Genomic DNA, 144179 nt, shown 5'->3' with positions numbered 1-144179 from the left:
CTGATGATCGCGTGGCTCAGCTGGGATCATCAGGGCCTTTTAAAAGCATTTTTTCTACAAACTCTTCAGCTGACGAATTTTTAAAAAATGCTTTTAAAAGGCTCTGACGATCCCAGCTGAGTTGCCTGATCGTCAGAGCCTTTTAAAAGCATTTTTTACAACCTCTTCGGCTGAAGAGGTTGTAGAAAAAATGCTTTTAAAAGTAAAAAAAAAAAAGTAGGCCACGCCCACCCAGTCACATTACCACCCCCACCAAGCCACGCCCACAGAATCGGTAGCAACAAATTTTACATTTCTCCACTGGTTCCACCCATATCAGTTGGGTGTGTTAACATTATTTTTGCACTAATGATAACATTGATTCCAGTTCGTTTAACTCACCTGTGAAAATTCAGAATCAGAATCAAAAATAGAATTGCAATGGACTTTGGAGGTCTTCTAGTCCAGCCCCCTGCTCAAGCAGGAGACCCTATACCATTCCAGACAAATGGCTGTCCAGCTTCTTCTTAAAAGCCTCCAGTGATGCAGCGCCCACAACTTTTGGAAGCAATACGTTCCACTGGTTAATTGTCCTCACTGTTAGGAAATTTCTCCTTAGGTCCAGGTTGCTTCTCTCCTTGCTTAGTTGCCACCCGTTGTGTCTTGTCTTGCCTTCAGGTGCTTTGGAGAATAAGTTGAGCGCCTGTTCTTTGTGGCTAGCCCCTCAAATATTGGAACATTTGCTATCAGTGTTCTCCTTTTCACTGGGGTAGAAACACCCAATTCTAATTCCAACTGGTTGGTTGTAATCTATTTTTTTAGGGAGACGCGGTGGCTCGGTGGCTAAGACACTGAGCTTGTTGATCAAAAGGTTGACAGTTCAGCGGTTCGAATCCCTAGTGCTGCATAACGGGGTGAGCTTCCGTTATTTGTCCCAGCTTCTGCCAACCTAGCAGTTTGAAAGCACGTAAAAAAATGCAAGTAGAAAAATAGGGACCACCGTTGGTGGGAAGGAAACAGTGTTCCGTGCGCCTTGGGGTTTAATCATGGGGGCCACATGACCAGGGAGACTTCTTCGGATAGCGCTGGCTCTTTGGTGGTGAAAGAGGTGCCGGAATAGCTCAGGCTGTTAAGAAGCCTGTTATTAGAACACAGTAGCCTGCAATTACTGCAGGTTCAAGCCTGGCCCAAGGTTGACTCAGCCTTCCATCCTTTATAAGGTAGGTAAAATGAGGACCCAGATTGTTGGGGGGGGGCAATAAGTTGACTTTGTAAAAAATATACAAATAGAATGAGACTATTGCCTTATACACTGTAAGCCGCCCTGAGTCTTCAGAGAAGGGCGGGATATAAATGTAAACAACAACAAAAAAACAGAGATGAACACTGCCCCCTAGAGTCGGGAATGACTAGCACGTATGTGCGAGGGGAACCTTTATCTTTACCTAATCTATTTTCTTAAACTGATTTCAGTTCAGTACCAAAAAGTCATTTTAAAATGATAGTAACCAGAGAGGAAAATGTTAATCAGTTCCATCTATCTCAACCACCAAGCTGTTGAGAGAACAATAAGGGCCGTGGTGGCTCAGGCTGTAAGATAGCCTGTTATTAAAACACAGCAGTCTGCAATTACTGCAGGCTCGAATCCCTCCAGGCCCAAGGTTGACTCAGCCTTCCATCCTTTATAAGGTAGGTAAAATGAGGACCCAGATTGTTGGGGGGGCAATAAGTTGACTTTGTAAATATACAAATAGAATGAGACTATTGCTTTATACACTGTAAGCCACCCTGAGTCTTCGGAGAAGGGTGGGATATAAATGTAAATAAAAAAAATAAAAATAAAATGATGTAGTTGTTCAATCCCTACAGTAGATAGCAGCATCCGGTCAGCCTTGCCTGATCTTGAAAGGGTTGAAACTGAGGAAAAAATGAAAAGGGCTACGGGTGACATGATAGCAGCGTTCCAATATCTCAGGGGCTGCCACGAAGAAGAGGGACTGGTCAACCTATTCTCCAAAGCACCTGAAGGCAGGACAAGAAGCAACGGGTGGAAATTAATCAAGGTGTCGTGTCCCACTCCTCCGCTGACGGCCGGGTCAGGGAAATCCGAATCAGGCGTGCCTCCGCAGCTCTGCCAAAGTCCTAGCAAAGTCCTCAGGGCAGGCAGGAGACCAGAAAGTGACTTCAGCAAGATATGTTTAGACTTTGCCTGACTCAGAGAATGCCAGAAAGCAGGTCCTTTATATAGGCCATGGGGTGTGGCTCCATGACTCAGCACTTATCCAGGCCTGCCCCTCCCTTCCTTCTGTTGCCTCCGCCTATCAAGTCTTCTGACGCGAGGGTCACTCCAGTCGGCAGCTGTTGGTAATTGACCTCCCTCAGGCTCAAATGCTGTGGAGGAGGGGGAGGGGTCTAGTTGCTCCGTTTGCCTGGGCATGGAGCCAGAGCTGGGGGCTGGAGGTATTTCTTCTTCTTCAGCCTGTCTGGGCATGGAGCCAGGGCTGGGGCCGGGAGGCATACTAGAACATTCCTCCGTGTTCGGAAGCAGATAAGAAGACCCCGGCTGAGGTGAGATTGGACGAGACACAACACAAGGAGAGAAGCAACCTGGAACTAAGGAGAAATTTCCTGACAGTGAGAAGAATTAATCAGCGGAACGACTTGCCCCCAGAAGTTGTAAATGCTCCAACACTGGAAGTTTTATGGGGACAACCATTTGTCTGAAATGGCTTCCTAACTGAGCAGGGGATTGGGCTAGAAGACCTCCAAGGTCACTTCCAACTCTATTATTCTGGATGGGAGAACTCTAATAAGCACCCCGCTGGAGGCTGGATCAGGATGTTTTTTTAAAAAAAAAAAAATAAATTGCTGCCTAGTAAGTGGCTGTCGTGCCCATAAAGACTTAGACTTTGTTGTTGTTAGTTGCGAAGTCATGTCCGACCCATCGCGACCCCATGGACAACATTCCTGCTATCCTCTACCATCCTCTGGAGTCCATTTAAGCTCACCCTGAATGCTTCAGTGACTCCATCCAGCCACCTCATTCTCTGTCGTCCAATTCTTTCGCCCTCAATTTTTCCCAGCATTAGGCTCTTCTCCAGTGAGTTAGTGACTTAGACTTAGAATAACTTTATGGCAGGGGTGAAATCCAGCAGGTTCTGGAGAACTGGTAGCAGAAATTTTGAGCAGTTTGGAGAACTGGCAAATATCACCTCTGGCTGGCCCCAGAGTGGGGTGGGTATGGAAATTTTGCAATATCCTTCCCCCAGGAGTGGGGAGGGAATGGGGATTTTGCAATATCCTTCCCCCAGGAGTGGGGAGGGAGTGGAGATTTGCAATATCCTTCCCCCAGGAGTGGGGAGGTAATGGGGATTTTGCAGTATCCTTACCCCGCCACACCCACCAAGCCACGCCTACAGAACCGGGTAGTAAAAAAATTTGGATTTCAACACTGCTTTATGGTCACTTTGAATCTATACTAATCAGTATACATAAAAATGAAATTTTGACACATACAGCTCTCAAAGGGTCTCCACCTCCAATATATCACAAGGAGTTTAACCCACCTGGAAAGAGTTGTTACCTTTCTGGACAGAGTCAGTCTCATTTATCCAATGAAGTGTTAATCTCCCTTGACAGTCAGAGATATACAGAAAGGGGAAAAGATAAACTGTGAGGTGAAAAAAAAGGAATGAAATACAAACATACTGTGATAATTAAAGCTAAATTGTGTGAGATAAAATATATTGACCCACAAGTGATAGGACAAGCGCCAGCCATTTGTAAATTAGTAACACCTTTAGGGGGATTATAGCCTGGTATTTTCATTTGGGTCATGGATGATAGAACCAAACAATAAAATTTTAATTCTCATCCATTTGTTGGCATACCATAACGGAGAGGGGAATAAGAGCAGAAAGAGACAGTCTGGGTCAAATTTTTGTCTTACGAAAAAATATAAAATTCAAAATAAAGACGTATATGTAGGTATAAGTGTATTGTGGTGAGTAATTGGTTGCTTGTGAGAAAAAGACATGAAACAACCTAAGAAGTGTACATTTTTAATTTAATTATTATAAAATCTTAAAATGAAGATTGTATTTTCCTGCATAAATCTATAGTGGCTGTACAAAACAGGTTCAAATTCAGTCAGACAAAACAAAGAAAATTATCTTCGGCACAAGAGAACTTCTGTTAGCTAGCGTCAGTGGTGGGTTTTAATTATTTTTCTACCGGTTCTGTGGGGGTGGCATGGCTTGGTGGGCGTGGCTTGGTGGGGCGTGGCAGGGGAAAGATACTGCAAAATCCCCATTTCCTCCCAATCAGCTGGCACTTGGGAGGCAGAGAATAGATGGGGGCGGGGCCAGGGGTGAAATACTCCAGGTTCAGACCGGATCGCGCAATCCAGTAGCAATGGGGGCAGGTAGTTCGGAGAATCGGTATCAAAAATCCCTGCCCACTCCCCCACCCCCGCCCACGCCCACCCAATCAGCCGGTCCCCACTTGCCTAATTGCTGCTTCTTTCGGGCTCGCTCCTGCCTTGCTTTGCTTCAGCTGCTGCAATCAATTGCATCAGCTAGCAACTGAATCTGCCTGCCTACAATCCATCTCATCGGTGAGCAACTCAATCTGCCTGCCTTTTCCTTTGAATTGGGTAAGTAAGGGGAGGAACTTTAAAAAAAAAAAGTTAATTGGGGTTTTTTTTAAAGAGTTATTTTTTTTAGACATAGCAATTAACTTTAAATTGCTACATCTAAATTTAAAAGGAAGTTTTAAATTTAACTGCTTTTATCTAAAAATATAAATAAAATAAAATAAAATATTTCTGCAACTTTCTGAGATTTGGTGTGTTTCTATAGTGTTTCACTCTAACTACACAAACACACAAAATCTCACAAACTGTATGTGGCATTTTGTGTGTGTGTGTGTGTGTGAGTCAGTTGTGTTGTGTTGTGTTGTTTTATGTGTGTGTAAAATGTGAAAGTTCATTTTTGAACTTTTTGTGGCTGTGTGAGGTTCCTGTTTGTTGCAGGGGCCATTTTGGGTGAAGGGCAACTGCTTTTACACTGTGTGTGAGTCAGTTGTGGTATGGTGTGGTGTGGTGTGGTGTGTGTGTGTAAAATGTGAAAGTTGGTTTTTGGTACCTCTTATTGTTTTGTATACATTGTTTATTATTTTTATTATTTATTGTTATTGGCCACGCTCACCCAGTTATCTGACCACCAAGCCACGCCCACCAATTAAGCCACGCCCACAGAACCGGTAGGGAAAATTTTTAGATTTCACCCCTGGGCGGAGCCAGTCAGAATTTTTACTACCGGTTCTCTGAACTACTCAAAATATCCACAAAACTAGCATATGTACTTGAATTAAACATTCTGTTCTCTTCTGAAACTTTTCTTTTCTTGGATTTAGCCATGGTTGGCCTACCGGGGGTTGAAAAGCTCAATAAATCGCATGCTGGCTGGTGTCGCACTTTGGCGGTTGTGACTCATATTTTGAGCGACCGAGAGCCGCAGCAGAGGGGTGAAAGAGCCACATGCGGCTCCAGAGCCACAGGTTACTGACCTCTGCTCTAGGTCTTGGAGACCGATGGTCAGAAGAGCTTTGGATGAAAGTACCCTGACATAGTTTATTCTAGATTTTTCGAGGAGAAAGACAGCAGATTTTTGGAAAGATGAAGCTTAAACCCAAAATACAGCTGCCATAAGGATGTGTCCCTTTTCTTCTTACCATCACCTGCATCCCCGACCCCCGCCATTTTACCTGCACAAGGCAAAATTACAGGGACACAGTTGGTAGCCCATGCCTTCCCCAGCAGTGGAAGTGGTTCAGGGCACCAGCATCTGGAAAAACCCATCAAATGCATTTAAAGATGACCTCAATTAATACCAGGTAGCTCGTTCATTTGGGCTATGATATCAAGTGACTGTGTAATCCCCAGCTCTCCTCTTAGCTTGGCTGGCCGTTTTGTTTTCAAAACAAACATTCGGGAGGGCACGATTCAAGATTCCAGCCCAGCCCAGCCCAGCCCACCCCCCAAAAAATCAGGTCTCTTGAGGGTTTTGCAGGACCGAGGCTAAAATCCCACAAATAAACCAAAGAGTTACTGAAAAAGATCTGCTTGGATTGTCGGCAAGATCAAAACACTGTTTCAGGCAGGCACAAAATCCTGCAGCAAGGAGAATGGCGGATAGACAGATCTTTTTAAAAAAAAATCATTTCACCAGCCTTTTTTTAAAAAAAAGATAACTTTGTATCACAGCCTATCCAGTATATTTCATAAAGGCGGGCCATGATCTCTCAGTGCAGTCCACCTGAAAGAGGTATTGTAAAAACAAAGTAGCTGATTGAATGGCATCATTAAATGCTTCAGCATTTTTGTTTCCATGTAAATTTCTGTTCATAAACTCAAGGTGCTTTTTTCCTCTACTTCCTAAAACTTAAATCTGTTTATCATTTCCTTAATCAAGGAGAAAAGCAATCGAGAACTAAGGAGAAATTTCCCGACAGTTAGAACGATTAATCAGTGCCTCCAGAAGTTGTGAACCGTTAGAAGCGCTAACGCTGGACATTTTTAAGAAGAGATTGGACAACCATTTGTCTGAAAAGGTATAAGGTTTCTTGCCTAAGCAAGCGGGTTGGACTAGAAGACCTCCAAGACCCCCTTCCACAGGGGTGGGTTCTACTTATCTTTACTACCAGTTCGCATCGTGCCCATGCATGCGCTCTTCTGCACATGCGCAGAAGAGTTTTGATGACATTTGGGTCAGTGGGCGGAGCCTCCTGCCAGTTTTACTACCGGTTCTTTTTTTTTTTTTTTTTATAAAAAGTTTTATTTTTACAATCATATCAAATAATTCATCCAATGTACAGTTATATACAATTAGTCGGGCTTGCCCAGTCACCACCACCCTTTTTAACACTCTTCCCTCTTCTACCTTCTTTTACTTTCCAAACCTTCCTCTCCTTCTCTTATCTACATCCGCTCCTCCCTCCACCCTACACCTTCCTTCTCCCTCTACTATCCCTCTTCCTTCCTCTTCTCCTCTTTCCTACCTCCTACTCTCTCTTTTCTTCCTCCTCACCGTTCTAAAATGGTAACTATGCAGACCCGACCCTACATTAATTATATTTCTTCAATAATCCCTGTACATTAACTATCACTCCATCTCTACCAAACCCCCCACCAATTCCCCTCCCCCTTACCCCCCACCCCCCACCCCGACTTCCCAGAACAAAATGCAGGGTATCAAAACTAACAATCATAATCCAAAATAATTCCTAAATTATAATCTCTAGTCACACCACACTTAGTCACACTCTCAATTCCCCTCTCCTTCAAAAATATATCTAATACAAAATATTTCCTAAATTTACTCATATGCTATTCGATATTTTTTTATCTGATACTTATTTTGAATATAATCAATCCACATTTTCCATTCTAAAATATATTTTTCTAGTGTATAGTCTTTCAAGTAAGCGGAGATTTTTGTCATCTCTGCCAGATTTGATACTTTGAGTGTCCATTCTTCGATTGTAGGTAATTCTTCTTTCTTCCAATACTGAGCAATCAAAAGTCTTGCGACTGTTATTAAGTTCAAAATCAATTTAGTCTCTATAGCTGTATAGTCCATAATTATTCCTAGTAGAAAGAACTGCGGAGTAAACTTAATCTTCTTTTTCAAAATATTCTGCATGATCCACCATACTTTAATCCAAATGATAATAAGTAGCATCTTCACAATCGCATCTCCAACATTTAGCAAGATCTAATATGTGTTTCTTGTAAACAGGTAATGTCATTTTTAAATTGTTTCAAATAATGAAATACTTTCCTTCTCTTCTGGTGAATTCAGGCCATTAACATTCCAAGATAATAGTTTAATTGCCATTATCGGCCAAGGAAACTTTTGGAACACCAGCCGCAGATCACATTTTACTTTAGGCCTTGCTCCTCCACTGTTTCCGTTGTAGTAGTTGCCAGTTGTTGTTGTGCCTTCATCTCTTGTTCCTTGCGTTTAGCAGCAGCTCTTGTCAGCCTTTGTTCTTTTGAATCTAAACCCGACGTAGGTATTTCCAACACTTGTAATAAATCTTCTTCCATCACAATCTGTTCTTGTACCTGCTTCACTTCTCTTCCTTCACTTCAGCCTCCTTCTTCTAGCTTCCAATGGGGAAGACTTCCAACTTTTAATACCTCAACATAAAATTCTCTTGCTTTTCCAACCGTATTGAAACGATGTACTTTCCTGCATAATATACTATTATACCAGTTGGAATATCCCATCTATATTCAATCTGATGTTTTTAAGTTCATTCACCAGGAAGGCAAATTCCTTCCTAGCCCTTAACATTTTGGTGGAATTTCCTTTAATATCAAAATATCTTGACCAGCAATCTGAATCTTCTCCCCTTATATGAAGCTTGCAAAATCTGATTTCTCACTGTTCTGTTTGTAAAATAAATAACAACATCCCTTGGCAACTTTTTTGCCTTGCTATCCAAGAATTCACACGATATATTTTATCAATTTGATAAGCCACATCTGCTGGACGAGCTGCTAATATCTCAGCAAATACTTCAGAAAAATTTCCTTAAATTCTCTTCCTTATTTTCTTTCAAACCTCGAATTCTAAGAGCAAATTCCATATTTCTATATTGTATCAAAACTATTTCATCCTCTGTTTTTCCATTTTACTTTGAAATTCATCCATTTTATTTTCTAATTTTAAATTATGTTGCTTAATTTCTTCAACCTCCTCTTCCAATAAAATCACATTCGTTGCCAAACTTTGTACTGCCATTACAAATCCTTCTTTAACTTCTTTATTTCCCACTTGAATTTCTGATATCTGCTCTTTCATTTCAGACATCTCATCAGTTATTACTTTAAATTTTTCTTCTATAAAGCCTTTTAAGTTCTCTTGTAACGCCTCTAAATTCAATGTTCTAGTCTCTGCTGTATGAGCTGGAGAGGCACCAGCTGATAAAGTTCCAGAGCTCTTTGTTACAGTAGACTTTAATTGTTTGGCTGCCATCTTCTATAAAATTATTTATTTATTTATTTCCAACTTAATATTCACTTTAAATCTTCTTAACCTCTAAGAAACACAGTCTTTTAAAGCAGTATTTAAAAATCTCCCCTAGATTCTATCAGCAGGCAGCAAAGAGTTAAAGAGTAAAACAGCAAGTAACATGCAAATTACCAACTGCAGACAAACGCTGAAAGTATCACTTTCGCTTTCCACTCGTTAACTTGTTAACAATTCGCCTCCATTTTTTTACTGTTTTCAAGCTTGTTACAAGGTATCGGGGAATCGGCTTGGCTACTTGCATAAAGTTCTCCCACTTTCGTTCTGTCCGGTATAATCCTTTATTGTCCAAAATAAATCTCGGCGTTTGGTCGTGGTGATTGGTTCCGCCAAAGCAGAAGAATCCTCGGATCTGGAGCACTTCGGGTTACTGGAGGGAACTTAACCCTTCAAACCCCTTTTTTCTCAGGGGCTTTAGGGAAATTCAACCTCTGCCCTCAGCTCACCCCTTCTCCTTCTCCCGAAGAGGGGGTTTTCCGAACCGCTGGACAGCAGATTTAAGCTGTCTTAGCGATTCCACATAATCCAGAGGTTGGTGATCGTAAAGATCACCGCCATCACCTATGGTGCCAAACCGGAAGTCGACCTTACTACCGGTTCTATAGAACCGGTCCGAAACGGGGGCAACCCACCACTGCCCTTCCAACTCTAATTGATTTTAACTAATTCCTTTGACACAACAAAGGCTACAGCTTTTTGCAACAAGATGTGTTATACGTTAGGGGTTATTTTAATGACCCAAAATGCAGGGGTGAAATCCAGCAGGTTCGAACAGGTTCTGGAGAACTGGTAGTGGAAATTTTGAGTAGTTCGGAGAACTGGCAAATATCGATTGGCTGGTCCCAGTGCGGGGTGGGAATGGGGATTTTGCAATATCCTTCCCCTGCCACACCCACCAAGCCACGCCTACCAAGCCACACCATGCCCACCAAGCCATGCCCACAGTACCGGTAGTAAAAAAAATTGGATTTCACCACTGCCCAAATGTTTATGTTTTATAAACCAAATGTTGATGGTTCTGTGTTGATGTTCTATGACAGTCTCCAACTTTTCGGGCTTCTTAGACTGCTGGCAATGTCGGGCTGAGAGCTAGAGGGGGTGGTTCTGCACAAATGGCGGATGAGTACATGCGTGCTCGACTGCCACTTCAACGATCCAGTTCCAAATGAGCCACAATTCAGTACTGGGCCACAGCCCGGCTGTTGGCAATCTCTGTTCTATAAAACAGGGGTCTCCAACCTTAGTCCCTTTAAGACTTATGGACTTCAACTCCCAGAGTTCCTCAGCCAGCTTTGCTGGCTGAGGAACTCTGGGAGTTGCAGTCCACAAGTCTTAAAGGGACCAAGGTTGGAGACCCCTGCTATAAAACCAATATTTCTGTCTCCTGTCCCGCTTAGGCTTGAAGAGGCAAACAGTTTTACGTTCTATGATCAGGAGTATACCTAGCTCAACAATATTGCAGAAGACAACAGCAAATTGTTGCCAATAATATTGTGGAGTTGTCTTCAGGAAATCACCAAGAGTTGTGCATGGTTCAAAGGAATCAAATTGTTTCATTGTGAAGATTACTCTGTGTGTGTGTGTATGTGTGCTGTGGACTAGGAGCACTAAAAACTGTTCCGCTGTACTTCAATATAGAGAAAGCCACTATCTGTAATGTCCTGGAAATCAAAAAATAATGTAGAGATAGATGATATCTGAAGGATTATCTAATCCAGGAGTGTCAAACTCGATTACACTGAGGGCCACATCAGGGTTGTGTTTGACCTTGGGGGGGAGGCATGGCCATCTCAACGTCACTCATGTTGGGGGCATCTGTGATGGCCCAAGCACTTGGTCAGTGAGAATGGGCTTCCGAGCTCCATTTTCAGCTGTGACAGCCTTCTGCAACCCTCTGCCAGTGAAAACAGAGCTTGGGGGGTCTACCCGCAGCCCTCGTGAGCTCCATTTTCGCTGGCAGAAGCACCACAGGCCTGTCCTTCGCTGTTTCCAGGGTGACTCAGCGAGCCAGATCTAAGTACCAAGTGTCATGCCCCTGTCGGAGTCTGAATCCGAAGGGGAAGAGGAATGGTTGACAGAGAATGAGAGTTGATCCGTTGGCTGTGGAAGAAATTGGGCAAGTGCAAAGTCAGGCAGAGCAGGGGAGAGGCAGAACAAAGGAGACAGGGTTCAGATGAAGATCAAGGCCCACCCCCTCCTCATCCTAGGCAGCGCAGGAAGGAATGGAGAAGAGAGCAACGTGGGTTGCGTGGCTTACAAGGGAGGAAAGGGACCTGATCCTTTTTACAAGGCACAGCTGCTGATGGAGTTTAAAAGGAGAGGCAATTTGGAGGAGCGGTTGTTGGGAACAAACGCTAAGTTTATCTGGTATTTATTTGAATCCTGGCATCCTCCCAACTGGTTCGATTTACTGCCATGCTACTTTACCTGTGGAATTCCTTATTTTGCTTGCCCTGCCGGATTAATTACCTTATCTTGCCTTGTTGGATTTTTTGTTAGAAGTTTTCTGCTTACAACGTTTGGGACTGAAGTATTGTCAGCCAAAGACTATTACAGGTTGGTGGAAGAGCTCTCTCCAGGGCGGAGAGTTGAAAGGGACATTGGGGGCACAGTTGGTGATAATAAAGGGACTCATATCAGTTCTCTGGCTGCGTCGCCTTTGTGTCATGCCCCTGGTCATCACACCCAGTGGGCCTTGATCCGGCCCATGGGCCTTGAGTTTGACACCCCGATCTAATCCAACCTTCTTCATAGAATAGTTCAGGTTTTTAAGAAGTGGTTTGCCATCACCTCACAGTCAATTTGTAGCCTGGTACTTTAACCCCCACACCAACCTATGTCACACCTAAGGATCGTGTCTATGTAAAATATTAAGTGCTCTGTGTGTGTGTGTGTGTGTGTGTGTGTGTATCGATTTATGTGCTAATTTGAAGCAAATCTGATTCTTTTTCCTATAACTATTGAAATCTAAAACAGGACAAGGCGGTCAAATGGAAATAACCGGCAGACAGCAATAAGAGGACTCAACCGATGTAGTTGACTGTTGGCATCGCCCCTTTCTCTTCCTTTACTTTAGAATAAGAGAATCACAAAACGTTAGATGTGCGGAAAACTTTGGAGGTCATCTAGTCCAGCTCCCTGTTTAGAACTGGATGAAGGTGAGGAAGATGTGTGGGTCATTTTATAGCCTTATAAAAACTTCATATAAATACCAATTCTAATATGAATCACTCAAGTGAAGGTTTTTTTAAAAAAACGCACATTTACGTCCATTCACAAGTAAGGGGTGCTTGGTGGTCTCTGAGCTTGCTTATTTTCTTGCATATGTTTCTTTACCCAAAATAGGTAACATCATCTAGTAAGGAGTGCTGTTTGCTGTCAATTTACTAGCAGTGGTGGGCTGCTGCCAGTTCAGACCGGTTCAGGCGAACCGGTAGTTGCAACCTGCAGGTTGGCTCGCCCACCCGCCCACCCACCTAGGCACAATCCCGTCCTATATCGCTGTGTTGTTTGATGCTGCATGCATGCGCGGATGGCACGCACGAGCAAATTCCCATGTTTTGTGACGCCGTGTGCATGCGCGGATGGCACGCACGCTCACATTTCCGGAGCTGAGCAAACCGATTGTTATGGTATGTGACGCCCATCTCTGCTTACTAGCACGGATGATGTTAGCTAGTTTGGGTAATGAAACATCTGCAAGAAAACAACCAAGCTCAGAGACCATCCAGGAGCCCTCATGTCAACCCTGAGCCACAAATAATTCTCATTTATTGGTAGCATGCACAATTGTCAGAGCTTTTTCTTCATTTGGGAATAGAAGCTTGGTTTTTTTTACAAAAGAAATGTACATTTCCTATCAGTAGGAATACCCATGCCACAAAACACAAAGGGATGTATTAATATTTCTTAGACCTAAAATTTGCAAATAAACAGGATAAAAAGCAGTGTGATTTCTCTACAGGCTTCATTCGATCATTTTTGAGGTTTTCTTTCCTCTTCCTTTCCCCTTTAAGAATAGATAAGATTACCATTACAATAGATGTGGACAGGATATCTATAATTAGAATGATGGCTTTTATTTTTCCTCATCTTGTTTGAGAAGGCGTGGGAAACTTATTTAGCTGGTTCCGAAATCTGTAGTAGATTTCCTTTTACATCAATCGTGGAAGGTTGCTGGTATCCCAATTCCTTTCTTGCCTCTTTGAAATATCAAGACTGCATTATTTATTAATAATTCAAATGCAGTGCAGGTAGTTTAGTGACTGCTTGACGACTTGTGCGGTGGCTTAGAGGTGGAGCTCTCACCTCACAATCAGGAGGCTGTGACTTCGATCCTAGGTAGAGGCAAATATTTCTCTCTCAAAGCACAATGAGAATATATCTGCTGAACAAAACTCTGCACTGGCAACAGGGAGGGCATCTGGCCAGTAAACACTTAGCTCCATTCAGTTGCCCAGATTCCACCCTGCAAGGGATTATGGGGTTGTTAAATGATGATAATGATTTAGTCACCGTTTGAAATTATAACAGCACTAAGAAAAGGTGAGTAGGGGTCCACACACTTATTACCATTGCAGTATCCCCATAGTCGCGTGATCAAAATTTGGGCACTGGCCAACCGATATGGACAGGTAGTCCTCAACTTACAGCAGTTCATTTTGTCCATTTGAAATGACAGTAGCACTGAAAAAATTATTTATTTATTTATTTTATTTATTTTATTTTATTAGATTTTTATACCGCCCTTCTCCCGAAGGACTCAGGGTGGTGTACAGCCAGAATAAAATACAGAATATATACAATTAAAAGAATTTAAAATAAACTATTACTAAACGGCCGATAATTTAAAAGATTTAAAAATTTAAAATATTACTAAAACCCCAATTTAAAATCAACTATTTATGCCAGTCCTGCTTGAATGAATAAATATGTTTTTAGCTCACGACGAAAGGTCCGAAGATCAGGCACTTGACGTAAGCCAGGGGGGAGTTCGTTCCAGAGCGTCGGTGCTCCCGCAGAGAAGGCCCTACTCCTGGGGGCCGCCCGCCGACATTGTTTGGCGGACAGCACCCTGAGAAGGCCCTCTCTGTGAGAGCGTACAGGTCGATGGGAGGCATAAGGTAACAGCAGGCGGTCTCGTAAGTACCTGGGTCCTAAGCCATGGAGCGCTTTAAAGGTGGTAACCAGGATCTTGAAAATCTAAAAAATCTAATAAAATAAAATAAATAATAAAAAAAATTAAAAGTGACTCATGATCAGTTTTCACACCTATGACCGATGCAGCATCCCCATGGTCACGTGAACAAGATTCAAACACTTGGGAACTGACTCATAGTTACGACGGATGCACTGTCCCAGGATCATGTGATCCCCTTCTGCTAAGCAAAGTCAATGGGGAAGCCAGATTCACTTAACAACCACGTTACTAATTGAACAACCGCAGTGATTCACCTAACAAGTGCAGCAAGAAAAGTTGTAAAACGGGGCAAGACTCGTTTAACAAATTTCTCACTCAGCAACATCAACTCTGCACTCAGTTGTGGTCCTAGGTTGAGGGCTACCTGTATTTACAAGGATCGAAGCATTTTGAGGTCACACAATCCCCATTTGTGATCTTCCCAACTGGCTTTCAACAAGCGAAGCCCATCGGGGAAGCCAGGTTGGCTTAATTGAGATGCAACTCACGTCACTGCAGTGATTGGTTTAATAACCACGGCATGAAATTGGGCAGAATTTACTTACCAATCATCTTCTTTACCAATGGAAATTCTTGGCCCAGTTGTGGTTGTAAGTCAAGGAAACCGGTGGCCATGGTGACCTTATAATTATAACTAATTGACCTTACAACCTTATACAATAGGTTATAGTTCTATAATCAACATCCACAACTTCTTTGCACCTTCCAGGTGTAAACTGCTGCACTCACATTATTGAGTGATAGAACTAAGAGACCATGACTTCTCTCACTTCTCTCTGATAAATCCATCCTCTAATCAAATGTTTACCAGCATTTGATTAGGGTTTAGAAAGCAGGACCATTATGCTGGAGGCCTCACCTTTCATAACACCTTGACTTCATTGGTTATAGATAAAGGTAAAGGTTCCCCTCGCACATACGTGCTAGTCGTTGCCGACTCTAGGGGGCGCTGCTCATCTCTGTTTCAAAGCCGAAGAGCCAGCACTGTCCGAAGTTGTCTCCGTGGTCATGTGGCCGGCATGACTCAATGCCAAAGGCGCATGGAACGCTATTACCTTCCCACCAAAGGTGGTCCCTATTTTTTCTACTTGCATTTTTATGTGCTTTCGAAACTGCTAGGTTGGCAGAAGCTGGGACAAGTAACGGGAGCTCACCCCGTTACACGGCAGCACTAGGGATTCGAACTGCCGAACTGCCGACCTTTCGATCGACAAGCTCAACATCCTAGCCCCTGAGCCACCGCATTCTTCATTGGTTATACTACAACCTAAAACAAAGAAGAGCCAACCACTCTCCTTTTTTTCCCCTCCTGTATCTTTCCTCTTGTGTTCAAAAATTTGGGAAACGGTTTCTTCAACATATGAAATTTGGGAGAATTATGGGATATGGGATAAATGATAAGTAGGTACAGTAGTGGGATTCAGCCGGTTCAAGCCAATTTGGGCAAACCGGTAGTTAAATTGCTGGCTGGCCCTTCCCTTACCCTCCCCGCCCCGCCCCTTCCAGGAATCCCCATGTGCCCCATTTTGATTCCCAGGTAAGTGCAGGTAGGCCTACTAGGCACAAAATGGGGAGCAGGGGTGCGGCAAGCCCCCCCCCCCCCCATGGCCCGTTTTCACTTTCAAGAGGCTTCAGGGAGGCCTCCTAGGCCCAGAATGGGGCACGGGGGGGTGGGGCCCACTTTTACTCCCTGGGGGGTGCAGCAGGCCAACTTGCTGCCTGTCACACCACATGGCCACGCCCACCATGGCTACACCCACCCAGCCGGTCATTAGGGCAGAGAACAAGTTGTTAAATTATTTGAATCTCACCACTGGGTGGGTGGGTAGGTAAATAGATGATAGATAGATAGATAGATAGATAGATAGATAGATAGATAGATAGATAGATAGATAGATAGATAGATAGATAGATAGATAGATAGATAGATGGACAGACAGACAGATAGACAGACAGATAGATAGATAGACAGACAGAGACAGATATAGATGGATGGATGGATGGATGGATGGATAGATAGATAGATAGATAGATAGATAGATAGATAGATAGATAGATAGATAGATAGATAGATAGATAGATAGATGATGGATGGCTAGATGGATAGATGATGAGAGGTGAGAGAGAGAGAAATAGAGAGAGAGATGAGAGAAAGATGTGTGTGTGTGTGTGTGAGAGAGAGAGAGAGGGAGGGAGGGAGAGAGGAAAGGAGGGAGGGAGAGAAAGAGAGAGAGAGAGAGAAAGACCCATTCTCTCCTAGTTCCCTATCCACAATTTATTAAATTTATATGGTGTCTTTTGCAATAAGTATTTTATATATATATTTCTAAAATTGTAAGTCACAATGTTCCAAATGCATTTCTTTCCTCTGTCGTCTCACTGTAGGATCTATTGTACTGGAATACTAGGTAAAGCAACCAGAGAATTTTACCTATATTGTAGCTCATGCCAATCAGAACAGAAAAACAGAACAGAAAAAAAAAAGTATCACAAGGAAAGAAAAAGACATGTAGACACATTCCCATTTTTGAAGGCTTCTTCAACTTCCGGAGGGTAACATTCACCATTTAATTCCACCCCCCAATTTTTGCCTTCCAGAGCACCAGTGATATTCCATTAATCCAGAGCCCCCTTTCCAATTCTGGGAGTTTTCAGACATGGGGAACTACAATTCTCATCATTCCCAGATCAGTCGGGGTAAATGAAGGGAGCCATAATCTAACACACTTGACTGCACTAGATGGAGAAAACTGACTTATATATTAAAAGCAGGTTATATTTATTATGCGGGGTGGGGGAAAAATCAACATTATTATACTCTAGTGCTATCTGCAGCAGCCATAAACTTAATGCGAATTGCAAATTGCTAATAAAACCTAATTATCTTCATCAAGAAAAAGAGTCAAATTATTGGGAGACCATGGTTGAGAAGGCCATTGATTTAATAACACGGCTGGCCTTTGTGTTAATAATTGCATTTGCTTTCTCTGCTTATGGCATGCTGGTTTAGTACTTAACCAAGCTCCTGGCACTTTTAACAGTTTTATCAGTAAAATGTAAAGAACTCTTGGGGACTGTAATTTAAAACTAAACATTTAAATGCATCCCAAGAGCTGTTATCTCCCGAAGGCTCACACGTAACCTTGCATTTTATGCCATGAAATGAAAGTTCATTAAATGATCGTCTACAAATTAAGGGCTGTCTTTCTCCATTCTGTTTGTGCTGCCCAGTTTAAATGGGACACGGTGGCTCAGGGGCTAGGGCGTTGAGCTTGTCGATCGAAAGGTCGGCAGCTCGGCGGTTCGAATCCCTAGTGCTGCCGTGTAACGGGGTGAACTCCTGTTACTTGTCCCAGCTTCTGCCAAGCAGTTTCGAAAGCATGTAAAAAATGCAAGTAGAAAAAATAGGGACCACCTTTGGTGGGAAGGTAACAGCGTTCCGTGCGCCTTTGGCGTTGAGTCATGCCGGCCACATGACCACGGAGACGTCTTCGGACAGCGCTGGTCTTCTGCTTTGAAACGGAGATGAGCAGCGCCCACTAGAGTTGGGAATGACTGGCACGTATGTGCGAGGGGAACCTTTACCTTACCTTAAGGTAGGAAACGTATTTTTTAAAAAAGGAAAAGAACAAACATGAAGGTAGATTTTTCCAAGAATGATCCTGACTGATCCCAAATCAACGAGAGAACCTTTGGCCATTTTTTCCAATAGAGCCAACAGGGAATCTTTCTCTCCTTCCAGTTTAAATGGCTCGTCCTCCGAGTAGGTTAGTCTTAGCAAATAACAGTACCTGGCTGACTCTTGCTTTCTGTGGAAGCTAAGCGAGATCAGTTCTGGTTAAAATGTAGAGGAAAGTCCCCCTACAGAATATTAGTCCTTGTATAGTCTAAGGGATGTGGTGGCTCAGCGGCTAAGACACTGAGCTTTGTCGATCAAAAGGTTGGAAGTTCAGCGGTTCGAATCCCTAGTGCTGTGTAACGGGGTGAGCTCCCGCTACTTGTCCCAGCTTCTGCCAACCTAGCAGTCCAAAAGCACATAAAAAATGCAAGTAGAAAAATAGGGACCACCTTTGGTGGGAAGGTAACAGTGTTCCGTGCACTTTTGGCGTTGAGTCATGCCAGCCACATGACCATGGAGATGTCTTCAGACAGCGCTGGCTCTTCGGCTTTGAAATGGAGATGAGCACCACCCCCTAGAGTTGGAAACGACTAACACATATGTGCGAGGGGAACCTTTACCTTTTAGTCTACACTGGAAAGCTGAAGAATTACTATCCCTGTAGAAGGCAGTGGCAAAACCACTTCGGTACTCTTATAAAGAATATGAGGTGAACGAGTACCAGTAAAGTTGGACTATTCTCCAAAGCACCTGAGGGTAGAACAGGAAGCAATGGGTGGAAACTAATCAAGGAGAGAAGCAACTTAGAACTAAGGAGAAATTTCCTGACAGTGAGAACAATTAATTAGTGGAACAACTTGCCTGCAGAAGTTGTGAATGCTCCAACACTGGAAGTTTTAAAGATGTTGGATAACCATTTGTTTGAAGTGGTGTAGGGTTTCCTGCCTAAGCAGGGGGTTGGACTAGAAGACCTCTAAGGTCCCTTCCAACTCTGTTCTTCTGTTCTGTTCTGTTCTGTTCTGTTCTGTTCTGTTCTATAGAAGAATATTTGTAGTTTAGGATTGAAATGAGGGCTCCTTGGTGCTCTCTGAGCTTGTTTTCTTGCAGATGTTTTATTACCCAAACTAGGTAACATTATCAGTGCTAGTAAGGAGTGGGGTTTGATCTCAGTTTATATTCTAGTGGCTTGCCTATCGGTGTTGGTGGGGGTGGTGTTAGAGACGGTTTGGGCGGTTTGTTGTTGGCTCTTTGATGGTTTCTTGGTACTCCAACAATACTTCAATCAAGAAACAACCTTCCTTCCCTCTTTCTTTTCTCTTTTTTCCTTCCTTCCTTCCCCTCTCCTTTTCCTTCCTTCCTTTCCTCCTTCCTCCCCTCTCCTCTCCTCTTCCTTTCTTCCTTCCTTCCTTCCTTCCTTCCTTCCTTCCTTCCTTCCCCTCTCCTCTCCTCTTCCTTCCTTCCCTCTTTCCCTTCTCCCATTCCTTCCTTCCTTCCTTCCTTCCTTCCTTCCTTCCTTCCTTCCTTCCCTTTTCTTCCTTCCTTCCTTCCTTCCTTCCTTCCTTCCTTCCCTTCTCCCCTTCCTTCCTTTCCTTCCCACCTATCTACCTACCTACCTACCAATGAAGCCATTCATATCCCCCCAGGTAACTTCCCCAGGTATGCAATCCACCAATAGTTACCAAAACAAAATCAGCCTGTGCCTTTAGAATAGTGACTAATAGGAGCTATGGTGCTAAAGTGGCTTTCAGTTTAAATAGTTAATTAACAATCTTTTGATCCTGGCATTTGTGAAAGTTTCCGGGTGTTGTATACAGGGTGGCAGCCCCAGAAAAAGCTGTCAGTTTCTACTCAAGAGTTACTGCGCATAGACTGCAGGTTATGATTTCGAGCCTTGTGAACCTAAGAAGGTTAATAGCTAACTACATCTGTGGATTGTGCTTTAGACAGCCCCACTTAGGACAAGTTTCCCAAATCCCATTAAACAACTTCTCTTAGATACTTATCAGCAGTGTAAGTTAAAGGGCTCCTACTCTTCTCCCACATGGGGCCTAAATGATGTTTTCCAGGACCTAATCAGTCTGAAAAGCTGGAGAGGGTGGGATTTAAATCACATTTAGTAGAAACACTTAGCCTGAAGTTCAGCGTTCTTGGGGACTTAAATAATATGTTATCTTTAACCACTTGGACATCAGAGGTGGGTTTCAGCAGGTTCTGACCTGTTCTGGAGAACCGGTAGCGGAAATTTTGAGTAGTTTGAAGAACCAGTATATACCACCTCTGACTGGCCCTGCCCCCATCTGTTCTCTGCCTCCCGAGTCCCAGCTGATCTGGAGGGAATGGAGATTTTACAATATCCTTCCCCTGCCACACCCACCAAGCCATGCCCACAGAACTGGTAGCAAATATTTTTGAATCCCACCACTGTTGGACATATAAGTAAGGTGACCAATTGTCCTCCTTTAGGGAGAACAGTCCTTCTTTTGTAAGTTCTGTCCTCTCTCAAAAAATGTCCTCCTACATTCGATATTTGAAGACTAATCTGTAACTCACCGTATTCAATCGATGCTGATCCGATCTGTTGCATGTGATGGTGACGTATTTGTATTTGACATGACGATTCGTCAAGGCTTGGTACAGTGCGACAAGATGCGATTATGAGACATGTGCTCCGCACAGAATTATTTTGGGAAAGTGCGCCGCGCGCAAGTGGCTTTGTTTACTTCTTACCGAAACACGCACACATTAGACTCACTTCTTTCTCAGTGAATATTCAGTCATACACAGGTGAGCACAATAGTTCACATTTTATTAATTCATTACCTATTTAATAATTTCCAAATATGTATAATTTTATTTACAAGTTTATTTATTCAATGGAAAAGTACTCATTTAAATAATAATTAATAGGCCTGTAAGCATAATTACAATATAAAATGTTATTGTTACAAATGTTTTTTATTATGCATTTATCATATTATAGTGTATTCTGTATAATTGTTGCAATGAATAAAACGTTTCTTTTATTTACGATATTTTTTTCCTTCAATTTATTTGTGTCCTTTTTCTCATTGTAAAAAAGTTGGTTACCTTAATGTACGTCAACATACGGCCCTTCACTTTTTTGAACTTCTTCCTCATTCCTTGCACTATGCAGTATCTTAATGTTTAGGATTGTATAAAGAGAGAAAAAAACCATGCAGCCTTTCTATAGTCCAAAAGAAGACCAAAAAAAGTCACAAGCTTCAGGAAGCTCCAGATATTATTTTGGTGGCTTTGTAGTGGTGGGGGGAGATTCTGCTTGGTCTCCAAGAGCCATAAAACCAAGGGTGAAATCTAAAAATTTTCCCTACCAGTTCTGTGGGCATGGCTTGGTGGTCAGATGACTGGGTGGGCGTGGCCAATAACAATAAATAATAAAAATAATAAACAATAAGAGGTACCAAAAACCAACTTTCACACTTTACACACACACAACACAACACAACACAACTGACTCACACACAATGTAAAAGCAGCTGCACTTCACCCAAAATGGCCCCTGCAACAAGCAGGAACCTCACACTTTTACACTTTACACACACACACAACACAACTGACTCACACACACACAAAATACCACATGCAGCTTTGTGAGATTTTGTGTGTTTGTGTAGTTAGAGTGAAACACTACAGAAACACACCAAATCTCAGAAAGCTGCACAAATATTTTATTATTTTTATTTATTTTTTTAGATCAGGGGGTATCCAACTTTAGTAGCTTTAGGTTTGTGGATTTCAAATCCCAGAGTTCCTCATTCAGCAAAGCAGGAAGTCAAAGCAGGCTGTAATCAGTAGCTGAAGTGAGCATTGCCTTGCCAGCCCAAAAGGAGCAGTATGCAATAATTATAGGTAAGTGAGAAGGGGGCATTGGCTGGGCATGGGTGGGGGTTCTTGTAAGTGGGACTGTTAAAAAGTGATTTTAAAAGCCTGCTAGGATCAGGAAACTCCTCTGGGATCGCCACAGGGAAAAACATTTTAAAGTCAGCTCCTGTGATGATCTCAGCTGAAGTTCCCTCGTAGCAGCCCAGAACCTCTTAAAATAATTGTTTTAACATGTAGAAAACATGTTTTTTAAGGTTTTGGTGATGAGGAACTCAGCTGGGAAGGCCAGAGGAGCCTTTAAAAGCCCCCCCCCTTTTCCTTTTTTCCCCTTCGGCTGAAGAGGTTTTTTTTAAAAAAAACTTTTAAAGTGTTCTGATGATCTCTGCTCAGCCCCGCGATCATCAGAGGTTTTTTTTTTTTACTTTTAAAGGCATGTTTCGGCTGAAGAAAAACTTTTAAAAGTAAAAAAAAATCTCTGCTGATGGTGCGGCTCAGCAGGGGCAGGGGGCGGGGCCAGAGATTTTTGCTACCGGTCCTCCGAACCAGCAGCTGCCATTACTACCTAATCGGGAGAGCCGGTGCGAACCGGGAGCATTTCACCTTGCATAAAACCCACCCCTGATAAGAAGGTAGCAATTTCTCCACTCATTTTCTTGGCCCAGTCCAATGCATTCCCTTATTTGTTCAATTGTGAAACGTTGGGGAGTTGGAATTACTGTGTGAATTTAACAGAGAGTCTTCTACGAGTCTTCTAATATTTAAAAGTACTGACTTGTAAACGATCAAGCGATTGTGCTGCAGGAAAAGTTCTGTGTTGGGCCCAGAACCCATTAAGTATATTTTTTCCCTATGGGTTTATTTATTTATTTATTTTATTTATTTTATTTAATTTTTATACCGCCCTTCTCCCGAAGGACTCAGGGCGGTGTACAGGCAAAAGTAAGAACAACACAATATACAAATTAAAATACCATTTAAAAACTTATTAAATTAGCCTGAAATTAAAATTTTCCATACTAAAAACCCCATTTAAAATTAATAAAATTTCCCTTAAAACTAATTTAAGCCAGCCCCGCGCGGATAAAAAGATGTGTTTTTAGTTCGCGACGAAATGTCCGGAGGTCGGGTATTTGACGTAAACCCGGGGGAAGCTCATTCCAGAGTGTGGGTGCCCCCACAGAGAAGGCCCTTCCCCTGGGGGCCGCCAGCCGGCATTGTTTGGCGGACGGCACCCTGAGAAGTCCCTCTCTATGGGAGCGTACGGGTCGGTGGGAGGCATGTGGTAGCAGCAGGCGGTCCCGTAAGTACCCAGGTCCTAAGCCATGGAGCGCTTTAAAGGTCATAACACCTTAAAGTGCACTCGAAAGCCACAGGCAGCCAGTGCAGCCTGCGCAGGATCGGTGTTACATGGGAGCCACGTAGCTCCTCTATAACCCGCGCAGCTGCATTCTGACTAACTGAAGCCTCCGAGCGCACTTCAAGGGGAGCCCCATGTAGAGAGCATTACAGTAATCCAAGCGAGAGGTAACGAGCATGAGTGACCGTGCATAAGGCATCCCGATCAAGGAAGGCGCAACTGCGAACCAGGCGAACCTGGTGGAAGGCCCCTGGAGACGGCCACAAATGATCTTCAAACGACAGCCGATCGTCCAGGAGGACACCTAAGTTGCGCACCCTATCCTTTGGGGCCAATAACTGCCACCAACAGCCAGCCGCGGCTGCAGCTGACTGAATCGGGTGCCGGCATCCACAGCCACTCCGCCTTGGAGGATTAAGCTTGAGCCTGTTTCTCCCCATCCAGACCCGTACGGCCTCCAAACACCGGGACAGCACTTCAACAACTTCATTGGGGTGGTCAGGGGTGGAAAAGTACAGCTGAGTGTCATCAGCGTACTGCTGGTATCTCACCCCGAAACCACTGATGATCTCACCCAACGGTTTCATGTAGATGTTGAACAGAAGGGGCGAGAGAATCGACCCCTGAGGGACCCCACAAGTGAGGCCCCTCGCGGTCGACCTCTGCCCCCTGTCAACACCGTCTGCGACCGGTCAGAGAGATAGGAGGAGAACCACCGATATACGGTGCCTCCCACTCCCAATCCCCCCAACCGGCGCAGCAAGATACCATGGTCGATGGTATCGAACGCCGCTGAGAGGTCTAATAGGACCAGGGCAGAGGAATAACCCCTGTCCCGAGCCCTCCAGAGATCATCCACCAAAGCGACCAAAGCTGTCTCCGTGCTGTATCCGGGTCGGAAGCCGGACTGGAACGGGTCTAGATAGACGTCTTCATCCAGGTATTGAGGAAGCTGTCGCCACGGCACTCTCTACAACCTTCGCAACAAAGCCAAGGTTGGAGACTGGACGATAATTACCCAAAACAGCTGGGTCCAGGGAAGGCTTCTTAAGGAGGGGTCTCACCACCGCCTCTTTCAAGGCGGCAGGGAAAACCCCTTCCAACAAAGAAGCGTTGATAATCCTCTGGAGCCAGCCTCGTGTCACCTCCTGAGTGGCCAGTACCAGCCAGGAAGGGCACGGGTCCAGTAAACATGTCGTGCCGTGAAGCCTCCCCAACAACCTGTCCACGTCCTCGGAGCCACAGGGTCAAACTCATCCCAAATGGACTCAACAAGACGTGCCTCCTCTCCTCGCTTGGATCATCCCAAATTCGATCCAGACCGTCCCTCAGCTGAGCGATTTTATCGTATAGATAACCGCTAAACTCCTCGGCTCGTCCTGCAAGGGTCATCCCGCACCTCCTGATGTAGGAGAGAGCGGGTGACCAAACAGGGCGGCCGGGCGGTTATCTGCCGACGCAATGAGGGTGGAGGCGAGAACGCCTCGCTTCCCTCATTGCCACTAGGTAGGTCCTAGAATAGGACCTAACTAGTGTCCGATCAGTTCGGGCGACTGGACCTCCAGGTGCTCTCCAGGCGTCTTCTCCGGCGTTTCATCTCCCTCAGCCCCTCGGAGAACCACGGGGCCGGTCGAGATCTACGCCGGGTCAGAGGCCGCAAAGGCGCGACATGGTCCAAGGCCCCAGCCGCGGCCTGTTCCCAGGCCACGACCAGGTCCTCAGTCGTGCCGTGGGCCAGATCCTCAGGGAATGGCCCAAGCTCCGTCAGGAACCTCTCAGGGTCCATCAGGCGCCTGGGACGGAACCACCGTATAGGTTCCGTCTCCCTGCGGTGGTGAATGGCGGTTCGGAAGTCTAGGCGAAGGAGGAAATGATCCGACCATGACATTGGTTCCGTTACTAAATCATCTAATACCAGATCATTTAACCACTGTCCAGAGATATAAAGCAGATCCAGTGTGCCTCCCCCCGTGTGCGTAGGGCCATCATTTACTCGAATCAGGTCCAAGGCCGTCATGGAAGCCAAGAACTCCCGAGCTGCCGTCGATGACGAGCCAGCTGATGGCAGGTTGAAATCCCCCATGACAATAAGTCTGGGGGACTCGACCGCCACAGCAGCAAGTACCTCCAACAGCTCAGGCAGGGCTGTGGTCACGCAGCAAGGAGCCAGGTACGCGATCACCAAGCCCAACTGATTCCTAAAACCCCACCGCACATAAAGGGATTCACAACCGGCAATCTGAGGAATAGTGGCCTCCCTCGGCTCTAGATCTTCCTTAATAACAACCGCCACCCCCCCACCCCTACCTTGGACCCTCGGCTGATGAAATGCTCGGAAACCTGGAGGGCACATCTCAACCAGGGGGACCCCTCCCTCTGGGCCCAACCAGGTTTCCGTAATGCCCAATGATCTAGGACAGCGGGTGTCAAACATGATTTCATTGAGGGCTGCACCAGGGTTGTGTTTCACTTGGAGGGGCTGGGGGTGGGTGGGCAGGTTGGGGGTGGCAGCTTGACGTCACTCGTGTGGGGAGCGTCTGTGGTGGCCCAAACGCTCTCCCAGCGAAAACAGGCTCCCGAGTTCCATTTTGCGCCTCCACCCCGAGTTCCATTTTCACTGCCAGAGGGCGGCAGGAGGCCGCCGCAGTCGAAAACAGAGCTATGGAGCCCGTTTTTGCTAGCAGAGGCAACACGGGTCAGTTGTTTGCTGTTTCTAGGCGACCCCGTGGGCCAGATCTAAGCATCCCATGGGCCGGATCCAGGCCCCGGGCTTTGAATTTTGACACCCCTGATCTAGGAAAAGTTGTCACTTTTAAGTTTTTTTCCACTGCTTTATTCCTTTGCAAACAACATATGTGTTGACCAAGTGTTCAGTAAGTAAAGGTCTAGTGACTAATAATAGCTGTTGCCTACATTACGTTACACAGGTAGCCCTCAATGTATGATCACAATTGAGCTCCAAAAATACGTTGCTGAGGGAGAAATTTGTTGTCGCTCGGCCACATAATTCTGCGATAATGTGAGTTTCGCCACATTTTATGACTTTTTTCTTGCTACGTTTGTTGAGCGAACCTCTCCAGTTGTTAAATGAGTAATTTTGGTTGTTAAGTGAATCTGGCTTCCCCATTGACTTTGCTCGTTAGAAGGTCGCATAAGGGGATCACATGACCCCGGGGACAACCGCAACCGTCAAAAATGTGAGTCAGTTGTCAAGCATCTGAACGTAAATCACGTGACTTGCTTTGGTCGTACGTGTGAAAAACGGTCGTAAGTCACTTTTTCCCCTCGCCGTTGTAACTTCGAACGGTCACTGAGTGAACTGTTGTAAATCGAGGACTACCCGTAGAGGAGTTAGGTTACAAACCCACTTAATAGACCTTGTTTCCAAGCAGACTTTATCAGGGCTATGAATGACAATACACACTTCCCGGAACAAACTCGACATCCAACTCCCCGAAGGTAAAGACATACGTTAAGCACTGGGTGTATATTTGTGCAGGTGCAAAAAAAAAGCATCTTCATTTACAGTGTCATCATTAAAATATTGTGTCATCTTGACATCTGCTCAAACAGATACCCCCCCCCCCCCGCTGGCGTTTTGCCAAGAACGCTGAGACTAAAAATAAATATATTTTGAAAGGCAGATGTTTTGGAAGACCAGCTGTTTTTTCTAAAAATAGGACTAACAAAGCAACAGATTCCTGACACGTTCCTGGATGTTAAAAAAAATAAAACAAACTAGAAACAAACAAGGTCAGGGGATTTACCACCACCACCACCCCAAAAAAAACCCAGGTGTGGGATAGTTCTTTTGCTAATAAAAATTTAAAACTCACGATCATATCAACCATTTGAAATGACACAGAATTTACTTGGTTCATTGGATATTAATGTTGGAATTCTTTTATATCCTGGCAGGCAGGGGTGAAATGCTCCCGGTTCGGACCGGATCGCCCGATCTGGTAACGATGGTGGCAGGTGGTTCGGAGAACCGGTAGCAAAAATCCCTCCCCCCACCCATGCCCAGCTGAGCCGTGTGATCATCAGAGGGGTTTTTTTTTAACCTTTAAAAGCATTTTTTCTTCGGCTGAAAAAATGCTTTTAAAAGTAAAAAAAAAAAGCCTTTGATGATCGCGGGGCTCAGCTGGGATCGTCAGAGGCTTTTACAACCTCTTCGGCCAAAGAGGTTGTAGAAAAAATGCTTTTAAAAGGCTCCTCTAATGATCCCAGCTGAGTTGCCTGATCGTCAGAAGCTTTTTTCTTTTAAAGGCAAAAAAAAATGCTTTTAAAAGAAAAGAAAAGCCTCTGACGATCAGGCAACTCAGCTGGGATCATCAGAGGAGCCTTTTAAAAGCATATTTCGACCAAAGACATTGTAGAAAAAATGCTTTTAAAAGTTAAAAAAAAAGTTGGCCACGCCCACCCAGTCACATTATTCCCCCCCCCCATCAAGCCACGCCCAGAGAACTGCTAGTAACAAATTTTACATTTCACCCCTGCTGGCAGGGGAGTTATCTTGAACATGTAGATGCTGGAGAGTGGGAATGTAAGATATGAAAGACAAGGAATTGCTTTAAGATTGTTGTGAAGTGATGAACTTACACATCAACTACCATATAAAATTTCCCAAAGGTGCTTTTCAAGAGGCAAGTGGACTTTATGGGTTTGTTTTTTAAAAACATTTCGCTCCTCAAAAAAGAAAGAAAAAAAACCTCAAAAACTCCAGTTGCCTCTTGAAAAAGCACCTTTGGGACAACCATGACCTCCAAAGAGACTTACCATATAAAATCATTCACATTCAAAGATACTGATCATTTGAATCAACCCCATTTTTTTTAAATTAGGCGCCAAATATCCAGCGAACTCAAGACTAAGTTCCACTCAGCTTTCATTATACAATATATTTATTTCTTTATTTATTTCCAGAATATATTACAATTCTTTCTACATATCCAGACTATAAATACCGCATTTGTGCCTTTTAAATTTTTGCGAATTCATGGATTTGTTCTGCTTGAAATATTAAACAAAAATACAAAACCGTGAATGAAAAATTATAAAAGTAACCAAAAAAATAACACTAGTCAACATAGCTTCATGAAACTTTCTGTAAAAAAAAAGTCTTTCAATGTATATATCACGTTATTAGGTGACCAAATTTTGGAATCTTTCGACCTGAAAAGTCCATCAGAACATTCTGAGCAGCTAATAATGGTAGAGGGTCTCCTGCTTGAGCAGGGGGTCGGATTAGAAGACCTCCAAGACAGGGGTGGGCTTCAAAAATTTTAGCCAGGGGTCCTCTGCCCAGTTGCTGGGTGGGCATGGCCTAGTCATCCTTCTGCACCACAGCAGGGAGGCTGTTTTTGCCCTCCCCAGGCTCTGGAGGCTTTCCTCGAGCCTCCAGGAGGGCGAAAACAGCCTCCCCAGGCTCTGGAGGCCCTCTGGAGACTGGAAACAGGCCTATTTCCAGCCTTCCCGAACTTCCAGTAGGGCCGTTTTTTGCCCTCCCTGACCCTCCATGCACGTCCTGCACTTACCTGCATCCAAAATGGGCCACATGCGGACTCCTGGGAGGGGCGGGGTAGGTGGGGCCAGTCAGGAGTAGGATATGGGGGGGTTCTCCGAACTTCATAGAATCTTAGCTAGAGATTCTCCTGAACCCCCAGCAGCCCACCCCTGCTCCAAGGTCCCTTCCAACTCTGTTATCTCAGTGATAAAACTGGTTTTATGGACAATTTGCTTGGCTGCCTTACAAGAGGTTATTTTATCAAGGTGGCTGTTTCAAAAAAAAAAAAGTAATACGTATCTGCATCTTAAGAACCATACAACACTGATCAAATAAACAAAAAGTTCACCAACGTTCTTCGGTGAATAATGGTTAAACTCTGGAATTATTTGCTAATTTTTAAGCATTTCTCAAGCCTCTCAAGGAGTTCATTTCAGTCGGAAAGCCTTCTTTGAAAGGGTCAAACATACATCAAGGCCTAGGTACTAAAAACAGAGCATTTCACATTTCCCTGCTCTTCAGTAGCTTTTAGTGGCTTACTTTTAACAGCAAGATTTAGACAGGAAGGGTCCTTCAATGGAAGAGATAAACATGAAAGAGGATTTAGGAAAGGCAGGGGCTGTACGGGCAGACGCTGTCTTAGGTTCCACCGACCACACTTCTGAAACCTCACTGCTGACCAACCCCAAATTCAAAGGATTCTGACCAGTAGTGGCTTTCAAATCCTGGCGCTACCAGTTTGCTATCGGTAGCCTGTGGGAGCGCATGCTCAGAGCATTTTTGATGAAGTCTGGGCCAGTGGGCAGAGCCTCCCCCACCCCTGCTACCAGTTCGCCTGAACCGGGGCGAACCGGTAGAAACCCACCACTGAGTGTGACTAAGCCTATTTCCTTCTTCATGTAACTGCATAGAAAGAGGGCCTCCTTATCAGATTTCATGACGTTCTTGTGTTCAAACTGATGATGAAACGATCCTCTATGACTTTCAGCAATGCCTGATATATCTTCAAGCTCTCTCAAAGTCTTGCATTGCTTCCACAGGATTCCTTATTGCAATTTCTTCTTCTTTTTTTTTAATCATAAAAAAATAATAATGGGAAAATTCATATTTTTCTCCCCTCCTGTATTCTGGGTATGAATACAATAGGTTTCAGGACAAGGCAATGTTTGGTATAAGTTCCAGTTGTTGCCAATTTTTTTTTTTTTTTGAGAAGTCCTTATACAGACTGCGAACTCAGAGAGATAGCAGCGCCATAGGCAACGAAGCAGGTCTGAGAAGCATCGTCCCTGAGCATTAAGAGTTCTGTTTCTTCACTAGGATAAATGGTAATGTCCATGTCATCTGAATGATAGCCTGACTGGTAGCCGCTGGTGGGATTTGAAGCTTCAGACATAACAGATTCGTTGCTTTTACTGGAAATCAGCCCACTGAAAAACAAACAATAAAAATGGCTGATTTTTGCACCAGAGTTCAGAGTATGTGCAACGGTATGTGAGAATGACCTTGGAAGACAGGAAGAAGAAATCCATAATGGACAACTAGCATATAAAAGGTATTCTAACCCACAGAAGGAGAGGAATTAGCACACAAAAGTATGCTGCTTTTTTGGACTACCTCACAGGGCTATCAATATGGGATTTTTGCGTTGGCCGACAACTATGGAGGACATTCTGTCTGGTTTGGGACAGCAACCAAATGGGACAGGTACAGACTCCAACGGATAGGCAGAAAAAAACAACTGCAACCAGCTTGCCTTCCATTGAAGACTTGTTTACTGCAAGAAAGAGGGCTGAGAGAATACTGTTTCCTGAAAATAAGACCTCCCCCGATAATAAGCCCAATCGGGCTTTTGAGCGCATGCACTAAAATAAGCCCCCCTCTCAAAAATAAGCCTTCCCCAAAAATAAGCCCTCCCCAAAAACATTTAAACACATACACAACTGGTCCCCGCCATTTCCTCTGGTTAAGGTTAGGGAGACAGAGCTGGAAATCAGGTAAGATGGCAAGAGGAGGCCCTCTTGCTCCATGCGCCCCAAAATAATAAGACCTCCCTGAAAATAAGGCCAAGCGGGGTTCAAAAATTTATAAGACAGGGTCTTATTTTCAGGGAAAGATGATATCTACACACCTCTCACATCCTGGACATAAACTGTTTCAACTCCTCCCCTCAGGATGGCGCTACAGGTCATTGGATGCCGAAACAACTAGACACACAGACAATTTTATATCTCAAGCCGTCACTCTGCTGAACAGCTAATTCTCACAGCACTGTCTTGTGTCTAAGTATATTTTCCCACACTGTATGGCTGAAGTATTATTATTAGAATAGAATAGAATAGAATAGAATAGAATAGAATAGAATAGAATAGAATAGAATAGAATAGAATTTTTTATTGGCCAAGTGTGATTGGACACACAAGGAATTTGTCTTGGTGCATATGCTCTCAGTGTACATAAAAGAAAAGATACGTTCATCAAGGTACAATATTTACAACACAAATGATGGTCAATATATCAATATAAATCATAAGGATTGCCAGCAACAAAGTTACAGTCATACAGTCATAAGTGGAAAGAGATTGGTAATGGGAACTATGAGAAAATTAATAGTAGTGCAGATTTAGTAAATAGTTTGACAGTGTTGAGGGAATTATTTGTTTAGCAGAGTGATGGCCTTCGGGAAAAAACTGTTCTTGTGTCTAGTTGTTCTGATGTGGGGTGCTCTATAGCGTCGTTTTGAGGGTAGGAGTTGAAACAGTTTATGTCCAGGATGTGAGGGGTCTGTAGATATTTTCACAGCCCTCTTCTTGATTCGTGCAGTATACAGGTCCTCAATGGAAGGCAGGTTGGTAGCAATTATTTTTTCTGCAGTTCTAATTATCCTCTGAAGTCTGTGTCTTTCTTGTTGGGTTGCAGAACTGAACCAGACAGTTATAGAAGTGCAAATGACAGACTCAATAATTCCTCTGTAGAACTGAAACAGCAGCTCCTTGGGCAGTTGGAGCTTACTGAGTTGGCACAGAAAGAACATTCCCATCTTCTTTACTACATCTTCTTATTGGTATTATCATGATTATTATTACTCCATTGCTTTGCATGCACACTGAGAGCTTCTGCACTGAAGACAAACTTCTTGTGTGTCCAATCACATTTGGCCAACAAAGTATTCTATCCTATATTCTATCCTATTCCATGTGGATGAAACACAGGGACAGATGGAGAAGCATCTCCATCTATCTGACATCTGTCCCTAACTGCCATCTAGCAGCAAATAGTCTATCAAACTATGCTGGAATAAATACTGTATTTTTTGGAATATAAGATGCAGCTTTTTCCTCCAAAAAAGAGGGTGAAAATCTGGGTGCGTCTTATACTCCAAATGTAACCCCATCCAGCTTCTCAAATGGCGGTTTCAGAGGCTGAAAAAAGCATCAGAAACAGAGCTTCAGAAAAAAAGCCCCCAAATAAAGCTTCAGAAAAGAAGCTCTCAAACAGAGTTTCAGAGGCTTTTTATTCTGTTTTGGAGGCTTTCAGAGGCAGGAAAAAAAAGCAAAAAAAAAGCAAGACACAGAACTCACAACCAAGGAACCTGTTGCTAAAATTCACCTCTGGGAACAGCTGGTTGGGGGTATTCTGGGAGGCCGATCCACCTGCCAATCAGCTTTTTTCTTATTTTCCGCCCCAAAAACTAAGATGCATCTTATACTCCGAAAAATACGGTAAGCATAGGATATAATCAGACATGTGATTCCCAAAGTGACATTGGAACCCAAAATGCAGTCAAAATGCAGGTGGACAGCTTAAGCCTTAGTTTGTGGTATTGTGCGCTGACATGCACTTTTCTTCCACCTCCCACCATTTCACAGCAAAATCCTAGAGTGTAGCATCATTGATGAAACATTATTGGGTAAGAAAAATAAACCTGTCCAAAAGAGAGGTGGATAACTCTAGATATTTCCTCTCCAGTAGAGAATTTTATTTATTTATGTATTTATTTGTATATTTATGTATGTATGTATGTATGTATGTATGTATGTATGTACTGTATTTCCCCGAAAAAAAGGAAAAAAAGACTTAGCTGGAAAATAAGCCCTAGCACGATTTTTCCGGATGCTCATAATATAAGCCCTACCCCAAAAATAAGCCCCCGTTTAGATTGTCAGCCAGGCGGATGAATTTAGTACCGTATTTTCCCGAAAGTAAGACCTAACCAGAAAATAAACCCTAATGTATCTTTTGGAGCAAAAATTAAGATAAGACCTGGTCTGATTTTTGGGGAAACGGGATATGTATGTATGTGTGCATTTATTTATTTATTTATTTATTTGTGTGTGTGTGTGTGTGTGTGTGTGTGTGTGTGTGTGTATGTATGTATGTATGTATGTATGTATGTATGTATGTATTTATTTATTTATTTATTTATTTAAATTTATTTATTAAACTTATTTTCTTCCCATTTTACCATAGGGTAACTTTGGATGGCTTACAGCAAAAATATGTCTATACAAACACAATTAAAACATAAATAATTAAAACCAAACATTGAAACCTGAGGACACATGGGGAGGGCGGGGCGGAGTTGAGGGAGGTGGGATCCATTGTTTCTCGATCAACCACCCCTACTGTGCTGTTCCCCCACTGGGGCCTCTTTGATTTTTATATTGGGAACTACCTTGATTTATTTATTTATTTTAATAAAATGGGTGTAGTGATTGTTTCTCCAGATTTACCTGAAGGGCAACGCCAGTTCTTTAGCTTTCTCTTCTAACGCCTTTAGTTCTTCAGACGCGAGAATCATCCCACTATCTGTCTGATTTTCCTAAAAAAAAAAAAACCAGGGGAAAAAAAAAGCTGTTTGGACAATCAATGGAAACACAGAAAGACAGACGGGCGGATGGACCAAATGCCCCTCCCCCCCAAAAGAAGAAGCTATAAAATAGACTTACATCTTGAACCACTTTTATGGTTGGTTCTACGGGCACAGATTCAAAGGTCTTAACACTCACAGGACGACTGCTCCTTTTACTTCCGGTGCGATGCTGACTAAAAAAAAGAAATAGATCTCGTTAGCGTACCGAAACTTAATAAAACTGGATGGTCAACACATCTCACCAGGCTCAAGGTTGACTCAGCCTTCCATCCTTTCCAAGGTGGATAAAATGAGGGCCCAGATTGTTGGGGGCAAATATTCTGACTCTGTAAACCACTTAGAAAGGGCTGTAAAAGCTCTGTGAAGCGGTATATAAGTCTAAGTGCTACTGCTATTGTACAACTAGCATCTCACCAAGCTGTGATCATCAGTAATTTTGACCCCAGGCATCACTCAGAAAATTGCCAGAATCTTGTATGATTTGAATGATTACAATTTTATCTAGTAGAAAGAGGTACTTTCTATGGATCAGGGGTAAAATGCTACCAGTTCGAACCAGTTCAGCCGAATCGGTAACAATGGCAGCGGGTGGCTCAGAGAACCAGTAGCAATGGCAGCACGAGGCTCCACCCACCCACCCACCCAGTCGTCATTTTTTACCCTTTGCGCATCTACAGAAGGTCTTGCACGTGCACAGAGGGTCTGTGCACGCATGTGATGTGCGCGGCGTGTGCACTTCTGAACTGGTAGGGAAGGTAAGTAGATTTCACCCCTGCTATGGAGTCAGTCAACCCCTTGTGTTGTGGTCCACCAGCAGCCTGCAGAGCTAGAAGCAGAGTCAGACAGTGAGGAGGCTGGGGAGGAACGTGGGCCAGTCCTGGAGTCTGGGGAAGGCCCGGACGAGGGCTCTGCATCAGAGGCAGAAGTGGGGCCAGGGCCATCTGGGAGTGATGCGCAGACTCCAGAGCCCCCAGAATTGGACAGCAGAGAGGCAGAGGAACAGGAGGAGCAAGAGCAACTAAAGCAAAAGGGACAACTCGGGAGTAAGGCCAGGAGATTACTGGCCCCTCCCATAAGGCTTAAAAGAGAAACAGAGGCACTTGGGCCTTTTTGCAGGAAAGCAATGTTGCTAACTCTGTTTCCAGTCGGCATCTCTTTTTTGTTACTGAACTTTGTGGGGCTTTGCCAAATAAGACCTTTGGCAGAGTGTCAAAGAAGATAAAGGTTGGTGATTATCTCAAAGGACTTCTTCCGAAGGACTTGTTTTGCAACTAATTGGGACTCATTACAATAAAATAGGTTCGTTTGGGACTAATTGTGTCTTGTAATGACTCGGTAAGCCTAGGTCACAACCCCTTGATGCATCTAAATGCTATATGGATTCTGCAACTTGTATTAGATTACATGAATGGTTTGCACAGGGGTGTGCTTATGTGCATGTGTGAATATGTGCATATTTAGTGTCACCCTATTCTGTCCCTGAAGGCTGCTTCTTGCACTTCCTAGATAATCTACCCTTACAGCTGTTTGACCAAACAGTTTCTTTCTCCCAGGGAGAAACCTATTTCCTAGAAAGAAGTCAAATATGTGCTTCCTTTAGATCATCGGCCCTCAACCTTTTGAGCACTAGAAATTGGGTCCGTGCAAAAAATTTTTTCCCATGGACTGGGGGATGGGCATGGTTTCAGGGGTGTCAAATTCAAGGCCCAGGGGCCAGATCTGGCCCGCAGGCTGCTTAAATCTGGCCTGTGGGGCCACCCTGCAAACAATGAAAGACTGGCCCGCGGTACCTCTGGAGTGAGTGAATCTGGATTCCCCATTGATTTTGCTTGTCAGAAGATTGCAAAGGCTGATCACATGACCCCGGGACACTGCAAGTGTCATAAATATGAACCAGTGTGAAAACCGTGAGTGTAAAAAACGGTCGTTAAGTCACATTTTTCAGTGCCTTTGTAACTTTAACGATCACTATATGAACTGTTGTACGACGAGGGCTGTCTGTAATGCAATGGATCCTTGTGATAATGTGAGGATGGTGTAACCCTTGTTGCCAGTTCATCAACTTCCCGCACCCTCAGTTTGTGGAAACTACATGGCTCTTCTAGCAACGGTGTCTCTGTTACATGGTAACTCTGAAGGCATTTCTGGGAAGTTAAAAAGGAATTGTATACAATTCATTCATCTATTGTTTACTCACTCATTAGTCAACTCGTCTCTTGGGTAGGACACAAACTGTTACCATTTAGTGCAATGGATTGCACTGAAATAATAAGCAACACAAATGCCTTTCTCATCTTTGCTAGGATCGCCACATCAATTGTCAACCTTGGGAAGGGATTGTTGAACGCTCCCAATGGAATGCTCCAACTATTACAAACCTTGTTTGCGACGTGCTGTCATAAGGGAATTGAGAATCGCGTACTTCCTCTTCTTCCTTGCAGGAAACAGGTGACGTTGGCAAGGAGAGTCCAGAATCTTCTTCAGTATGGAGCAACATAACTTGGGGAAGGACAACATAGTCTTTACCATCCTGGTGTGAGAGACAGACAAAAATAGGTTTTTTTATTATTATTTTTATTAATGAGCGGAACAGATGAGAGAGAAAAAAATTCAGAGAGTTGGTGGCAGCCTTTAGAACAGAGGTTGGGAACGATGGCCCCTTTATGACTTGGGGACTTCAACTCCCAGAGTTCCTGAGCTCAGCATGACTGACTTAGGAATTCTGGGAGTTGAAGTCCACAAGTCACAAAAAGCCATTGTTCTCCATCCCCGCTGTAGAACCAGTGGTGGTATTCAGCCGGTTCAAACCGGTTCGGGCGAACTGGTAGTGGCGACCTGTGGATTGCCATCCACCCACCCCAGCTCTGTACCATCCTATTTAGCCACATTTTCTAAGCCGCGTGCATGCGTGCAAGCTGCGTGTGTGAGCAAAGCGCATGCCCAGAAGGTCATGCGCATGCGTGGAAAGTGCACACATGCTCACATTTTCGGTGAACTGGTTGTAAAATTATGTGAACCTCACGTCTGTGTAGAACATTTCCGTACCTTGTGAACATTTGCTTGCAGTAAATTCCCTAAGCTCTCCACCAAATCTGAGAAGGTGGGTCTTTGTTTGGGTTCACCATGCCAGCAGTCCAACATTGTCTGATACCTGGAGAATTAAACCTACTATAAATGAATATGTCCCAGAATAAAACCCATTCAGCTACTTATTGATGGTTTTTGTTGCAACAAATAAAGGAAGAACGAGAAAAATAGATTTGCTTGATTTGGCTTTGGCTCTTCTACCCCATTAACATGAAAGCCATGTTGGCCATCTAATCTTTTATCAGGTACACCTGATTCGCCAGTTGCGCCCCTTTCTAGACCGGGATTCCTTATGCACAGTCACTCATGCTCTTGTCACTTCTCGCCTGGATTACTGCAATGCTCTCTACGTGCCTTGAAGAGCATCCGGAGGCTCCAGTTGGTCCAGAATGCAGCTGCGCGGGTGATAGAGAGAGCCACTCGTGGCTCCCATATAACACCTCTCCTACGCAAGCTGCACTGGCTGCCTGTGGTATTTCGGGTGCACTTCAAGGTCCTGGTTATCACCTTTAAAGCGCTCCATGGCTTAGGACCGGGTTATTTACGGGACCGCCTACTGCCACCGTTTGCCTCCCACCGACCCGTGCGCTCTCATAGGGAGGGCCTCCTCAGGGTGCCGTCAGCCAAACAATGTTGGCTGGCGGCCCCCAGGGTGAGGGCCTTCTCCGTGGGGGCTCCTACCCTCTGGAACAAACTTCCCCCAGGACTTCGACAACTTCCTGACCTCCGGACCTTCCGCTGCGAGCTGAAGACGTATTTATTCTTCCGCGCAGGACTGGTATAGAATTATTATTATTAGTTTTAATTTTAATGGGGTTTTATGGTTTTAATGTATTTTAACTAGGGGCCAAATTGAATAAGTTTTTTAATATTGGTTTTTATTGTATCTATCTATTGTTGGTTTTTATCTGGCTGTGAACCACCCTGAGTCCTTCGGGTGAAGGGCGGTATAGAAATTAAATTATTATTATTATTATTATTATTATTATTATTATTATTATTATTATTATTATTATTATTATTATTATTATTATTATTATTATTAATGAATGTGTTTTATTTTTATTGGAGCGTTCCTAAATGACACAGAAGGAAACAAAATGAATGTATGATCAACCTCTGCTACAAAACATGTTTGCAACGGCAAAAGATTCTTACATTTCAGGCGTTGTATAATCGGGTGGCCTCATCCGCGTTCCTTCTTTCAATCTTCTACAGAAATCTTCATCAATTTTTACACCTGGGTATGGCGAGGCCCCTAAAATAGTAGATTTCCTTTTTTTTAAAAAAGTGCCTTAAAATCCTGGGCTCATTGTTCTGCTTATCTACATTTCACCAATATGAAAAGTAGCTACAAAGTTAACAAACACATCACTTCAACCAAAGATGGGCGGAAGATAGATCAGGCTCTGCAGATAAACTTTTGGGTCTTTTGGAGAACATCAGAAAAATGTCAAGACTTCTAAAACAGCTGACTTAACACCAGTCATTTAAAAAGTGTTTTGAGTTATGATGGTCTTGCAAAAGATGCTTTACAGCCCCTAAATCATTGGTGGTCATTGTAAAATGTTGTGCCACCTTCTGCAGTCACGCAATCGCATTCCCCTTGGCAATTGGCTCATATTTATGACTGATCGCAATACCCCACGGTCATAGAACTACGTTTTCTGGTATTTTATTTTTTTTTGCCAGAATTTGGCAAAAATATGCATTTAAGAATTGCAAAAATTGAAACACAAGAGCTTGTTTGAATCCCAGAGTGGACTTGATCTCCAAGTCCTCCCAAAAGTTGAATGTTTGCTGCCACTTGCCTGAACAATACGCCCACTCAGGAGAAGGGGTTCTTACATACCCCTTGCACAAATTGGACTTAGCAACCATCATAAAAATGTTGAAAAAATCAGGTCCCATCACATGGGCTTCTTGACTTACAAGTGTCAAAACTCACAACCAAAATTACAGTCCAAATTGCAGCAATAAATCAAGGGCTATCTGTATCTTAATAACGGGAACAACAGACTAATTTCACCACAAGCATTTGGAAGGACTTGGAGATCAAGGCCATTCTAGGATTCAAACAAACTCTTATGAGTTTTTCAATTTGGAAATACCGTGTTTTTCGGAGTATAAGACGCATCTTAGTTTCTGGGGAGGAAAATAAGAAAAAAGCTGATTGGCAGGTGGATTGGGCTCCCGGAATGCCCCCAATCAGCTGTAACCAGAGGTGAATTTTAGCAACAGGTTCTTGGTTGTGAGCTCTGTGCCTTGCTTTTTTTTTTTTTTTTTGCCTTTTTTTTCTGCCTCTGAAACTTCTGAAACTCTGTTTCAGAAAAAAACTTTTTTCTGCCTCTGAAATCCTCAGAAACAGTTTCAGAAAAAAAGCCTCTGAAGTTCTGAAGTTATTTCTGAAGCTCTGTTTGGAGGCTTCATTTCTGAAGCTTCGTTTCTGATGTTTTTTTCAGCCTCTGAAACCTCCCTTTGAGAAGCTGGGCAGGGCTACATTCGGAGTATAAAACGCACCCAGATTTTTACCCTCTTTTTTTTGGGGGGGGGAAAAGGTGCGTCTTTTACAGTGCATGTTTTTCATAGATAACACTAAAGTTCTCTAGTAGAATTCAGATTTCTGGCTGAAAACCATATAGGTACCATATAGGTATCTCCAGAATAGAAAGAATCCATAATAAATCTAATGCAACATTAGATTTATTTATTTTTAAAAAAAATCTGGATATTGTTTTGCTATACATTTTCCAACCAAAATACTGGAGTCCTGTAATAGCATATAAAAAGGTGCAATAATTTATCATCGTGGTCCAATATATTTATTTCATGAGGGAAAGATTTCTTGATCTAACAAAACAGACAGCTTCACTCCCTTATCTTTTGAAACAGCTTCCTGGGTGTCAGAGCACCCCGAAAAATGGGATGTAATGTTTTAAGAGGAATCCTCCAAAATTAAATGGCAAGGAGTTCCGGACCCATTACAATCCATGGACCATTTGATTAGCATAATAATATGAACAGGAATCAAACTCATGGACATCATCATCTTCTTTTAACAACCCCATAATCCCTTATGGGGTGGAGTCTGGGTAACTGAATGGAGCTGAATGTTTACTGGCCAGATGCCCTCCCTGTCACCAATGCGGAGTTTTGTTCAGCAGATATATTCTCATTGTGCCCAGAGAAAGAAATATCTGCCTCTACCTAGGATCGAACTCACAGCCTCCTGACTGTGAGGTGAGGGCTTCACCTCTAGGCCACTGCACCACAATCAAACTCACAGACATAATTGGGCCTTATTGAAGGTCTTGGATTTTATTAAGGCACAACAAATAAGCATATCCCAAATACTTAAATGCCTACTAAATATTCACTTTTTTGTTCTACATTGATGGAGAAATAAATATCTACAATGACACTGCATTAAAAATAAACAAACACGGCTATATTTCAGTAGTCTTAATGTTAAACTTTGAGAAGAATTAGCCAGCAAAGACATTTGACTTACCTAATGAAAATATCTCCCACAGCAACACACCGAAAGACCATACATCACTTTGAATTGTATATACGCGATCAAAAATGGTTTCTGGAGCCATCCATTTAAGGGGTAGTCTAGCCTAAATAGTTAAGAAACAATATTACACATCTAAAATGCCACCAATCGGTAACGCGAACATTGTTGTCACAGTAACTTCCATAAAAGTTGAAGTTATAACCTAGTAAAAACTTGAAAACTTGCAGTAAACTGATTGCAACTTGTTTGCAAATCATTGAAGTGGAGGTGGGATTAGGGATTTAGGATGTCACGGTTAACATTTCAAATAAACGCCTCAAAATTTCAGACCGCTGAACTTACATCTCCTTTCCTGACATAATCTGGATCTTTGTAGATATCTCGAGCCAGTCCAAAATCACAGATTTTGACCACGTTGTTCTCCGATAAAAGGATATTGCGAGCAGCCAAATCTCGGTGTATACACTGAAGCAAGATAAACAATCAGTCACTTGTCTGAATTCTTTCAGAAAATAGGACTAACTTTATCTTAAAAGCTATAAACTCTGCAAGTCTCGATTGCATGACCTTATAAAAGTAAAGGTTTCCCTCGCACATATGTGCTAGTCGTTGCTGACTCTAGGGGGTGGTGCTCAACTCCGTTTCAAAGCCAAAGAACCAGCGCTGTCCGAAGACGTTTCCGTGGTCATGTGGCCGGCATGACTCAACGCCAAAGGCGCACGGAACACTGTTACCTTCCCACCAAAGATAGTCCCTATTTTTCTACTTGCATTTTTTACATGCTTTCAAACTGCTAGGTTGGCAGAAGCTGGGACAAATAACAGGAGCTCACCCCGTTACGCAGCACTAGGGATTCGAACTGCTGAACTGCAGACCTTTTGATCGAAAAGCTCAGCGTCTTACCCACTAAGCCACCGAGTCCCCTAAATGACCTTATATTTAATAGTAAAAAAATTGTCCCCTAGTCTTTAAGCTAAGGGACACGGTGGCTCAGGGGCTAGGACGTTGAGCTTGTCGATCCAAAGGTCGGCAGCTCAGCGGTTCGAATCCCTAGTGCTGCTGTGTAACGGGGTGAGCTCCCGTTACTTGTCCCAGCTTCTGCCAACCTAGAAGTTTTGAAAGCACGTAAAAATGCAAGTAGAAAAAATAGGGACCACCTTTGGTGGGAAGGTAACAGTGTTCTGTGCGCCTTTGGCGTTGAGTCATGCCGGCCACATGACCACGGAGACGTCTTTGGAAAGCGCTGGTCTTCTGCTTTGAAACGGAGATGAGCACCGCCCCCTAAAGTCGGGAACGACTAGCACATATGTGCGAGGGGAACCTTTACCTTTTTAGTCTTTAAGCTATCTCCTTTTTACATGCATCACAAATGTGACACATGTTTTTTAAAAAAGGTGTGGCTTCTATTGTTCTATCTATTGTTCTATCATGGCCATCATCTTGGCTTTTTTCCTGCTCTACAGAAACAGGCTGGGGGCATGCACGGAAGGCCAGGCGCCTATGCAGACAGCACGCATGCGTGCGGCGAACCAGTAGTAAAGGTAAGGGGAAACCCACTTCTGTCAAAATCCCTTGACCTCTGTAGGGTTTACTCCAAGTTATGCACATGTTCACGTTCATATACATTCATGAAATAAATAATAAAAGGAAATGGACAGACAGCTTCCAGCTCGTATTTCAGTGTTGTTGGTGAATTCACAAGTGCTGATACCTTTAACAGAGCCCTTAGGAGTATCAATAGCTTAAGCTTGAATAAACCCCAGACGCAAACATTACAGTTTCCTTTCCCCAAGCCTCAAACTTATTACAATTATTTCCTGAAGGATGTTGTCATTCCACAAGTGTCATTTCCCTACAAGAAATTCCTTACTTTCCGGGACGCCAGGAATTCCATCCCCCGAGCCACCTGGAAGCTGTAGCAGATGAGGTCCTCTAGGCTCAGTGAAGCTTTGCAAGGATCTTCGGATGTTGCTGCAAAGAGATGAAAAATGAATTTATAGACAATGCATACTCTACAGCTCCCTCCATGGTTGTGGTGAAGGGGCTTGTGTAGTCCGATGAAGCAACGAGCTATGCCAAGATGGACAGGTCAGAGCAGAGAGCTCTGACAAAATGTGACCACTGGAGAAGGAAATGGCAACCCACTCTGGTATCTTTGCCATGAAAACAGTAGCTTGTATGGCTGTGAAAGTTGGACCATAAGAAAGGCTGAGCACCAAAGAATTGAGGCCTTTGAACTCTGGTACTGGAGAAGACTCCTACAAGTCCCTTGGACTGCAAGGCGATTCAACTGGTCAGTCCTAGAGGAGATCAACCCTGACTGGTCTTTAGAAGGCCAGATCCTGAAGAGGAAACTCAAAAACTTTGGCCACCTAATGAGAAGGAGGGACTCACTGGAGAAGAACCTAATGCTGGGAACGATGGAGGGCAAAAGACGAAAGGGACAGCGGAGAACGAGGTGGCTGGATGGAGTCAATGAAGCAGTCGGCATGAGCTTAAATGGACTCCAGAGGATGGTAGAGGACAGGAAGGCCTGGAGGAACGTTCTCCGTGGGGTCGATGGGTCGGACACGACTTCACAACTAACAACAACGTACTGTACAGCACATTCTGAGAAATATAGTTAAAATTGTAGCATGCATGGTCATGATGAAATATTTTCCATGAAAACTGCTGAGGGTGGTATCTACCCTCAGAATGGAATATTTTTCACATCTAGTTGACAGATACCTTTATTTGTTGTATAACAGGATTTTAAGAAAAACCTCATTGTGAATTAATGAGATATGAGCACTGAATGAATACCATGGGAACATATGACCATGGATGGTGAAGCTAAAGAAATACCAATTAATATTAACAACCTTACTAATTAGCCCTTGAAGGTTGCTTACTCACAGAAATTAATTCTTGATTTCTACAGATTATTTGGGTGTATAGAGGGTTTTATTTCATATACAGTAGTGGCCAAAATTGTGGAAACCTTTTGGGAAAAGTGTATTTTCTAAAACTAGCTAATAACACCAATTTTTTTTTTGGGGGGGGGAGTAGTACCATAAAATTATATATCAATGGAAAGATAATTTAAGCAAGAATGTAACACTATAACTTTTATGAGGATTTGCTATTAGAATAGCAGTTACAGTATAAAGAAGAAAAGTGAAATAGATACAAAAAACGAGATATACAAAAATGATCCCCATAGAAAAAACGAGTTATACAAAAATTATCACGCCAGTTAATACTTAGTTGGGCAACCTTTAGCATGAATTACGTCCTTACAATGTCTTCCCATGGAATGAACCGAGTCTTTTAGTTCTGCAGCTGTTCTAATGTGAAACCAAGATTGAAATATTGCTTCTATTAACTGGGTTTTATTGCTGGGTCACTTCTGACTAACAAGTTTCTTTAGTCGGCTCCATAGATTTTCAGTTGGGTTTAGTCAGTGGTGAAATTCAATTTTTTTTTTTACTACCGGTTTTGTGGGCGTGGCTTGGTGGGCGTGGCAGGGGAAGGATACTGCAAAATCTCCATTCCCACCCAACTCCAGGGAAAGGATACTGCAAAATCCCCATTCCCACCCCACTCTGGGGCCAGTCAGAGGTGGTATTTACCAGTTCTCCAGACTACTCAAAATTTCCGCTACCGGTTCTCCAGAACCTGTCAGAACCTGCTGAATTTCACCCCTGGGTTAAGGTCTGGGCTATTCCCAGGCCATTCCAGCAATGGAATATGATCATTTTGAAACTCAAAAAAAAAAAAGTGGTGTTATTAGCCCTCAAACCTCAAAAATACACTTTCCCCAAAAGATTTCCACAGGCTTGGCCCGTATTCTATTTTATTATTCATTTCAACTTCGGTCATAACATTTGCTTTAAACATTATGGCCAGTCTCACTTTCTCCTTCTTCCACTTCGCTGAGAGATCGCTCCTCGCCAAAACCTGAACTCGATGAGCTCTGGCTGCTTGCAATGCTATCCAAGCGTTTCTTTAGGTCTGCTGAGAAGTCACTGTGTCCTCGCCCAGATCTGGTATTATTGCTCTATGGCGGTTAAAACAAAGAAAGAAAGAAAAAAAATGAGGGCCATCAAATTTGGCAAGAAAAAGGAGGGTGCAACCCCACAGTTTTTAGTTGCTGGAAAATAATGGAAGCTATATAACAGGCAATGCAAGAAAATAGGGAGAAAAAGATAGCAGCTATTTCACTGGAGTTATATACAGAATTTGCTTTACGCATGCAAAGATTCCACATCGCTGCTTAATCTATGTCATCGTCATTCTTCCTTTAATGAATATCATTGCTACCCCACATTCTTTTTTTTTAAATAAGTTTTTTATTTATATCACAACACAATATTTAATCGTGCGGGACTAGCCTAAGTGTGTTTTAATTAATTTATTTATAATTTTAAATTTTAAAGGGTTTTATATCTGTCTATGACCGTTTTAGTTAATTGGGCCTATTAAATATTTCGTTTTAAATTCGTTTTAAATTTGTGATTTATACTTTGTATATTCTGTGTTTTAATATGGCTGTGAACCGCCCTGAGTCCTTCGGGAGAAGGGCGGTATAGAAATTAAATTATAAATAAAATAAATAAATATAACAAACACAAAACACACATTCCCTTTTTACAACTGTTTTGTAGCGGTGATCTCCTAATATTTACATTTTCTCCCAATTCCTTTTATACTATTTATATCCTTCTTGTCCCATTATCCCTTATTACTCTATAATTCCTATCACCTATAATATTAAATTTGTACATTTTATACACTATCTTACAGACGGCTTGCACTTATTGTTTCTCCCCTTTCATCGCTATTGATTTTTTCTAGTCTCCAGCCACTTGTACCATATTACATAATAATCTGTATCTTCCTTTTCTTTAATTTCTTTTGTTAATTTGTCCATCTCGGCACAATCTAAGATTTTTCTTTATCAGTTCTTCCTCTGTTGGTGTATTCTAATGTGGTCTGCCTTTTTTTTAGCGGTTCAGCCCCAGAACTGCTGTTGATATAACTCTTAGCTTGACCAAAGTTGGGGGCCCATGCCTCCAGCTGTTTTAAGCGGGGGGGGGGTGTCAAAAATTTTAGGAAGTGGTTCTCTGCCCGGTTGCCGGGTGGGCGTGCCCATGGTGGGCGTGGCCTAGTTGGCCTCCTGCACCACGGCAAGGGGGAGGGTTTGTTGCCCTCCCCGGGCTCTGGAGACATTTCTCAAGCCTCCGGGAGGGCAAAAACCGCCTCCCCAGGCTCTGGAGGCCCTCTGGAGGCTGGAAACAAGCTCATTTCTGGCTTTCCCAAATTTCTAGTAGGCCCGTTTTTCACCCTCCCTGAGCCTCTGTGCACACCCTGCACTTACCTGCATCCAAAATGGGCTGTGTGGGGACTCCTGGAAGGGGTGGGGAGGGGTGGGTGGGGCCAGCCAGGAGTGGGATTTGGAGGTTCACCAAACTGCACAGAATCTTAGCTAGAGGTTCTCCCGAACCACTGCGAACCCCCAGCAGCCCACCCCCGGTCCAATTGCTCACTATGTCTGTACTCTTAATAACTGCGAAGTATGAAAAGGGCTTAACCAAAGTAGAAGGAGAGAATGGTGGCCACAAAGCCATCCATGGGAGATCTGTGGCGGGTGGCTGACTAGAACCTGAATCTTCTCTTCTTGTCCCACTAGATCACGCAACGTTCAAGAAATCCCATCACGAATACAGCGAATGGCACGTTCTGAAACCTCACCTTGCACGGAACAAAATCATTTCGCTTGCTTCTTAAGTAGACGGACAAATTTCCAAACTTGCAGTATTCCACAATCACCATGAGTGGACCTGAAGAAAGTACAAGTGAGCAAAAAGGGCGGATCATAAACGCGAACCAAAGCATGTTTAATGTTAAAACAGAAGTAGGTCAACCTGTTGTGTGGTGCCCGCTCTCACCTCAGCTGGGGTCTTCTTATCTGCTTCCGAACACGGAGGAATGTTCTAGTATGCCTCCCGGCCCCAGCCCTGGCTCCATGCCCAGACAGGCTGAAGAAGAAGAAATACCTCCAGCCCCCAGCTCTGGCTCCATGCCCAGGCAAACGGAGCAACTAGACCCCTCCCCCTCCTCCACAGCATGTGAGCCTGAGGAAGGTCTATTACCAACAGCTGCCGACTGGAGTGACCCTCGCGTCAGAAGACTTGATAGGCGGAGGCAACAGAAGGAAGGGAGGGGCAGGCCTGGATAAGTGCTGAGTCATGGAGCCACACCCCATGGCCTATATAAAGGATCTGCTTTCTGGCAGTCTCTGAGTCAGGCAAAGTCTAAACATATCTTGCTGAAGTCACTTTCTGGTCTCCTGCCTGCCTTGAGGACTTTGCTAGGACTTTGGCAGAGCTGCAGAGGCACACCTGATTCGGATTTCCCTGACCCGGCCGTCAGCGGAGGAGTGGGACACGACACAACCATCATCAGACAGCATGAGTATGAGGAGTATTTAAGCAGTCATCAAGCTGTCCCATTGACTAATTCTCTATAGGTTTTCTGTTAAATATTTCCGCTTAGTTTTGTCTCTCTCCTTTTTTTTTTTCTTCATTGCTGAACTCCAAGAGAGTTGCAGTTCAGCAATGGAGTTCAAGGTGAGTTGTCATGTCAATCCATTCATTCATCCATTCAGAGCAAAATCCGTTAGTGCTTTTTCTAAAATAAAAATGAGAGTAGCAACGCTGACCTCCTGGCTTTGTGCAAGCTCCAAGTAGGTTGACCACGTTGAGATGATGGCCAATATGAATAAGAATTTTGAGTTCGGACATCAAGGCCCGATGTTCGCTGTGCGTTGCACCCTCTGCGAGACAAAAGACACACAAATAAGAGCAGTGCTTAGACTGATATACCACTTCACAGTGCTTTACAGCCCCCTCTAAGCAATTTACAGAACCAGCATATTGCCCCCAACAATTTGGGTCCTCATTTTACCAACCTTGGAAGGATGGAAGGCTGAGTCATCCTTGAGCCATTCAGAATCGAACTCCTGGAGTGAGCAGTTAATAATTTAATACGAACAGAGTTGGAAGGGACCTTGGAGGTCATCTAGTCCAACCCCTTGCTCACGCAGGAGATCTGTACTAGGGATTCAAATCACCGAACTGCCTACCTTTCTGATCGACAAGCTCAGTGTCTTAGCCACTGAGCCACTTAGTCAGTGTAGATTCTTGATTTTTACCTTTAAGCATTTTGACTGCTACAGTGCTACAGGTAGTTGTTTTGTCAATTCCAAATGCGTCAGCTTCGATCACTTGACCAAACGCTCCTCGACCAAGTGGCTTTCCTGGATACAAAGGAAAAAGAAAAAAAAGGGATATTTATCCCCAAATGGCAGGAAATAAATTTGCCCATCCCATTAAAAAAAAAATGTGGAAGAAGGAAGGGAAGAATCTGAGGATGCTATCCAAGTTGATTTTGATTCGAACGTTTTAACATTCCTGTGAGGTTAGCCAAGAGGCATCAGGGAACTGACACTGGGGTTACTTGACCATTGAGTGCATTTGTAGCTGAAGCAAAACGGGAGCTACAAATATCCTGATCAATTCCCAGTCTACGGACATTCTCAGTCATCCAGATCATAGTTGTTTGAAAGGTAGTTTTTTTTTTCAAAAGGCAACTATGTTTTCTTGGAGGAAGAGGAGGAGGAAAAGGAAGACGAGAAGGAGGAGGAGAAGGAAGAAGAGAAGAAGAGGAGGAGGAGGAGGAGGAGGAGGAGAGGAAGAGGAGAAGAAGAAGAAGAAGGAAGAGGAGGAGGAGGACGAGAAGAAGAAAAGGGAGGAGGAGGAGGAGGAGGAGGAGGAAGAGAAGGAGGAGGAAGAGGAGGAGGAGGAGGAAAAGGAGGAGGAAGAGGAGAAGGAGAAGAAGAAGGAAGAGGAGGAGGAGGAGAAGAAGAAGAAAGGGGAGGAGGAGGAGGAGGAAAAGGAGGAGGAGGAGAGAAGGAGGAGAAGGAAAAGGAGGAGGAGGAGAAGAAGAAAAGGGAGGAGGAAGAGGAGGAAGAGGAAGAGGAGGAGGAGAGAAGTAGGAGAAGGAAAGGAGGAGGAAGAGGAGAAGGAGAAGACGAAGGAAGAGGAGGAGGAAGAGGAGAAGAAGAAAAGGGAGGAAGAGGAGGAGGAAGAGGAAGAGGAGAAGGAAAAGGAGGAGGAAGAGAAGAAGAAGGAAGAGGAGAAGGAGGAGGAGGAGGGGGGGGGGAGGATAATTCACTTTTCATTCCAGAAGCTTCATCTGACTGGTCCAGTCTTCTTCTTCTTCCTCAAGGGAAAAAATAACAGTCCAGTTGCCTTTTTGCGGGGGGCGGGGGGAAGCACCTTTGAGACCTATACGAAGCACCTATACAAATGATTCTTCTGAACGCTCTGAGGAAGCAACAGTGCTGAGGATACGGTCTCATTCAGCCCCAACCGTTCAAAATCAGCAACTTGATGGCCAAGAGCTGCCCACCTCATGTCCCTCCTTTAAGAAAGGACAGGTGCCAGGAAGGGCCGGTCTCCTCTGATGACAAAGTCCTGGCTGCCAACTGCATAAATCTGACTGTATGTTCTGGGCCGCTTTGTGACAAAGGCGTGTAATTCTGGTTTTCTTGGGAGTTTTTTTTTTTTTAATGATTAAATAGCGTTTTTTACGGCCAATGACACTATTAAGAGACGGATTCCGACAGCTACCAGCTTTGGCCCGTTCCCTGGCGTGTGGCCTAGCTGAGATTTCACTGCTATACATATACTACCAGTGACCTCATCCCTCAGAAATGGTGGAAATTACTGACGAAGTGCCCTGTCTTTTTCTGTATTCTGCTACACGTCTCTTTGACAGTCTGATGACCTCCCTCTAACTAAAGGATGAGACCTGGCTGGCTTCCAGTGCTAATTAAAACCCATGAACCCTCCTGGGAAACTCAAACACTAACCGGTTGACAAAAAAAATACCCTGGAACACAGCCCTATAAGCAACCTACAAGGTCTACACATTTACTCTGTAGTCTTAGGAACGCGGACATATTCCCTGCATTTAAGCATTTTTCCAGTGGAGATTATTCCAAGCACAAATAGGAAAATTTTCTAAGTGTCCTGGGATTCCCCTTATATCCAACCCCCCCCTCCACAAATTCTAATTTGAGGGCTATCAGGACATATTGGTCTGAAGCAGGGGTGAAATCCAGCAGGTTCTGGAGAACTGGTAGCAGAAATTTTTGAGTAGTTCAGAGAACCGGCAAATACCAACTTCTGGTTGGCCCCAGAATGGGGTGGGAATGGAGATTTTGCAATATCCTTTCCCTGCCATGCCCACCAAGCCACACCCACCAAGCCACACCACGCCCACCAAGCCACACCCACAAAACCGGTAGTAAAAAAAATTGGATTTCACCACTGGTCTGAAGGGAGAGAACACACCTAGTTTCAGCCTATCCCGAGGGAATTCCCATTTACTGGCATCGTAAGCGAGACGTTCACACTGCTCATCCATAGGGACTTCATCAGGATCCATGATGATAGACAGGTAGCCAGTTTTCAGTTCTCCTCCATTGGCCTGAAAGGAACAAAACACCAATAATAGTAGCTTACACTTATTACAGGTTGTCCTTCACTTACAAACACAATCGAGCCCAGAATTTAGATTGCTAAGTGAGTCTTGCCCCATTTTACGGCTTTTCTCACCACAGTTTGGTGAATGAATCACTGCAGTTCTTAAATTACCGTATTTTTTGGACTATAAGACGCACTTAATAATAATAATAATAATAATAATATTTTAATTTATAGACCGCCCTTCTCCCGAAGGACTCAGGGCGGTGAACAGCCAGTTAAAATACAAAACAAACCCATACAATAATTAAAAACTACCCCTAAAAAACTTATTCAATTGGCCAAGCTAAAATACAATTACGCCCTATAAAATCACTAAAATTTAAAAACCCCAATAAATCCATTTAAAAGTTTTTAAAAGTTAAGCCAGTCCAGCAAGATGAAACAAATAGGTTTTAAGTTCGCGGCGAAAGGCCCTAAGGTCTGGCAGTTGTCGGAATCCAGGGGGAAGCTCGTTCCACAGGGTAGGAGCCCCCACAGAGAAGGCCCTCCCCCTGGGGACCGCCAGCCGACATTGTTTGGCTGATGGCACCCCAAGGAGACCCTCTCTGTGAGAACGCACCGGTCGCTGGGAGATTGAAGCCGGCAGAAGACGGTCCCGTAAGTATCCCGGTCCTATACTTGACTATAAGACACACCTAAATTTAGAAGAGGAAAGCAACAACAAAAAAAGTTTTGGCCTCCCTTTTTTGGGGCCTTTTCCAGTCTTTTTTCAGCCTATTTCTGGGACTTTTTTTTTGGCTCATTGTAGAAAGTTAGCACTCACCCCTCTCAAGGCTTTTTTCAGCCCGTTTTGGGGGCTTTTTTGGCCCATTTTCGAGGCTATTTTCAGTCCATATTTGGGGACATTTTTCGGCCCATTTTTGAGGCTTTTTGGGGGGCCTGTTTTGGGGGCTTTATTTTGGCCTATTTTCGAGGCTTTTGGGGCAGTTTTGAGGCTTTGGGGGCATTTTTGAGGCTTTTTTTTTGCCCATTTTGGAGGTTTTTTTCTGAAAAAACAGGCCAAAAAAAGTCCCCCAAATGGGCTGAAAAAGCCCCCAAAATGAACCCAAAAAAGCCTCAAAAACAGGCTGAAAAAAAGCCTCGAAAATCGGCCAACAAAAGCCCGAAAAAGGCCTGAAAACAGGGCATGCGGAGGCCAAAAAATGGCTGGCGGGTGGGCAGGACTTCATCAATATTCAGTCTATAAGACGCACTGGCATTTTCGCTTCCCTTTTGGGAGACAAAAAAGTGCATCTTATAGTCCGAAAAATACGGTAGTAACATGGTTCTTAAGTGACTCTTAAGTTAAGTCACCCCTTTGACTTTTGTTGTCGGAAGGTTGCAAAAGGGGATCTGGGACTCTTCAACCGTCGTACGTGTGAATCAATTGTCAAGCGTCCCAAGTGTAAATCACGTGCCCCTGGATGTGCGGCAATGGTCGTAAGTATGAAAAATAGTCATAAGCTCCTCTTTTCAGTACCGTTGTGAACTTCAAATGGTCACTAAGTGAACTGTTACAAGTCGAGGACTACCTGTATTGAGTCATCTGCCCTCTCTCCCCTTGGCTAGAATTGTTCAGACTTGTTAAGTTTTCTTTTCTTTGTTTCCAGAAATGCGAGAATATTGTTTCCCATAACTGTTCCCTATAAGCCATCGACCATCCTTAGACGCTTGCTTTATTAATATCTGGGGGGGAAAGGCCCTTTTTTCCATCAGCCCCTCTCCCCACCAATTAAAAGCAAAATAGTTGGATGCCTTCAACGTTCTGCAGGAATGAGATGCCCCAAGAAGGGGAGTGGGGGGGAAGCCTCTGTTGATTTCAAGACAAAGCCGAGAAGCAGACAAAAAGAAGCCCATCAGGTTTCATTTGTTATGCAAGACTAATGCCAACAGGACCAGCGGGGGAGAGTTGGTTTCATTACCCGTTTCACAGTCCGCAGGATGATTACGAGAACCAGCCAGAAGAACATGGCAATGATTGCTGTTCCGACAAGAATAATGAGCTCAAGGTTTGTTTTCTCATCAGTCCCTGGGAAGAAACAATGACATGATTCATTGATAGGTTGCAAAGCCCTTTCGGATAGGCCGTCAGCTGAAATACTTAAAGGGCACTCTTGTCCAAGAAAGAAAAACTTTAGATGCCCAACACCTAACAAGTCTAAGGCAAAAAAAAAAAAGAATCCTGTCAAGTAAACATCATTATTTTTTCCTCAGAACAAAATGCAATCATCGCTTCCTGTACCACACAAATAAGGTAAAGGTTCCCCTCGTACATATGTGTTAGTCGTTCCTGACTCTAGGGGGCGGTGCTCATTGCTGTTTCAAAGACGAAGAGCCAGCACTGTCCGAAGACGTCTCCGTGGTCATGTGGTGGCATGACTCAACGCCAAAGGCACACGGAACGCTGTTCCCTTCCCACCAAAGGTGGTCCCTATTTTTCTACTTGTATTTTTTACATGCTTTCGAACTGCTAGGTTGGCAGAAGCTGGGACAAGGAACGGGACCTCACCCCCTGACGCAGCCCTAGGGATTTGAACCGCTGAACTGCTGGCCTTTTGATTGACAAGCTCAGCCGTCTTAGCCACTGAGACACCGCGTCCCTGTACCACACACAAATACTGAGCACAAATATTGTACGCATGTGTGAATGGCACATGTGAGTGAATTGCCGTATTTTGTGACGCCGCACACACATATGCTCACATTTCCAGTGCTGGGAGAACTGGTTCCTACAGTATGTGAAGCCCACCTCTGATTCCCGTAGCTATGGCATCAACAGCGCCCTACTGATAAGGCCAAACAAATGAAAACCAATGTTGCATATCGTCCCATTTAAAACAATCGTAGGTTTTTCAGTTGGCCTGAATCTTTCAGCTCAGTTAAGATAGGTGCAATTCCAGGGGGAAAAAAATGTGACAGTTTAGTAATGAATACATATCAAGGAGAGATCCAGACTGCAGGAAAAGATGGAAAATGCCAAGGAGCTAGAAATGGATCATTTCATCAGTGAAATGAAAGAGTAAATAGAAAGTATAATCAGGCTTAGGTGATGATAGGTCAACTCCATGAGAAAGACTAATTTTATGACGGTGAAGGGAGAAAGTCAGCTACAATAGAAGGGGGATCTAACCAACAGAGGACACACGATCGGCCTTCCTCCAAATGTTCTCCAAATTTGTGGAATTTCAAGTCTGTCATCTTAGTCAATAGGTCTTCTGGGATTTATGTTTCCAAAACCACTTGAGAAGGCAGATAGGGATAAACGAAGGAAACCCTGTAGTTCATCCCATATGAAGTTAGAAATTAGGATAGACGCATGGACTCAACAGTACAAGCAAATTCTCTTCTAGTATATTTTTAGAATTCTAAGAACCAAAAACTGGTCAATAGGATAGGATAAGATAGGATAGGATAGGATAGGATAGGATAGGATAGGATAGGATAGGATAGGATAGGATAGGATAGGATAGGACAGGACAGGACAGGACAGGACAGGACAGGACAGGATAGGACGGAACAGAATAGGGCAGGGCAGGGCAGGGCAGGGCAAGGTAGAGTAGAGTAGAGTAGAGTAGAGTAGAGTAGAGTAGAGTAGAGATAGGATAGGATAGGATAGGATAGGATAGGATAGGATAGGATAGGATAGGATAGGATAGGATAGGATAGGAGCTGGAAAGGACCTTGGAGGTCTTCTAGTGCAGCCCCTTACTATTTCAGATAAATGACTGTCTAGTCTCTTCTTAGAAACCTTCAATGATGGAGCGCCCATGATTTCTGGAGGCAATGTTTTAATTGTCCTCACTGTTAGGAAGTTTCTCCTTAATTCCAGGTTGCTTCTCTCTTTTGATTAGTTCCCATTTTATGAAGCTGGACCTCTTAGAGTGGGTAGAACTAAATATCAAATGCCATCCTCCTACTGATGCTTCTATTTTTAAAATTTTTATTGTTAATATTTTCGTGGGATTAAGGAGTCAGTTGGTGGCTAAACCTTTTACCCCTTAAAATTCATCCAAATCATGCAAAATAGATTCCTGGATTCACCTCCTTTTAGAGTTTGGGTCTCAACAAGCCATGGGATAGTCTAGTGCAAATTACACCCAATGACCCATCAGCCCGAGGAAGGACAGAAAGGTTGACCTTCTGACCCATCATCCAATCTCGCCCATCCAGAAAGATTGTCCATGTTCAATGGGCATGGTCATTGGTACAACTAGATGAGGTTAGCCGCTGAACTTAAGAATTGGTGCTATTTGAAGAAGGGTTCTTAATCTAAATAGCTATGTAGAGCGTGGGTTGCCTTTGTTGCCATCAACTAGCACAAGGATACTCATTTCCAAGTGAGTAAAACATCACTACTATGATGATGATGATGCTTGGGTGTTTTGTTCTGATTGATAGACAATCAGACAACGCTCTAAAAGACAAACAAAGACTCTGGGTTATTTGGAATTTTTTCCCATGTGCTTGTTCCTGCCAGACAAATGTGACAGTTTAATGAAAAACCATTATTATATTTTCCAGAGTGAACAATCATTTCAAGTACTAAGTCCACTATTATATACTGTATGTATATTGGAGAGGGGGGAGGGAGAGAGAACAAGACAGGGAGACAGACAGACAAAGAAACAGAGAGAGGGAGAAAGAACAAGAGAGAGAGAGAGAGAGAGAGAAACAGAGAGAGGGAGAGAGGGAGAGAAAGAGGGCATGACAGGCAGATAGCAGACAGGAAGAGAGAGAAAGAGAGAGAGAAAGAGGGAGAGAGGGAGAAAGAGAAAGAGAGAGAACAAGACAGGCAGAAAGAAAGAGACAGAGAAACAGAGAGAGAGAGAGAACAAGCAGACAGAAAGACAGAGAAACAGAAGGAGGGAGAGAGAGAGAACAAGACAGGCAGACAGAAAAACAGACAGAGAAACAGAGAGAGGGAGAGGGAGAGGGAGAACAAAGCAGACAGGAGACAGAGAGAGGGAGAGGGAGAGGGAGAACAAAGCAGACAGGAGACAGAGAGAGGGAGAGAGGGAAATAGAAAGAAAGAAAGAAAGAGAGAGAGAACAAGACAGGCAGACAGGAGATAGAGGGAGAGAGGGAAAGAGAGAGAGAGAACAAGACAGGCAGACAGAAAGACAGACAGACAGAGAAACAGAGAGAGAAAATAAGACAGGAGACAGATAGAGAAAGGGAGAGAGGGAGGGAAAGAGAGAGAGAGAAAAAAAATAAGACAGACAGACAGGAGACAGATAGAGAGAGGGAAAGAGAAAGAGAGAGAGAGAGAGCAAGACAGGCAGACAGAAAGACAGACAGACAGAGAAACAGAGAGAGAAAATAAGACAGGAGACAGATAGAGAAAGGGAGAGAGGGAGGGAAAGAGAGAGAGAGAAAAAAAAATAAGACAGACAGACAGGAGACAGATAGAGAGAGGGAAAGAGAAAGAGAGAGAGAGAGAGCAAGACAGGCAGACAGAAAGACAGAGAAACAGAGAGAGGGAGAGAAGAAGGGGCGGGGGAGGAAGAGAAAGATCAGAGAGTAAAGCTTCAGTTGTTTTCACTAGAAAAAGGAAAGAAAACACGCTAGATTCTGAGGAAAGAAATCTTATTGGTTAAATAACTGGTGTTATATATTTGCACAAAGGATTATTTACAGACATTTTTCATCCAACAATAGAAATTGCTTAGGACAACACATCCACCTCAGGCTGGAGATTGTAAGAATAACAGGATGTAACTCTGACGTGCTTGGTTTTTTTTTTTTTAAAAAAAAAAACAACTTGTGACACTGAAGCAGTACTTTTGCAAAACAGTACAGGGAAATAGTATATTGATATTTAAACATATTAACATGAAATCACAGGGCTGTGCATTCAGTACCAGAACAGCGTTTTGCAGCATGCAGAGGCATGAATAGTTTACTCATCTGAAACTCTTTCAAGCAGCTGTATCTTTTCCTAGGACAACATGTTAATTGCAGAACCTTTTGCAATCTCAAGAAAGATGCAGCTGCTTTGAAAAGTTGAAGACAGGCACCATATAATATTTGCATTGCCAGGTGCTCCAAGAATGCTCCAACGGTGGAAGTTTTTAAGAAGAGATTGGACAACCATTTGTCCAATGGTTATAGGGTCTCCTGCCTGAGCAGGGGGTTGGACTAGAAGACCTCCGAGGTCCCTTCTAACTCTCTTATTCTGTTATTCTGATTGATACTTGGCTCAAATTAAAAGAGTCATTTGGAAATTATCTAAATGTAATATATATGCTACATTTCCTAGTCTGTCTGTTTGTTTCTCTCTGTATTTGTCTGTCTCTCTCTCTCTTTCTGTCTCTCTCTCTCTCTCTCTCTGTGTCTGTCTGTTTCTGCATCTCTCTCTTTCTGTGTGTCTCTCTGTCTGTCTCTGTCTGTCTGTCTTTCTCTCTGTGTGTGTGTCTCTCTCTCCATTTTTCTGTCTCTCTGTGTGTCTCTGTCTGTCTGTCTGTCTGTCTCTCTGTATCTGTCTGTCTCTCTCTGTCTCTCTCTCTCTCTCTGTCTCTCTGTGTCTGTCTGTCTGTCTTTGCATCTCTCTCTCTCTCTCTCTCTCTGTGTGTGTTTGTCTCTCTCTCCATGTTTCTGTCTCTCTGTGTGTCTCTGTCTGTCTGTCTCTCTCTCTCTTTCTGTATCTGTCTGTCTCTCTCTCTCTGTCTCTCTCTGTGTCTGTCTGTCTGTCTCTGCATCTCTCTGTCTCTGTCTGTCTCTCTCTCTGTCTCTGTCTTTCTGTGTGTGTGTGTCTCTTTCCATCTGTTTCTGTCTCTCTGTGTGTTTCTGTCTGTCTGTCTGTCTCTCTCTCTCTCTCTCTCTCTCTCTCTCTCTCTCTATCTCTATCTATCTATCTAACCTACACTGCCATGACAGAACTAAGTCTAACTTCCCTTTCTTCTAACTCTAAGCAGCTGCCAACCATTAGTTGAGAAGATTCCTAGGCATTACACTTTTTAGCAATAAATCAGTTTCATCGAACCTTCACGTGTGAATTTGGCCTCTCTGACAGAGAAAGTAGAAAGTACTTTTCATGCCTGATGGTAGAATCCGCATCTCTCTTAAGTTTCAAGGTTTTCTTTTCCATTTAGATTTTGGCACTTGTCCTGTAGCTGCCATCCAGCTTCTGGACTTCCTGTATGGCCCCAGATTTGGCAAGCTTTTCTTCGGCTCTGTTTTTACTTCACTATCAATTAATTTAGTAGCATCTGGACTTGCACGAACAGCGTTAACACAATTCAAAGGAGTTAACCAACAGAGATAACACAATTCTAAGGAGGAACGGCACCTGTGCCGACTTTCCAACATCACCCTGCAAATGCATAGTGCTACCAACCTTCCACTTCAAAAAAGGCAGCTGCCTCGATACAACCTAGGACGTTGCAGGCGTGGCACACGTAAAGACCTTCATCTTCCTTTCTCACTCTTCGTATGGTGAGTCGCTGGTTCCCATCTTTCAGGACAATACCTTGTAGCAGAGACAACAAGAAGTACCAATAACTTCTTTTGCTAGAACTCCAAAGGGGAGCATTCAAAAACTCCATGTTACATTTTCCTTTTTTGAACAACTGAACTAACTGCGGAGCTGGATATAGCATTTATCTGAACCCGAGCTTGTCTGGATTCAAATCTGGATCGGGTTTTGTGATGAGGTACAACCAGTACTGGTATTCAGCTGGTTTGTGTGAACCGGTAGGGGCGACCTGGCGCTGTGCCATCCCATTTAGCCACATTTTCTAAGCCACGTGCTTGTGGGCAAGCTGCACATGCAAGCAAAGAGCATGCGCAGAAGGTGCTCACATTTTCAGTGTGCAGCAAACTGGTGGTAAAATTATGTGAAACCCACCTCTGGGTACAGCCCAGACACAATATGGAGGTACAATATGAATGAAACGAAGCCAACACAGTTCTAGCCTTAGCAGAGGCTTCCAATCAAAGTGTATAACCTCCGTACCAATCTGACATCTGTCAATATTATTAATCAATAGGTGGCTGGACTTCGGGCGTTTATTTTTCCTGATGGAACTATATCATTTTTTGTTTAACCAAAGGAGTTTCTTTATCATTTTTGGGGGGTTTGGTTATTTTTATTTTATTTTATTTATTTATTTGTCGAATACGTATTAGATAATATATATAAGTATAAGCATGAACTGAATACATTAAATAAATACAATTAAATGGAACATTAGGGCAGAGATGGTAGGCACGCTGGTGCTCTTATGCACGCCCCTTACAGACCTCTTAGGAATGGGGTGAGGTCAACAGTAGACAGTCTAAGGTTAAAATATTGGGGGTTTTGGGATGAAACCAGAGAGTCAGGTAGTGCATTCCAGGAATTAACCACTCTGTTACTGAAGTCATATTTTCTGCAATCAAGTTTGGAGCGGTTCGCTTTAAGTTTGTATCTATTGTGTGCTCGTGTATTGTTGAGGTTGAAGCTGAAGTAGTCATTGACAGGGAGGATATTGTAGCAGATGATTTTATGAGCTATGCTCAGGTCATACCGAAGGCGGCGTAGTTCTAAATTTTCTAAACCCAGAATTTCAAGTCTGGTGGCATAAGGTATTTTCTTGTGAGCAGAGGAATGGAGGGCTCTTCTTGTGAAATATTTCTGGATGCATTCAATTGTATTAATGTCCGATATGCAGTGCGGGTTCCACATAGATAAGCTGTATTCGAGAACTGGTCTAGCGAATGTTTTGTATGCTTTGGTTAGTAGTGTAATATTACCGGAGAAGAAGCTACAGTAGGCAAGATTAGGTTTACAACCCTTTACAATGCCTTTTTGGCAATGTTGTTACAGTGGGCTTTGGCACTTAGATCATTTGTAAAGTTAATTTGTAGATTAAAACAAAACATCATTGGATATTTTATTTTAATCTACAAAAATAAACTGGTTGACAATGGTTTTCAAGCCGCAACCCTTCAACACGATAAATGAATTGTATAAATGCCCTTTTGTGAATAAAGTCGATGATTTACTGGGATTGGAATTGGGCAAGAAATTAAAGTAGCTCTTATTAAAAGATGTAACTGCAGGAGAGGTAGCAGACGTGAGTGAGACAAAAAGGACGGAGCATCCTGCCCAAGGGAATCACAATTTTGTTTACTGAATGATCAATAAGGAGTGATAGGAGCATTTAAGAGACACAATAGACAAAATATTTCTTGAATAAGCCATACATTGAGCATTGAAACATCAGCAGGAAATTTAACATAAGCAATTGGACAGAGGAGGTCGTTCTCACCTGAATCTTCAATAAGAGAATTATTGTTTTTAAACCAAGCGATATGTGGGGAAGGGATACCACTTGCTGTGCAAACAACTTCTATTGTTTCGCCGATGTTTGTGGTCTGATTCTGAGGGTGTCCTGTAATTGTGGGTGCCACTGGTTCTGTTTGCAAGAAAGACAGATGTTAAGAGCAGGCCCTGAAAAATGCCCCTCTAGGAAGGCAAACCTGAAAGCAACCGATGCTGCATTATAATCCAGAGGTCTTCAAACATGGCAGCTTTAAGACTTCTGGGAGCTGAAGTCCACAAGTCTTAAAAAGCTGCCAAGTTTGAGGACCCCTGTTATAGTCAATGGGAGGAACACAATGGTTAGTTGTCTTTCTGGAAGTTCTTTTCCTAAAATTGCAGAATGAACACAAGTATAAGCATAAATCTGATCCAGTTCTACAGAGGAATTATTGAGTCTGTCATCTGCACCTCTATAACCGTCTGGTTTGTTCTGCAACCCAAGACAGACACAGACTTCAGAGAATAATTAGAACTGCAGAAGAAACAATGGCTACCAACCTGCCTTCCATTGAGGACCTGTATACTGCACGAGTCAAAAAGAGGGCTGTGAAATATTTACAGACCTCTCACATCCTGGACATAAACTGTTTCAACTCCTACCCTCAAAACGACGCTATAGAGCACTGCACACCAGAACAACTAGACACAAGAACAGTTTTTTCCCAAAGGCCATCACTCTGCTAAACAAATAATTCCCTCAACACTGTCAAGATATTTACTAAGTCTGCACTACTATTAATCTTCTCATCATTCCCATCACCCATCTCTCCCACTTATGACTGTTTGACTGTAACTTTCTTGCTTGTACCTTTACGGTTTATATTGATATTGTTTCCTGATTGCTTATTTGCTCCCTATGACTATCATTAAGTGTTGTATCATTAAGTGTTAAATTTGTACCCTATGACTATCATTAAGTGTTGTAAGTGTTGCACCTTCATCAAGGTACACTGAGAGCATATGCACCAAGACAAATTCCTTGTGTGTCCAATCACACTTAGCCAATAAAAATTTCATTTCATTTCTATTCTATTCTATTCTATTCTATTAATACACAGAATTTGTTGGTGTCGGTTAATTTATTTCAGAACCACAACCTAAATCCCTGGGAGACATGAATACAACCCCTAAGATAAATCTGATCAAATGTAATGGTTAAGGGAAAAAAGAATAGGGAACTAATCCAGAACGCAGAACGCAGTCCCAATAACGTGATTTCCGTTCATTTTAAATCAGGGGCGTCAAACTCAATTTCATTTGAGGGCTGCATCAGGGTTGTGTTTGACATCACTCACCAAGGCTCTGTTTTTGGCTGCGATGGCCTCCTGCAGCCCTCTGCCAGCCTGGGAGGCCCCCATGTAGCCCTCCTGAGCTCCATTTTAGCTGGCAGAGGTACCGCAGGCTGGCCCTTGGCTGTTGCCAGGGTGGCCCCGTGGGCCATATCTAAGCACCCAGTGGACCAGATCCTGCTTTAAATGAAATCAAATGCACTTTTCGCTCTAGCTCGATCCACCACTTTTGGAGTGAAGTCTCTTGCACATCATTCAGGTTCCAATGCAGTCTTTGGCCCCACAAAGTTACAGAACCCAACCGATGTTTTACACAGTAAATCAATGTTTTAACCCAACCCAACTGATGTTTTACACTGCAAGAAAAGAAACGCTTTGAGAACCATCTTAAATATATTTATTTTGGCACGCTGCCTTTTCCTCGGTATTTTCTTGCTTGGCACAACGATCGCTCCTTAAGCGTTAAATTGCTCTAAGGTGACCGCCTTAGGCAATGATGGGCAAAACTGACAATACAACTTCCTGTCATTTGGAGGCTGGGAAACGCATGAAAAGGATGGGGTCATTTCCAAAGCTTGCCACGGGAGAAAATTTGACGGCTCTCCGTGTCCACCGTATAGAGCCGTGATGGCGAACCTTTTTTCCCCTCGGGTGCCGAAAGAGTGAGCACGTGTGTGACAGCGTGCGCGTGCGTGCTGACACCCATAATGCAATGTCCCCCGCAGGCCTCACCCCCTGTGCATGCGCGTGCAACCCCCCCACGCTCCTCCCACACCCTGCACATGTGACCCCCGTTTTTGTGTTAGCAGGCCTCCCTGAAGCCTCCTGGGACCAAAAACAGGGTGGGGGGGTGCACCACACCCCACTGCGCCCCCTTTTTGTGCTAGCAGGCCTCCCTGAAGCCTCCTGGGACCAAAAACAGGGTGGGGGGGTGCACCACACCCCACTGCGCCCCCTTTTTGTGCTAGCAGGCCTCCCTGAAGCCTCCTGGGACCAAAAACAGGGTGGGGGGCGCACCGCACCCCACTGCGCCCCCTTTTTGTGCTAGCAGGCCTCCCTGAAGCCTCCTGGGACCAAAAACAGGGTGGGGGGCGCACCGCACCCCACTGCGCCCCCTTTTTGTGCTAGCAGGCCTCCCTGAAGCCTCCTGGGACCAAAAACAGGGTGGGGGGGTGCACCGCACCCCACTGCGCCCCCTTTTTGTGCTAGCAGGCCTCCCTTAACTTCCTGGGACCAAAAACGGGGGGGCGCACCACACCCCATTTTTGTGCTAGCAGGCCTCCCTGAAGCCTCCTGGGACCAAAAACGGGGCACAGGAGGGGCACCGCACACACACACCCATCCATGCCCTCATGACACACACACCCCCGCATGCGCGTGTCTCCTGGCAGCGGCCCAAATATCAGCTGGCTGGCGGGAGGTGCGCAGGCATGCCACCTGCGCCACGCATCCCATAAGTTCACCATCATGGAGATAGAGTCTTTGTCTACCACTAAAATTAACTGTCTTTGCCGCAGAGCATTTAAGAAGGACACTACAGTTAAAACTAGGAGCATCCATTGAAACACGGGTGAACCCGGTATTTTTTTTATTATTATTATTTTTTGCCTATTGTTGGACGGATGCAATCTGGGGGAGAAATAGATTGAATAAAAACTGAATGCAACGTTTCCCCATGCAGCATTGGGTTTACCATGAACGGCGAGATGTTTGACAAGGCAGTGTCGAGTTTTGCTTTTCCTGTCCAGAGCGATGCACACGTACTCCCCGCTATCTTGGAGGGTGATGTTGTGCAGAAAGAGACTCAGGGTAACCGTTTGCCTATTGGCCTTTATGGTGGTGCCGTTCAGTTTCTGGAGGGCCTCCAAATTCTTGCACATAGGCATAGGCAGCCTATCCAGGCGAGTCCCTGAAACCCGAGGGCTGAATTTAAACCAGGTGAGGCTTTCAAAGGTGTGCTTGCCCGCGGTGCACTGCAAGGTTACGTTGTGCTTCTTAGTAGGCTGGCCTTGAGGCTGAAGGCTGATCTCCAGGCCTCCTGGGAATAAAAGGAAAAGGATCAGAAAGGATCTAAAGGAAATGATCAGATAGCCATTGCCCGTCATGTTCTAAGAGAGAATAATGCTTGATGAGCCTTTGAAATATTCCGAGATCTCTTCAGGGCCATTCAACACAGGAAAACATCTACAATGGTAATATCACTAAGACTTATACACCCAGTGGTGGGATTCATTTACCTTCCCTACCGGTTCGCAAATGTGAGTGCACACGCCTCATCTGCGCATTCGCATGGCCTTCTGCGCATGCGCACTGCTCTCGCATTACGTCCAGGCGGGTGGGTGGAATCTCCCGCAGTTGCTGATGTTGTGGTCCATCAGCAGCTTATGGAGCTGGCAACGGAGTTGGACAGCAATGAGACTGAGGTGAGGCCAGGGCAATCGGGAACTGAGGTGTGGACTCCAGAGCCTCCAGAGCCTGATAGTAGTGAGGCAGAGGAAGAGCCAGCTCCTAATGCACACATGAGAAGAGCTGCGAGAAGGTAAGAGCAGCTCAAGCAAAGAGAACGACTCAGGAGTAGGGCCAAGAGATGATTGGTCCCCCCCATAAGGCTTAAAACAAGACCAGCATCGGCATTTGAGTTTTGCCGGAAAACAACGTTGGTAGCTTCGTCTTCTACTTCATTTACGTCTTGCCTTTATTTTTGTGACTTGTGAACGTTTGCCAAGAAAGGCCTTTGTCAGTTTGCCTAATTGGACAAAGGTATGCAACAGAACTGAGGAATTTGTGTTGGGAGGCATTTGTTTTAATTTGAGTTGAACGACGCTGGGAATGAAGTAATTTTCAGCTGTTCGAATAAAGTTTGTTTGTTTTTTCACAGACTGAGTTTCTTACTATCTACTTGGGGCTGGGTCACAACAGCTGACACCCACCACTGTATATACCGCTTCACAGTGCTTTAGCCCTCTCTAAGTGGTTTACAGAGTCGGCGTATTGCCCCCAACAATCTGGGTCCTCATTTTACTGACCTTGGAAAAAGAGAAGGCTGAGTCAACCTTGAGCCAGTGAGAACCGAACTGCCGAACAGGAGGCAGCTGGCAGGCAGCAAAATTAGCCTGCAATACTGCACTCTAGCCACTGCGCCATCACAACTCATGCAAATCCCTCAGTCAAAGCCTCAGCCCCTTTTTACGTGTATGAAAAAAAGGAGAAGGTTTTTGATCGAGCAATTGTGACCATCATCTTAGCCGCTCCTGGAAATGTTGGAGATGAGTGGACTCTGTTTCTACTCGCAACTTCAAGGATGGGCCACTGATTGCAAAGAACATTCTTTCAACCCAGAGTGGGTGGCACTGAAACTTCTTCCCTGAGGAAAGTTTTAAGGAGGGATGCCAGAGGTGGTATTCAGCAGGTTCTGACCAGCTCTGGAGATCCTGTAGCGTATATTTTGAGTAATTCGGAGAACCGGTAAATACCACCTCTGACTGGCCCCACCCCATCTATTCTCTGCCTCCCAAGTCCCAGCTGATCAGGAGGGAATCGGGATTTTGCAGTAACCTTCCCCTGGAGTTGGGAGGGAATGGGAATTTTGCAGTATCCTTCCCCTGGAGTGGGGAGGGAACGGGGATTTTGCAGCATCCTTCCCCTGGAGTGGGGAGGGAATGGGGATTTTGCAGCATCCTTCCCCTGGAGTGGGGAGGGAATGGGGATTTTACAGCATCCTTCCCCTGGAGTGAGGTGGGAATGGGGATTTTGCAGCATCCTTCCCCTGGAGTGGGGAGGGAATGGGGATTTTACAGCATCCTTCCCCTGGAGTGAGGTGGGAATGGGGATTTTACAGCATTCTTCCCCTGAAGTGGGGAGGGAATGGGGATTTTACAGCATCCTTCCCCTGGAGTGAGGTGGGAATGGAGATTTTGCAGAATCCTTCCCCTGGAGTGGGGAGGGAATGGGGATTTTGCAGAATCCTTCTCCTGGAGTGGGGAGGGGATGGAGATTTTACAGTATCCTTCCCCTGCCATGCCCACCAAGCCACGCCCACAGAACCGGTAGTAAAAAAAAATTGAATCCCACCATTGAGGGATGCCATAAGCTGGACATTTCAAATTATGAAACACCCCCCCCCAAAAAAAATCTGAAATATTTTCCCTGTTCTGAACCCACCAAAACAGACTGGGATGTTCCTTGATCCCAGCAAACTCGGGCTTCTCGCCGTGATCTTTCACGTTCGTTTGGGAAGTATTGCACAACCATCCAAGAGGGAGGCATACTTAGTAAAACGTGGCAGACGGGTTCGGAAAGCAAGACTTACTAGTGACATGGAAGGAGATGATTCGTTCGCCTTCTCCAGCTTTATTATTCGCTACGCATCTGTACAAGGTGGATACGTTTGCTGCTTGAATGGTGAGGCTGCTAACCGTCTACAAGAGAAGAAGTCAAGTGGTTTTAGGGTAAAATCTTGAGCTGGCCTTTTGCAAAATGAGTCAATGAAACATGTTAGTTTAGCCAAGCTATTCCTTCTACTGCAACACAATCCACCTTTGTTGGATGTATTGGCATCTAAAATTTAGATGGTCAGTTGACTACCCTCTGCGATGAATAGAAGTAAGACTGTTGATCATTCTCCAACTCTCTTAATAGAGAGCTTATTGTTGTCCATAAAAATCCAGAGATGAAGTGAAGCTGAAAAACCAGCACATTCTCCAGAAATATCTTTCAATATCACACTGCTCGGGCTGATCCCTGAGTCATGTAAAACTTAGACCTCCTGAGTTCAAAATGAATTTTCTGCTAAGAATCGATTCATTGACCTAAGAATCGTAATGCAAATAGAGGCAGTAAATATTAAATAACGTTGCTTAAAATTGCAGCCTTAAGCTACAAAAAAACCTGCATATTTACCAGTAGTGGGATTAAAATCCCGTTGCTACCTGTTCGCTCGTGGCTGTGTGTGTGCTTGGGAGCACGCGCAACACCTCTGTGCATGCACAGAAGCTTCTACACATGCTCCGCCCACCCGCCACCGCCGCTATTGGTTCGCCTGAACCGGGGCGAACCAGTAGCAACCCACCACTGATACTTATGGGGCTTAACACCAAGTAAACACAAATATGATTGTTACCATTATCATCATTTCTATATTGCTCCTCATATCATATTAAAAATCTCCAAGAATAATTAAAACACCATTTCTAACTAAACCCAACTGCTCAGTTTCAAATCTTTTAGATTTTACCTTTTGAAAACCTTTTCAAATTAGCATTTCAATGCATATATCTACGATAATAAATGTTAGGGGTGATTAATATTGGTAACAAAAAAAATACCTGCCAAATTCTTTATAGCTTGATGCATTATGCTATCAGATCTATTTTACCACTAAGTTACTGAGGATAACTAAGACCAGCAGGTAACATTCTGGAGAATTTATAATAATCATTTCTCAATTTTCGGTCACGGGATTATGTCATTTTCTGTTTTGTGCACACAGTTCTTTATTTATATGGAATTTTGTTTAAGCTCAGTGGGAATTGCAAGGTAGCAACTTAAATTCTACCACCAGCTTTGCAAACAGCAAATAAGAAGTCAATATCTCACCTTCATTTTCCCAGCAATAGCCACAAACTGATCTTTTAAGATCTCAATCTGATTTCCACCTCTTCGGTCTGCTATGGTTTTCCATTTCTTACACGCATAGGGATTATTCCCCATTCCAGCTTGGCTGAGAAAAATCAAAGACATTCCATCTTACACTTGTATGCTTTGCTAACCAAACTATCACAAACAAAGTATCACGATTGTTCATAGCAGGTGGCAAATGTCTATAAAGATTCTCAGTCATCCAGGTCATGGTTGTCCCAAAAGTGCTTTTTTCTTTTTCAAGAAACAACGATACTTTCTGGTTTTTCTCTGAAGACGTTTCGCTTCTTGGATGAGAAGTGAAGAAGCTTCTTGGATGAGAAGCGAAACATCTTCAAAGAAGAATCAGAAAGTCCAGTTGCCTCTTGAAAAAAAATAAAAGAGCACCTTTAGGACAGCAGGTGGCAAAGTACAATTTTCCCCCGCAATGTTTATTGTGGAGCATTGTGCAGCATTATCTCTCCAATACGCTAGGATTGTTAACTGGCCAAGTATCTTGACCCTATAATATATACATTTCACTAGACCTTTTGAGTGTTTTTGCTTTTATTGTTTTAGAAAGTTTTTAGCATCTTTGCTGGTCTTGCATATATTAACTGCAATTAGAATTGTATTGGTGCAACAATGGAAAAATGATGAGATTCCTTTGGAGGAGAATGTAATTAAGAAAATATTAGAATGCGCAGAAATGGATAGACTAACACTCGCTATTAAGGATAAAGAAGAAACTGAATATTTTTGGATACGGGACATATTTTTAGACAATAGAAACAGAAATTAGAAAGGAAGAGATATAAAAGGAGGAAATGCTAAAGTGGAGAGTTGTTAAAGAAGATGATGTTAAGTAATATTCTTACTATTTTAACGTATTATTATATTATCAATATTACAGTGATGAATGCCACAACAAATATATGTATCAGGATTGTTTAAAAATAACTCTACCCAGACCACACACAGTTTGATGGAAATCGAATGTTATATAAATAAAACAAATAAAACACGGGGAGGAAAAAGGTTTTAGCATTTTTAACTGTAATTTACAACACAACACCATCATTTGTGTTGTAAATGTTGTACCTTGATGAAGGTATCTTTTCTTTTATGTACACAGAGAGCATATGCACCAAGGCAAATTCCTTGTGTGTCCAATCACACTTGGCCAATAAAAAATTCTATTCTATTCTATTCTAATTTTTTTTTTAATTATAAGCCACCCAGACTCATTGACTAAGATTGGTGGCTATAGAAATTGAATGAATGAATGAAAGAATGAATGAATGAATGAATGAATGAATGAATGAATGAAAATTGGAAAGTGAGATTGAAAACCATGTACTGGTGATCTCACTTTGTGTGAATCACTTGGAGCAGGGAAATGGAGCCATCACATGTCTAAGTCTAACTAAGGTCTCACTTCCAATATGTTGCAGCTAAGTGATCAGCTGACTTCCTTGGGAGCTCTACAACTGAAGATGGAGTTAGGAAAGTACAAGTTGCTTATATGTGCTTTATGAATATAGTGACTCAATGAGAATATATCTGATTGTGTAACCAACCTTGGTCACCACAATGTAAAAAAGTTGTTGAGACTCCAGAAAGAGTGCAAAGAAAAGCAACAAAGATAGTTAGGGACGAGAGGCTAAAACATATGAAGAATGGTTGCAGAAATTGGGTATGGCTAGTTTGATGAAAAGAAGACTAGGGGTGGCATGATAGCTGTGTTAAAATATCTAAGGGGCTGTCACAAACAAGAGGGAGGGTCAAGCTATTCTCCAAAGCACCTGAAGGCAGGACAAGAAGCAATGGATGGAAACTAATCCAGGAGAGAATCAACCTAGAACTAAGAAGAAATTTCCTGATAGTGAGAACAATTAGTCAGTGGAACAGCTTGCCTCTAGAAATTGTTGGTGCTGCAACACTGGAGGTTTTTAAGAAGCGATTGGGCAATCGTTTGTCTGAAATGGTATAAGGTTTCCTGCTTGAGCAGGAGGTTGGACTAGAAGACCTCCAAGGTCCCTTCCAACTTTGTTATCCTCTTATTCCTTTCTCAACTTCTGTGCCCTGAAACATTCAGTTCCAAGAATTCTTAGCAAAGGGTCTCTCTTCAGAAGAGCCATAACACATAGAGAGAGACGTAGTCAGGATACTACTGAATAGCGATTGGTTGGTTATAACACTGAAAAGCAAAATTCCTTACGTGCTGCAATATTTTTCTGCATCTCCTATTTTTTATATCATACATAAACTCCCATACGATGCCTAAAAGTCCTTGCTGCTTTATGGAAAGGAATATTCTTAGACCCTCAAGGTAAATTTTCCTTATTTTGGCCAGCTCAGCCCAGTTAGATATTAAAGGTAAGAAATAGTGTTTTGCAAATAAACCTCCATTCACAAAACCAACAAATCGGAGCGAATTTTGTTAAAAAGACGGCAAAGGTTAACATGGAAATCAATATTTCTCTGGACTACCCACCCTTGCCTAGGAAATAGTTAAGCATCCAAAGGAAGACGACAGAAAGGAAGTTGTTTTCAAAACAACAACAGGAAAACAGATTCTGTTTTCTTTTTCTTTTTTTATTCTAAAAGGAAGTCTGTTCTTGTGCAAAATTCAGATAAGGGAAGCGAAGGGGCCCTTGGTCAGAAGCTCATTCTATCACTCCTACCATCAATCAAGGGGTTTCCGCTGACATTCACTATCATACAGATAAGACACCCAGCCAAACGAAGGCTTGCTTTGCCCCAGGAGAGAAAAACTGGGGGAGAAAACTACAGATCTGTTATATGTATCAACAACAACAACAACAACAACAATAAAAACTTCCAAAGTGGAGAGCCAGCAGTCCGCTCTAGCCGAAATCTGGCACACAATAAAACTGGAGGGAATCTAGTTTTGACTTGTGGCATAACCGGATGTGGATGAACAATATTTATTTATATTTCATATTTCCAAACCACCCGTTTCCCTCAAAAGAGGGGTTCTGGGTGATGGTTTACATTCAATAACCATTGAAATACAAAAAAATTAAAATGTTAAAAGAGTCAAAATTGTGAGTTAAACTCTTAAAAATTATAATATCTTTTTTTTTTAAAAAAGCAGGCAAGAATAACCCTGTTTAAAATTGGTGGGCAAAAGGCAAAGGAAGGGCTCTCATGGCACTAACCAACCCCACAACTCTGTGCTCTTTTGGACTTTCCAAGCGTGGCCACCGAGCCACGTTTTAACTTTTTTTCAAAAGGATAGGAGAGGTGGCTCAGTGGCTACGACACTGAGCTTGTCAATCAGAAAGGTCGGCAGTTTGAATCCCTAGTTGGTCATCTAGTCTCCTGCGTGGAGGTCATATAGTCTCCTGCTGTTGTGGACCACCAGCAGCCTGCAGAGCTGGCAGCTGAGTCAGACAGTGAGGATGCTGGGGAGGACAATGGGTTGGTCCTGGAGTCAGGGGAAGGTCCACACGAGGGCTCTGCATCAGAGGCAAAGATGGGGCCAGGGCCATCTGGAAGCAATGCATGGATCTGGAGCCTTCAAAGTGGAAGCAGAGAGGCAGAGGAACAAGAGGAGCCTGTTCCTAGTGCACGCATGCGAAGAGCTGCCAGAAGGCAAGAGCAGCTAAAGCAAAAAGGGAGACTTGGGAGTAAGGCCAGGAGATGATTGGCCCCTCTCATGAGGCTTAAAAGAGCAGCAATGGCTCTTGGGTTCTTTGTAGGAAAGTGTTGTGTCCCACTCCTCCACTGACGGCCGGGTCAGGGAAATCCGAATCAGGCGTGCCTCTGCAGCTCTGCCAAAGTCCTAGCAAAGTTCTCAAGGCAGGCAGGAGACCAGAAAGTGACTTCAGCAAGATATATTAGACTTTGCCTGACTCAGAGAATGCCAGAAAGCAGATCCTTTATATAGGCCATGGGGTGTGGCTCCATGACTCAGCACTTATCCAGGCCTGCCCCTCCCTTCCTTCTGTCGCCGCCACCTATCAATTCTTCTGAAGCGAGGGTCACTCCAGTCTGCAGCTGTTGGTAATTGACCTTCCTCAGGCTCACATGCTGTGGGGGAGGGGGAGGGGTCTAGTTGCTCCGTTTGCCTGGTCATGGAGCCAGAGCTGGGGGCTAGAGGTACTTCTTCCTCCTCAGCCTGTCTTGGCATGGAGCCAGGGCTGGGGCCGGGAGGCATACTAGGACATTCCTCAGCGTTCGGAAGCAGATAAGAAGGCCCCGGCTGCGGTGAAAGCGGGCGAGACACAACAGAAAGCAACATTGCTACAATTGTTTCTTGTCTCCTGTTTCTGAAGTCCGTGGGGTTCTTGCCAAGAAAAGCCTTTGGCAAGGTTCCAAAGAAGACAAAGGTTTGTGATAAGGCCGAAGGACATTTTCTGAAAGACTTTGTTTTGGAATTAATTTGGACTAAGCTGAGAATGAAGTAATTCCCAGCTGTTCTAATAAAATACGTTTGTTTAGGACTGATTGTGTCTGGTAATAACTACTTGGGCCTAGGTCACACAGCACTTGCATGAGCAGGGGGTTGGACTAGATGACCTCCAAGGTCCCTTCCAACTCTGTTACTGGGGCCTGCCTTACCTCGGGGGAAGAATGTTCCAAAGGATCAGAAGAGATTTGTCAAGAGATCTCCAAACAAGTCATCACCCACGCAATGTATTTGTACGGAATCAAATGCGTGAAAAGCAATAACTGTTCTGCTTACTGTGGATTGAAAGTGCATTCTTCCTCCAGTTGCCAGTACCACTGAATGTGGCTCACCATCGGAACCGCATACACCGTACACGTGAGAGTTTGGGTGGAGCCATACTTGTAGGAATCCACAGACGAGAGGAGAGCATTCTCCCCGATTTGAGGTGGAACTGCCAGAGGAAAAGATAAGTTAGTGAGCAGCAATCGGCAGGAAGTAATTCTGTGAGAAGCGATGGACACGCACCGAAACTCAGAAATTTCCGATGAACGTTCATCGCTGCCACTTCAAACAGAAATCTCCTTAATCAGTGTAGGTCACCACTATTTCCCTTTTTTTCCTCTTTCACCGGCTAATAAGAAACAACGCCTGGCATTCACTTTCTGATACTGAAGTCCTTTTCATTAGAGGAAACTTTGATGTTTGGAGTTTTGAAGCTTGAAAATTGGATTCTGAAGCTTGCTTTAAAGCAAACCCCCCCCCCCTCTTTTCTCCCTCCCTCCAGATTTTAGGGTATTTCTGTTAAGGCTGTGCTGGTTGAGCAGGGGAATGGACTGGATGGCCTCCAAGGTCCCTTTCGACTCTGTGATTCTGTAACATTCTCCTCCTGGAGCAGAGGGTTGGACTACATGACTTCGAAGGTCCCATTCTACTCTGTTTTTCTGTCATTCCATAATGATCTCCTGCTTCCAACCTTGTTATTCTATGATTCTATGATGTCTGCCAATTCTGAGTGAGTCAGAAAATTTAGGGCATGAAAAAGGAAGTTTTCCACAAATGATGCATTGATGAAATTGCTACCGGAACACCTGATGAAGACTGGGATATGACAAATTGATGGTCGGAGAACTCATCAATGGCACGCAATCATGAGGCCTTCAGGTATTTTCTAGGTTTTGAAGTCATCCAACTACCTCCTAACTACCAATTGTAGGGAATAATAACAGGACAACGGATTCAATCTTCCACTAGATTGCTAAACCAAGTTTGGTCTCATACTAAATGAAAAATAAATAATCACATTATGACTTATTGCTGCATGCCAGCCAACCCAAAGGCATTTTTTCCCCCGATCAACCATTATTCCCTTTCTTTCTTCATTCCAATTTAAGCGAAAGGTTTAATTCATTTCTAGGATTAAAGACAGAAGGCTGCACCAGAATGAGCTGTGGCAGTCAGAATGAAATCTGCTTCCTTATTCAATAGGCACACAGCAAGGGTGAAATACTCCCAGTTCGGACCGGATCACATGATCCGGTAACGATGGGGGAGCGTAGTTTGGAGAACCGGTAGCAAAAATCCCTGCCCACCCCCACCGCCCACGCCTCGCTGTTCCTCTTCTCTGTCCCTGAAGCTCTCAGTGGTGATATAGCTGCAAACGGCCTTAAATGACTGCCTTGGCGCTTCAAAGGGCCGCACTACAGATGATCAGCTCTGGAGGCAGCAAATAGACCGGTGGCTCTATTTTTAAAGAAGGTAGACTGGTGCCTCCCAAAAAAAGGCAATTAGTAGACTGGTGCCTCTATTTTTAAAGAAGGTAGACTGGTGCCTCCCAAAAAAAGGCAATTAGTAGACTGGTGCCTCTACTTTTAAAGAAGGTAGACTGGTGCCTCCCAAAAAAAGGCAATTAGTAGACCGGTGCCTCTATTTTTAAAGAAGGTAGAAGATGCGCTCCCAAGTTTTGTATACTTTATTATTTTTATTATTTATTATTATTGGCCACACCCACCAGGTCACCTGAACACCAAACCACACCCACCAATTAAGCCACGCCCACAGAACCGGTAGGGAAAATTTTTAGATTTCACCCCTGGCACACAGTTAAATGGTCATAAAATAATTCATGGCTTTTAAATATTTAGTTCTTCTTTAGGTGCAGTCAGATTCTGAAAGTGAAAAACTGCACTTTGCTCCTTGTTACCATCCTGAAGCATTTAACAGAATAACAGGAAGGGTTGCAAGAGACTTTGGAGGTCGTCTAGTCTAATCCACTGCAGAAGCAGGAGACCTTCCACCAGGAGTGTCCAAACTTGGCCCCTTGAAGAGTGGTGGACTTCAACTCCCAGAATTCCCCAGCCAGCATGAGCTATAAATATGAGCAAGTTGCTGGCTGGGGAATTCTGGGAATTGAGGTCCACCACTCTTCAAGGGGCCAAGTCTGGACATCCCTGCCTTACACCATGGCTACTCTAGTGAAGAGAAGGACCAGGGGAGACATGATAGCTGTGTTCCAATATTTGAGGGGCTGCCAGAGAGGAGGAGGGGGTCAAGCTATTTTCCAAAACACCTGAAGGCCAGACAAGAATTAGTGGATGGAAACTGAACAAGAAGAAATTTAACCTAGAAATGAGGTGAAATTTTCTGACAGTGAGTGCAATCAACCCATGGAACAGAAGTTGCCTTCAGAAGTCGTGGGAGCTTCATCCCTGGAAGCTTTCGAGAAGAGACTGGACTGCCATCTGGCAGAAATGGTGTAGGGTCTGCTTGGGCAGGGGGTTGAACTAGATCAGGGGTCTCCAACCTTGGCAACTTTATGACTTGTGGACTTCAACTCCCAGAATTCCTCAGCCAGCATGTGCTGGCTGAGGAATTCTGGGAGTTGAAGTCCACAAGTCATAAAGTTGCCAAGGTTGGAGACCCCTGGACTAGATGACCTCCAAGATCCCTTCCAACTCTGCTCATCTGCATCTGTATTTTGGACAACAAACACTGGTTCAGCTAACATCACCTCTTTCTTTCTCAGTGACCAACATCACTCCATGGCAGTATTTGGATATGGTGATTGCTAACTGTCAGACGCTCTTCCTCCTGAACGACCAACCTGGCTATTTTTTTAAAGCAAAAGCAAGGAAGTTTGTTGAGGATGCAAAGGAAGGAGGTATGCAAAGGGTGAAGCTCAAGATGACAGGATGGGCGAGGTAATGGGAAGTAAACAATGTGGTGCAGGAGTAAGAAGAAGCATGAAGGCAGGAAAAGACCAGGACACAAAGCCCAAACCAAAATATACAGCAAATGAAAAACAACATTCTTTCGGTAACAACACTGGATTTTCAAAAGCCTGCCTCTTTCCCCTCCTTTTTGATAAATAAATAAACAGAGGAGGTTACTGAAGTTAAACAAAACAAATGCATAGTTTTGCCCTCCATACATCAACCTAGATTGTTTTTGCTGCTTGCCTATGATTGTAAAAATCCAGGTTCTATCAAAGAGAGTTGAAAAAGAAAAAACAACATCCCACTTTAAGTCAATGGACGGCAACCTTTATAGGATCAGTCAAAAATCACCTTTGTTTTTTATGACCAGGCCATTAAACAATACACAGAAATTAAACTTTAATTTGTTATGCTCCTGGGGGTGGAAAGGAGGTTAGTGAAGAGATGCGGCTACCTTGGGGTGTGTGTGAGGGAATTCTGTTTGTGTGTGTGTATGTCTTTCTCTCTCCCTCTCTCTCTCTCTCATTCTTCCTCCCTCCCTCTCTCTTTCTCTCTCTGGAAGCTGGGAAGGCCAAAAATGGGCCCATTTCCCTGGATGGGGGACAGTGGGTAGGTGGGGCAATGTTGGTGGGGCAGCCTCATAGTCCCTCGTGGGCCGGATTAATGACTTTGGCGGGCCATATCCGGCCCACGGGCCGGAGTTTGAGAACCCCCTGCTCTAATCCTCTTGATAAGGTTGCATGAAAGTGGTCTGGTAAGTTGAGAATTCTGGGAGATGAGGGAATAGCTATCTTGTTCAAACCATGGCCAGCACATTGAAAAGTATACTGGGTTCACATATTTCCTGTTCTATTCCCTTTTCCAAATCGCTTGTTAACTGCTTTTCAGCTATCAGGAACTTTTGAATCAAAAAAATCTGAGAATTGTGGAATTAATTATGAGAAACTTTGCTTCTTTAGAAGGTCGCAAAAGGAGATCATGTGACCCCGGGACACTGCAACCTTCATCATAAATCACGTATTTGAACCAGTTCTCAAGCATCCGAATGGACCACGGAGAGGCTGCAACGGTCGTAAGTGTGGAAAATGGTCATAAGTCACGTGTTTCAGTTCCGCTGTAAAATCGCTAAATGAACCTGTTGTAACTTGTATTTATTTTTTTATTGCTGTAATTGTAGTTTTTAATAAAATTATTAAATTTTATTTAATAATTAAATAAATTATTAAAACTGGTGGGTGGCCCATAACAGCAATGGGAAAGCATGAAGGGCAGATCTGATCTACCAGTGACCTTCCCAAAGTTTTTCACCCAGCAGCTTTCTGATACTGTTCGAAGATGGTTGCATGTCAAAAATCCTGTATTTTTCCCCACTGAATTTCATCTCTTTCTTTCATTACGTAAATTTATAATTTATAATACGACTTTATAATGCCTTGGTAAGGTCACACTTGGGATATTGCATTCAGTTTTGGCCGCCACGATGTAAAAAAGATGTTGAGACTCTAGAAAGAGTGCAGAGAAGAACAACAAAGATGATTAGGGGACTAGAGGCTAAAACATATGAAGAATGGTTGCAGGAACTGGGTATGTCTATTTTAATGAAAAGAAGGACTAGGGGACACATGAGAGCAGTGTTCCAATATCTCAGGGGTTGCCCCAAAGAAGAGGCAGTCAAGCTATTCTCCAAAGCACCTGAACAAGAAGCAATGGGTGGAAACTAATCCACAGAAAAAACAATTGCTACCAACCTGCCTTCCATTGAGGATCTGTACACTGCACGAATCAAAAAGAGGGCTGTGAAAATATTTACAGACCCCTCAAAACGATGCTATAGAGCACTGCACACCAGAACAACTAGACACAAGAACAGTTTTTTCCCAAACACCATCACTCTGCTAAACAAAAAATTCCCTCAACACTGTCAAACTATTTACTAAATCTGCACTATTATTAATCTTCTCATCGTTCCTATCACCCATCTCTTTCCACTTAGGACTGTAACTTTGTTGCTTGTATCCTTACAATTTATACCAATATTGATTGTTTCCTGATTGCTTAATTGTAGCCTATGACTACCATTAAGTGTTAAATTTGTACCCTATGACTATCATTAAGTGTTGTAGGTGTTGTACCTTGATGAAGGTATCTTTTCCTTCATGTACACTGAGAGCATATGCACCAAGACAAATTCCTTGCGTGTCCAATCACACTTGGCCAATAAAATTCAATTCTATTCTATTCTATTCTAATCAAGGAGGGAAGCAACTTAGAACTAAGGAGAAATTTCCTGACAGTTAGAACAATCAATAAGTGGAACAGCTTGCCTCCAGAAGTTGTGAATGCTCCAACGCTGGAAGTTTTTAAGAAGAGGTTGGATAACCATTTGTCTGAAGTGGTGTAGGGTTTCCTGCCTGGGCAGGGGTTGGACTAGAAGACCTCCAAGGTCCCTTCCAACTCTGCTGTTGTTGTTTTTGTTGTTGTTATTTGGTCACCTCACCTGTATATCTCTTAAATCTGCTTTTCCCTTTTGATAAGTAAGCTTCTTCAAATGTACCTACCCTGTTTCCCCAAAAGTATGACCCAACCAGAAAATAAGTCCTAGCATGATTTTTCAGGATGCTCGTAATATAAGCCCTACCCCCAAAATAAGCCCCAGTTAAGATCGTCAACCAGTCGGAGGCATTTAGTACTATATTTTCCCCCAAAAAGTAATACCTAACTGGAAAATAAGCCTTAATGTATCTTTAGGAGCAAAAATTAAATAACACCTGGTCTTATTTTGGGGGAAACACGGTATTCTTGCCGCATCTGATGCTTTAAGAACAAACTCTCTAAAATTCAGAGACAACACGATGCCAGTTTTCCCTCCAATTTATTAGCAACGGCAGAAAATGTAGTGGGTTTTGTTTTTGTTTTTTCATGGAACAAGATCTTACCGTTTACCACCAGATGGAACGTGTGCTTCTCACGCTGCTGGTTAATGGGATTGGTCAGCACAACGGTATAATTCCCAGCGTCTTTTTCGCTCATTTCAGTAATGATTAAAGAGTAACCAAGTTTCACCGTACGATTTGCAACAATGGCTTCTCCGTTTTTATACCTGCACAGGTAAACACAGGTATAATGTGGCTTGAAAGATGAGGGCAGAGTAAACAGAGAAAGAAATCTAACCACCTTCTATTTTCTATATTCCCAGTACATTGCAGTGAGACCATCTGACTTTTGCCTGCAAAATATTCCTAAGATTAGGTTAAGAGTTGGGAAAAAAGGTTATCGGCCTGGAAAGCTTCAGGGAAGTTCAGTGCTAAATAGGGATTTTCCTTTGTTTGAAAAGAAAAATGTAAAAGAAAATGGAAGTAGTTAAATGCTAAGCGTATAGTTTTATAGTAAGTAACATCACCATAATAACAAAAACATAATATACAGTATACAGGTCCCCAACCTGCCTTCCATTGAGGACCATGTATACTGCACAAGTCAAAAAGAGGGCTGTCCTCAAAAAGACGCTACAGAGCACTGCACATCAGAACAACTAGGCACAAGGACAGTTTTTTCCCAAACGCCATCACTCTGCTAAACAAATAATTCCATCAACACTGTCGAACTATTTACTAAATCTGAACTACTATTAATCTTGTCATCACTCCTATCACCCATTTCCTCCCACTTATGACTGCATGACTGTAACTTTGTTGCTTGTATCCTTACAATTTATATTGATATTGATTGTTTCCTGATTGCTTCTTTGTATTCTATGACTATCATTAAATGTTGTACCTTAGAATCCTTGACGAGTGTATTTTGTCTTTTTGTACACTGAGAACATATGCACCAAAGACAAATTCCTTGTGTGTCCAATCACACTTGGCCAATAAAGAATTCTATTCTATTCTATTCTATTCTATTCTATTTCTATTCTATAAAAGCATTTATTTGGGGTTATGCTTTCTTAAACTGCTCATAAAGAAATCAGAAGCCCAACATTTTCTTTTAGAACTTCAGTGTTTCTATGTGATTGGACATTGTAAAATGTATACAGGAAAGGAGAGAAGCTAAAGACGAATAAGATTTGCTCCAGTTCTTACCATTTTGCTTCTGGGAGTGGATATGCTTTGAATAATACAGGCACTTTAGCCGGTTCTCTGAGAATGGTCTCCACCAGAAGTGGCATTTTGCCCAAAAAGAGAAAAGGCTTTTCTATCAAAAATTTAAAAGATAATCATTTAAAACAATGGAAAGTACAGTTGATCATATTAATAATTTAATGGACACTGTTACCCCTAATAAGAAATGCAGTTTTTGAATTGCTTGTTGACTTTGGAAACCAAAATCAGACTTTAACCATTCAAAACAACCAACTTATGATATTTATTTTCACTCATCCTATAGTAAAAAAAAAAGCCAACACTGAATTTTGGGTACAATCTCTTTTAAGTACAGATAGCGAATCTTATCTACACAATAATTATGACTATTGTTCTCAAATCCTATTCGCCATCGCCTTCACTTATCCATATTACAAAATTGTGCATTATTTAGTTAAACCCCCTATTCAGTTTTCTGTATAATCAACTGATAATATCAAACATTATAGACATCATATGCCATATTTTTGGAGTATAAGACCCACCTTTTTCCCACCTAAAAAGGGGTGAAAATTTGGGTGCATCTTATACATCAAATGTAGCCTCACGCACCCACTGGCCCCCACCCTTTGGCCTCTGCCTCCCAGCAATTTACCTCTTTGCAGCAAGCAGCAAGAAGAAACAGCCCATTTCAGCTTCAGCACAGCCTAATTAGCACAAGTTGATTGGCCTCCCATCTCTCAGCTGTTTCAGGCTGCAGGGATTGCCATGGCCTATTGCTGTGAGGGCCTCTGCTGCTTGCTGCAAGGAGGTAAATTGCTGGGAGCAGATTTTTTTTCTTGTGCTAGTCAAGCTATGCTGAAAATGAAAATGAAAGTAAAGTTGGCTGTTTGCTGTTTGCTGTTTGCTGCAACGAGGCAAAATTGCTGGGAGGCACAGGCAGATTTCTTTTTCTTACAGTCCAGAGCATCTTATACTCTGAAAAATATGTTAGATATCACATTTATAACCATTATCCAAATAATCATAAGGTTTACTTGTCTTGATTATTCGATATTCATTGTTCAATTATACAAATTACTTCATCTTTGCTTACATATCCACATTTCTAACTTCTACTTCTATTTTCTAATCATTGATAAAATAATTTCCAAATTAAACAAGTAATATTTTCCCCAGTTCTAATTTCTATCTTTATACTAGTTCTTAATAGGACAACTCCGGTATTAAAAAATATTCTACAGTTATCCCTCATCTCTTGCCCGCTTTCGTATCTCCACTCCTATTGGCACATTCTTGGCACATCTCCCATATTCCTCCCTTGGGGTCTCGTATCTTCTTCTCTCGTTCGTGTTTGATCTAAATATTTCTTCTATTTCTGCTGCTTGTACACTCTTTTGAGCCTTCACTACACCTTTCAATAATCTTTTCCTCACTCGCTTAAAATTTCAGCCGAAGAGATTTTAGAAAAAAATGCTTTTAAAAGGCTCTGACAATCCCAGCTGAGCCGCGCGATCATCAGAGGCTTTCTTTTTTACTTTTAAAAGCATTTTTTTCGGCCAAAGAAAAAATGCTTTTAAAAGTAAAAAACAAAAACTCTGATGATTGCGCGGCTCAGCTGGACACCGGGGGAGGGGCAGGGATTTTTGCTACCGGTTCTCCGAACCACCCGCCACCATCGCTACTGGATCGGGCGATCCGGTCCAAACCAGGAGCATTTAACCCCTGCTTGGTGGGCGTGGTGTGGCTTGGTGGGCATGGCAGGGGAAGGATATTGCAAAATCTCCATTCCCACCCCACTCTGGGGCCAGGCAGAGGTGGTATTTGCCAGTTGTCCAAACTACTCAAAATTTCCACAACCGGTTCTCCCGAACTTGTCAGAACCTGCTGAATAGCACCCCAGCTTACCGTGAACAATGACGTTAATTTTGTGTTTCCTTGTCATCTGGCTACTGGTGGCCATGCAGGTATACAGACCCCCATCGGTTAAAGTCACGTGTTCGATGGTGAGGGTGCTCACAAACTTCTTCATTTCACTGCCCAAGGCTGTCATCCCTTCCTTGAATGCAGCGTTCATTTTCTGCAATAGAGTTCAAAGTCATTTATTCAGCATAATCCTTTCAGCTGTAGACTAGGCTGGTTCAGGAGAAAGCACTACAATCGAAGATCCAACCTTTTGTACATGTATGCACAAAATGGCAAAGCTCATTCACAATGCTGTGTCCAAAATCTTGCAGGTTTTGACCCACAACCCTGCAGATGTCCCTGCCCAATGGCTTAAAATTGGTAATTTGACCAGAAGGAAGAAAACGGGGAGTAGTCATTTATCAGCATTAGGTTTCTGAGTCCTGGGACAGACTCAGCAAATGTAGCCACTGGAGTAGATAGCAATAGCAATAACACTTAGACCTATACGCTGCTTCACGGTGCTTTTACAGCCCTCTCTAAGCGGTTTACAGAGTCAGCCTCTTGGCCCCAACAAGCTGGGTCCTCATTTTAACCACCTCAGAAGGATGGAAGGCTGAGTCAAACTTGAGTCTGGTGAGATTTGAACTGCCAGACTGCAGGCAGCCAGCATGCAGCAGAAGTAGCCTGTACTATTGGACATTTTTGGGTAAATCAGAACAAAAAACATAAGTTTTGATGATTTGTCTAGAAAGATTGTAGAAAGAAGACAGCTAACTTGTCTATTCGAATAGAATAGAATAGAATAGAATAGAATAGAATAGAATAGAATAGAATAGAATAGAATAGAATAGAATAGAATAGAATAGAATAGAGAAATGGGAATAGAATAGAATAGAAAAGAATAGAATAGAATAGAATAGAATAGAATAGAATAGAATAGAATAGAATAGAATAGAATAGAATAGAATAGAATAGGTAAAATTATTATAATTGTAACTTCCATCAAGATTGGAAGTTACGTCATTGTATCCTTTTGCTTTTTTTTCTACTTTTCTTTTACTTTTTTCCTGTCTTGAACTTTTAGCTTTTTCTTCGATTTTCTTTTCTTTTTCTTAAGATGGTTTTGTGTTAGTTTTTATCTTCTTTTTAAAAAAAAAATTAATAAAAAATAGCTACATGAAAAGAACACGGTCCCCGAAAACCAGACCCCAGATTTATTTTCCCTGCTTAGCCCTTTCATCTCAGTACTCTCAAAAACCCTTCCATTTTGTTTTTTTCTCTCTCTTCTTTTCTCACGACCCTGGCTTCACATACGTTTTGTGTAAACCAGTTGTCTCTAGGAAGCAGAGAGGGGAGATGGAAGAGAATCAAATCTTGGTCCAGAGGGGACCTGAACTTGGGAAGCTCCTACCTGACTCGCAGTAGTCCAGCTCAACCAACTCTATTGCTATTAATAATCAGACATCAACTGAATATAATTAGTTGATGACTAATTATAACTAACGACTAGACTGATTGAGGACTAGACTGGGGGTGGGCTTCAAATATTTTAGCAAGGGGTTCTCTGCCCGGTTGCTGGGTGAGTGTGGCCATGGTGGGTGTGGCCTAGTCGGCCTCCTGCACCATGGTGGGGGGGAGTTTTGCCTTCCTCGGGCTCTGGAGGATTTCCTCGAGCCTCCGGGAGGGCAAAAACAGCCTCCACAGGCTCCGAAGGCCCTCCGTTTCTGGCCTTCCCTAACTTCCGGTAAGCCTGTTTTTTGCCCTCCCCAAGCCTCCACATGTGCCCTGCACTTACCTGCATCCAAAACGAGCCACATGGGCACCCCTGGGAGAGGTGGGGCAGTGGGAGTGGGGCCAGGCAGGAGTGGGATTTGGGAGTTCTCCGAACTGCACAGAATCTTAGCTAGAGGTTCTCCCGAACCCCTGAGAACCCTCAGTAGCTCACCCCTGCTGATGACTCATTGATCATTTTGATCAATGCATTTGGAATATTTAAAAGAAAAAAAAAGAATAACACATGAAATGGCCCCTTAGCAAATTCCTCTTGGATTTGGAAGCTCCCTGCTTCTGTTACCTGTTTCGAAGGGAAATCCCACTGAAACTCAATTCTCACATTCAGCTCAGTCCTTGCTGTGCAATTTAAGGATAGCTTCTCTCCCGCTGCCAGCTCTACTTGGTGCAGGGGGCTCATACTAAGCTCATGAATTTTATATCCTAAACAGAGGGGGATAAATCAAAAGAGAAACTCCACTGAATATACAATTGTGAAACAAACAAATGATGTGGGGAAATGGGTTATCAGAAACAATTAAAAAAACCAGACTTTTTGTGCCAATACAAACAGTATGTGCTCTATTTAGTTCTGCTACTCGAGAGAAAGGCATTGAGGCTTCCACTACCCATCCTGTCAATGGACTATAACAGGGGTGTCAAAGTTGCATCATCACAGTGGTGTCACGTGACATATCGCGATTTCCTCCCCCCCCTTCACTAAACCAGTGTGTGAGGCATCTGGCCCACAGGCCGCGAATTTGACAGCCCTGGACTACAGAAATAGTTCTCCTTCTTGATAATGAATTTTTAATTGATAAGCTAAATGTTTTGTCTAGAACTGATAAAGCTCAAAACAGCAAAAATAAATATTTTTGTAAATATTTATAAAAATAAATATAGACCTCTGAAACCCCGGGAAATTGTACAGGAACATTAAAAGAGCAAAAGAGAACAGATCTGTGACAACTCGCCAAGAACAACTTGCCACAGATAATTTGCCACAGGCAATTCATCATGGCCAACTCGCCGAGGGTCAAGAGTTCTACCAATATCGAAGAAATAATGGAATAGAATCATTAAAGAAAGGGTGCCAAAGGAGGGACAAAATGAAATGTGAATGACAAAAATTAAAATATTTTTAAAATTATTTTAAATAATTGAATTGTAGAATTGGCCTGCGGCAAGTTATCCTGTGTTAAGTTGGCCGTGATGAGTTGGCCGTTGGCTGCGAGTTGGCTGCGGTGAATTGTCCCATTCCGAAAAAGAACATACAGGTAGTCCTCGACTTACAATCCATTTAATGACTGTTCAATGTTACAACGGTGCTGAAAAAAGTGACTTATGACCGTTTTTCACATTTACGACTTTTGCAGCATCTCCCATAGTCACATGATCAAAATTTGGACGCTTGGCAACTGATTCATATTTACAGCATCCCGGGGACGAGCAAAGTCAATGCAGAAGCCATATTCACTTAACAACCATGTTTCTACCTTAACAACTTCAGTGATTCACTTAACAATTCTGACAAGAAAGGTCATAAAATGGGGCAAATCTCACTTAACAACTGCCTTGCTTAGCAACGGAAACTTCGGACTCAATTGTGGTCGTAAGTCGAGAACTACCTGTACTGGAAAAAAAAAAGCAATAAAAGGTGTTTCAAGAAAAAAAAATTTTTGATGTCAGCTACCAGGTCATGAAGTTCCATCTGAGTGAGACTTTATCTTCCCCTTTTGATTATCAAGCTATTGTGGTGTTCTAAATTCTCATTTTCTAAATAGTTACTTTAAGGGTAAAGATAAAGGTTCCCTTCGCACATATGTGCGAGTCGTTCCTGACTCTAGGGGGCGGTGCTCATCTCTGTTTCAAAGCCGAAGAGCCAGCACTGTTTGAAGACATTTCCGTGATCATGTGGCCGGCATGACTAAATGCCAAAGGCACACGGAATGCTGTTTCCTTCCCACCAAAGGTGGTCCCTATTTTCCTACTTGCATTTTTTACGTGCTTTTGAACTGCTAGGTTGGCAGAAGCTGGGACAAGTAACGGGAGCTCACCCTGTTACACGGCAGCACTAGGGATTCGAACGGCTGAACTGCCGACCTTTCGATTGACAAGCTCAGCATCCTAGCCCCTGAGCCACCACGTCCCTTTAAGTTACTTAAGTTACTTTATGAACACCCAAATAAATAAACAAAGCCCATCACTTACCTAAAACGACCACGACGTACATCACTGATTGATAGCTTTCACCATCTATCTTAGTTTTGCAAAAGACCATTCCTACGTCACTGATCATGCTAGTGGGAATTGTGAAACCTTTCTGATTATCCCATGTAACTGACTTCCCATCCGGAACAAATGTTTTCTCTGGATATTTCTATATGAACAACAAAACAACAACAACTTTTATTCTGATGTTTTCTGAAATAGTCTAGGACAGTGATGGCTAACCATTTCGTTGTCGCGTGCCAAATGTGAAGGGGAGGGCGGGGGGGTTCACGCATGTGTGCCCATACCCATAATGCAATGTCCCCCTGTGCATCCTGACCCGCACAAGTGCTCCCCCCTCCCCCGCATATGCGTGTATGATCCCCCATGCTCCCCCTGCCTCCACACATGTGTGCACGACCTCCCATGTTCCCCCTGCATATGTGTGTGCAACCCTCACAGCCCATTTTGGGCCTAGTAGGCCTCCCTGAAGCCTCATGGGACCAAAAATGGGCCACAGAGGGGCAGACCACACATACCCTATGCTCCCCACACATGCATGCGCATCTCCTGAATGCGCCCCACCCCCGTCCCAGAGACCAGAAAATCAGCTGGCTGGTGGGAGGTGCGCGTGCATGTGTGGTGGAGCTGAGCTGGGCAACAGCTTGTGTTCCCGCAGAGACGGCTCCGCGTGCCACCTGTGGTATGTATGCCATAGGTTCGCCATCATGGGTCTAAGAGTTACGGTAGGCACAGAACTAAAAGGCCCCCATCTGAATGGCATGTAAGGGAATAAGACATCAGTAAAGACTATAAAATCGACTATGTCTGCGGCATTTAAGGAAAACCAGTTGAAGATGTTTTACAGATGGCATCTCCCACTGGCAAGGCTTGCTAAGATGTACCCAAATAGCTCCCCAATATGCTGGAAGTGCAAAAAAGTATATGGAACATATTACCATCTATGGTGGACATGTCCATCTGCAAAAAAAATTTGGGCCAAAATCAGAAAACGGCTGGAAGAAATAACTGACCAACACATAGACTGGAAACCAGAGACCGTTTTGTTGGGAATAGGAAATATAGTAAGAAATAAGGTATCTAATCTTATACATAATAACAGCCGCAAGAAAATCTTACGCGCAGAACTGGAAAAATGAGAATATACCATCGGAGGAGGAAGTGATAAGGAAAATCCTGGACTGTGCTGAGATGGATAAATTAACAAAGGTGATAAAAGAAAAGGAAGATACGGAATATTATATAGTATGGAATAAATTGTATAATTGGATAGAACTTAGAAATGGTAAATGACAAAAAAGGGGAAAGGGTCATATGTACATGTACAAAAAAGGGTAGTGCATGAAAGAAAATGAATTGTTATAATGATAGGTATGATGGAATATATACAGAAATAAGGGATAATGGGACAAAAAAGATAAGTATAATTAAAGGAAACGAGAAGGGGAAAAATGTAAATAATAGAGGAATACCGAATATGAAGCTGATGTAAAGAAGGAGTATATGTTTTATGTTAGTGTTTGTTATGTCTTGTTGCTGTTTTTTGTTAAAAAATAAAAAAATATTATTATTATTTTTAAAAAGACATCAGTAAAGCCTAAATTGAATTTCAACTGAAATGTTATAAAAATGAAAAATAATTAAATGCAAATGAATTACAATCGGTGGTGGTATTCAGCCGGTTCAGGCCGGTTCAGGCGAACCGGTAGCGGCGATCATGGGTGGGCCCGCTCACCCGCCTAGGCGCCATGCCATCCTATTTAGCCATGTTTTCAAGGCCGGGTGCATGCGCGGAAGGCATGCACATGAGCAAAACGCATGCACGGAAGCTGTGTGCGTGGGGCGAACTAATCGTAAAAATATGCGGAATCCACCTTTGATTACAATGATTATTCCCCATACATGTAGTCACATTTCCATTCCGTCAAATTTAAATTTACAAATGCTTCATCATTTTGGGAGGAAGGATTTTGGAAGTCACATCAAGACTTTTGGGGACAGAGATCTAATACTGGGCTGCAGGTTATGCGCCTTGAATCTAGTAAATTACGGAAGCGTCTTTCACAACCTAATTCCCCCTGTCTATTTACATATATTTTTTTACACACTTGCCCTTATCAAGACATCTGCCTCACATGTAAAATATGAAACATGAAAATTAAAAAAAAAAGAGAGCTAGAAACACTTGGCAAAATGAATTATGATCGTTTGCCTTACTGAATGGAGTGATACGTTCAGGTTGGATGAGGATCCGAGACAAGGAATCACTACGGTTTTGTTTCCGGTTATATACACAGCTCCAGGTTCGCTGGCTGACATCACAAACGGAGACCTGTAATCTGAAGAATATAGAAAAGTCTAAATAGCATTGAACTTCTTATTTAAAGCAACTCATTCACAGCAGTCTATCTTAGGAGTTGGAAGTCCATCCGACTGAACTTATAGCAGACTGAACACTGACGTCACCGAGGGCGGACTGTGTGAATTGGGGCAACTCCCCAAAACACACAGATCAGCCAAACTGCAATGCTCTCTACATGGGGCTCCCCTTGAAGAGTACCGGAGGCTTCAACTGGTCCAGAATGCGGCCGTGCGGGTGATTGAGGGAGCGGCTCGAAGCTCTCATATAACACCTATCCTGTGCAGGCTGCACTGGCTTCCGGTTGCCTTCCGGGTGCAATTCAAGGTGTTGGTTATCACCTTTAAAGCACTCCATGGCTTAGGACCGGGTTACTTACGGGACCGCCTGCTGCTACCAGTGGCCTCCCATCGACCAGTGCGCTCCCACAGAGAGGGTCTCCTCAGGGTGCCGTCGGCCAGACAATGTCGACTGGCGACCCCCAGGGGGAGGGCCTTCTCTGTGGAGGCTCCAGCCCTCTGGAACGAGCTACCCCCAGGGATACGCCAACTCCCTGACCTCCAGGCTTTCCGGCCTGAGTTGAAGACTCTTTTATTTCATCATGCAGGACTGGCCTAATAGTTTTTTAATAGGGGTTTTTAGTAGTTTTTAGAATTTTCAGCCTATTTAAATTAATCTTTTAAATTTGTTTTTAATGTTTATATTTGTTGTTCTTAGTTGGCTGTAAACCGCCCTGAGTCCTTCGGGAGAAGGGCGGTATAGAAATTGAAATAATAAATAAATAAATAAACAAGAAAGAAAGGGCTTCAGAAGAACGCTGGCTGTAGTTTTAGTGTGCACTGTTTTGTAGCCCTGGTGGCACAGTGGTTAGGATGAAATATCGCAGGCTGACTCTGCCCACAGCCTGGAGTTTGATCCTGACGGGGCTCAAGGGTGGCTCAGCTTTCCATCTTTCTGAGGTCGGTAAAAGGAGGACCCAGATTGTTGAGGGAAATATGCTGATGTTGAAAATCGCTCAGAGAGTGCTGTGAAACATTGAGGAGTGGTATAAAAATCTAAATGTGTCAGAGTTTGTTGCAGCACACGCAATCAGACAATTCAGCAGGATTCAAAATTTCTTTATATATATAATAACACATAAGGCAGATTGTTCCCATCACCCATCTCCTTCCGCTTATGACTGTATGACTGTAACTTTTTTGCTTGTATCCTTATGATTTAAATTGCTATTGTTTCCTGATTGCTTATTTGTTCTCTATGACTATCATTAAGTGTTGTACCTTATGATTCCTGATGAACGTATCTTTTCTTTTATGAACATTGACAGCATATGCACTAAGACAAATTCCTTGTGTGTCCAATCACACTTGGCCAATAAAACAATCCAATCCAATCCAATCCAATCCAATCCATTCCATTCCATTCTATTCCACTCTATTCTAGACAATACCCATGCTGGTTTTTTTCAACGTGGTAGAGAGAAGAGATTGTAAGTAGGTACAAACACAGACCAGGGACAGCAGAAGCAAGATTTCTCCTATATACTGAACAGTTGAGCTAAGCCACGCCCATACTCCAAACTGTTTCAGTCACCAAACAGCTCTCATTGGCTGACCTGTTGCTATGCCTATTCCAATTCATGATTATATGTAAACCGACAAAATGCAGTTGCTATTTCTATTATACTACCCAGAACTTCTCTAGTCCAACAGCCGGTTGAAACATTCAGCACCTAATTTGGCAATATAACACCAAACCAGTGAGAATTCCAAATGGCCCGGTCATGGACTACAGAGCTAATCCCAGCCATTAAACGTGTTTTTTGCACCATCATATTCTGCAGAACTATGACTATTCTGCATTCCTGCTGGTCCTGAATATTGCAAAAAATAAACGCAACCGGAGCAAAGTTTCTTTTTTCTTAAAAGGTAACAGATGTAAAATAAATTCCATGGGCCTTTTAATTCACTTTCTTACAGCCCGATTATCCTCATGATAATTAGGAAAAGAAACTGAAAGTAGAGCTGCCAGGAATAATCCATAGTTCCACTTCATCTGGAACACAGTGTGTGCCCATTCTGATTGCTTCATTTCCCAAAAAGATACATTCCAAAGCAGAAGAATGTGCAGGGGGAAAAAAAGCTATCAAAACTTCCTGTTTGGGAATAATTGCAACATTTGGGCCTTTTTAAGTTTGGACCCTGTGGCTCAGTGGCTAAGACGCTGAGCTTGTCGATCGAAAGGTCAGCAGTTCAGCGGTTCGAATCCCTAGTGCCGCGTAATGGGGTGAGCTCCCGTTACTCGTCCCAGCTTCTGCCAATCTAGCAGTTCGAAACATGTAAAAAATGCAAGTAGCAAAATAGGGACCACTTTTGGTGGGAAGGTAACAGCGTTCCGTGCGCCTTGGCATTGAGTCATGCCGACCACATGACCACGGAGATTTCTTCGGACAGCGCTGGCTCTTCGGCTTTGAAACGGAGATGAGCACTGCCCCTTAGAGTCGGGAACGACTAACACGTATGTGCGAGGGAAACCTTTACCTTTTACCTTTACCTTAAGTTTGGAAAAGGATAAAGAAAAACACTGAAAAAATGCATCAGATTACTTTTGCTTTCTCCCATTATTAGTGGAATCCAATCAATCCGGATGAGGGTTCAAGACAAATAGAACATAGAACATCATCAGAATTGGAAGGGACTTCGGAGGTCTTCTAGTCCAACCCCCTGCTCAAGCAGGAGCTTCTAATCTATACCATTCCAGACAAGTGGCTGTCCAGGCTCCTTAAAAGCCTCCAGTGATGGACACTCACAACTTCTGAAGACAAAACATTCCACTGGTTAATTGTTCTCACTATTGGAAATATCTCCTTAGTTCTAGGTTGCTTCTCTTCTTGGTTAGTTTCCATCCATTGTTTCTTGTCTTGCCTTCTGGTGCTTTGGATTGAAACCCCCACTCCTCTGTGGTGGCCTCTCAAATATTGGAACACTGCTATAATGTCACCTCTTTTCATTAGACTAACTATTCATACTCAATTCCTGCAATCGTTCTTCATATGTTTTAGCTTCCAGACCCCTGATCATCTTGGTTGCTCTTCTCTCCACTCTTTCCAGAATCTCAACATCTTTTTATATAATGTTGACCAAAATTGGATGCAGTATTTCAAGTGTGGCCTTACCAAGGCCTTATAAAGTGGCCTTGGCCTTAAATTCGATCCTTCTATTAATGCAGCCTAGAACTGTGTTGGCTTTTTCGGCAGCTGCTGCACACTTCTGGCTCGTATTTAAGTGATTGTCCACTAGGATTCCAAGATCCCTCTCACAGTTACTGCTATTGAGCCAAACTTCACCTAATCTTTACCTGTACATTTGATTTTTCTTGCCTTTACTTTTCTTACCATTGAATTTCATTTTGTTAGATGGGGCCCCATGTTCAAGTCTGCCAAGATCCATCTGGATTTTAAGCCTATCTTCGGGGGTGTTGGCTATTCCTGCCAGCTTGTTATAAAACAAATAAGGATATAAAAGAACTGATTCCTTCATGATAAAGGTAAAGGTTCCCCTAGCACATACGTGCTAGTCGTTGCCGGGGGGTGGTGCTCATCTCCGTTTCAAAGCCAAAGAGCCAGCGCTGTCTGAAGACGTCTCCGTGGTCATGTGGCCGGCATGACTTAATGCCAAAGGCACACAGAACACTGTTATCTTCCCACCAAAGGTGGTCCCTATTTTTTCTACTTGCATTTTTACGTGCTTTCAAAACTGCTAGGTTGGCAGAAGCTGGGACAAGTAACGGGAGCTTACCCCGTTACATGGCAGCACTAGGGATTTGAACCACTGAGCTGCCGACCTGTCGATCAACAAGCTCAACGATATCCTTCATGATATCCAGAAGTAAATGTGCGCAATACCAAAGAAGTCAATGTGGTTGTGATACCCACCAATTTGTTTAGTCCCTAAAGCCAATTAGATCAAATGGTTCAGGAGAATCCATCAGTGGAGTTTTGTTAGAAAAGTTAGGTATTTTCAGAATACTTTGCCTCTTTGTACGAGTTGCTAGAGAACACAAGTGAGACGGCATCGTTGTGCTCACGCCAATTTGTGGATTGGTGAAACACTTAAGCCAGAACACTTGAGCCAGAAGTGTGTGGAGCAGCTAAAAAAGTCAATGCAATCCTAGACTGCATTAATAGAGGGATAGAATCAACATCACATACCGTATTAGTACCGCTTTATAAGGCCTTGGTAAGGCCACACTTGGAATACTGCATCCAGTTTTAGTCAACATGACCTCCTTTTACCAGTCCACAATAGAAAGTGTCCTCACTTATTGCATTATGGTAGAAAGACACTACAGAGGGTAATGAGCACGGCATAAAAACATCGTGGGCTGTCCCCTGATATCACTGGATGAAATTGCTAGGACTCACTGCCTTAGAAGAGTAAGGAAAATCCTCAGGGATGACTCACACCCTGGTCAGCACCTCTTTATTGTCCTACCATCGGGCAGGAGATATAGAAGCATAGCCAGTCGTAACATCATAAGCAGAGGTTGGTTTCAGCAGGTTCTGAGCAGTTCTGAAGAACTGGTAGCGGGAATTTTGAGTAATTCAGAGAACCGGTAGTAAAAATTCTGACCCCACCCCCATCTATTCCCTGCCTCCCGAGTTCCAGCTGATCGGGAGGAAATGGGGATTTTGTAGTAACCTTCCCCTGGAGTGGGGTGGGAATGGAGATTTTACAGTATCCTTCCTCTGCCATGCCCACCAAGCCACGCCTACCAAGCCACGCCCACAGAACCGGTAGTAAAACATTTTGAAACCCACCCCTGATCGTAAGTACATAGTGTGATAGACTTGCACGGCCGGCACAACATGCAATGTCCTCACTCTGTCAAGGACCTTGGAGTACTCCTATCTAATGTTCTAAGTGTCAAAGCCCACTGTAACAACATTGCCAAAAAAACCATTAAGAATTGTAAACCTAATCTTGCGTAGTTTCTTCTCCGGTAATATTACGCTACTAACCAGAGCATACAAAACATTTGCTAGACCAATTCTCGAATACAGCTCGTCTGTCTGGAACCCGCACTGCATATCGGACATTAATACACTTGAGCGTGTCCAGAAATATTTCACAAGAAGAGTCCTCCACTCCTCTGCTCGCAACAAAATACCTTATGCCACCAGACTTGAAATTCTGGGTTTAGAAAATTTAGAACTATGCCGCCTTCGGTATGACCTGAGCATAGCTCATAAAATCATCCGCTACAATGTCCTCCCTGTCAATGACTACTTCAGCTTCAACCACAATACACGAGCACACAATAGATACAAACTTAAAGTGAATTTGATTGCAGAAAATATGACTTCAGTAACAGAGTGTTAATGCCTGGAATGCACTACCTGACTCTGTGGTTTCATCCAAAAATCCCCAAAACTTTAACCTAAGACTGTCTACTGTTGACCTCACCCCATTCCTAAGAGGTCTGTAAGGAGCGTGCATAAGAGCACCAGCGTGCCTACCGTCCCTGTCCTAACGTTCCCTTGAATTGTATTCACTTTATGTATTCAATTCATGCTTATACTTATATACATATTATCTAATATGTACTCGACAAAATAAATAAAATAAATTATAGTGTAATATTATGCACATATATGTAGAGAGGATTGTGTGTTTGTTAGTATGAGTTTACTGGGTTAGAGATTTTCTTTCTTTCACTCTGAGTTATTGCGATGCATTGTTTTGGGAGGATGCACTAAGGGAGGCTCAGCCAATCTCATTGTACACATATGTTGTGCATTGACAATAAAGGTTTGAAACTGATTACTAGTTAGTTGATCTGGTGGCATCAAGAGGATGGATCAGGGGAATTTTTGTTCTAATCCAACGGGCTTCACATTATACCAGTGAGCTGTTTTCCCATTGAACAGAAAAAAATGGCACTACCCATTTTTATGCACCTACCTTGTACATAAATATAAACACTTGATGAGGTGTGGTTGTCTTGGTAAAAGCACTTGTAGGACCCGGTGTCGTTGCCTATGGCTTCCGTCAGGGTGAGCATCTTACAGTAGGTATCGCTGGCACACTCGGTCAGCACGACCCGGTTTTCGATGCTGGTTTGGTTGTTCGGCAAAAGCCAATCCAAAGCCCTCTCGCCACTGAGGAGTAAGAAATGAAACTCATAAGCTACTTAAGAACATTTGAGCCCTATGGCTGGCAGGGGTCTCCAATCTTGGTCCCTTTAAGACTTGTGGACTTCAACTCCCAGAGTTCCTCAGCCAGCTTTGCTGGCTGAGGGACTCTGGGAGTTGAAGTCCACAAGTCTTAAAGGGACCAAGATTGGAGACCCCTGCCCTATGGCATTCTCCATTAATTATCTGTATCAACACTGTTAAAGCCATCAGAAGGCAGTTGCTTTAAATACAGCGGTGTTTCATTCATTTCAAGAGCAATGGGGTCAACACACAGCCCCAAGGGGGTGCCTGTGTTAATTGCGCAGGTATGAGATGTAATTTTCTCTATATTCACCTATGGAGATTCTCAGTCATCCAGGTCAGGGTTGTCCCAAAGTTGCTTTTTCAGGAGGCAACTGGACTTTCTTATTTTTTTCTTTGAAGACGTTTCGCTTCTCATCCAAGAAGCTTCTTCATCCCTGACTGGATGGTGGGGAATGGAAGGATTTATACTCCTTGCAGACAGTTGCAACCTTTTTAGTGAGTTGTTGAGGCTACCTGGAGGTTTATCTGTGTCCACATCCATTTGCACTACTCAGGTGATCCTGAGGACATAGGTGGCCTCAGTGACTCGCCACCCTTCCCCTCCCAGGAGTCCCCATGAGGCCCCTTTTTGGATGCAGGTAAGTGCAGGGTGCTCGGGGGGGGGGGAGCGGAGGCTCAGGGAGAGTGAAAAATGGGCCTACCGAAGTTCGGGAAGGCCGGAAACGGGCCCTCAGAGCCTGGGAAGGCCGTTTTTAACCTCCCAGAGGCTTGAGGAAAGCCTCCAGAACCCAGGGAAGGCAAAAATGCCTCCACCCCATTGTGCAGGAGCCCGACTAGGCCACACCAACCATGGCCACACCTACCCAGCAACCGGGCAGAGAACTCCTTGCTAAAATGTTTGAAGCCCACCCTTGTAGGCATTGCATTCCATTCCCAGGTCCTTGGGCTTGGAGCTTGGGGCTTTTCAGGATGGCATGAAGATCGCTTTTGGGTTTCCCCTAGTCTCTCCACAGCTCCCTCCCCCTACTGTTGGTGTATCTGAGATAGGTGTTGTGGTCCGCCAGCAGCCTGTGGAGCTGGCAGCAGAGTCGGACAGTGATGAGGCTGAGGAAGAACACAGGCCAGTCCTGGAAGCTGGGGAAGGCCCGGATGAAGGCTCTGTGTCGGAGGAAGAGGTGGGGCCAGGACCATCTGGGAGTGAGGTGCGGACTCCGGAGCTTCGAGGGGCTGACAATAGAGAGGCAGAGGAACAGGAGAAGCCTGTTCCTAATGCACGCATGAGAAGAGCTGCCAGAAGGCAAGAGCAGGTAAAGCAAAAAGGACAACTCAAGAGTAGGACCAAGAGATGATTGGCCCCTCCCATAAGGCTTAAAAGACCAGCAACGGCTCTTGGGCTCTTTCTTGGAAAACAATGTTGATAGACTTGCTTCTTGTCTTGCTGCATTTATTTCTTGTTGGCGTCTTCTGCTTTTGAATCTTTGTCAAGAAAAGCCTTTGACAGTTTGCCTAATTAGACTAAGGTTGGTTGATAAGACTGAAGTGTTATGAAGAATTTGTTTTGATTTAGTCTGGACGACGCTGAGAATGAGTTAATTCTCAGCTGTTTTAATAAAGTCTGTTTGTTTGGTTTCTCCTGTTCCTCTGCGTCTAATACTACCTACTTGGGCCTGACTCACAACAATAGGGAAGGTAGCGACAGATGACGGTGATCGCCTCTCAAACCTACAGTAGGACACATTCAGATCATCTGCTGGCTGATGGTTTTCTTCAGTAAGGGAGGGAAGTCTACCAATGAGGTTCTTCAGACTTCCCCACACATGAGCTCATTGCTTTTTTTATGAGAAAGTAGAAGGTCCCCATTAGTATCCTTGGATGCTGCTGCCAATGTTTGCACTATTTACACAGGAAACCCACATAAAAGGATGTGCTAAACAATATCCCAAAAATAAAAAGTGTGACTCCTCCCTTTATACACACAGCAGGAAGAAGGCTAGCCCTTGAACAAGAGATGGTAAACACAGATATCTAAACTTATACACAATGCCAGCTTGGATATTATTCAATATTAGCAGCACTTATGCTAAACACAAGCTATTGATCAGTCCCTAATTGGATGGCAAACTCTTACAAATTGGAGATGAGGTTGGCAAAAAAGGGACCGTATTTCCTAAATTGGCAACAAGCTGTCACTCCAATTATGCCTTAACCATCAGATGCCAGAGGGAGGGAGAATTGGATGCACCATCTAGGACACGAGCAAATAACAGTGACCAAAACCTTAGCCTAATTTCTTTATCTGAATTGTAATTTTCTACAGAAAAAAATGGGATACGGTGGCTCAGGGGCTAAGACGCTGAGCTTGTCGATCGAAAGGTTGGCGGTTCGACAGTTCGAATCCCTAGCAGTGGGGATTCATGGAGTGAGCTCCTGTTACTTGTCCCAGCTTCTGCCAACCTAGCAGTTCGAAAGCACGTAAAAAAATGCAAGTAGGAAAATAGGGACCACCTTTGGTGGGAAGGTAACAGCGCTCCGTGCGCCTTTGGAGTTTAGTCATGCCAGCCACATGACCACGGAGACATCTTCGGACAGCACTGGCTCTTCGGCTTTGAAACAGAGATGAGCACTGCCCCCTAGAGTCAGGAACGACTAGCACATATGTGCGAACCTTTACCTTTACAGAAAAAAAATGCTTGGGGCACAATAAAATTCTTTATTTGTATTCTCTGTGTCATGTAACTATTTTGTGTGGGGGGTTCATATCCTCAAGATAGACATGCATCATGGGAAGAAATTAAGACAAAACATTAAATACCAAGAATAATCGCCCTCTTCCCTTACCTGCAAGTAATCTGTAATGTATCATTTGCAGCTATCGTAATCATATGTTTTTGGATGCTAAGAGATGGTGGATCCGAAGAACTAGATGAACCTGTAAAATACAAATACAATTATTATAAATATATTATATATATATATATATATATATATATATATATATATATATATATATATATATATATATATATATATATATATATATATATATATATCACACACACACACACATATGCTATTAAAATGCATGGACTTCAACTCCCAGAATTTAAGGCCGTGCATCTTAAACTTAGCAAAGAATAGAACAGAACAGAATAGAATAGAATAGAATAGAATAGAATAGAATAGAATAGAATAGAATAGAATAGAATAGAATAGAATAGAAATTTTTTATTGGCCAAGTGTAATTGGACACACATGGAATTTGTCTTGGTGCATACGCTCTCAGTGTACATAAAAGAAAAGATACATTCATCAAGAATTGTAAGGTACAACACTTAATGATAGTCACAGGGTACAAATAAGTAATCAGGAAACAATCAATATCAATATAAATCTTAAGGATACAAGCAACAAAATTACAGTCATACAGTCATAAGTGGAAGGAGATGGGTGATGGGAATGATGAGAAGATTAATAGTAGCGCAGATTTAGTAAATAGTTTGACAGTGTTGAGGGAATTATTTGTTTAGCAGAGGAATGGCGTTCAGGAAAAAACTGTTCTTGTGTCTAGTTGTTCTGGTGTGCATCGTTTTGAGGGTAGGAGTTGAAACAGTTTATGTCCAGGATACGAGGGGTCTGTAAATATTTTCACAGCCCTCTTTGTGACTTGATCAGTATACATGTCCTCAATGGAAGGCAGGTTGGTAGCAATAATTTTTTCTGAAGTTCTAATTATCCTCTGAAGTCTGTGTCTCTCTTGTTGGGTTGCAGAAACATGCCCTCAACTTAGCTATGGATGAAAATATAGCAATTCCTTGTTTATAAACTAAAGCACAATTGAAACCCGAGACTTTTTTCTCCCTTGGGATTAATGGAGAGGCATCTAGAAAAAGTCATGGAATTTTGTTTTAGATAAACCACAGTGAGATTATTACATGCCCAAAAGTGGAAAGATTTAATACAACACAAGTTTTTGCATGAAACAAACAAAACGATGCACTTATGATTTGTGATTCCAGTGATTAAAAAAAATGGATGATATAAAAAAGGAAGCTTTTTTGTAGTCATAAAGTCAGAGATAACTTTGCAAAGAAATTAGAAATTTCGTTTTTGTTTCTTTTTTTTAATCCTTCATTTCTACACATCATTTTTCTCTTTTTCTTTTCTCTCTCTTTTTCCCTTTATTTTGTTACATTTAATGTATTTAAAAATTATTTATATGCACACACATTATATATATGTACACACATTCACACAAGGAGAGACAGACAGAGAGGCACATACATAAATAACACATACACACACTCCTATACTTATATCTCTTGGACTGCATGCTTTTAATGAATGCTGCCTTTCAGAATTACAAAACTGCATTCAAAATGTGTAAGTTTGGGAAATTGGTCTACAAAGCTAGAAAAAATAGATATATCTTGCTTTTTTACTGCCGCAATGGATTATGATCAAATTATAACTGAAGGCATGGGAAGCTGTTGTGGATTAGACTTGATAGACTAATTTGTCTACCTAACATTGTTGTCTAAATTAAGTCAGCAAATAAATTGGGGAGGAGGCTAAATAATACCATCCAAGGGAAAATGCCGATTCGTCCATTGAAAGGGTTAAATTGTGAAGCATGAAACATCAGACTGAAATTCATGAGTGCTATCATAACAGGAAGAATGGGCAGATGTTCAGGAGCTAGCAACTCAACTCTACAATTCATACAGCTGGGGTGGAGTTCCTGTTTGGTTGCACTTCTAGCTTCAAGGTCCAGCTAAAGGATATGCGCATTGAAATTACGGTGAACTCGGCTTTAATAATGATCTCATTTTTCTCAGGCGTGACTTCAATGTCCCCGTCGTTTAAACAGAAAACCATAATTTGCTCCCTTGATCAAATTAATTAAATTTGCTTGGAAGGCTTCCAAAGAACGTATCCGCGGCCACTCTGTAATGGAAGGATTTTACAAGAAAGCACGAAACAATTGGATCAGTATGGACCAAAGTTCTTCTTTCATTGAAATGCTTGCCGTGCAACTTTAGATGCATAGATGGGCTTTTGATTTTTAGTTGTTTTTTTTCCCTTCTTTTACAATGTTTGGTGTGGTTTTCCTTTGTCTTTTCTATTTAACTTAAGAAAAAGGAACATGCTCTACAGCAGCATTTCCCAGTGGGTGCATGGGGGCTAGTAAAAAAGTAAGAGAGAGCATCACAATGCAAGATCCACCCTATTTGCCTCATTTGTGTGAGGCCAATGCACATGCAAAAGATGTGAGGCTGACATCATACTCCTCCATCCATCACCTATCCATCACACAGCAGTGAGAGGCATTTTGGAGTCTTAGTGGACAACCAATTAAATATGAGCCAGCAGCGTGCGGCGCCAGCCAAAAAAGCCAATGCAATCCTAACTTGCATTAACAGAGGGATACAATCAACGTCAAGTGAGGTACTAACACCAGTCCATAAAGCCTTATTAAGATCACACCTAGAATACTGCGTCCAATTTTGATCACCACACTATAAAAAAGATGTTGAAACTCTAGAAAAAGTGCAGGGAAGAGCAACCAAGATGATTAGGGGACTGGAGGCTAAAACATATGAAGAATGGCTGAAGAAACTGGGCATGGCTAGTCTAGTGAAGAGAAGAGAAGGACCAGGGGAAACAAGATAGCAGTCTTCCAATATTTGAGGGGCTGCCACAAAGAGGAGGAAGGGGATCAAGCTATTTTCCAAAGCACCTGAAGGCCAGACAAGGAATAATGGATGGAAACTGAACAAGGAGAGTTTCAACCTGAAAATAAGGAGAAATTTTTTTTTTGTTTTTTTTTTGTTTACATTTATACCCCGCCCTTCTCCGAAGACTCAGGGCGGCTTACAGTGTATAAGGCAATAGTCTCATTCTATTTGTATATTTTTACAAAGTCAACTTATTGCCCCCCCCAACAATCTGGGTCCTCATTTTACCTACCTTATAAAGGATGGAAGGCTGACAGTGAGAGCAATCAACCCAATGGACAGAAGTTGCCTTCAGAAATTGTGGGAGATTCATTACTGGAGGCTTTCAAAAAGAGACTGGACTGCCCTGTCAGAAATCATGTAGGGTCTGCTTGTGGGTGTGTGTGGGGGGGTTGGACTAGAATATTTTGCAGCACCCTGACCCACTGTCCAACTTCCTTTCCTATAGGGAGGCTCCAGAGGTGGTATTCAGCAGGCTCTGACCAGTTCTGGCGAACCAGCAGCGGAAATTTTGAGTAGTTCGGAAAACTGGTAAATACCGCCTCTGGCTGGCCCAGCCCCCATCTATTCTCTGCCTCCCGAGTTACAGCTGACCGGGAGGAAATGGGGATTTTGCAATAATCTTCCCCTGGAGTGGGGAAAGAAGGGAGATTTTGCAGCATCCTTCTACTGCCACGCCCACAAAGCCACACCCACAAAGCCATGTCACGCCCACAAAGCCACACCCACAAAGCCACGCCCAGAGAACCGGTAGTAAAAAAAAATTGAATCCCACCTCTGAGAGGCTCTGAGGGAAAATGTTCTAGATATTTTTCCCTTGACGCTATTGGACACATATGACTCATTTTCAAAGTTGGTCACATTCCAATCAGTTTTTTGAAGAGTGAACTTGCTGACTCAAAGAGATTCCTAAGCACCGTTATGTAATTTCTTTCCAACATTTTACTTCAGTTGAAAGGAGTTACAAAAAGTTTCGATTTGTTTTTCAGGCAAGGGCTTAATTCTGGAATGACCATAATCATCATTTCCATTCATGCTAAATGGATTCCTGTCACGAATGTTCTTTGGAAGCAAACACCCCACCATATATTATTAAATGCCCCAAGAGAAATATTTCTTCTTGGAGAGTTTCTGGGCTATTTGAAACACGTACAGTAATTTAAAATAATCTATTCTGTACTGAATATTTTTGGCTTTTACTTATGTAAGTCTACAGTCCAAGACATGCGTGTTCCCTAACAAGCCCCAATGAACTCAACTTGTTTATGCATCAGTCCAAATCCCACATCATAAGTAATTATCAGCCATTCCTACACATGAGCATAGTAAAGATAAAGGTAAAGGTTCCCCTCACACATACGTGCTAGTTGTTGCCAACTCTAGGGGGCGGTGCTCATCTCCGTTTCAAAGCCGAAGAGCCAGTGCTGTCCGAAGACATCTCCATGGTCATGTGGCCGGCATGACTCAACGCCAAAGGTGCATGGAACGCTGCTACCTTCCCACCAAAGGTGGTCCCTATTTTTTCTACTTGCATTTTTACGTGCTTTCGAAACTGCTAGGTTGGCAGAAGCTGGGACAAGTAACGGGAGCTCACCCCGTTACACGGCAGCACTAGGGATTTGAACCGCTGAGCTGCCAACCTTTCAATCGACAAGCTCAACGTCCTAGCCCCTGAGCCACCGCGTCCCCCTAACACATGAGCATATGAATGTCTTATTGATTTCACTATGATGGTTTATGACCGTGGTAAAGATTTGATCAGACTGATTTTAATGGGGCTTATGTACAGATGCCATCTCTATATGTTTATTTGGCAGTAGAATTTTAATAGGACTCAGAATTGTCTTAGTCATTACAAGTGGATTTTTGGGGGCTTAGCCTAGTAATAAAAAAGAAACCCACATTCTCCATTATTCATTTCAAGAAAATTTGTAAACAAAAAACAGACTAACAGAGTTGGAAGGGACCTTAGAGGTCTTCTAGTCCAACCCCTGCTTAGGCAGGAAACCCTATACAAGCATTCACTGAGTTTCTACCCCAAAGGTGCTTTTTTTTGAAAAGGCAACTGGACTTTCTTTGTTTTTCCTTGAAGACGTTCCACTTTTCATCCAAGAAGTGAAGCAGCTTCTTGGATGAGAAGTGAAACGTCTTCAAGAAAAAACAATGAAAGTCCAGTTGCCTCTTGAAAAAGCACCGTTGGGACACCCATAGTCTGGATGGCTGAGAATCTCCAAAGACATTTTGAGTCTCTACCTACCACACTAACAATGCATCTCTCCCCTACACAGCATAATTACTTGCTACACAAGGCATAGAAAGCACCTGAAACAATCTTTAGCCCTTCACATTCTTGGCAGCATCGAAGTTTTGCTATTTTCATACAACTCCACTCCTTCCTTACCTTGAATTGACAATAACACACATACATACATACACATGAATATATGACAAATTAAATATTGATTAAAATCCCCAAAGCTTTAACCAAAAACTATCTACTATTGACCTCACCCCATTCCTAAGAGGTCTGTAAGGGGCGTGCATAAGAGCACCAGCGTGCCTACCGTTCCTGTCCTAATGTTCCTTTTGATTGTATCCAATTCGTATGGTTATTTCAGGCTTATAGTTATATATATATTGTTGTGTTTGACAAATAGATAGATAGATAGATAGATAGATAGATAGATAGATAGATAGATAGATAGATAGATAAATATGATAGCTATTTATATAATCAGTAACCTGTCTGTGATAGAAAGAATCGAGTAGCCTAAAAAAAGGACTGATTCATCCTTTCTTCCCTATGCTATTTTTTTTCCCCATTCTTCTTACGCACACTGCTCCCCAAATAGAAAAATAGTGCTGGCAACTAGATGCAGCTAAGACTTTTCCTTGTTTTTGGCCTGTGGCATGGTCCAAATTTCGCTTTGGTTTCAATCAAACTAGTTTATAACATTGACCTTTGTTTACTTGGAAATGAAGAATATGGATATTGATTACTGTCTTACTATCATCGTGAAGTTTACATATTAATCTTCTACTGTTGTAAAGAACTACTAAGAACAAGCAGCGCATTTGTTTATTCCCCTTGTCATGATCACGTTTTGCAGGACTGAAGACAACTGGAAATCCCAATTTCTGTGGGAACAAAAATTCTATTGGACAGAACTGAAGAGTCGGATTCACAGAATAGAAGCCACAAAATGTGCATTTCCTTATAACCCGGTGTTCCATCATCGCCTTCTGATCTAGCATATAACAGAATAACAGAGTTGGAAGGGACTCTGTCCTTGGACTCTGGAAATCTTCTAGTCCAACCCAGGGGTAAAATTCAGCAGGTTCTGACAGGTTCTGGAGAACCGGTAGCGGAAATTTTGAGTAGTTCAGAGAACTGGCAAATACCACCTCTGGCCCCAGAGTGGGGTGGGAATGGGGATTTTGCAATATCCTTCCCCCAGGAATAGGGAGGGAATGCCATGCCCACCAAGCCACGCCCACAGAACCAGTAGCAAAATAATTTGGATTTCACCACTGATCCAACTCCCTGCTCATATTGTAGTTCTCACTCCAGATAACTTTGTTTCTCAGCCCGGATAAACCTTTAATCAAACTTCAACAGAGAATTTGGGAATTAGATCTGTAGAATGACAGGGCCAAAGTCATCCATCCCTATTATGGTACATTTGTAGATTCTCCATGGACAATTACTGGCTTGCTCTCTAATCTCCTACTTATTTTGGTAAGAGATGCTATCCTTGGGTTCATTTGGCACACCAACTACTATGAAGTATATTAGTCTTTTGTATTGCAAACGTAAGTGTGCCTCCTCAGAAACAGAGGTTGAGCGAGTAGTCTAAACATTGTTACATGCCCCTTGTACCTCCTATGGCATCTGGTGTTCATAAATCCAATTATCAGAAATATTCATCGCCTTTCTGAACAAAAGGTTACAATTTTGCTTCTGCAAGATCTAACTGAGGCTATAAAGGCTGCCAAATTTCTAGCGTTGCCTATGGGTTATAGAAAGTGGATAATAGTCCTATCTCTTTTAATTTTATTTCTAGTTTTTTCTTTGGCATACATAAGTGCTTAGCGAACAGTGTACTGTGTGGGTCAATTTACTTTATACACCATACTAATAACAATAGTAATACTATTCAGGTATATAGCAGCCCAAGGAGCTGCTGATCCAGTTCTACAGAGGAATTATTGAGTCTGTCATCTGCACCTCTATAACTGTCTGGTTTGGTTCTGCAACCCAACAAAACAGACACAGACTTCAGACAATAATTAGAACTGCAGAAAAAAACAAGGGCTACCAACCTGCCTTCCATTGAGGATCTATATACTGCACGAATCAAAAAGAGGGCTGTGAAAATATTTACAGACCCCTCACATCCTGGACATAAATTGTTCCAGTTCCTATCCTCAAAACGAAGCTACGGAGCACTCACACCTGAACAACTAGACACAAGAACACTTTTTTCCTGAACGCCATTACTCTGCTAAACAAATAATTCCCTCAACACTGTCAAACTATTTACTAAATCTGCACTACTATTAATCTTCTTATCATTCCCATCATCCATCTCCTTCCTCTTATGACTGTATGACTGTAACTTTGTTGATTGTATCCTTACGATTTATATTGATATTGTTTCCTGATTGCTTATTTGTACCCTATGACTATCATTAAGTGTTGTACCTTATGATTCTTGATGAACCTATCTTTTCTTTTATGTACACTGAGAGCATATGCACCAAGACAAAATCCTTGTGTGTCCAATCACACTTGGCCAATAAAAAATTCTATTCTATTCTATTCTATTCTATTCTATTCTATTCTATTCTATTCTAATGCTCCTTCAACTTCTAACATTTACGTCTACATAGCAATTGTAATAGGAATCTTCGCAGGCAAAAATGCTATCTCTTTACTCATTGTTTGAAGTTCATTGGTTGGTTGATTCTTCCACATTTTAAATGTTGGATTTGGTTTTATTGGTCTGAAACCACAAATAAAAGGAAACAAAAGTACACTTCCCTTTAACTGGTGTACTCTAAATGCCCTGGATTACAACTCCCATATTTCACAGCACAATGGTAATTATATGAGATTTGGGACACCAATATTTGGCCCCAAACGACTGTTAGCTGTGCTTCCACTGGTCTCCAAAATAACCAGCAGTAGATTTGCAAGGTATTTCGTGCAACCTCAATTCCACTGCTACAGACCCCCATAAAATCTGCAAATAAGCATTGTCGACCTTTTAATTGTTTCCTTTATCTTGTATCGCTTCAAAAGTGCCTCCAGTCGCTGTGCAAGGGAGAGACTATTATTTTTTTCCTTCAAGGGATTACAATCCAGAATGTCTACACTTTTCTTTCATTAACTCCAAAGTGAACATCTCCTTTCCTTTCTCCTTCCATCTACTACCTCCAATGTGGAACTGGGCATGGCTAGTCAAGTGAAGGACCAGGGGAGACGTGATAGCAGTCTTCCAATATTTGGGAGGCTACCACAGAGAGGAGGGAGGGGGGACAAGCTATTTTCCAAGGCCAGACAAGGAATAATGGATGGAAACTGAACAAGGAGAGATTCAACCTGGAAATAAACAGAAACTTTCTGACAGTGAGGACAATCAACCAGTAGAACAGAAGTTCTACTTCAGAAGTTGTGGGAGCTTCATCCCTGAGTCTTCCGTCCCTTTAGAGTAAAGGTAGTCCTCAGCTTACGACCGCAATTGAGCCCCACATTTCTGTTGCTAAGTGAGACACGTGATAAGTGAGTTTTGCCCCATTTTACGAACTGTCTCGCCACAGTTGTTATGTTTAATCGCTGCAGATGTGAAGTTAGCAAGGTGGTTGTTAAGCGATTAAACATAACAACTGTGGCGATTAAACATAACAACTGTGGCAACCGGCTTCCCCACTGACTACGCTTGTCAGAAGGTTGCAAAAGGGGAAGACTGCCAACGTCATAAATATGAGTCAACGGCCAAGCACGTGAACTTAATCCAAGTTCAGTTAACGGCCAAGTTAATCACGTGACCAGAGGGATGCTGCCATGGTCATAAGCGCGAAAAGAAACCGGAAGTTATTTTTTGTTCCGGTGCTGTTATAACTTGGAAAAGTCACTAAGTGAACTGTTGTAAGCTGAGGATTTACCTGTCATTTATTTAGCTAGCTAGCAAATTCATACAGCCGGCCATCTCACAAGGGGTGAACCCTTGGCGGCGTAAGACCGCAGTGACAATGAAAACAGCATCACCATTGATAAAATAAAAGTAAAGAAGAAGGAAAAAAACCAGAGAAGGACCAGGAGTGCGGGAGGATCTCCAGTCGCTCTCCCGGTGGGCATCAGGCTATGCAGTTCGTGGAGCTCGTGGAGAGCCTATTCCAACCCGACTCATCGAGCCGATCCCTGGGTCCAGCTATGGAGAGCCTATTCCAACCCAACCCGGCCAGATCAATCCGATATCTGAGTCCAGCTATGGAGAGCCTATTCCCACCCAATCCACCCAGATCGATCGGATCCCTGGGTCCAGTTATAGACAATCTATTCCCACCCAACCCTACCGGATCGATCGGATTCCTGGGTTCAGCTATGGAGAGCCTATTCCAACCAAACCCAGCCTCTTAGATCGGATCCCTGGGTCTGGCGGTGGAGAGCCTATTCCCACCCAATCCACCCAGATCGATATGATCCCCTGGATCCAGTTATGGAGAACCTATTCCAATCCAATCCACCCAGATCGATACGATCCCTGGGTCCAGCTATGGAGAGCCTATTCCAATCCAATCCACCCGATCGATCGATCGATCGGATCCCTGGGTCCGGCGGTGGAGAGCCTATTCCCACCCAATCCACCCAGATCGATACGATCCCCTGGATCCAGTTATGGAGAACCTATTCCAATCCAATCCACCCAGATGGATACGATCCCTGCGTCCAGCTATGGAGAGCTTATTCCCACCCAATCCACCCAGATCGATCGGATCCTTGGATCCAGCTATGAAGAGCCTATTCCAACCCAACCCAATCCAGCCGGATCGATCTGATCCCGGAGTCCAGCGGGGACAGAAGGGACCGACCCTTCCCGGTGGTTTTCCTCCCTTGACACCGCCGCTTCCCCAAACCCGGATCACGGTCTCCACGGACGCCCCTTACCCGAATCCCCCAGGCAGGGCTCGGCAGCGAAGCACAGCGCGAGAAGCAGCCCGGCTCCCGCCGCCAACTCCATCGCGTTTCGGCTCTCAAGGGGACGGAACGAGCCTTCCAGCCGAAGCGGCGGCGGATTTCAGCCGAACCCTGAGCGGCGGGATCCCCGAGGATCAGATCCCCGCGGATCGGATTCCCCAAGGAGCGCTAAAGGCCGGGCGAGGCGCTTCTTCTTCTTCCAGCGGCCGGACGAGAGGCGTTTGATCCAGCAGAGCGTCGGCCGAGCGCTTCTTGTTTCGGAAGGGGGAGGAGCTTGACGGGGAAGCTCCGCCCCCGTCCCCCTTTCTCCAGACCGTCCCGAGGCGGGGGGAGGGGGGACTACCTGGAGTCCGGACATCTCAGATCGGGCGTCCTTTTCTAACAGACCTTCCAGCCATTTGTTTGAGGTCGGAGAGCGGTTCTCATCCTTTCCGGACACAGAGATTATTCACAGATTAACAGAGTTGGAAGGGACCTTGGAGGTCATCTAGTCCAACCCTCCCCATCCACCCCACCCCACCCCAAGCAGGAGACCCTACACTCTGACAGATGGCAGCCCAGTCTCTTCTTGAAAGCTTCCAGGGATGAAGCTTAAGGAGGGGAGAAAAAAATGTAGGTTGATGAAAGGAAGACCGATTGGGGCAATCGAGTTTTGTCTGAAGCCTGGGAACTCAATGAGTTTGTTTGTTTTTTAGAATATAATAGGATCTGGAAGGGACAACCAGATCCTATTATAGGCCAAAGAGGTTGTAAAAAAATGCTTTTAAAAGGTTAAAAAAAAAGCCTCTGACGATCAGGCAATTTAGCTGGGATCATCAGAGCCTTTTTTGGTAACCTTTTAAAAGCATTTTTTAAAAGGTAAAAAAACTGAAGCCTGCTCGGCAAAAAATGGGGGGTGTAGGCAAAAAATGAGGGGTGTAGGCAAAAAATGGGGGGTGTAGGCAAAAAATGGGGGGGATTCATTTGAGAGATAGTGAGAGTGAGAGAAAGAAAAGGAAGGAAGGAAGGAAGGAAGGAAGGAAGGAAGGAAGGAAGGAAGGAAGGAAAAAGGAGAGGAAGGAAGGACTACAAACCTGGCACTAGATGCAGCTTCAGAGGATAATCCAAGGCTGGAAGGGATCTGGAGGTCATCCAGTCCAACCCTGCTCCAGCAGGACATTGTTAGTGAGTTTCTGTCTTTTGATCCCCCAGTCACATGGTTACATAGCCACTGCGTTCCGTTATCAGCCATATTGCTTACTTATTTTGGCTGATTTAGGAGATGCTTCACTTGAATTCTTTGATAATACAGCTTTCTTTTTTCATTCTCCAAAACAACGAAAGACAAAACTATGTCAACCATATATTAAGGTATACTGTTTAGGGTACTATAGCAATGGTCTTTGAAATCAGTAGGTATGGACCAGAAGACTATGAAACTGCTATTCCATGTAGGGAAAAATCTACAGGTGTTTCTAGGTGTGACTTCGATCTTTCCATGACCCTGCCTCGCATTGACTGCATTTGATGGGTGTCTAGCAGGGGTGAAATCAGGAGAACCGGTAGCGGAAATTTTGAGTAGTTCAGAGAACCGGCAAATACCACCTCTGGCTAGTCCCAGAGTGGGGTGGGAATGGAGATTTTGCAATATCCTTCCCCCAGGAGTGGGGAGGAAATGGGGATTTTGCAGTATCCTTCCCCTGCCACGCCCACCAACCCATGCCCACAGAACCGGTCGTAAAAAAAAAATTGGATTTCACCAATGGTGCAATCAAATCTCTGCCTGGTTTTTATGTGAATTGCGCAGAGCTTCCATTGCACCATTGTGGCTGCAGCATCTTGACTTTTTTTTTTTTTCACCATACCTTGTGAACACGGTCTAGGATGGTGAGCTGGACTAACCGTGGATGCGAGAAGGAGACGAGGAGAATCTTTCGTCTGTGTAAATCTGCTGTGCTTTCTTGGGGATCAAAATCTCAATGCACAGCAATGAAGGATAGAGAGGAGGGAAATGAATAGGAAATGCCCTCGGGAATCTACAGGAAACGTAAAAGAGGCTGACCCCTTCCCAGTCACTCTCCCCACACGTCCTCCCCTCCTGCTGCTCCCAATTCTGTCACGATTTCTCTTTCCTGGTCTGCTGGGGGAACACCCCCCACCCATCCACCGCCACAGAAAGCCTGATGGAAGGAGTCTGCCCCCCCCCATAGGAGCCAGCAAAAGAAGCAGGTCTGTTAACAAGCTGCCTTTTGTTTCCTTAATTGTTGAAAATAAGAAGACATTCCTGACCCAAAAGGCCCTGTCATATAATCAGATTTATTACTTCTGTAGCCAGTGGGCAATACAAACAGGGTCTCACTTGCAACTGTGGAATAAACTGACTTCCCCAAAAAGTAGGAGTGTGTGGGTGAGAACATGGCATTATTACTTTTTCCTAACGAGGTTTGTTGATTGATCAGGACATCAACTTGGAAGCCTGGAAGAATCTAAAGAGCACTGAGCTCAGTTTTTTGTTGTTGTTAACAACAAAGTCAACAAAGTCGTGTCCGACCCATTTTGCATCCCCATGGACAACGTTCCTCCAGGCCTTCCTGTCCTCTACCATCCCCCAGAGTCCATTTAAGCTCACGCCTGCTGCTTCAGTGACTCCATCCAGCCACCTCGTTCTCTGCCACCTCCTTCTTCTTTTGCCCTCCATCATTCCCAGCATTAGGCTCTTCTCCAGTGAGTCCTTCCTTCTCATTAGGTGGCCAAAGTATTTGAGTTTCATCTTCAGGATCTGGCCTTCTAAAGAGCAGTCAGGGTTGATCTCCTCTAGGACTGAGCGGTTGGATCGCCTTGCAGTCCAAGGGACTCGCAGGAGTCTTCTCCAGCATCAGAGTTCAAAGGCCTCAATTCCTTGGCACTCAGCCTTCCTTATGATCCAACTTTCACAGCCATACATTGCAACTGGAAAAATCATAGCCTTGACTATGCGCACTTTTGTTGGCAGGGTGATGTCTCTGCTTTTTAGTACACTGTCTAGATTTGCCATAGCTTTCCTCCCCAGGAGCAAGCATCTTTTAATTTCTTGGCTGCAGTCCCCATCTGCGGTGATCTTGGAGCCCAGGAAAATAAAATCTGTCACTACCTCCATTTCTTCCCCATCTATCTGCCAGGAATTGATGCCATGATCTTCGTTTTCTTAATGTTGAGTTTCAATCCAACTTTTGTACTCAAAAGAAAATTACTATATATTCTTAAAAAGCTAGAGATTCAGTCTTAGAAAAGAATCACACCACGAACATTGTTCATTGTTCAGATAGGCCTGAAATGGTTGGATGCTCAAAGCCTACTCATAAATCAATAGATTTACACTGTTAGAATATCCAAGGCTTTTTTCCAGACAGAGTTGGTTCCTTATTCTTGAGCTTGGAGGGCATGTTAGGTTAGTCAAAGTCCAACCCTGAAAGGCTGGAAAGTTGGTCTGTGAAGTATCTTTTGTGAGAAAGTGGTTTTTCTCTGCCTTATCATATAAGATAGATTGAAAGCGATCATAGCTGCAAAGCCATGATTAGTTATGCTACATAGTAGAATATTCAGAATAAAAAAATAGGAAATATCTGCAGATTGTGGAGAATACTAATGTTAGTTAACGGAGCACAATCTTTAGGAAAAAGAAAATTAGTAAGATTACACACACACACAAACATACACACACACACTTTTTAAAAATAGCCAAGGTAGGACTCACTCTGAGTCCTCAGTTGGGGTAGTAATGATGGTGCAATAGAGTATTTTGAAGGACGGTGCATCCAGCATTGTATCATTTTGATTACAAATCGTGTGTGTGTGTGTGTTTCTAAAATCACTTTGAGTTCCCAATGATTGCATTATATTCCTTTTAAGCAGGGGTGAAATCCAACAGGTTCTGGAGAACCGGTGGCAGAGATTTTTAGTAGTTCGGAGAACCAGCAAATATCACCTCTGGCTGATTCCAGAGTGGGGTGGGAATGGAGATTTTGCAATATCCTTCCCCTGGAGTGGGGTGGGAATGGAGATTTTGCAGTATCCTTCTCCTGCCATGCCCACCAACCCACACCATGCCCACCAAGCCACGCCCACAGAACCAGTAGTAAAAAAAAATTGGATTTCACCATTGCTTTTAAGAGACTATAAAAATCAGTGCCCAACAGCTTCCATTGGGTTACTTCCTTCTGGCAGGTGTTACATTGTGTTTTATCTTTAAATGGTTACTTTTATTGTCATGGATAATAGCCTTGACTATCACTCGTTTAAAGAAAAGCACAATATACCCAAATCATTCAACTACCAGATAGAAAGGAGAATGGGATTTCAGTAGCTAACACCATTAAGAAATAAGTTATGAATCAATGCCCATTTAGTACAGTAACTGACTCAAGGTCAACAATTTTAGATTCCAGAAACGAAGAAGGCTGCATGAATTTTGTACGTGGGATGTTCCAAGATCAGAACTCGTTCTTTAATATGTGTTTCCTACTCCGATTTGCCTAAGATCTGGTGTAGAGCCTTAAATATGTTCTCCGTGCAATGTTGCAGGTGGTTTTTCTATAGCAAGTTCTCCTCTTATTCGCTACATTTTAAAGGCTCAGCGCTCTCACCTCCTTCTGCAATGACAAACGAACCTTGTTGATTGGTGGAAGATGTGGAGATGCCACATTGTTTTAAAACTGACACAGAATGTCTTTTGTGACAGACGTTCATCACAATTAACTGAAACATTTTCCAAACAGGAATAAATTCCATAAATTGCATGTATCAGGGATTATCAAGGCTTTTTTCTATTAATCCAAGGCATACCGAAAGATGCTTTTTCAAGAAGCAGATGGCCTTTCTTGTTTTTCCTTGAAGACGTTTCGCTTCTCACCCAAGAAGCTTCTTCAGCTCTGACTGGATGGTGGGGAATGGTTGCATTCTTTGAGAGAGCAGCCCTCTCTCAACAGAGGAGGAGGGATATGACATCGTCTATTTCCAGCTTACAACACAGTCCTTTCAGCAGTTCCAAGAAGGCTCCACATCCATTTGCACCACTCAGGTGACCCTGAGAACACAGATAAACCTCCAAGTGGCCTCAACAGCTCTCTAAAAGGATGCAAATGACCAGCTGTCTGCAAGGAGTATAAAGCCTTCCATTCCCCACCATCCAGTCAGAGCTGAAGAAGCTTCTTGGGTGAGAAGCAAAATGTCTTCAGGGAAAAACAAGGAAGTCCAGTTGCCTCTTGAAAAAGCAACCAATGTCCTGGATGACTGACAATCTCCAAGGCACAGTTTTCCTATAACTAGTACTGATACATGTAGTTAGAAGTGTTTGTATAGTTTTTTTCTTTTTAATTTTATTTTGTCACAACAGTATATACAAGCACAAGCACGAAACAACCATACAACATATAAGCAATGAAAGGAAACAATTGGACACTTATGCACGCCCCTTATAGTCCTCTTAGGAATGGGGTGAGGTCAATGGTAGACAGTTTTTGGTTAAAGCTTTTGGGAGTTTGAGAAGAGATCACAGAGTCAGGTAGTGTATTCCAAGCATTAACAGCTCTGTTACAAAAGTCATATTTTCTGCAATCAAGATTGAAGCGGTTAACATTAAGTTTGAATCTATTGTTTGCTCTTGTATTATTGCGATTGAAGCTGAAGTAGTCTTTAACAGCAAGGACATTGCAATAGATGATTCTGTGTGTTAAACACAGGTCTTGTCGGAGTCGGCGGAGTTCTAAATTTTCTAATCCCAGGATTTCAAGTCTGGTGGTATAAGGTATTTTGTTGTTTACAGAGGAGCGGAGAACTCTTCTTGTAAAATATTTCTGGACTCATTCAATTGTATTAATGTCAGAGATGTGGTATGGGTTCCAGACAGGTGATCTGTATTCAAGAATAGGTCTAGTAAACGTTTTGTATGCTCTGGTTAGTAGTGTAGAGTTTTTGGAAAAGAAGCTACGCAAAATTAGGTTTATAACTCTTAGACCCTTTTTTGCTATGTAGTTGCAGTGGGATCTCATTCTTATTTGCCTTTAGCATGTGGAAGAAACTAGGAGAAAAGGAACCATATCCTACCTTTAAAAAAAAAATTATCTGCTGGACATAAAACCTCATGTTCTTCCCAGATAGCTACATCTAATTCAAGAGTCCAGATACATCCAGTGTGAATTAATATATAGATCAGGTTGTGCCCTGACACGAATTCATTTAGAAATAAGTTTATATTGGATTACACTGTCTGGATTTTCTTCTTCTTCTTGTGCCATATCCATCATCGGACGTTGGTGATCATGCCAGAATTTTGGATAGCATTAACTCTGGATTTGACAAACATTGGTTCAGTTTAGTGCTATGTATAAATGATGAAATTTTAGCTAGGGCTACATGAATTTAGTTACCACATACAGTGTTTCCCTGAAAATAAGCCCTCCCGACATAATAAGCCCAATCGGGCTTTTGAGCACATGCACTAAAATAAGCCCCCCCTTGAAAATAAGCCCTTCCCGAAAATATTTAAACACATGCGCAGCTGGTCTCCGCCATTTCCTCTGGTTAGGGTTAGGGAGACAGGACTGGAAATCAGGTAACACAGCAAGAGAAGCCCCGTCTTGTTCCATGCACCCCAAAATAATAAAACCTCCCCGAAAATAAGGCCAAGCGCTTATTTCGGGGTTCCAAAAAATATAAGACAAGGTCTTATTTTCGGGGGAATACAGGTAGATTTCAGAAGACGAATTTTCATGCTGCAATGCCTGCATGATGTTATTTTTTTAAGTTTTATTTCCATTTTTCAACAACATATTCAATATACAGTCTCTTATTCCACATTAATCATTAACTTTCATTTGTTACTTATTCGGGCCTGCTCAGCTACCACCTCCTTCCTCAACACAACCTTTCCTCTTCCCTTCTCTACTTTCTTCTACTTTCTCCATCCTTCCTCTCCTTCACTTTTCTACTTCCTCTCCTCCTTCCCCACTCCTCTCTTCTTCCACCCTTTCTAACCCTCTCTCTTTCCCCCTTTTCTTCCTCTCCTTTCCCCCTCTTCTACCTCTCTCTTTTCCTACCTACTTTCTTCCTTCGCTCTCTCTACTCCTCTCTCCCTTTCCATTCCCTTCTGAGCAGGCCCAAATAAGTAACAAATGAAAGTCTCACTTAGCAAATTTCTCCCTTGGCCACATAAATTCTGAGCAGCCCCTATTTCATTTCAAATCATTTCTATTTTTTAATTACATATCTTCCATCATTCCTATACATTAATAATCCTGCATGATGTTTTAAATCATTTGTGGCAGTGATAGACAGGTGGTAACCATCCATGTCTAATAGCTCTCCACAGGAATTAACTTTTTACATAACTGCCACTTCAAATCTCTTTCACTGCTGCATCATATGGATTTCTCATCGATCATTGCCTTATAATAACATGCACCATCTGGAACACTTTGAAGTTCTTTCTATCTGGTGGCACGTTCGATTCCACTTAAGCGATTACGGGGAAGGGATTCAGTGGAATCAATGGGAGCAAAAATTAATTACAGATCGTCCTTTGATTGAACCCAGAATTTATGTGGCCAAGGGAAAAGTGAGTTTCGCCCCGTGTTACAAGTTTGCTTGCCACATTGGTTAAAGGAATTACTGCAGTTGTTAGCTTAGTAACACGGTTGTTAAGTGAATCTAGTTTCCCCACTGACTTTGCTTGTCCAAAGGTCGCAAAGGGGAATCACGTGACTCTGGGATGAACCTGTTGTCAGGCATCCAAATGTAAATCACATAACCATGGGGATGCTTCGACGGTCGTAAGTGTGAAAAACGGTCCGAACTCACTTTTTTCAGTGCCGTTGTAACTTTGAACGGTCATTAAGCACACTGTTGTAAGTTGTGGACTACCTGTCTACTCTTATATTCTAGGCATCACATTTACAGTAGTGGCTAAAATTGTGGAACCCTCACCAAAATCAAGGTTTTGGTTTTTTTCCTACCTCAAGCATAAAGTCCAGAAATGGTTTCCAATTAGAAACAAAGGTTTTTGGTTTTTTTTTTGTTTTTTTCCTCCTTGATCAAAGCAGTCAATTTAGCCATCTCTGCTAACTTCATTAACTTTGCAGCCATTTGTCCATTGTCGGGATTGAAGTGTCCTTCCATTTTTGAGAGTAAATTAATCTTGGAGGTTGGACTAGAAGACCTCCACAGTCCCTTCCAACTCTGCTATTCTGTTCTGTTCTGTTCTGTTCTGTTCTGTTCTATTCTATTTCTTTGCTTTGTCATATGCCCACCAAGATTTGGGTAGATGTAACTCTCTGGAATGAACCAGGATTGTTAGCTAAACTGGACCAAGGCTGTGCAGTTCTAGTTCTTATTCTAACTTGGGGATTAAGGCTTCACTGTAAAAGTTAACATCAGCCCTTTCCCAAAGGCCCGTTGGTAAGACCTGTTTAATTTAGGAGTCAACAGGAAATGAAGTACTGACTACTATCCTGGGCCTCTTGGCTGCTTGGATCCTTGGAAAAAATGGCACAGCAGTAGATTTTCACTTCTTGAATGGTGGCAGACGGGTCAACCTGTAAGTCTCAATTCATAAATTGGCTTTATTTTAAAAAGGTAAAGGTTCCCCTTGCACATATGTGCTAGTCATTCCCAACCCAAGGGGGCGGTGCGCATCTCCGTTTCAAAGCCGAAGAGCCAGCGCTGCCTGATAACAATTCTGTAGTCATGTGGCCGGCATGACTCAACGCCAAAGGCGCACAGAACGCTGTTACCTTCCCACCAAAAGTTGTCCCTATTTTTCTACTTGCATTTTTTACGTGCTTTCAAACTGCTAGGTTGGCAGAAGCTGGGACAAGTAATGGGAGTTCACCCTGTTACGCGGCAGCACTAGGGATTCGAACCGCTGAGCTGCCAACCTTTCGATCGACAAGCTCAGCTTCTTAGCCACTGAGTTTAGGAGAGCCTTAATCTGGTTTTCAGTCCATGGCAGGTGATTATATGCGGCACATGTTATCTGGAGGATTGCTTCTAGGGATTATATATGGAGAGAGAAAGAGAGAACTCCGTCGCCTTCAACAAGACCTAAGTTTAACTCATAGAATCATCTATTGTAATGTCCTTCCTGTCAAAGACTACTTCAGCTTTAATTGCAATAATACAAGAGCAACCAATAGATTTAAACTTAATATCAACCGCTTTAATCTAGATTGCAGAAAATATGACTTCTGTAACAGAATCATCAGTGCTTGGAATACTTTACCTGACTCTGTGGTCTCTTCCCATAATCCTAAAAGCTTTAACCAAAAACTTTCTACTATTGACCTCACCCCATTCCTAAGAGGACCATAAGGGGCGTGCATAAGCGCACAAACTTGCCTACCGTTCCTGTCCTATTGTTTTTCTTTTCTTCTTCCTATTTATATATATATATATATATATATATATATATATATATATATATATATATATATATATTTGTTTTCTGAGGTTTTCACGAAGCTGAAGCCTGAAGATGACGAATGAGACTTCGTCGAAACGTCGCCAAGACACTTCCAATCTTACATGGGAGAAAACCCGAACAACCAAAGACCTATATATATATCTATATATCTATATATATCTATATCTATATCTATATCTATATCTATATATATATTTGTTTTCTGAGGTTTTCACGGGTGTTTGTATATAGGTCTTTGGTTGTTCGGGTTTTCTCCCGTGTAAAATTGGAAGTGTCTTGGCGACGTTTCGACGAAGTCTCATTCGTCATCTTCAGGCTTCAGCTTCGTGCTTCTGGGAGCAAATATATATATATGCTTATACCTTTATATACTATATAACCTTTCTGTATGATAGTTACATATATTGTTGTGACAAAATAAATAAATAAATAAATAAATAAAATAAATAAAAGAAGGAGCGAGAGAAGAAAAAGCTTCAAAATGTGCTTCAAAACTTTCTGAAAGTTTTAGAAAGAAAGAACAATTCAATGCTTCACTTATAATTTATTTAACCCTGCCCACCAATAGGCTGTTAGAGAAGGCAATCCTCAACCGAAAAAGATTGCAAGCCCTTTCCATGCAAGAAAATCTCATAGTAATTAGTTCTGTCACCATTATCAAGCATCAAATGGAATTGTGGTTTGTACATTTAATACATGTTCAGTAGATTCTGAGGTTTTTAGAAATTGGGGGGCAGGGAGGGAAGCAGATTAGCTCAATTCTGTTCAAAACCATCTCAGCCAGCTAAAGTTCCTTCTGGATAGATCAGAGAAAAATAGGAGAAATTTCCATTATTTTGCAGAGAGTCCGCAATCAGGGAATGTCCTTCTCCAATGCCATTTGTGTGTCTCTTTAAAAAAAAAAGGATGTCACCAAGAAAATGAATTGTAGTGCACAGAACGCTGTTTTGGCTTCTTCCCCAGTTCATCCACATGTTTCCTGACTTATGGGCTTTTCCAGGATGGAGCATTGCCCCCCTCCCCCCGATGCCTTCAAACTATCAACAGAATTACATCCTATCCTTTTCACAGGCTCAGAAATTGTTCTTCTCGACAAAAACCCTCCACATATACCGCAACAGCCACTCGGCTACATAAATCCGAATGCTGCCAAGTTACTGCATCTAAGATCTTTGCAGGAATCTCAAAATAAAATGTTCCAGTGTGGACCAGGGATGTCCTGCAGGTATGGTCTGAACCAGGGGTCTCCAACCTTGGCAACTTTAAGCCTGGTGGACTTCAACTCCCAGAATTCTGGCTTTAAGCCACCAGGCTTAAAGTTGCCATGGTTGGAGACCTCTGGTCTAAACCAGGAGTGTCATACTCAATTTCATTGAGGGTCGCATCAGGGCAGGGGTGAAATGCTCCCGGTTCGGACCGAATCGCCTGATCTGGTAGCGATGGCGGCAGGTGGTTCAGAGAACCGGTAGCAAAAATCCCTCCCCCCACCACACACCGCATGCCCAGCTGAGCAACGTGATCATCAGAGATTTTTTTTTTAACTTTTAAAAGCATTTTTTCTTTTGCTGAAAAAATGCTTTTAAAAGTAAAAAAAACAAAACAGCCTCTGATGATCACGTGGCTCAGCTGGGATCGTCAGAGGCTTTTAAAACCTCTTCGGCCGAAGAGGTTTTAGAAAAAATGCTTTTAAAAGGCTCCTCTGACAATCCCAGCTGAGTTGTCTGATCGTCAGAGGCTTTTTTTTTTCTTTTAAAGGCAAAAAATAATGCTTTTAAAAGAAAAGAAAAGCCTCTGACGATCAGGGAACTCAGCTGGGATCATCAGAGGAGCCTTTTAAAAGAATTTTTTCTACATCCTCTTCGGCCGAAGAGTTGTAGAAAAAATGCTTTTAAAAGTAAAAAAAAAAAAAGGCCACGCCCACCCAGTCACATTACCCCCCCACCAAGCCACACCCATAGAACTGGTAATAACAAATTTTACATTTCTCCCCTGCATCAGGTTATGTTTGCTCTTGGAGGAGGATGGGAGTGTGTGGCTAGGGTGGGCATAGCCAGCTCGATGTCACCATTGTTGGGGGCGCCTGTGGCAGCCTGGGTGCTCTGCCAGCAAAAATGGGCTCCCAAGCTCCGTTTTTGGCTGTGATGGCCTCATGAAACCCTCTGCCAGCAAAAATGGTTCTCTGGAGGTCCGCAACCTGCCCGAGCTCTGTTTTTGCTGGCAGAAGCACTGCGGGTCAGTCCTTCGCTGTTTCCAGGGCAGTCCTGCAGGCCAGATCTAAGCACCCTACGGGCCAGGTCTGGGCCCCGGGCCATGAGTTTGATACCCCTGGTCTAAACGCTCAGAATGGTGGCCATGATGTTTTAATTGAAGCGTCACACATGTTCATTTGTATTGCACATAAAAAAGGGTGATGCTACTATTGGACCATTATGAGTGCCTTTTTTTTTTTGTACCATACCATGTGATCGCCCCTGATGTGGTCTCTGCCTTCCTGGTACATGGTGAATATATGGTTTCAGTGGCTAAGATGTTGAACTTGTCAATCGAAAGGTCGGCAGTTCAGCGGTTTGAAACCCTAGTGCCATGTAACTGGGTGAGCTCCCGTTACTTGTCCCAGCTTCTGCCAACCTAGCAGTTCGAAAGCACGTAAAAAAATGCAAGTAGAAAAATAGGGACCACCTTTGATGGGAAGGTAACAGCGTTCCCTCCGCCTTTGGCGTTGAATCATGCCGGCCACATGACCACGGAGACGTCTTCGGACAGCACTGGCTCTTCGGCTTTGAAACAGAGTTGAGCACCGCCCCCTAGAGTCGGGAATGACTAATACATATGCGTGAGGGGAACCTTTATCTTTATATACCAGCTAATAGTAGTCTGTTCCATTTTGCTTTGAACCAACATTCAGCCAACATTTCATTCCCCGCTAGACACACCAATCTTCCTTCGTCTGTTTGGTAATTTTATCTCGTGGGGTCTCCACTTTAGTTCCGCACATTTGAAGCTCCCGTAGGATTCTTGATATTTCCCTTTTATATGTAACTGTGGGTATCTCTTTATAGCAGCATGCAGAGCTAGGTTGATAATTCGTCTTGCAAAGCTAAGCAGGGTCAGACCCGCTTTGTGCTTAATTAGAGAGCCATCGGACTAGATTAGAAAATTGGGGAGGAAAATCCAGGCAAAGCATCTCTTTATGTGGGCCGAGAAAACTATACAGACTGTTAATCCGACTCAACGTGAAATTCAAACGACAGGATGGGTATCAGGTTTGAAAGGGCCTGGCAGGTAATAAAACGCAGCTCTCCGACTGCCAGTTGAATATTATTTTGATTTCATTACTTATATCACTCCAGGATTAATGCAATCTTAGCTGCAATCTTTTTTTTAAAAAAAAAACCTTATGGGTGGTAGGAGTCTTTCTCCATCTCAGGTCCTCTACTGAGGCCTGGAGATTGGGAATTCTGCACAGTGGAATTTCCATGTCTTTTCTAGCTCCTGCTTCAGGCCCTGGTCCTTCTCCAGCGACTCATATGCCTTTTTCCTGATGTTGCTATCACTTGGTACCCCTAGATCTATCACCAACACAGTCTTCTGGTCTTTGTCTTCTTCCAAGATGTCTGCTTGTTTGACCAGTATCGGCCCGTCTGTCTGGATCTAGAAACCCCACCGGATCCTTTGAGCCCTCTTATTTTCCATGACCTTCTGTGGAATTGTCCCCTCTGGTCTTGAGAAGGTCGTCCAGCCCATACTTTGCCCAGATGTTATTTTACACAAAACAGGGATGAAAAGATACGTTGTAAGAAAATAACTTTTCCCTTTGCCCACAGAGAAACGGATTAAGGCCATGTCAACAGTTACAGAATTCATGGCGGTGGTGAAACCCAATTTTTTTTACTACCGGTTCTGTGGCCGTGGCTTGGTGGGAGTGGTGTGGCTTGGTTGGCGTGATAGGGGAAGGATACTGCAAAATCTCCATTCCCACCCCACTCCTGGGGAAAGGATACTGCAAAATCCCCATTCCCACCCCACTCCAGGGGGAAGGATACTGCAAAATCTCCATTCCCACCCCACTCCTGGGAGAAGGATACTGCAAAATCTCCATTTCCACCCCACTCCTGGGGAAAGGATACTGCAAAATCTCCATTCCCACCCCACTCCTGGGAGAAGGATACTGCAAAACTTCCATTCCCACTCCACTCTGGGACCAGCCAGAAGTGGTATTTGCCAGTTCTCCAAACTGCTCAAAATTTCCACTACGGGTCTCCAAAACCTATCGGAACCTGCTGGATTTCACCCTGATCCAGAGGAAGGCACAACTCCTGCCTTAACTGGCTGACTTAGTTTTTAGACTTCCTTATTTTACCCCTCTTCCCTGTTTTCTGTAATATTTTGCTTGATGAAGCAACCTTTCTGTCTAAACTTTTCAAACAAGAAAAAACGTAATCTTTCATACAATATTTGGTAAAACATGTCTGTGGGCTACGTTGACTTATTAGTGCCCTTATCACATCACTGAGTGCGTGCAAACTTTGGAATTATAACAGTGTTCAGTAGCCAAATACCAGCAACTTGGGGTAGGCGTATCTGGTGGGAAACTACTCCCTTGCTTTTCAGGAGATCAAAAATGCTCCTGGCTCCTTCGCTGAGCGCAGATAAAGCTTTCTTTTTAAAAAACCTTATGGGTGGTAGGAGTCTTTCTCCATCTCAGGTCCTCTACTGAGGCCTGGAGATTGGGAATTCTGCACAGTGGAATTTCCATGTCTTTTCTAGCTCCTGCTTCAGGCCCTGGTCCTTCTCCAGCGACTCATATGCCTTTTTCCTGATGTTGCTATCACTTGGTACCCCTAGATCTATCACCAACACAGTCTTCTGGTCTTTGTCTTCTTCCAAGATGTCTGCTTGTTTGACCAGTATCGGCCCGTCTGTCTGGATCTAGAAACCCCACCGGATCCTTTGAGCCCTCTTATTTTCCATGACCTTCTGTGGAATTGTCCCCTCTGGTCTTGAGAAGGTCGTCCAGCCCATACTTTGCCCAGATGTTATTTTACACAAAACAGGGATGAAAAGATACGTTGTAAGAAAATAACTTTTCCCTTTGCCCACAGAGAAACGGATTAAGGCCATGTCAACAGTTACAGAATTCATGGCGGTGGTGAAACCCAATTTTTTTTACTACCGGTTCTGTGGCCGTGGCTTGGTGGGAGTGGTGTGGCTTGGTTGGCGTGATAGGGGAAGGATACTGCAAAATCTCCATTCCCTCCCCACTCCTGGGGGAAGGATACTGCAAAATCCCCATTCCCACCCCACTCCAGGGGAAGGATATTGCAAAATCTCCATTCCCACCCCACTCCTGGGGGAAGGATACTGCAAAATCTCCATTCCCTCCCCACTCCTGGGGGAAGGATACTGCAAAATCTCCATTCCCACCCCACTCCAGGGGAAGGATACTGCAAAACTTCCATTCCCACTCCACTCTGGGACCAGCCAGAAGTGGTATTTGCCAGTTCTCCAAACTGCTCAAAATTTCCACTACGGGTCTCCAAAACCTATCGGAACCTGCTGGATTTCACCCTGATCCAGAGGAAGGCACAACTCCTGCCTTAACTGGCTGACTTAGTTTTTAGACTTCCTTATTTTACCCCTCTTCCCTGTTTTCTGTAATATTTTGCTTGATGAAGCAACCTTTCTGTCTAAACTTTTCAAACAAGAAAAAACGTAATCTTTCATACAATATTTGGTAAAACATGTCTGTGGGCTACGTTGACTTATTAGTGCCCTTATCACATCACTGAGTGCGTGCAAACTTTGGAATTATAACAGTGTTCAGTAGCCAAATACCAGCAACTTGGGGTAGGCGTATCTGGTGGGAAACTACTCCCTTGCTTTTCAGGAGATCAAAAATGCTCCTGGCTCCTTCGCTGAGCGCAGATAAAGCTTTCTTTTTTTAAAAAAAATCATAATAAAAGCCCCTGTTTGAACCGTAACACTGATTGATTACTTTCAGAGCACAATGTGTGTTGTGTGATAGGTAGGCACTCATTATGATTAGCTCAGCCAGACATCCTGCATTTCAAGGGATGCCCTTACACTTTAAAAACTCTCCAGTTTCCAGTGCCTCCCTCCCCCCACCTCTTTATTTTTTTTTTAATCTCAAGAACCTTAATTATGTTTACAAAGAGAAGAAGCAAGAGCAGAAAGTTGAGGTTTAAGATAAGCAGGCCAGATAGCGGATTAGTTTTAATCAGCCGGCCTAGCAAAGGCTGTTAGATCACAAATGGTAGACTTGGACTTTAGAGCACAACATCTGGCGATTCTTTCATAGCTTTTTAAAAACAACCCACGGTTTGCTAAGGCGAAGGAAGTGAAAACACAAAGCCATAACCCAGCTATTCTTTAAATATATATATATGTATTCAGAAAATGGAAAGCAGTCAAACTTTAGCAAACTGTAGACTGGATGGAAGCAGTGCGACTGAATGGCAACTTGTTGCCGCATTTCTATTTTACTAAATTGGATGCTTTGCCTATTCTAATCTTCTTCCTCTTTTATTTCCTTGGTCACAAATGTGAAACACTGTCATTCATTCGTGCATCTTTCGGCATCACCGTCATCGAATCAAACCAACAAACCAAAGCATTCAGACAACAACATTGTAATCAACGGAGGATACTGAATTCTCTGTTTATTGTAATGCAATAAGCAGAGCTACACGGTGATCCAAGCTTTTATTGCCATTACAAATAGGTGTACATACATTCTTGGTCCAGGTTTTCAAAACTGCAATTCTATATTTACTTTGCTAAGATAAAATTCTATATTTACTTTGCTAAGATAAAATTTGGTGGGGCTGACTTTTCAGCAAGCATGCTACTGTGTTTCCCCAAAAATAAGATCCTGTCTTACATTTTTTTGAACCCTGAAATAAGTGTTTGGCCTTATTGCCATGCGCTCAAAAGCCCAATTGGGCTTATTATCAGGGGGATGTCTTATTTTGGGGAAAACAGGGTATATATAGGTTTGTACTCGATGTCTATGGAGATTCTCAGTCATGGTTGTCCCAAAGGTGCTTTTTTCAAGAGGCAACTGGACGTTCTTGTTTTTCTTTGAAGATGTTTCACTTCTCATCCAAGAAGCTTCTTCAGCTCTGACTGGATTGGTGGGGAATGGAAGGATTTATATTCCTTGCAGGCAGCTGGACATTTGCATTCTTTTAGAGAGTCATTGAGGCCAGTTGGAGGTTTATTTGTGTCCTTTCTTTGAATAGCCATCTCAACAGAGGGGGAGGGATATGACATCATCTATCTCCAGTCTACAACACAGCTCCGTTCAGCAGTTCCAAGAAGGCTCCACACCCATTTGCACCACTCAGGTGACCCTGAGGACACAGATAAACCTCCAGATGACCTTAGCAACTCTCTAAAAGGATGCAAATGACCAGCTGTCTGCAAGGAGTATAAATCCTTCCATTCCCCACCATCCAGTCAGAGCTGAAGAAGCTTCTTGGATGAGAAGCGAAACGTCTTCAAAGAAAAGATATATGATAGCTGTGTTCCAATATCTCAGGGGTTGCCACAAAGAAGAGGGAGTCAAACTATTCTCCAAAGCACCTGAGGGTAGAACAAGAAGCAATGGGTGGAAACTAATCAAGAAAAGAAGCAATTTAGAACTAAGGAGAAATTTCCTGACAGTTAGAACAATTAATCAGTGGAACAACTTGCCTCCAGAAGTTGTGAGTGAATGCTCCAACACTGGAAATTTTTAAGAAAATGTTGGATAGCCATTTGTCTGAAATGGTGGCAGGGCTCAGTTGCTATTGCTGGGGAATGAGAGTGTGCAACTGTAAAGCGACTGGGACAAAAGCGCAAAACTTGGAACTTTGTACATCTTAAGAAAGTACTTGGTTGATACCTAGGATGCTGGCAGCAACCCGTATCAACCATCAGCACCAGTCAATGCTATTTGTGATGCATTTTTGAATGTTCAGTTGACTGAGTTTCATGTTTAATGAATAAATTATTATTATTATTATTGTTGTTGTTGTTGTTGTTGTTGTTGTTGTTGTTGTTGTTATTATTTCCGAATACAGACTGATAAGATTTCTGAATACAGACTGATAAAGTTTTGGAACATAATACCCTGGATATCATGATTGTGGAAAAGAAAAAAGTGTGGATAGTCGACATTGCTATACCTGGTGACGGCAGAATTGACGAGAAACAACTTGAACAAGTCACCAGATATCAAGATTTGAGAATTGAATTGCATAAACCAGTGCAGGTGGTTCCAGTGGTACTCGGCACACTGGGAGCTGTGCCTAAAGACCTAGGCAAGCACTTAAAAGCAATTGGCGCTGACAAGATCACCATTGGTCAGCTGCAGAAGGCCACCTTACTGGGATCTGCTCGCATAATTCGCCGATACATCTCGCAGTCCTAAACGCTTGGGAAGTGTTCGACTAGTGATCTGTGATACGAAATCCAGCATAGTTATCTCGTTTGCTGGGTATACTTTCATTTTGTGTAAAAAAATAATAATAATAACAATAACAATAATAATAATAATAATAATAATAATAATAATAATAATAATAATAATAATAATAATAATAATAATAATAATAATACCTAAACTGCACGAATCAAGAAGAGAGCCGTGAAAATATTTGCAGATCCCTCGCATCCTGGACATAAACTGTTTCAACTCCTACCCTCAAAACGACGCTATAGAGCACTGCACACCAGAACAACTAGACACAAGAACAGTTTATTCCCGAAGGCCATCACTCTGCTAAACAAATAATTCCCTCAACACTGTCAGACTATTTACTGAATCTGCACTACTATTAATCGTTTCATAGTTCCCATCACCAATCTCTTTCCACTTATGACTGTATGACTATAACTTGTTGCTGGCAATCCTTATGATTTATATTGATATATTGATCATCAATTGTGTTGTAAATGTTGTACCTTGATGAACGTATCTTTTCTTTTATGTACACTGAGAGCATATGCACCAAGACAAATTCCTTGTGTGTCCAATCACACTTGGCCAATAAAATTCTATTCTATTCTATTCTATTCTATTCTATTCTATTCTATTCTAAACGCTTGGGAAGTGTTCGACTAGTGATCTGTGATACGAAATCCAGCATAGTTATCTCGTTTGCTGTGTATACTGTCATTTTGTGTAAATAATAATAATAATGCCAAATCCTCTTTAATCCTCTGGCTGATTGTGTGTTCAACCATAACAGCAATGACATATTTGTTTGGTAATAATTGGGAGCTCACCTGACGTTCAAGAGGGCTGCTCACTACAATTGAAGCATCATGAAATGAGGGAGAAAGTTCAGTTGGGAAACTACTAAGACGTCTCTTCTGTATGATGAATTCGGGTGAACTTTCTCAGAGACAGAAACAGGAACCAAAACGCAAAGAGTGGACTGAAATCTTGGGATCTTCTTTGGACCCCAATTTAAAGACCAGTTCAAAATGCCGGATGACATGCATTTGTTGGAATACAATGATTTGTGCATACGCCAGGCACAGGAAGGGCTCGGGGAGAAAACTAAACAGCGGTTGGAAAATGTTTGTCATCTTGGTTCTTCCACTAGAGATATCAGGGAAATTCGAGGCATAATTAGCTGTCAATTGACAAATACGTATTTTTATTGTATTGCATTTGGCGTGTGTGATAAGATGCATTATCTGCGGTCAGCATTAATCTGTTTCTGTTATCTACAAATATTATACCTTGTTAATATAAACAAGACTTTTTTTTTTCCCTTTGGGATTTTCTTCTTGCCACACCAGTTCAGGCGCTCCTTGACATAATAAGGCAGCGGGGAAAATAAATCACCCGCACATAAAATAAACCTGTAACAAAGTGATCGTACACTTTTCTGCTCATTCGACAAACTCCTGTTCTATTTTTGCTTCCAGAGAGCTCCTCATTTTTTGCCAGTTACTGACTGAAAAGCTTAAAAAAGAAAAAAATTAGACTCGTGACCACACACAGTAGTGGCCAAAATTGTGGAAACCTTTTGGGAAAAGTGTATTTTTGAGGTTTGATGACTAATAACACCACTTTTTTTGGTGGGGGGAGTTTCAAGATAATCCTATTCCAGCGCTGGAAGGCCTGGGAATAGCCTAGACCTTCACCCAATTGAAAATCTATGGAGCCGACGAAAGACACTTGTTAGTCGGAAGTGACCCAGCAATAAAACCCAGTTAATAGAAACAATCATTCAATCTTGGTTTCACATTATAACAGCTGCAGAACTAAAAGACTTGGTTCACTCCATGGGAAGACGTTGTAAGGTCGTAATTCATGCTAAAGGTTACCCAACTAAGTATTAACTGCCATGTGATAATTTTTGTATATCTTGTTTTTTCTATGGTGATAATTTTGGTATAGCTCATTTTTTCTGTGTTTCATTTTTCTTCTTTATACTTTAACTGCTATTCTAATAGCAAATCCTTCATAAATGTTATTGCATTACATTCTTGATTAAATTAACTTTCCATCGATATATAATTTTATGGTACTACTCACTCCAAAAAAAAGTGGCATTATTAGCTAGTTTACTCTTTTTTTTTTTTTTAATTTGAATTTATATCCCGCCCTTCTCCGAAGACTCAGGGCGGCTTACATTGTGTAAGGCAATAGTCTCATCCATTTGTATATTATATACAAAGTCAACTTGTATTGCCCCCCCAACAATCTGGGTCCTTATTTACCTACCTTATAAAGGATGGAAGGCTGAGTCAACCTTGGACCTGGTGGGACTCGAATAGAATAGAATAGAATTTTTTATTGGCCAAGTGTGATTGGACACACAAAGAACCTGCAGTAATTGTAATTGCAGGCAGCTGTGTTAATAACAGACTGCATTAGCCTGTTGAGCCACAAGAGGCCCCTTTTTCCAAAAGGTTTCCACAATTTTGGAAATCGGGATGCAATATGATGAGATGGGTTAGAAAATTTGGAAATGTCATTCGCAGGCTAATAAGAACAAACGAAACTGTGGTTGACACATCGGATCTAGTCTTTGCTGTAATTCATTTGATTTTGATTCTTTTCCCAAAGGTAGATGTAGATGCTCCTACAGGTACTCCTCATCTCACAACCGTTTGTTTAACGACCAAAGTTACAATCATGCTGAAAAAAGTGACTTACGACCATTTTTCACACTTATGACCTCTGCAGCACCCCCATGGTCCTGTGATGCTTGACAACTGGCTCATATTTATGACGGTTGCAGTGTCCCAAGGTCACATGATCCCCTTCTGCGACCTTCGAAATCAATAGGGAAGCCAGATTCATTTAACAACCATGTTACTAACTGTGCAAGTACAGTGGTTCGCTTAACAAACATGACAAGAAAAGTCACAAAATGGGGGGGAGGGGACCCACTTAACAGATGTTTCATTCAGCAACATACATTTTGGACTCAGTTGTGGTCATAAGTTGAGTACTACCTGTATTTAAGTCTCTTACTGAGTAAGTAAATAGCTCAATTTAGCTAAACATTATCTACTAGGGTTAAATATGTCAATTGAATCTTGAAATTATGTCAATTCACTGCATGTCCCTTCTGGTTGTTAGCTTCAGGGAATCTAGTAACTTCCTTGCTAGTCAACATACTGTTACTCTCCTCCTACTGATTAGAAGGGACATGCAACATGCTAACATACTACACACATTTAGGGGCCGGAATAGCTCAGGCTGTTAGAGCCTGTTATTAGAACACAGTAGCCTGCAATTACTGCAGGTTCAAGCCCGGCCCAAGATTGACTCAGCCTTCCATCCTTTATAAGGTAGGTAAAATGAGGACCCAGATTGTTGGGGGGGGCAATAAGTTGACTTTGTAAAAATATACAAATAGAATGAGACTATTGCCTTATACACTGTAAGCCGCCCTGAGTCTTCGGAGAAGGGCGGGATATAAATGTAAACAAAAAAAAAAAAACATAGGTTGCAACAGAGGTACCTGAATCAGGTAGATCTACTGGGCTGAACTGAGCTATTAACCTATTCAGTAAGAGGTTTAAAATATGCAACGAAGTCAAAAGTGAATGATTAATATAAAAGACGTATATTAAGATGATTAAGTCATCTAGAAAGAATGAAAGAGTCTTACGTCACAAAGCAAATGTATGAAGGAAGGAAGACTGAGTCAAGAAAAAAGGAAGTGAAGAAGTCGTGAAACCTTTGAAAAGAAGGAGGTGTGGAGTCTAAACAACAAAAGGTGTGAGATATATCAAGCAAGGGTGATTTGCAAGGATATTAGGAATGGAGAAGCACAATAAATGTTACTGTTTTTACTATATTTTATTTCCTGCCTTTCATCTCTATGTCTTAAAATTTCTTAGTATGTATGACCCCCCCCCCCGGAGTCACTCTGAATCACAGAGATATGAATGGCATTATTAATTTAGGATGGCTTGGATCCCTAACACTTGCTTTAGGTTCATTTAGTCCAATCAAACAATCTCTGATGGGATTATGTGACAGTTTTCTGAACTGGCCCGAATCAACTCAAACTCTTAAATGAATCTTAAGACCAGCGCAAACCCTAATTGATTAATTTAGTTAGATAAACAGATCTTACTGTATACCCTTTCTTCCCTACAATTGTTCAAGGCAGTTTACACGAGATTGGGGTCTACTTTATCCTATAGATAGCAATCCTGTGAGAGAGTGATTGGCACAAGGTCAGCAAGGTGCTTCAGGGTTGAATATTCGTGAGGTTGTACTGTAGCTTGGTGTAATATATATTATATATTATACCAAGTATAGCAAGTATGGAGAGCTAATATATTCCTCTGAATATGCTCAAAATTTGAGTATGTTTTGGTGGGAACTGGGCCTTTAGATCAGTCTAGACTCCTGGCCACTACAGGGAAGTCGCTGCATTTTCCTTGGTGACATCTTTCAGAAGTGACTTTCCAAAACCTTCTTCCTAGGGCTGAGAGAGAAGGAATGGTCCAAAGCCATTTACGTGCCTGGGCCCCATAACTATTACTAAACTAGCTCGCTACAAGTACTGTAAAATATTTATATATGTGTGTGTGTGTTATATGTAAAGCATTTTGTTTTATATATATATTTATAAAATATTTTTATATTTTATAAAATATAATATAGGGATGCGGTGGCTTAGTGGGTAAGACACTGAGTTTGTCAATCGAAAGGTCGGCAGTTCAGAGGTTCGAATCCCTAGTGCCGCGTAACGGGGTGATCTCCCATTACTTGTCCCAGTCGGGAACGTCTAGCACATATGTGCAAGGGGAACTTTTACCTTTACAAGTATTGTATGTTAGGCCTCATAAAAGTATGACCCAGGTGAAATATCCATAGAAATGAACACATTTATTCCACATGGAGCTGAATGTTCTGCTTTAATAGGGAACCTTGAATGAGTTTTTCAACAAAGGAAGAGGATGAGATTATGTGGCAGTTTCCCTATCCTGTGAAGTGAAAATCGGGTGACTTCAGCAAGTTTATAAGAGCTGATGGAGGTCTTTTTTTTCAAAAGGATACTACAGCTGCAGAGCTGCTTTTTGGGTTGTTATCCTGTACTGTGTGGTGCACTTTGACCACTATCGTTTTCAACTTGCAGCATCCTGAGTAGAGGCATCTAAGAGGCAATGTGGTGAAAATGGTGCTCTGGGAAACCGTTATATGAAATGCTTAAACTTTTAAATATTTAGTTATTTAGTCTATGTTGATGCCGCCTGACTCCAACCAACTCTGTTTTTTTATATACAATAAAATTAAACCGGGGGGAAAATTTGCAGAATAATTACAAGATGTCATTCCAGGTAACATAGTAAGGTAAAGGTAAAGGTAAAAGTTCCCCTCGCACATACATGCTAGTCGTTGCCGACTCTAGGGGGCAGTGCTCATCTCCGTTTCAAAGCCGAAGAGCCAGCGCTGTCCGAAGACGTCTCTGTGGTCATGTGGCCGGCATGACTCAATGCCAAAGGCGCACAGAACACTGTTACCTTCCCACCAAGGTGGTCCCTATTTTTTCTACTTGCATTTTTACGTGCTTTCGAAACTGCTATGTTGGCAGAAGCTGGGACAAGTAACGGGAGCTCATCCCGTTACATGGCAGCCCTAGGGATTAGAACCGCTGAGCTGCCGACCTTTCGATTGACAAGCTCAACGTCCTAGCCCCAGATAACATATTAAAATATAAAATATGACAAAGAGGTGATGCCATCCACCCGATCCTGGGAGAACAGTCAGGTTTTCAAGACCTTCAAGATTACCATCAAGTTGGAAGCCACACAGATCTTGGGTGAAGGAAGGACATCTGATTCCAGAGGGCAGGCGTTCCTTTCTGGATCCTGAAGTATGATGATAGAAGATTGATAAATGTATTAATAGCAAAGTAAGGAATGTGGGAGGAATGTTACAATAAATGAAACGGTGCTATTATGAAATGATTAACACTGAAGAACAAGAAGAAGACACATACGACGTACTCAGATGAAACACTGAACGATTGATTATGTATTGTATTGTATGTTTGTTTGTTTATAAAATAAAATAAAAATTTCAAAAAGAAAACCAGGAGTGTGCCATATATTTGGAAACAGGGTCAGCTTTCTTGAACTCACCACCTCCTCTTTCCATCATGCATTCAGAATCTGCTACGTGGGGCCATGGCAGGAACTGCTAAGTCTGACCACCAATCCATCTAAGAACAGAGGTGGGGCCCTTTTGATGACTTGTGGACTTCAATTCCCAGAATTCCACAGCGAGCTGGCTCTGGAATTCTGGGAGATGAAATCCACAAGTCAGCAAAAAGGCCGTGGGTCCCCACTCCTCCATCTAGATCAGGGGTCTCCAACCTTGGTCCCTTTAAGACTTGTGGACTTCAACTCCCAGAGTCCCTCAGCCAGCTGGCTGAGGAACTCTGGAGTTGAAGTCCACAAGTCTTAAAGGGACCAAGGTTGGAGACCCCTGTCCTAAACCAACGCCCCCCGCCCCCACCAAAACTGCTTCAATCCCTTGACCATTATTTCCTTTTTCTTTGCGAACCCCCTCAAAAGGTTCTTTCTTTGTGGATTAGAAGAATAAATACAGTGGGCTGGGGTTTTGTTTTTTCTTTTCAAATATGGGCACGCTATGAATTTGGCTTTCCAAAGTGCTGTTATGTCTTTAATTCATTAATTTACACATTGCTGCAGTCTGCTTGGCTGCTTACCAGTTCACACTAGTAAAACAATAAATCCACGGAGCCCAAAATAAAATATTGTTTACCTTCCTCTCCCACGTGCAGTTCCAAAATTAGAAAGCGCACTCACATCCTTAAGGATTTTTTTTTCTTTCATTCAACGAAATGAAAAGAGCATTTCCTCTGCTTCCCAAACTATCTGTAACTATTCCCGTGCTAACAGGAGAAACGTTAAAGAGTCCAAGACGCTTCTTAACAAGCTGATATGCTGTAGACGCAGCTCACTGCAGCCCCGATATTTATTGGCGGGCCAGATAAGTAAAATAACCTCAAAGTAAAACATCAATGTGAATGGGCTACCGTCGTTTTCTAATCCGTGGCAAAGTCGTGATGTTCCTGATAGGCTTTTGTGAAGTCAATAAGGGGTTTAATTTCCACCAGATGATTGAATATTACAGTAGCTTCATTTTTATGGTGGGAAGTTTTGAAAGTACTCTCATCGTGTCTTAGGTGGCCCTTCCTCTCTAGAGCAATGAGGGGTAACCTTTTTGCCGTTGTGTGCCAAACATGTTGGGACCGCGGGGAGTCATGCGCGTGTGTGCCCCACCCATAATTTAATGTAACCCACCCACCCCTGTGCATGCGTGCATGACCCCCGACGCTTCCCCTCCCCCTTTTGGCACTAATGGCATGGTGGGCCCACTAGGCCCTTTTTTCGCCCTCCCCAGGCTCCAGAGGCTTTTTTGGACTCTGGGGAGGCAAAAACAGCCTGTCCCCCCCACCCCGGGAGGCCCTCTGGAGGCTGGAAACAGCCTGTTTCTCAACTTCCGGTGGGACCGGAAGGCCTGTTTTTTGCCCTCCCAAGGCTCCAGAGGCTTTTTTGGACTGGGGAGGCAAAAACAGCCTGTCCCCCCCCCGCCAGGAGGCCCTCTGGAGGCTGGAAACGGCCTGTTTCTCAACTTCCGGTGGGACCGGAAGGCCTGTTTTTTGCCCTCCTGAGGCTCCAGAACCTTTCTGGGAGCCTGGGGAGGGTGAAAACAGCCTTCTCCACCCCACCCCGCGGAGGCCCTCCTGAAGACGGAAACAGCCAGTTTCTCAACTACCGGTGGGTCCGGAAGGCCCGAAAATCAGCTGACTGGCACACATATGCATGCTGGAGCTGAGCTAGGGCAACGCTCACGTGCCCACAGATATGGCTCCATGTGGCACCTATGGCACGCGTGCCATGGTTTGCCATCATGGCCTTAGAGCCTCTTGATCAGAAAACTGGAGCTTCAAAAATTGGGTTGAAGAGAGACCAATTAGATGCTTTTCCTGGAATCCCACTATCTGGGAGGTTTGGATAGGAACAGAAAGTCAGTTTGGTGTAGTGCAGGGGTCGGCAACCTTAAACACTCAAAGAGCCACAAAGGTCCTAACCTGAAGCCCCCCGTTCAATTCTAGAGCTGACCGGAAGTCCGGTTCCCCCACCATAGATTCTCTTCCTAGTGCGGCGTCCTTTTCCCTGTGCCGAAGAAGAAATCTGGTTCCCCCACCACAGAGTCTCCTCCTAGCGTGGTGTCCTTTTTCCTCTACCTGTCGTAACCAAAAGCCCTATCAATTATGGAGCCAACCGGCAACAAGGAGCCGCAGCAGACGGATGAAAGAGCCACATGCGGTTCCAGAGCCGCAGGTTGCTGGCCCCTGGTGTAGTGGTTCATATATTAATCCAGGAATTGGGATATAGTAAATTCTGATTTAGGAAAGAAGTAAGCCAGCTGACCTGGGCCAATTATTCCTTCAGGGATGTAGACTCAAGGTTGGGTCCTGACTGGAAAAGCATATATGAAACCATTCTGAATTTAAAACCATCTTACAAAGTTAAAAATACAGAACAGAACAGAACAGAACAATACAGTTGGAAGGGACCTTGGAGGTCTTCTAGTCCAACCCCCTGCATAGGCAGGAAACCCTACACCACCTCAGTCAAATGGTTGTCCAATCTCTTCTTAAAAACTTCCAGTGTTGGAGCATTTACAACTTCTGGAGGTTGTTCCACTGATTAATTGTTCTAACTGTCAGGAAATTTATCCTTAGTTCTCCTTGATTAATTTCCATCTGTTGCTTCTTGTCCTGCCTTTAAAACCATACAAATTGTTAAATGATCAAGCAGGAAAACGACACACACTTTTTAAACTTCAAGCATTAAAAAAAAAAAACTCTTCACAATAGTGGAGAAAGATTCACGTTAGAACTGTCCACCTAAAACAGGTTTACAACTTCTACTCATGGTTCTAGAGGCAATGTCTACGGAGATTCTATTCATCCAGGTCATGGTTGTCCCAAAGGTGCTTTTTTTAAAAGAGGCAACTGGACTTTCTGGTTTTTCTTGGAAGACGTTTCACTTCTCATCCAAGAACCTTCTTCAGAGCCGAAGAAGCTTCTTGGATGAGAAGCGAAACGTCTTCAAAGAAAAACCAGAAAGTCCAGTTGCCTCTTTTAAAAAAAAAGCACTTTTGAGATTTTAGATGCAATTTTTATTATTCGGTCATCTGGTCTTGCTCCAGGAGCATTACCAGAGAATTCACACATTCTATTTTCAGTCTATGTTTTTTTTTTAGTGCTTCAACCTTTTAACACAAACAATAATATTGGTGGCAGTCCTCGACTGAACGACCATAACCAGTAGCAGAATTTCTGTTGCTAAGCTAAGAAGTTGGTGTGACTTGCTTTTTTCCTTGCCAAATATATTTTAATATTGTTTTATTTAATTCCTCAAAAATTAACTGGGTCTTTTTTCCCAGTTAACCCTAACCCTAACCTATAGAACTCTTAATGGTGTTTCATTGAAATATCGAATAAATCCAACCCTACTTAAGTTGGGTTTGCTAAGGCTGATTCCCACAACACTGTCAAACTATTTACTAAGACTGTATTACTATTATTATTCTCATCCTTCGTATTACCTATCTCCTTTTCTACTTATGATTCTAACTTTGTTACTGGTATCCTTATATATTGTTTTATAAATATTAAATATTGTTTTATTAGTTTCCTAGTATGATTTTTGTTGATCACTTATTTAGTGTCCTATGATTATCACAAAGTGTTGTATCTTATGATTCATGTATTTTTATGATGACTATGATCATGATTTATCACTCATATCTTTTAGGTACACTGAGAGCTTATGCACCGGAGACAAATTCCTTGTGTGTCCAATCACACTTGGCCAATAAAGAATTATATTTGAGGGACAATTAAGAGGCTAGTATTTACAGTTTGCCTTGGTTGTTCCTACTGTAACAGCAGCTGTTTTTAAACTAATTTTTAAAAGGCTAGCTTTAAACATTTATTGTTGTTTTATTTCATCAGCTCCTGGCTAAACGCAGATGAAGCATGATGGATAGATTTGGTATTATCTGTTTAGCATCTGAAACCTGGCCTTAATGACAAGGAAACGGACTTCTAATTTGCAAAGACAGATCTATTATATAAAGACTGTGTGCTCTTTGAGAGATTAACTTGTGAAAAAGTTCCTAGGTTGGTCCTGACAGCATCTCTCTTCTCACTTAATTCTGTGTAGGATGCTTATAGTACTGTGTGTAACGTCAAGCAGGAAATAGTGTGGAAAACTCTTCACAGAGTAATGAGGAAGAAAAATGCACACGCTTGTTATCTCTTAGGCTTAAAACCCAGGCCTTTATCTGCTCCAGTCTATGGCTAGAATTACTGTCTCCTGGCTGGTTTTATTGTCTGATTAGGCTATAATTTCCTGTAGTAAACTAGCATCAAGAATGAAGACATTAAAGGGAAGAAAATAGAGTCAAGGACAGGGTAGAAAATCTAATTCTCCCGTTTAATATTAGTTTGTATCGAGATGTATCTGTGTGTGAGAGAGACAGGGAGAAGGGCAAATAATAATAAGTACTGTACTTATACTTTTATACCAGCAGGTTCTGACAGGTTCTGGAGAAACAGTAGCGGAAATTTTGAGCAGTTCAGAGAACTGGCAAATACCACCTCTGGCTGGCTCCAAAGTGGGGTGGGAATGGAGATTTTGCAGTATCTTTCCCTTGCCATGCCCACTAAAATACGCCCACCAAGACACGCCCACAGAACCGGTAGTAAAAAAATGTGGATTTCACCACTGCTTTTAGTCATCTTAAAATGGAACTGAAAGAAGACAGTGCCTTGTATGCTGTTGGATTTCTCTTCTTTCTTTTCCAAATAATTGTTCTCAGTTGTCATCCTACCATAACATGGTTCTCCAAATCAAGATGTGGGACCTGTAGCCATTGAACATCTTAAGTTGAACAGTTCACTTAGTGTGAACTAACACACCAACTAACTGGGGCTGATGTGGCTCTCCAGAAAAGTCATCTATCCCAGTTGATTGCCTTCTCCCCTCCATGTCTTATTTAGGGAATTTCTCAGAAGAAATAAAGAGGTTCAGATGTCCTTATGTGAGCATTTTTCCATTTGCTCCACAGCTTCTGGTTCTCAGCCGATCTCTCACTTCTTCCTGCAGATAAGTTCAGATCAGATAGTTCATAATCATGGATATGGGACTGTATGAACAAATAGGCATCCAGAAAATAGATGCAACACTCCAAAACAACAGCTAGCAACTTACCACTGAACATCTGCTCCAGTGAATTTACTTGGCCCTGGTGAGAGATGCTGTTGTGTGCCAGAGCAAAGCTGGATGCTAGTCAGGCCAACTGTTCCAACTCTTCCTTCCGAAATGTCTTCCTGTTGATGACATCGCTTCCCTGAGTTTCCCAAAATGGATCCCTATTTTTTGGTTGTGGTTGAAAATCAATGTCACTTTCTTTTTAAAGAAAAGAAAAATAGGAACACACGCACATGCCTGCATAGACATATATTTTTGCATGGCTCTAATGTTTAAGAAATGTGGTTGTAAATTCTGCTACATTGAATAATTGTTTAGCTGCAAATATTATTGGTATAATTGTTTTGTTCAGATGCTGGCTTGAAACAAACCACCATGCTCTCCTCTTTTTGTATATAAAATCATTCTCTGACCTGACATTATGCTTGCTAACTTTTCCCCATGTTTTCTTACCTGTTAGATCACAGCACATGTAGATGTTGCTTTAAGATAATCAGGAAGAATATTACTCAATAAGAAAGAGTTATATCCAGCTCTATGACCTGTGAAGCCATGTCTTTCAAAAATTATTGTGATCTGTTAAGAGAGAATGTGGTGGTGGTGTTTTTTAAAAAATGATTCAATATGGCTTTTTACAAATCAGGAAGGAAGGAAGGAAGGAAGGAAGGAAGGAAGGAAGGAAGGAAGGAAGGAAGGAAGGAAGGACAATGTCCTTCCTGTCGAAGACTACTTCAGCTTAATTTGCAACAATACATGAGCACACAATAGATTTAAGCTTAATGTTAACCGCCCCAATCTTGACTGCAGAAAATATGACTTCAGTAACAGAGTTGTTAATGCTTGGAATAAACTACCTGACTCTGTGGTCTCTTCCTAAAATCCCCAAAGCTTCAACCAAAAACTGTCTACTATTGACCTCACCCCATTTCTAAGAGGTCTGTAAGGGGCATACATAACAGCACAAGTGTGCCTATTGTTCCTGTCCTATTGTTTCCTTTCGTTATATCCAATTAATTTAGTTATTACACACTCATACTTATATATATGCTTATATATTGTATAGTTATTACATGCTTATGCTTATATATACTATGTGACAAAATAAATAAAATAAAATAAAAATAAAAGGAAGGAAGGAAGGAAGGAAGGAAGGAAGGAAGGAAGGAAGGAAGGAAGGAAGGAAGGAAGGAAGGAAGGAAGGAGAGGTGGGTTTCAGCAGGTCCTGACCAGTTCTGGAGAACCGGTAGTGGAAACTTTGAGTAGTTCGGAGAACCGGTAAATACCACCTCTGACTGGCCCGCCCCCATCTATTCTCTGCCTTCCAAGTCCCAGCTGATCGGGAGAGAATGGGATTTTGCAGTATCCTTCCCCTGGAGTAGGGAGGGAATGGAGATTTTACAGTATCCTTCCCCTGCCATGCCCACCAAGCCATGGCCACCAAGCCACGGCCAACAAACCATGCCCACAGAACCAGTAATAAAAGAAATTGAATCCCACCACAGGAAGGAAGGAAGGAAGGAAGGAAGGAAGGAAGGAAGGAAGGAAGGAAGGAAGGAAGGAAGGAAGGAAGGAAGACAAAGATGTTATGAAGACTACTGTGGACTGCAAGAAGAGCTAATAAATTACTATTTGCTTCTGCAACCCTCTGCCAGTGAAAACGGAGCTTGGGAGGGTGCAGCCTGGATGGAGCACTCACAACTTCTGAAGGCAAGTTATTCCACTGGTTGATTGTTCTGTCAGAAACTATCTCCTTAGTTCCAGGTTGCTTCTCTCCTTGATTAGTTTCCATGCACTTTTCTTGTCCTGCCTTCAGGTGCTTTGGAGAATAGGTGGACTCTTCTTTGTCTTTTTAAAAATCAACAGTGCTGAAGCACTTAGAACTTCTGTTCTAAGGCAAGTTATTCCACTGGTTGATTGTTCTTGCTGTCATAAAATTTACTCCTTAGTTGTAGGTTGCTTCTCTCTTTGTTCAGTTTCCATCCATTGCTTCTTGTTCTGCCTCCTGGTGCTTTGGATATGAGGTTGACCCACTCTTCTTTGTGGCAGTCCCACAAATATAGGAACGTTCCAATTCAGGAACAAATTGATATTATAATTTCAGCTAAATTAGTCAATTTCAGTATATTCAGAGCAGAATACTTTTTAATCACACATTGCACAGAATGTCAGCCTGAACAAATCTCCATTCCCACTTCACTCCAGGGGAAGGTTACTGCAAAAATCCCCATTCCCTCCCGATCAGCTGGGACTTGGGAGGCAGAGAATAGATGGGGGTGGGGCCAGTCAGAATTTTTACTACCGGTTTTCCAAACTGGTCAGAACCTGCTGAAACCCACCTCTGGTACAAATATGTTTGCACTCTCTGGGTTGTATTATTTAGCGCTACTTCCAAAAGCTAAGCTTTTAATTACCCTTATCCCTTCTTTACAATATTTATCTAAGTGACTTCCAATCCCTCAGATAATTCAGCCAACTATGGTAAGAACCATACCTTGTCACATCTTTGAGAATCTTTTCCAGTTGGTACCGAAAGAGAGAGTTGGGTCATTAGAAAGTATTTATTAGATTAAATTTATTAGGAAATCATGACCTTTTGGAAGTTTATGTACAAAATAATTTTAATCCTCTCTGCCCAACCCTACACAGCTTTGAATATTTCAAAGGAACCACAGGAAATGTGTCGGTATTCAAGGAACATCCAGCCACACTGGGTGGTTTTGAAGAATCAGACCGGCATATCCAGTCCAACAGTCTACAGTGTCTATTTTCATCCTGTATGGGTTCTGTTCTGAGGACAGGAGAAATAATTTCCCTATTTATGATAACTACAACCTGCACACTGATAAGCTTAAGTCGCGTCTAGAGTTTCCTGTATTGTAGTTTTAGCAGTTGTAGCATAGAATTGATAACACTATGTAACACAATTTTTGTTCCTGGCTTCTAAGTGTTATGTTTCACCTGCTTATATCTAAACAGGATCAGTGGCTAAGACACTGAGCTTGTCGATCAAAATGTGCTAATTGTTCTCAACTCTAGGGGGGCGGTGCTCATCTCCGTTTCAAAGCCGAAGAGCCAGCGCTGTCCGACGACGTCTCTGTGGTCATGTGGCCAGCATGACTAAATGCCAAAGGCTGTTACCTTCCCACCAAAGATGGTCCCTATTTTTCTACTTTTTTTTTACGTGCTTTAGAACTGCTAGGTTGGCAGAAGCTGGGTCAACTAACGGGAGCTCACCCCATTACACAGCACTAGGGATTCGAACTGCTGAACTGCCAACCTTTCGATCAACAAGCTCAGCATCTTAGCCACTGAGCCCACTGTGTCCCTATTACACACACACACACACACACATATATAGTCTAATCCCAATTTCCTCAGAAACACCATTGTTTGCTATTCGTTGTTGTTTTTTTGCCTCACAACATAAAAACAAACAAACAAATGCTTTGGGTTTAAAGTATTAATCCCCACTTTAACTATTAAATTGATGGTTCCAAAAGGAAACTGTGTGTTCGATCAGCTTAGATATTCAAAAGTTTAACACAGGCAAGAATAGGGTAAGAAAAATAGCAGAGGCAAAGCGATTGTACCCAATGCAAATCAGTTGAGCCTTTGATGGAATAAATGCATGCCCTTCTCCAAATGACTTGAGACAGAGCATCTCCATCCAAAACACTTAGAATGCTGAATATTTTGCACCTTATCCTATATAGTTAAGACAGGGGTGAAATGTAAATTTTGTTACTACCGGTTCTGTGGGCGTGGCTTGGTGGTGGGGAGGTAATGTGACTGGGTGGGGGTGGCCAACTTTTTTTTTTTTTACTTTTAAAAACATTTTTTCTACAACCTCTTCGGCCGAAAAAGAGAAAAAATGCTTTTAAAAGCCTCTGATGATCAGGCAACTCAGCCAGAGGAGCCTTTTAAAAGCATTTTTTTTACAGCCTCTTTGGCTGAAGAGGTTGTAGAAAAAGTGCTTTAAAAGGGTTCTGATGATCCCAGCTGAGTTGCCTGATTGCCAGAACCCTTCAAAAGCATTTTTTTTTACAGGATCTTCGGCCGAAGAGCTTGTAGAAAAAATGCTTTTAAAGAGTTCAGAAGATCCCAGCTGAGCCGCGCGATCACCAGAGGCTTTTTTTTTTTAACTTTTAAAAGCATTTTTTCGGCCAAAGAAAAGGCACCATCTTCTTTCAGTTCCATGATAAAAATGATGATGATCGCGCGGCTCAGCTGGGCATGCTATCGGTTCTCCAAACCACCCGCTGCCATCACTACCAGATCGGGCAATCCGGTCCAAACCCCTGAGTTAAGATAAGACTTATCCTATGATAGATCTACAAAGGTTTGGTTCCTTATTGACCTCCAGGAGATGCATCCGAACCTGGCAAGCATAGATTTCAAAGTCGGTAAATAATATCTACACTGGTACCCATTACAGGAGTTAGATTTCGGATTGGTGAAATGGAGAGATGTAAAAAGTAGACCAGGTTAATTAATGGTCATCATCTTCTCCTTCTCTTTCTTTTCCCATAGGAAAGGTTCGGACGAAGTTTTGCTTTGGTTCAAGCATTCATTGGCATCTTCTTAGCGTACTTTTAAGGGGAAACAGAACACCTAATGGAGATACCCTAAAAAAGAACCATCACTGCAGTTGTTTGCTCATATGGAAATGGTTAACTAGATCAACAGGGGAAGACGATAGGGTTAAGAGTGAAGCCCTTCCACTTTTCCAATGTTGTTTCTCCTCAGACAAAAATATTTTACCCAGCTTCTTCATGGGCTGAGAATGGATTACAGTTGTCTTTAGTTCTGATAGGGCATAAGACTTTATTTGGCCCTCTATTTTCAAAACACAGTTCTGTCCTTGTTAGCTTTCCTATCTTATTTTAATAGCTGTCTCTAAGTGGGGCCTTCTTTGACCCTGAAACCAAAGCCACTTCAGAGGCCAATGAGTGAAATTAGCAAGGGAGGGATGAAGTCAAAACTCCACTTTCTAAAAGAAAACATGCTTTCCCAACACTGTTGCTTACAACTGACCCTTGACCTCTTCTTTTTTTGGAACAGACCAAGCACCTCCCCTCCCCCACTCCCCCCCCCGGAAACCCTCCCCATCAGCCCTAATGCTTTAATGAGATATTTATGTTTCCACCTCAGAAAACGAAACAGAAGGATCCTTCAAGTCTGAGATTAGAAAAAGACAAAGGCGAGTTGCATAAATAAAAGAACCAAGTCATCCAGGGACAGTTTTGCACTGGACAACAAGATTAAGACGTTGTTCTGAATTTCTGAGACTTAAAAATGGATTCAAATAAGTGGGTATTGTATACAAATTTGCCTCCGATAGACAGATTCTTCTCTGGGTTTCATTTACTGTTTGTTTATTTATTTATTTATTTATTTATTTATTTATTTATTTTTATTCATCAACATTTTGAATACAGTGTATTGTCAGTGGGAATCATTTACAAAAGAGAAACAAAGAGAAAACAAAAAGAAATACTAACACATATACTGGTAACAATAGTAATAACGTAACAGAATAGTTTTGGCTAAGTTTCTCTTTATATTAGCTTATTTATAATTCTGTTGATTATATTGGCATATTTATAATTATAAACCATCTTTAAATTTAATTCATACATAGCAATAATCTTTCTTCATCTAATTTCTACCTCTTATCTCTAACCACTCACAAAATCTATTCCATGTCAGGTAATATTCTGTGCCTTCTTTGTCTTTTATTTTTAAAGTCAATTTGTCCATCTCTGCACAGTCTAATATTAGACTGACAAATTCTTCTTGGATGTGATATAAAGGGTATTTATATCTGCCACCAAAATTCAGACAAAATAGACTGGCATAAGATGGTATATGATTTCCAACATGCTAAAAGATTATCTGAACATAGAAAGAGGTAGCAATCTTTCAAGCTGGGCTCAATTCTTGATAGTAACTATGAAGACACATAGTTTTTGGTAATAGTGGAAGAAATTTCCTACTGCATTTTTTCTGGATGTTTTTCAGTTTTCTAATAGTTCTAGTTATCTTTCTTTGAAATGGTAACCAGGTCTAACTCTGCTTAGAGTCATCATTAAAATAACAATGACAACAAATCGTTCAGGAAATAGGAAATAAGTAAAACAAACTTCAATGATAAATAATCTGAAATTAGTATTCATTTAGTATAGAGTATATATATATATATATATATATATATATATATATATATATATATATATATATATATATAGTATAGAGAATATAGAGGCACGCAGTGGCTCAGGGGCTAGGACGCTGAGCTTGTCGATCGAAAAGTCGGCAGCTCAACGGTTCGAATCCCTAGTGCTGCCGTGTAACTGAGTGAGCTCCTGTTACTTATCCCAGCTTCTGCCAACCTAGCAGTTTTGAAAGCACGTAAAAAATGCAAGTAGAAAAAATAGCGACCACCTTTGATGGGAAGGTAACAGCGTTCCGTGCGCCTTTGGCGTTGAGTCATGCCGGCCACATGACCACGGAGACGTCTTGGGACAGCGCTGGCTCTTCGGCTTTGAAACGGAGATGAGCACCGCCCCCTAGAGTCGGCAACGACTAGCATGTATGTGCGAGGGGAACCTTTATCTTTACCTAGTATAGAGAAAGTAGCTTTCTCAAGCAAATGTATATGGACAACAGAAGATCAATACATTTGGAAGATGCTGTGTTTTGTAACAAAACCCAATACTCTCAAAACCCAATATTCTCTCATCTTTTTGATGACCATTATCTCAGGGATCTTGATTGATCCCTGAGAGATCAATCCCTGTGGCGAGAGAAAAGACAAACTTTTTAAGGAAATGCCAGCCCTTTTCTTCGTGCGTTTAGTACACGCAAAGTGCATGATTTGAATACCTAAACACAAAAGAATTCCATCCAGTGAAAGGAGGTGTATAACCACACCATGAATTACTTTCATTTATAATGACCTAGAGGATTATTTGATTTGAATAGTCACCTAATGAGCCATGGTAACCCAGTGGTTAGAAGGCGGTACTGCAGGCTACTTCTGCTGACTCCCGGCTGACTGCAGTTTGATCCTAACCCGCTCAAGGTTGGCTCAGCCTTCCATCCTTCTGGGGATGGTAAAATGAGGACCCAGATTGTTGGGGGCAAGATGCCGACTCTGTAAACCGCTTAGAGAGGGCTGTAAAGCACTGTGAAGCGGTATATATGTAAATCTAAATGCAATTGCTAACTCACCTAAGTGATTCTGGATAGCTCACTATTACTATTAGAGAATCTTATTCAAAAGCCTCTCAGCTTATTAAAAGATCAGTACTATTTGTAAATTAATTCAAGAAACAATTAGCACATAATATATTTCCCAAGTTTGCACACAGATAATCAACTTTTAAGTATGGATAGGTGAACGGAATACAATTTCATGTAGTCACACATTACACCTAAAAAAGGTAAAGGTAAAGGTTGCCCTCGCACATATGTTCGCGACTCTAGGGGGTGGTGCTCATCTCCATTTCAAAGCTGAAGAGCCAGCGCTGTCCAAAGATGTCTCTGTGGTCATGTGGCCGGTATGACTAAATGCCAAAGGTGCACGGAACGCTGTTACCTTCCCACCAAAGGTGGTCCCTCTTTTTCTACTTTTGTTTTTACGTGCTTTCGAATTGCTAGATTGGCAGAAGCTGGGACAAGTAACGGAAGCTCACCCCGTTACGCGGTATTAGGGATTCGAACCGCTGAACTGCTGACCTTTCGATTGACAAGCTCAGCGTTTTAGCCACTGAGCCACTGCATCCCTTTTACACCTTGTGATTAGACTTTTCCAAAGCACAAAAGTGCCAATGCAACCTTTTCTTATAAACTTTTAACAAAGGGAAGTTCATTAACTTCTAAGGCAATCTTTTCTTACTGTCAAACAATTTATACTATCAGGACATTCTTTCTAATGTTTAGTCTAATTCCTTTTTCTTGTAATTTAAAGCATTAATTCTCACCCTATCACCTGATGTTGTTATAGCTTCTTAATAATTATTAGGCCATTACGACTTCATTGTTTAAATTTTTAACACTTTTACATACCCTTTTAAAAATCTTTTAAAAAGCACGGAAGAAATTTGTTTAGTTGCTCTAATAGGCAGGAAGAAAAAAATAGAAATAATTGTGCTCATTTTCAGTAATCCAGAATAGTTTTAAAAACCCATGTTATTTCAACAGCAAGGCAGATGAAGCAGTAATGGTTAAATTGATCGTTCTATTCAAAGAGGAGAATATATTTATTTATTTTTATTTGGATATCATTTCCAAATTTTGTACTTGCGATGAAAAAAAAATGCAACTTTGACTTTGGTTTTGCCGATTAGATAGATTTGAAGTTATAGAAATGGCTAGTTATATACTAATGGGTAAAAGTAAAAAGTTGAGGTTATAATGTTGTTATCTTGTACTGTGCTAAAAAAGGGTTGGAAGTCAAGGCTTTTTTTCTTTCTTTCCTTTTACCTCTTATTTTCTTTCCCCCTTTCTGTCTTCTTCCCTTAATTTCTTATTTTTATTTTTATTTGCATTTTATACATTGATAAAGCAAGAAAAGTTATATGTGAAATGGAATAGGTTTAGCTTGATGTAAAATGTGGAAAAAGCCATAAATACACAGTATTGTTGATTAGTTTGCTTGTGTACTGTATTAATTCATCTCTGTACAATATGTGTCTTATTATTTAAACGCCAGAATTACCCTTTTCCTTCTCCCTTGGCATGAAGTAATATTTAGATATTTTAATAAATTCCTGCTATATCATGTGGAGGAAATAATAAATGAAAGTCACATCACTTGATTGATTGTAGGTCAAGTGATAACACAGTGGTAAAGCTTCACAAACACAGAATTTATTTATTTATTTTTATTTATTTATTTTGTCACAACAATATATGTAACTATCATACAGAAAGGTTATATAGTATATAAAGGTATAAGCATATATATATATATATATATATATATATATATATATATATATATATATATATATATATATATATATATATATATATATATATAATATATATTTGTTTTCTGAGGTTTTCACGGTGTTTGTATATAGGTCTTTGGTTGTTCGGGTTTTCTCCGTGTAAGATTGGAAGTGTCTTGGCGACGTTTCGAAGTCTCATTCGTCATCTTCAGGCTTCAGCTTCGTGCTTCTGGGAGCAATGTGTGATCGCAGCTGTTTCTTCCTTTTAACTGCTAGTGGGGTTTGAACTGATTGGGTGGGAGCTTGGCTGTGCTCTGATTGGATGGGGTTTTCTGTGCTCTGATTGGCTGGGGTGTGTCCTGTGTTGGTGGGGGCTTGGTTGTGCTCAGTCTAGTCTGTGCTGCAGGGGGATTTGAGCTGGTGAGCTGCATAGCTGTTGTTTGGCTTTGTGGTCGTGCTACATCTTCATAGTGGGTGTCAGTCTGCTGCATGAATGGATTGGAGGGGTTTGAAATGGCTAATGTTGCAGCTGCGGTCTGGCTTCTGGTCCTTGGTCGTGCTTCATGATCAGTGTGGGTTTGGGTCTGCTTTCTGGGTGGATGTGCGGTGGTGACATCCTGTGTGGACCTTGTGAGTGTGGGTCTGGTGTCATTCCTCGTGTTAGGGACTCGTTTGTCAATAAGGCGGGTTTCAAATGGCTGGTAGGCGGGAGGTGTCATCTCGTTTGTTCATGCTGTGTGGGCGTTTTTCTATCTCAATGGCTTCTCTGATTATTCTGTTGTTAAAGTGTTCAGTTTTGGCGATAGTTCTGGTCTTTTTAAATTCAATATCATGTCCTGTGACTTTAAAATGTTGGACCAGGAAGAAGTTAGTTCCTCTTTTGAATGAGTTCTTGTGTTCTTCAATGCGCACTTATTCTTCTGTTGGTTTGTCCAATGTATGTGGTGGGGCAGGCGG

The 144179-nt window shown here is 42.7% G+C and overlaps 1 protein-coding gene across 1 annotated transcript; it reads right to left on the bottom strand.

Annotated features, from left to right (window-relative positions):
• Positions 1 to 28006: 28006 nt before the first annotated feature.
• KDR (kinase insert domain receptor) lies at positions 28007 to 105289 on the bottom strand. The gene is made up of 30 exons (XM_058193016.1): positions 104997 to 105289; positions 94929 to 95019; positions 91834 to 92030; positions 85729 to 85850; positions 83491 to 83659; positions 81584 to 81723; positions 79510 to 79681; positions 77602 to 77713; positions 76453 to 76616; positions 70599 to 70755; positions 65864 to 65987; positions 64578 to 64686; positions 61962 to 62306; positions 58927 to 59073; positions 57012 to 57143; positions 51598 to 51704; positions 49502 to 49637; positions 47296 to 47400; positions 46804 to 46917; positions 45834 to 45922; positions 43995 to 44139; positions 41968 to 42068; positions 40440 to 40562; positions 40089 to 40200; positions 37736 to 37835; positions 36536 to 36641; positions 35869 to 36020; positions 33567 to 33663; positions 33351 to 33439; positions 28007 to 30047 (listed from the first exon to the last, which is right to left on the bottom strand). The coding sequence occupies exons 1-30, from the start codon at positions 105067 to 105069 to the stop codon at positions 29837 to 29839; spliced, it is 4041 nt and encodes a 1346-aa protein (XP_058048999.1). The 5' UTR covers positions 105070 to 105289; the 3' UTR covers positions 28007 to 29836.
• Between the last annotated feature and the right edge of the window lie 38890 nt (positions 105290 to 144179).

This window comes from Ahaetulla prasina, chromosome 8, assembly GCF_028640845.1.
Source record: "Ahaetulla prasina isolate Xishuangbanna chromosome 8, ASM2864084v1, whole genome shotgun sequence".
Taxonomy (NCBI): Eukaryota; Metazoa; Chordata; class Lepidosauria; order Squamata; family Colubridae; genus Ahaetulla; species Ahaetulla prasina.
Note: the sequence above shows the minus strand (reverse complement) of the source record. Positions and strands in the feature narration are given on the sequence as shown.

What these genes read in the sequence shown, in the direction of transcription:
- KDR (XM_058193016.1), bottom strand. Translation starts at nt 105,069, where the DNA reads ATGGAGTTGGCGGCGGGAGCCGGGCTGCTTCTCGCGCTGTGCTTCGCT. An exon ending in GAATGCACTTTCAATCCACA is followed by an intron (nt 65,988 to 70,598) that starts GTAAGCAGAACA and finishes GATTTTTCTCAG; the next exon opens with CCAAGCTGGAATGGGGAATA. An exon ending in CGAAGTGGAAGAAGGAGAAA is followed by an intron (nt 42,069 to 43,994) that starts GTGAGACTGGCC and finishes ATCTCTTTGCAG; the next exon opens with CAACATCCGAAGATCCTTGC.